The following is a 144,179-nucleotide window of genomic DNA, read 5'->3' on the forward strand; positions in this document are numbered from 1 at the left end:
TCAAGATATCAGTAGTCTACCATTTAATGATTCCTTCCCCTTACCTCCTCTTGGTATGAAAGAAAAAGCCAAATAAAATATTAAATCAACCTATTTATTAAAATCTGTAAGAGAATATCAAAACCCACTCTGTGGAATTTTCAAAGGAATTAGTGTTTCTTCGAATTGATTTTGATAGGATGAATTTATTTATTTTCAGCCATTTTTAAAATGTCAGCGTACCTAAAAGCGAAAAAGAGGTAATATAACGTGCACTATGCACGCAATATATAGATAATACATACAAACCATTGAAAACTAATTATTACGTGGTAGAGTATTCACATATAGGTACACACGTGTACGTACAAAATAAAACATGAGAGATCAAGAAAAATGTTAAAAACAATGGAATATTAAATTAAGCTTATAATAGAACTTAAACCATACAAGAACATTACTATTCCTGTAATTATAGTACAACCAAGCGGAAGATGATTCCTCATGAAAAAAATAAATCGAAAACCAGAATAAACTTTTTGCATATGGATGTCTACACACCCTTATTGCGTACCCTCAATAGTCTTAAGGATCCACTATAAATCTTGGCATTTTCATAGTTAAGGTCATTCAGACTAAACAAGTATCTTATTTAAATTTATTGTCTACTTCAGGAAGAAGAGAGAAAGTTGGTTTTTCTCACGTACGGCATTTCCCGCTAGCAACTTTTTCGCGGAAGCGGCTAGGACCTTTCCTTGTCCACCAACCTTCTTATCCAATCAGAAGCAATGACTATTGCCCTCATTTTCCTAGTCAAAATTGTCATTAACAAATCCGATGGTCCCGTGCGCTAGACACACCCATCATTAGCTTTCCTCTGCCACAGCATCGTCACCGAACTTTACTAGTTTCTCGCCCTTAGATCAGTCAACATCTCTCGGTTCATATCTTACTTGTGATTTATACCTCTCGCGACACCGTAACTCACTACTTGCAAGTTACTCCTACTATTATTAACATCGTGGTCTTGCTAGCAACATTTCGAGTCGAACACTTCTAACCTTATTGTAAACGACATTACAATTCGACATCGTAACTTATCACGCGAGTCTCTCCGAATATTTATATTCTCCGCGAGACAAGTTGTTGGAATAAAGTGTATATTATAACCTGTTAAACTCAGTGTTATACTAATTAAACCACCTCTATTATCTTAACCGAAATAGGGGATCGATCAGTTCGTGGCGTCGATAATCGAATTGTAACGGGAATTTACGATTCCCGTTGACGCGCCTCCTCTGCGATCGCGTCTCTCCGCGAACGGTCGAACAATAATGAGATTTCGTTTTTGAACGAAAATGACCTTGATAATCTGTCCACGTGAACTGGTTTTTATTTTACATATTTTTATTTTCCTTATACTTTTTTATAGCAATCAATTACACAGAGGAAGTTTCGGACTCAGATGTCACAATGAAGAAAGATTATACAAAGTATAATTCATGTGCATTATCTGCAATCATGCCGCGTATTATGCACTTTCGTTTTTATTTTACAGATAATACACACACATCATCATCGCATCTGCCCTAATACAGAGTTAAAATTTACTTTTCATGTCGAATCACATATATATAATCCCAACATGGCATTCTCATAGCGCGGCATGCAGCGATATTGCCTTTGAGTTGTGTTGTGACTAGTGGGATAATCGTCCTGTATTATATTTACTATCAATCTATTACTTTTTAAAGAAAATACATTTTTCAGAAACAGAAACATGTGAGATTTTCATTGAAAAATCTCAGACTATTTTTATCTATAATTATCAATCCTTTTACGAGGTTTATAATTTCTTTCACACTTAATAGTAATAAGCGTTGTAACTTTGATATTTGCAAAGGATGATTTAGAACTGTCATATAATGGGTAACCTTGCGTTTACGAAGAACAGAACACTGCGACCTATTGAAGGAAAGCTATGGACCTCATAATCCATTATCTCGTGATACATCTCGAGCGCACAGGTAAATTTTCATTGATTATGTAATGATGGCAGGATAGATCTTATAAAGGAGTGACGTGAATTATCTTGAACAAACCAATGTATTCTAACAGGATATTATAAATACGACATAGTAGAAAACTCGATCTAGCAAGTAGTTATGAAGTTACAAGATTCCGACGGACGAGTGATTACTCCTCGACGTTTACGCTTACGCCACAAATGACACGAAGACTTTCGCTTAAATATTTACACAATAATGGTAATGCTAAAAAAAGACCTGCGATCGATCTTGCAAACTTTCACGCCAAACAGTGTTCTGAAAGAGCAGAGTTGTTAACATGTAACATTTTGATTAATATTTAGAACTGCTATGTTCTATATTACTATTATATATTACACAATATGTTATGTATACAAGGTGTCCCAAAAAGTTGTATCTATACACATTTTGAATGTGTTATAAATTTAACATTTATTAAGATGTAAGTAAGATTAAATCTGCAAATTAAAGAAGACAGACACTGAATCTTTTTAGTTTCACTGGAGAAATATTAAAAAATAATAGGATGATCTATACAAATGGATCCGAAATCATATATGAGAATGTTGGACTTCAGGATCTGTTTGTACATTTCATATCTTCCATTTTACCCAAAATTGAAAGCCTTCATCGATCTACTTATCGCGGATACTAAAATAACCATTTTTAATTTGAAAAATAATGAATTCATTAAAAATTTGGAGTATGAAAGCGATCATCGTGCTCTGATATACGAAATTTCTCTTTCCCAATAAAACAAAATTATTATAGAACCAAAACTTGTGGACAACAATATGAAATTTAATTTCAATAAATGTAACTGAGAGAATTTTCATTGATATCATATCATTTGATCATTAAATTTCAATGAAATTGGAAAATGTCTATCCAAAAGTAGTACAGAAATATTAATTGCAATTGAAAATGATGCACCCAAAATTTCAAAGAATTTAAATTCAGTCGATAGATATATAACCCGAAAAATAATATCCTTAAAACAAATTAAGGATGATTAACCGCTTGCGCTAGGAAGACGTGCCACGCATTTGTCGCGTGTTATATTGTAGCGCTATCCAAATTCAGCAGTAGATATAACATAAGAATTAACAACCACCAATTTATCACATTTATAACAATTTATACATATTTATCATTTTTTTTTTTTTTTGGAAATAGTTGACAATCAATTCTCATTGAGAATTATAAGTAAATTATTCTGGTGTGGTACTATAACGTGAATAATAAATGATTATCGTATGCTTGATTCTAGCTGAATCTAATGTTTAAATCTAGAGGGTAATGTCTTTTTAGCCTGCGGATCTGATCCATCGTGTCAAATAATTGGATAACTAGTGGGTTTTGATGGTTGTTAATTCTTGTGTTATATCCATTACTGAATTTGAATATTTCTTCTATAACTGTAGGTATCTTAAGCTCGCGATGTATTGTTTCGTTGGTAACGTACCAAGGTGCGTATATTAAAGATCTTAAAGTTTCTGATTGGAATCGTTGAAGAATTTCTACGTTGGAATCGATCGATCCCTTATTTCTTTTGAGATAATAAGGGTGGTTGAATTAATATAACTCTGATCTCAACAGGTTATATAATATATTTAAAAGATCCAACAACTTCAGTGTGAATACAATGTTATGTATGGAATGATAAACTATGAATGAGTACGACCTGAGACTCCTTTCGTGTTGACGAATGTGACGAAGTATCTTCTGTTCCTCGACGTGATAAATGTGATGACTTCTGTTTCTCGAACTGTCTTGTAACTCGCACTGGTGTTTAACTCACTATTCGCTCTTATGTTATTACGATTATTATTATGTTATTAAAGCTCGGTATGGGTGTGCCCTTTGAACGAAGGACTCGGATTCGTTGTTCCTACCTTTCGTCAGTAAAGTGTGGGTAACGATCTGCAATGCCCATTGGCTAAAATCCACGTTAATGACTGAAGATAGGGAAAGGAAGCCTCCTACCAACGTGGCTTGTGGGTGGCCTTGTTCATGGGAAAAACCAGCTTTTCCGTTAGGCAATATTTGCTTTTCCCATTATGTAACTACCCGCTTTTATCCGTGAGTTTTGAAAGCGACTAATAAACCCAAGGACTGTTTAAGTACCAGCCATAAACAGAAAATACTTACAGGATTGGAAATTCCGTTAAAAAGATTCTGTTTATGGTGGTTCCTTAGGTTTATTGAGGGTCAGAATTACGGTGCGTGGGCCTTTGATGGTCAGATCATGAAGGACGGAGTACTGACGGTCCTACGCGACGTAACAGCTTTATATAGCATTATTTTACTCTGCACGCTTAAGTTGGAACGTCTGCCAATGAACCAGTAGAATTTTTAAAATTTTAATTTAAGCTGCTTGGATTTATCTACGATGTATCGTTTCCATGCCATTCTTCTGTCCACAATTATGCCCATATATCTGACTGAATCTTTGTTTGGAATTGGAATATTATTTATGGTCACTTGTGAGCAGGATTGTTTTTGCAGCGTGAAGGTTATATGACTGGATTTATTTTCATTTATTTTGAAGCGCCATTTGTCGAACTACTTTTCCATAGGGTCGAGACCTCTCTGGTGAGTTGAGGAGGCAATTGTCGGGTCTGAGTGGGATGTTAATAGAGCTGTATCATCAGCAAATTCGCTGTTATGGTTATCTCTGTTAAGGTTGGTAAGTCGGCAGTGTAGATGGTGAACAGCAGAGGTCCGAGGACACTGCCTTGGGGTATGCCAGCTTCTATTGGAAATGTTGCTGTTATAGCGTCTAAGTATTTAATCATGAACAGCCTATTGGTTAGATATGATTTTAGGATAGAGTAGTAGGTGTGTGGTAGGATTTTCTTTAGTTTGGACAAAAGTCCTTCGTGTCACACTTTGTCGAACGCCTGCTGAATGTCCAGGAATATCGCAGAGCAGTATTTTTTCTTCTCTAAGTCTTGGTTGATTTTATGAGTTAGACGATGAATTTGCTCTATCGTAGAATGTTGATTCCGAAAGCTGAATTGATGATCCGGCATTGTTTTCAACTCCTCTAAGAGTGGAAGGAGTCGTATCATTAGCATCTTCTCGAATAGTTTGGATAAGGTGGGTAGAAGACTAACCGGGCGATAAGAGCTGGTTTCATGTATTGGTTTTCCAGGTTTGAGAATGAGAGTAATCAATGATATTTTCCAAGACTTAGAATAGTATTCAAGGCGGAGAATTGCATTAAAAATATAACTAATGAGAGCAATCCCTTTTTTGGGAAGCTTTGTTACTTATCTGATCATGTCCCGATGCTTCCCTGGGGTTTGAGCGACGTATTAATTCTATAACTTCCAGAGCTGAGAAAGGTTCAATAGGAGGAGACATCTGAAAGGGAGAGTGCAAGTATTCCGTTATTTCGGCGGCAATAGTGGAGAAGTACGGTTTGAAGACGTTAGGTGGTTTGCAAACAAGTTGGCTTTTTGTATAGGGCTACGCGCCCAACCACCTTGCGGATAGCGAATTGGAGGTGAGGTGTACATGTTTGTTTGTTGCTGTCTGGTCGGTATAGTTGTGGTGATAGTACGCTACTGCTCGTGTGTAGGGATGAGACAGGTTCTGCTGCGGGTGTAGATGGCGCTGTTGGGGTACTGCTGGATTTTTCTTCTCATTTTTGGGTCGTGGAAGAAAAATCGGACTCCGGTCGCCGGGATTTGAAACCCGGGTTCCGAACGTTCGTAACCTAAGGCGCTAACCACTGCGCTGCCGTCGTCCAACACTAGTAGAAACTCACTCGTCCTCCGCAAATAATCCCTCGATTATTCGAGCGGCACTCGACAGCAAAATACCACCACTTGACACTGAGTTTCCTGGATGCCTTCCATAGTGAGTAGTTGGAGTCTGTCAGCTGTGGGAGGCAAGGGAGAGCAAGATATTTTGGAAACAGTCATTTTTGTAATTTTTAATGATTTTGGTTAGTTTTCTTGTTGCTTATTTAGCTTACGCTTGTCTTCAGGCGTTCTATGACTTTGCCATACTCTTCTAAGTCTACATTTTTCTGCGATTTTTATTAATATGTAATGGGGGTATTCGTGTTTATTGACAAAACACTTAGTAGGGGTGGAAGAACGGATCGCGTTTATTATGCTGGTGTTTAAATATTCCATGGCTGCTTTTCTATATCTTCGTTTGTTTTTAGGGATACTGAGGCTGATGTTGAACGATTGAATACTTCCCTAAAGAGCTGTCAGTTTGTGGGTTGGCTATGAATAAAGCCATTCAGTTGGTTTTCGATAATTGTTGAGTTTATTGTTGCTATGACGGGTAAATGATCTGAAGAAAGTTCCACAAAGGAGTTGATTTTGATGTATCTTGGCGAGATGTTTTTAGTTATAAAAGAAGTCTAATAGGTCAGGTAGTTCGTTCGTGTCAGTGGGCTAGTAAGTGGGTTCGTTTGTACTGAGGTAGTTAAGCTTGTTGGCGTTTATGGATTTCAAAAGGATTTTGCCTCTTACTGTGATAAGTCTGCTACCCCATTGCGTATGTTTAGCGTTATAGTCTCCTCCAGCTATGAATCTATTGCCCAGGTCTTCAAGGAATTTATCAATATACTGCTGATGTGGTGATTGGACCATGCCAATCTTCTATCGCTATGTTTGTGGTTTGGAGGTAGTCCTTCTGGAATGATGGAAGTTCATAGTGTTTTATGCTGGTCTGGATGATAATTCCGGTGCCGGCGTGGACCTTTCCACTGGGATGTTGGGTATGGTAAAAGTTATAACCATTTATTTTCAAATAATTTTTATCGGTGAAGTGAGTTTCAGATATGAGCATTATGTAAATTTTTTATTGTTTTAGGAAGAGTTCTAATTTGTATTTATGCTGAGCTAGATCATTAGCACTCCAAAGAGCTATGCGTATTGGTTTTATTTTACATCGGATTGTGTTAATTTGTCCACGATGATTGTAAGTAATGATAGCAAGTTATTAATTCGCTCGTTGGTTAGGTCCTTAATTCTGGGTTTGGGGTACTTGTTTTTATACAAGGTCTTGTAGGCTGTGCAACCTTTATAGTTCGCAAGATGCTCTTCTTGACAGAGGATGCACTTCGCAGGGGTTTCTGAAGATTTAGTGCACTGATCTGTAGGGTGAATACCGACACATTTAACGCAGCGGTGATTGTTACGTCGCGTGAGTCGGTACCTGCGACGTCCCTCATGGTCAGGCCGCCGAGGCCTGCACATCGTCACACTGACCCGCAATAAACCCAAGGAATCACCATAGCCCACATCTGTTAACAATAAAGTTATATTCTTTGCACACATTCGGTCTATGAGTGGTCCCTTAAATGGGTCCTTAGGTTTATTGCACGCTCGTACTCATTACGGAGAAAGCGAAGGTTTGCCCAGCGAGGTAGTGGGTTTTTCCCAAGGACAGAAACAAACGTGATTCATATTTGCCGAGGACTGTCCCCTCGTATTTAATTCATTAACATTGGGAATACCCAATGGGCATCGCGGATCGTTACCCTCACTTTTCTACCGAAAAGTGTGAACTACGAATCCGTGTTCTTAGTTTATCAAGGATACACCCACGACGAGCTTTCTTCCTAAATAGTACGAGACGGGTCAATCACTGTTCTACTAACCCTCAGACAGTCAAGCACTGCTCTAAGATCCCTTGGACAGTCAAGTCCACCGTTCTACTAGTCCTCGGACAGTCAACTTCAAGTTCTAACATGTCAGTCAAGTACTCGCCTCTGTAACTACCACGTCTAGCAACCTTCGGGTTCATCAACACGCTTTCCAAACACGGTCTGTTCACATCAAGTAGTGTAATCCAGTATAAATAAATATATATATAATGTAACTGTGAAGTCCAGTTATATTCCAACTCAATCACCCTTTATTCTCCCACAAGAAATAAGGGGATCGTCCTATTCGTGGTGTCGATTCGTATAATCGTAACGGGAATTTACGACTCCCGTTGACGCGCTATAACGCGACCGTCTCCCCGCGACTGGACGAAAATACAGTGATTGTGGTTGCAATATTTTTGCGTGTACCTTTGGCACCTTTTGCATTGAACTATCTCTTTTTTTATAAAAGGTGGTTCAATTTTTACTACCGAATTCATTAAACGATTGATACTATAGGCTTCCTTGTTATTTGGTTTTTGTTTTAGGTCGATAAAGAATAAGGATAGCGGGTTTTTTGTGATTCTATGTCTTATGTTGCTAATGTTGGTTACTTCATGACCATGATTTAAGAGTTCAAGTTTCAGTTCATCTAAGTTAGCTGAGTGGTGGATGTTGCGTAGTACCACACGAAAAGGTCTTTCTTGTTTCAGCTGATGTGTGTGGAAGTTCGCGTTCAGAGTTTTTAGTAACTTTGTTAGTTTTCTGTAGGAGTCTGGATTGGCCGGCAGGATTTTAACCTGATTGTTTTTAATTTTTAGTATGTTCAAATCCTCTTTGTTAATATCTTTCTCGATGAACTTTGTTATTGTTTGAATGTCGATAACATCATTAATGAAGATTGGTGGGGGAGGAGGATTTTTTTGTGTATGTTGAATTGTTGATGTTTCAACTACGTCCATAGAATTGTCTGTAGATTCTAATATTGCGAATCTGTTGTGAATGGTAATGTGTCTTGTTGACGGTTCGTTCTGATTAGTGTTTACATTTTTTTTTGACTGAATCAAACTTACGTTTTTTGGTGCTGTTGGTATGGTTTGAAAGGTGAGATATATTATCCTTTTGCCACGGCGGGAATAGGACGATGCGGTTGTAGTTTTGTTCGTGAGGACCTGATCTGGTTACTTGGGCTATCTTCGAGCTAGTTAATTCAAATTGAAATAACTAGTCGAGAAGTTATGATTTGAATTAGAGATTTGAAGCGTTGGATTTTCCACGAGTAAGTTTAGAAAACACTTGGTTTGTTTCTGTTTCAACTCACTTTCGACGGAGGGTCGTCACTTATTGTGAACTTCATTGGGCACTAGATACACGTGTGCATGCTTCGGCAGTCGAAAGAAAACTGTACTGTGGAGATGCATCGACATCTGGTAATCATCTTGCCCGAAGAATATGATCTGTGTGTGGCGAGCCATGGGGCAGAAACCATTGGAATGTTTTCTATCGAGTGCCGTTACAATTATTTCTTTTTAAAGAGAACCATACAATTACTCTATATCTCTATTAGGTAAAAACGTTCATCCCGTGACCGCAGCTACGTTCGACGACTAGTTGTCGCCTCGAGCCCAAGCTCATTTTATCGCAAATCTCGGACAATTATAATTGGGTTAACTTATAAAGATTAAAGTATTGGGGATTTTCCAAGGAATTCCAAAGGGAAGACCCGGTGTCCTTTCATCTCCGATATATATTTAATCATCATTTATTAAGTATACGAATGTGCTCCAAATTATATCGTGCATGATGTTATTTTAATCAGAAAAATCTAACAAATATGTTGGTAAAAGTTTCATTCATCAAAAATCAAACAAAAAAGAGTTTGAATATTTAGAGCCTCTTTTTGAGTTTAAAGGTCTCAGCTTATCTTTATATGTTCTTTATATGTTACCGAACGCTTCGATTCTCAGTTCTTCTTTGTCTTTCATTCTCGTTGTCTTTTTATACATTTGGCACATCTAATGTCTCAGTTTCCAGAAATAGATTCATTTTTACATTTGAATATTTGCAAAACTAGTTTTGTATCCTGAAAATTAAGCGAGATCGCTGACTATACATGTGTAGAGGAAAAAGTTATTCAGAATCGTGCACCCCATCATATATTGAAAAACCATCGAAATCGGAGAGGTTGAGTTCGATCTGTATATTTAGCCAAATTTATTTTGTACCAGCAAGACTATAAATATAATATGTGTCCTGACTGAATGAAATGAAAAAATATGGGACAAATATTTTTTTTTTTTATTTAATTTGTACTTTACAATTTGTCCAGCTGGATATTTGGTAAATTTTTCTAACTTAATTGCTAAATAACACGTGGTTGGCTACCTCCAGCGGGATACCATCTTTGAGTTTGACTATTTTATTTCTTTAGTGAAGTCAGTGTGGTGTTTTTTTTTTAGTCTTCTTTCTATGAGAGTTTTGCTCGTTTCAGCAGCCAGCTGGTTTGGATGTGTTGCCGTTCTTTCCTTGTATTTTTTTGCATACCTGCCGATTTCTTCTTTGACCGTTGGTATTTTTAAGTCTTTGCGTATATCCTCGTTTTTGACATACCATGGAGCGTTGACTATTGTTCTGAGTACTATCGATTGTAACGACTTTAGTTTATTTATGTGGCTCATTGCAGCTATACCCCATAGTGGTAAAGTTAATGTCATCAATGTATTGAATTTGAATAACTATGAGACGACCGCTGCGAGACGATCGACAATGGCTGCATAAAGTAATCACGAATTACTTATAAAAATAATTACAAATTTAATAAAAAATAATAACAAAAATCTATACTGAAGTAAAATTTTCGAAAACAAGTTGTAGTTTTGCATATGCTATTGTGAACGAAGTATTCGCAGAAGCTGTTTATTTAGATTCGTAGAATGTGATAGAAAGATAAGGAGAATGATGGCCGATGAATATAAACATAAACAGATCGCTAAAAGATGAACAAAGCGGCCAACGAGACGGCTATGGTTAATTTGTGATTTGTGCCTCTGTCACAGATGCATACACTAGGGAACTAGAGTTGAGCGGCAGTTACGTGAATACCACAAATGTGTTTAGAATAATGGCCTCGACAGCAGGCCTTAAAATCCATGAAAATCTGTGATAAAGGCAAATTTCTAAATAATTACCATGAATTTTACTCAGTAATAAAACTAAGATGGATAGAAATCGTTGATTACAAATTAGTCATGATGTCAAATCTTGTCTGCAATTAACTTGTTCTTCTGTATTTACCGTTTTTATAAATGAATACATATACAAAACAGATACATTAAGTCAGAAATATTATTCGCAGCCTATCAACTACTGAAATTACTATTAAAATGAAATTTGGGTTTTATTACAACAAAAACATTATCATGAAGAAAGCAAATTTAATATTGAACTTAAATATCATTCCACTGATACATTAACATTCAAAAGGAAAGATATTCTTTTCTTCTCTAAAAAACTATAATAAACAATTAATTCCTCTGTCAGAAGCAACTAAATTTAATTATACGCAATTCTGTTATTTTCATTTTTGTCTATTTCGGATAGAAAGGCATGAATTTTTCTGTGGTACCGTATAATGAAGCTCTTGTAACAAAACAGGACAGATCTCTAACTTTATAGGTTCTTGTATATGCTAGCGTGAAAACATTCAGTACTTGGCCGCTGTTGGCAGCACTAGTCCGGGAACAACCGGAACCATAAGCGTCAGCGCTCTCATTTCCTCTTTGATATAATTTCGTCTGATAACACAGATTAATTAAATAAATGTGTGTACATATTTACAGAAATTTTAAATTTCGATAAAGATTATTAATGAGTTAAAACGGTTTAATGAATTATACAGCTTTTAGAATAAAAAATAACGGTATGTGTCTATCAAAAGTTTTTGTTAAAGTATAATTAATATATAATCACGTATGAACGTTTTTCTTTATTAAGATATAATTTTAATTATGTTATTTATATTGTTATTTAGTTATTTGATATATAGTTTGTCGAGATATAAGTATTGAATACATTCAAATAATTACAGAATTTTGAAATTGACTATTGTATCAATTGTCTGTTGTGTATTATGACGACGCGACAGTATCTACTTACATATGTATGTTTGCACGGGTGGGGAAAATATGCTTACGTTTTCTGACAACAGATGACATAACCTAACCTATGCACCTGCGTATAGTTATGTATTAATATCCCCACTACTTAATAAATAAATGAATACAGCTAGCAAGTTACCACGGAAAATTTACGTTAAAAGACTTGACGTCTTCTTCAGACTTTTTCGTTACAAATCTGAGGTATGATAACATTATTCGCTATTTACTTTTTCTTTTTCTATGTATCACCTCATATTATACAATAAGGTTAATATTATTTCTTATTGAGTTACATATATTCGTAATATTATGAAATCATTTATAAAAATTATATAAATAAAAATTTCCTAAATATTTCATTTAGTGTAAAATCGCAATGTTACATATATCCTCATGGTTTTAGTTTACATGATTTTGCAAATTTATCCCTCCTATTTGCTATAATTTTGTTATGTTATATATGTACTATTTACAATATTTATACTTCAAGTTGAATTTCGACAAAAATATTTTATTAAAATATTAAAATAATGATAAAAATAAATTCTAACATTCTGCAGAACACTTTTAAATAATGATCTTAATTGCTATCCAAATAATTAAATAGTTATTTCCAAATAATTTCTAATCTGTACGTCATAAATACTACAAAAATAAAGTAACCCATAATTCATATTAAGAAGCCTTTTTTTTATTTTATTGAATAACTATAAGTAATTTAAACAGATAAAAAATTCAAACAAATATCTTCTTAAGAAAAAAGAAAATACAATTTTTAATAAGTTAGGATTCTTAAATTATATCATTGTGTTTCAAATTATTTTTGAAAATTTGGATAATATAAATGGAACACAGATATCGTCTCATTGTAAAAACGCCTAACTAAATCAAAAAATTAAATCCATTTAAAAAGGAAAACAATGTGATTTTATTACTGCAGACAAATATACAAATAAACTTAAAAATTATTCAAGAAGGTACTTTATAAAAAAAATTATGTATGATCTAAATCTATATATTACTTTCATAAAACCTTTATTCTTAAAAGAGGATCTAGTTTAAGTAACGTAATGTTTAGAATATTACTCAATATAATAAGTATTCGACAAAAAGTAGTTCTAACTTTAGTACATTTTTTCAAAAAGTATTTAATAAATTATAAAATATTTTAAGTATTTTAAAGATTTATTATTAAATTTGGAATTTGATTTTGAAGCCATATTTTGCAGCTTTTATTTAATGTAAAAGTTTACTATGTATTTAGTAATAGATGCAAATTATTACATAAGATGTTTATTACATCATGATAATGTTATACATATATTATAAAGATTGATTGGAATATTATGTTCATATAACATTCTGAATAAAAATTGATAAAATTTAGAATTGTCTAGTTTTGGCTAATATTAATATAAAAATAGTATATACATTAAAAATACGAAAATAGGACCATTATATAAATAATCTGTGCAGTCTGACGATTTTGTATATACTTATACAATATTTATAATATATATATATATAAGAAATATTTTTAAGTAATTGGTTATTGTAATTTATAAAGAACATTATTAATATTGTGTAATATTGTATATAAATGTATACAGATTTTAAACATTTTTATCAATTTTTTATTCAATTTTGAAATTGTATGAATTCAATTCTTAGTTAATGTATAAATTAATTTTTCTAATTAATTGATATATATTAAGTGTTATTATAATAACTAACAAGAAGATGGCAAGAACTGCGACGTCTCGTATGAGTTTTGCATTCACATTGTATGTGCATTCGATGCTTTAGGTTGATGGTAAAATAGCTCCAAAAAAATTTGAATGTATGGCCCTTTGCCTCCCAGAATATTTGTAAGAATATGTAGGAGTAATATAATAAATGAAAAAAATAAATAAATAAAAATAATTAAAAATTTATCAAAATAAACTGCAAAAATTTAAAATGAAAATAACATTAGTATTAAAAGGATTTTATAAAGTAAGATATAAAAATAACTTATTAATTTCCTGAAAACAGTGGGTCATGTACTCAAATCCTTTTGGACCTGTTTTACCAATAACCTGAAGCATTGAATGTATACACATCCAACTTATTTAAGATTTCACAGCTCTTACCATTTCCTTGTAAGGTAAAATCAGTGAAGTAATTAAGATATAATCTTATAGAAAGATTTAAGAAAACAGTAAAACATAGCTTTGAAAATTTACCAATTTAAACAATTAAAATTTTTCTTTATGCACTTCCTCAAAAAGAAATTTCTTTTTTGTACACAACATATTACTTGGAATTTATAAAGGCTGTTTCATAATAAGTAGACAATATTTAAGGGAAGGATTCGGTGCTTGAAAGCAATAAAAATGTTTGTATCAACATATATCCTATTTGGATTTGTTTATACAATATAGTATAATTTGATTATCTTTATAGAAGATGCTCAAAATGATTTTTTTGTATTTTAATACATGCATGGAAATGTCTTGCTATCTATATGTTCACACAAACTTTTTTTATTTATTAATATCTGGTTCTACCCTTAATCTTTTACATTATGTAGTAGTCATCCCAAAAATTCGTGCATACCATATATGCATTTATTTAATATGTTTTATTTAATTAAAAAATAATAGAATTAATATTTGCAATGATTTTTAGAAATATATCTTGTAACATGCTATTTAGTCCACCCTGTATATTTAAATATTTAGGTTAATGTACATGATTTAAAAATGTTTTCTAATATAAAGGAAAGTTAAATTATTTATATGTATTTTAATAGTTTTGATAATTGTTTTATTGTGGTAATTAATATTAATATTATATATTATATATTTTATATTATATTATATATATTATATTATATTCATATTTACTCAATTTCAGTAACCCATGGGAAATGAGTATGCTTTAAAAAAAGTATACTGCTTTTTAATCTCTTTAGGATCTGTATCTCTAAAAATTCTTTTTCATCCGACGCCTATATCATAAAAGAAGTATACTGTCCAAATTTTGCTCTTCTAAGTACAGCGGTTTGGGCTGGGCATTGATGAATGAATCAGTACATTATACTTTTGCATTATATAATATATATATATATATATATAGATTTATTTAGATAAATATAGATTTATTTTAATAGAATACATATATGTATAATGTTAGAAAACATTATAATGTAAATATTAGAAATTTATTATTATTATATTATTATTAAATAATTTATATTATATTATTATTATATTATTGGTAAAAATAACTTTTTAATAATATAAAAAAGTATATATTAAATTAGTAAACTTATATTTTTTTACTTATTTATAATTTCTTGTTATTTAGTTATTAGACTGCGGATATTCACGTAAAAACATGTTTTTACGAACATATAAAAATGGAACATGAATAAAAGTACTTTTGGTCCTTTTAATATTAGAAGAAATACTTTATTCTGAATTCCTTTTATATTTTTTAATATTGTATGTATTCTATAGATTTTTGTATATTTAAATTTTTCATAAATGTATAAACATCCGCATAGTCTAATCATTATTAATTGTTGCAGTACTATAGTATCTTAATTACTTTATTGGTAAAATATTCATAAATTATTGTAAATTGATTATTAGTAAGAAAATAATCAGTTAATTAATAAAAGAAAAAAATCATGAAGTATTAATAAAAAATGAAAATTCATTGTGAATATATTCAAATTTTAATAATATAAAAGTAATTATATAAGAATTTTGAAGGCCAGTAATTAAAACATAGGTTTGTTGTTTTTTCAGCATCATTACTATGATATTGTTCCATTTTTACCCTTTCGTATGTCCGGACTAGCTGCAAAGCAAGTATTTTTGAGAAATTTTTGTAAAAACATATTAACATCTGAGAGACTATCTTGCTACAATTTGGTGGGAACAATGGCAAATTCAGCTGCACAACAAAAATTAAATCAGGCATCAATGGAACCATTCTTGGAAACATATTACACTTCTAGTAATAATTATGAAATTCCATTAAATTTTTTACCAGAAAATTTAACATGTGAAAGTAACATGCAAACAGTTCTTGGGACAAATACATGTGTTGAAACTCCAATGTTTTTAATGGATAAGTACATGTCTGATAAACAGAAGTATAAAGCAATGAGACAATGGATACGTTTCAAGAAAGGTAAGAAGTAGCATTAATATCACAGAAAGAAATATTTGATATTCATTATATAAATTTTTCCAGAGAAGCTGACCTCTAATTCTGAAGAATCTTTTATTCTGAGAGTATTATCCTTCAACATTTTGGCACAATATCTATTGGAAACATATCCATTTTTGTACAAGGCTCATGACAAACAGGCACTGTCTTGGAAGATTAGGAGGCAGCTTCTCTTACAAGAGATTTTAGGAGCACAAGCTAACGTTAGTCTTTTAAAGTAATTTTGTGTATATATTTCTATATAATACTAGAACCACAGATGAGGTACAGGGTATCCACTTTGCTATCATAGTAATCCTGCTATCAAGCACTGAAAGCCCACACCGATTTTGATGTCACTTACAATTTTAGCAGTTCAATATAGAATCAAATTGTAACATCAATAGCAGTTAAAATTGGAAATAACCGTAACTATGAAATTTCAAATAGGGTAGTTACAGACGTTTGCAATGAAATACCAGAAACTATTAAATAATATAATTTTTTTTCCACTATTCAGGAAAGTTAAATTACTTCTTAATGTGCAAAAAGTTACTTCTATTATTTAGTTTGCAAATTGAAAATATACTTTTATTTTGCAATTTTTTAAGTAAAACATTATTGAAAATCTGGGAAATATTATTGTAGTACTTTAAATTTATTCTATATATAACATGGGTCAATTTGTCATCGACTTGTCATCATCATACATCCGGTATAATACTTTTTCCTTAATTATTTTGCTATGACATGTATATAATAATAGAAATAATAAAAACGGGCAATCGGACTCCAATGACCCTGAAAAAAAAATAGAATACTGTTTATAGTAGTTTATAGTATGGCTTACTCTATCTTATGTAATAGAGATAGACCTTTAAAGCATTAGGCTTTATTGGCGCTATGAACGTTATCGTTGTAGTATTTGTTGTGCTACACATTTTTCCAATTTTACGACCACCGGTAATTCTTGTCCGAAATGATGTTTGCCAAATCGATTCATCTATTGACGATAACTTTTGAACCAATGGATTCCTAAAGTCTAAACCGTTATATTTCGTCTCTATTTATCGAATACTATCAGAGAATAGAAGAAGTTTAAAAAAAGGTGGTATGAACAGCATTTTATTTTTTTTTTAGAGATCATTGAAATCCGACTGATCGATCATTTTTATTATTTCGCTCGTTATATACGCGTCAGAACAAGATAATTAAAAAAAGTTTCGTCAAAATCAATGAGGATGTCACCGTTAGGTTCATCGCATTCTGATATTTATTCTATAAGATATAAATTTGTGATACATAACATGTCGGAATGGTATCTTACTCTACGTTCTAACTCAGGTAGAAGGTTCCAGTTTCGATCGAGTAAACTTTATGAGAGGTGTGATTGACTATCTGTAACGCCACAATAAATTCCGCATGAGCTGCAGCGTTGTATGTGAATTCATGCATAAAATGATATCTAATGATTCATTTTGATGATAATTGCGGTAATTATTTACAAAGTAGACGACTTCACGGATTTCAAAGACATTGAAATATGTTGTCAAGGTTAACGGTCATTTTGAACAACTTTTGCTTATACATGTTTCCGTCTTTCGGTTTTGATTTCTGGAATATTCGAGAAAAGCTTTAATTTAATTTACGTTACTTATGACTGCACTTCATTCTGGTATAGATGGACGTCTCACGGCTCGCGGCGTCTGTACTTTTATATAACTCAATCTAATTCATTTTTAATAACCATTTTCGATCATTTTCAGAAAAAGAAAAATCAATGGGTTAGATTTGAGTTAGATAATTATTCGGCCGCCCACGTTGATAAAATAAAGTAATGTAATGAATAGTAAGATAAATAGAAATGAATTGCTTAATATGATATTAAGCAATATGGTTTATACTGTGGAATACCACAGACTAATAACATAAATGTAAACAGCAAAATACAATATACAGCATCAAATATATTTCTACAAATATCTCGAAAACTAAACTCGAGTGACAAATTTAATTTTAAATTTAGAGGGCGAAGTTGTTCGGGATATTGACCATGACAACATATTTTAAACTGAACTTGGTGAAATCATTTGCTTTGTAGCAATTACCCTAATTTCTAAATCAATTAGGCGCGGGAGAAGTTTAGATTTTATGAAGTATATGTAATATATCCAGTACATATACTGGAAAGCTTTTCCTATTCAAATTTTTTCATTATAGAAATCGCGAGTTTATATGTATTCGATAGTAGATAGTCTCGGTAGATAAACATTGATGTATAGAAAATATGCGAACATCGACTGCATAAAATTTGTTTGTTTTTAATTTTAAGTCGCTTCTTTTAGTTTGTCGATGATAAATAATCCTCAGTTATATTACATGGTGTTAAAGGTATCTACCGATGAGTAGTTTTTAGCAATGTTTCACTTGGAAAATTATAAAATAAAGATGTACTTGCAATGAATCAAAGAAGTATTGGCACTTAAATATTTTTCTTAATTACTTTTGCACATTAAAGTGATATACGAAATTTGTCTTTTAGTGTCTTTTAATGTGAAGAAGTAACTTATTTTTATCAAGCTTTCAATAATATAATTTAAGGAAATACAGGAAGAAGAATGAAAATTTTTAAAGTCAAAATAACACTTATGAGTTTAGACAGAAAATATACTAGTGTATTTTTTGGAATTTATCTCTTTTATACATCTTAAATTTGTCTCCGCATCTGTGTGAAATGAAAGTTTGTTTCTGCATAGGTGCGGTGAAAGTTCTCGAAATATTACTAAAATGTATGAAAATTAATGAAATTAATGTAATTTCAACTTCTGGATAATTAGAAACATCATAAAGCACTTAGAGTAAGGAAGCAGTTGTGATAAGAAACGTTCTGTATTCTGCAAAAAACAATAGGATAGTCACTAATTGTGCGTCTAAACGTGGTTTAATAGCACATACATGATTTAAATTCCAGTGTAGTTATGATTTGGCATCGGTAGTATTGTGCGGCCCGATGGGTTTAAACTTGTAATACGAGTACAACAATCGCGTGTTCATATACATTGCACTATTAGAAGTATAGATAAACTTGCTGAATTGTACAGTATCAGTAACAAAAAAAATGTAACATAATATCAAAATGTGGTCACGTGAAATTGTCCTCAAATGTGTTTTAATTACTACGACTTCCGACGTCAAAAAATTGTTAGACTGTTACTTTCCTTAGTGGATATAAATTGTGCACTATGTCAAAGTATTCTAATTTGTAGCTGGTATACTATATACTATCTCCGTAAGGCACTAGGCTTATCCTGAACCTCATCTGTGCTAGAGAGCTAAAAATCTGACTCCTTAATACATTTCTCCGTCGGAGAAAAGGGACTATGAACTCTATTAAACAAGAATCGCGTAAGTAGCGATTAAATAAATTGATTCAATAGGTACTTAATGAGGTGCTTCTAAATTTTATACGTATCTGTTACTGTAACATGATTTATGGCTTTCTTTATACAGAGATATACTCCCTTTTTCTTATAACTAGGACAGAGAACATAGATACACCCTATACAATAAACGATAGGACACCTCAGGGAATTTGCGTTTCTCTAAGTTAATGCAATGTAAGAAGATTTTTTATAGATCCAGGGGCATATACACTGTTCCTTCATGGTAACATAGAAAAGCTTCGATTGCTGTTTAAGTTTTTTAGAAGTTAGGAATTTTATAGGTATTTGATTCGTTTATATAAAAAACAGGTTTGACAAAATGATGGGATAATAAGTAAGATCTCAATAAATGCGTATTTAATTATATTGGAGCAGTTTTTGTAAAGTGATATTAATAATGGTAATAATAATTAGTTATAATATTCAAATATTCAAATTCTCGTGGAAAAGAGTTCAAAGATACTAAAAACAAAACCACTTTAAATTAAGAAGAAAAATGTGAGTGTGAGGAACATAATTCAAATCATGTAGATAAATTGCAGAGAAAGTAGGAGTAGACATTCATATGCAGAATATGCAATGAAAACAATTTAGAGGAAAACTGTTGATGTTACAATAGAATTGGCAATGCGAAAACTTTGTTTGTGAATATGTTTGTTCATTTTTATAAATGAAAAAGGAAATGCTAATGAGAGAATTATAAAAATAAGATGGCACACAAGTACAATAGGCGATAATTAAGGCGTTAATTAGTATGATATTACTAATATAAGATTTTTTAGGAGAAAACATAAAGGAATAATATCATATGATAACATATAACGATATAGCGACGGTTATTAAAAATTATTTTTTTCGTGGATAATATCCATAATAGGATGTACATCTGGGTGTCCTAATTTTAACATAATAGAAATTTGGAACGTGTCGTCACGAAATATATGTACAAGATGTTAAAAAGAAGGATTCAATAATTTAGGGCCTTATATTACATACTCACAGAGAAGAATAAAAAATGTGTAATCAATATAAGTCCTAAAAACGATCATTCCAATGTAAAATTAATTTTTATTAGGTATTAGCGTTGGATATCTCTTTGTAACGCATTAAATGTGTAGCTATTTGAGAGTTAGGAGTTTGAGAGAAAATGTTTGTTAACGGCCTGGGTAGGTTAATTTCGAAAGCATCCGTCCGGCAAGCGGAAGATCCGGGTTCGCTGCTGCACCAATCTTAATATATATAATTATTATATTATTATAATATAATACAATAATTTTGTATTTAGAATGTTGAATTAATGTTTCTAATTCTTCTGTGTCGAAAGAAAAATAGTGTGTTTATAAATTATTTGACGAACTGGAAGCCATTCCCTGTCCTTTGTACTAGCGCTAACATCGTTCTATGTTATTTATGTGTGTTTTCATATGGAACGTGTTTTTTCATGCTTGATTGAATTTGCAACAACGCCATTTGATGCCATCGGCTATAGTTACATTAAATGTGTTGTGAAAAAACTCACGATATCGAAATGATTGCTTTTAGGACCTATGTAGATTAGGCATTTTTTACTCTTTTTAGTGAATACTATAAGCCCGTTAAGTACTGGTCCCTTTTTATAACATTCTCTCTATACATAATTTATTTAGATCACATCATTAATTGCATAAATGATACGAAATCACAATAATTAAGCAAGAATCGAAATTTACATTAAAATAATCTATAAATCTTCATATAAATTATTATTCAAGTATAAACTGTTTACTCTAGAAATTATTGATATTATTAGCAAATAGTAAAGTAAAAGATAACTTTTTATAAAAATGATTACACTCCTCGTCAAAAAGATAACCCAGGTGTGCTATATGTAATTTCTCAATGATACGTGTAAAGTTTTTCGTCTGTAACGTATAATATCAAAACATTGTGAGCTCAGAATATGTGATTCGTTGAAAATCATTAAAAATATTATAAGGTTTAGTGTGTAACAAAAAAAAAAAAAAAAAAAAATCGTTTTATTTTAAGAACAAAATGATAACACACTCTGTTAATATGTTTAGAAATTGCTCAGTAGTTCGTGATCTATCAACGAGTAAAGATTACAGTACAATGTTATATAAATTTATAAGTATGGGACGCAGAAAAAAAATTAAACGAGTTTGAAAAAAGCAAATTCTTGAACCAAAACAGCAACGGTTATCAGTAACAAAAATATCGAAAATAATAAGAAGAAATCGTCAAGAAATACACAATTTCTTAAAAAATATTGAAGATTATGGGAAAAAGAAAAGTACTGGTCGACCGTCATCGTTATCCGATCGTGATAAGCGAGCAATTCTGCGTGTAGTTTCCAACTCGCAGTTAACAACGAAGCAAATAATGGATAAATCTACTGCTAGTGCCAGTGTTTCAAGCGTTCGTCGAGTTCTACTATCCTGCAAAGATATTAAGAGGCTAAAATTGAAAAAGAAACCTTCGTTAACAACGAAACACAAAGTAGAACGTTTACGCTTTGCAGAAGAAGGAATGCATTGGGAAAAGAAATGGGGAAGGGTACTATTTCCAGACGAAAAATGTTCAACTTGAATGGTCCTGATGGGTTCCAATATTATTTTCATGACATAAGAAAAGGGACAATGTCAGCAATTCGATGACAAATGGGAGGAGACAGCGTGATGGTTTGGGCCGGCATTGGTTATTTCGGCGAGACAAGTATCAAGTTTATCAATGGGAGAATGAATAGTGCCCGATACATAAATTTAATCAAAGAACAAATAAATAATCATGCAGAACGCATTTCTGGACCTGGATTACATCTTTCAACAGGACAATGCATCTGTATACACACATCAAGATTGGTCCAATCATATTTTAATGAAAATAATATATCTATTTTGCCGTGGCCTGCACGCTCCTTGCACCTTAATATTATTGAAAATTGCTGGGCAGAACTTGTTCACGGCGTATATGCGAATGGAAAGCAGTATCAACACGTACAAGAAACGTACGTTCTTAAAATAAAACAATTTTTTTGTTACATACTAAACCTTATAATATTTTTAATTATTTTCAACGAATCGCATATTCTGAACGAAAAACTTTACACGCGTCACTGAGAAATTAAAGATAGCACATCTGGGTTATCTTTTTGACGAGGAGTGTAGTTGTCTTGCGCAAATTATCTTACATGTCCTATCATTTTATCGCATCCATTTTTCACATAAATATGTAGGTTAGATTGCTATGAAAATATGTAAACCGCGTTCAGTCCTTTATCATGTTACTAATAATAAGGGCAGATATAATTTATATATAATGTATTATATAATCTTTAAAATTTTATTACATTGTATTAACTTTAAGATACATTAAAAATTGTTGAGTGGCCTGTTATTTTGTCCTGAAGTAGGGGGTAGCAGGGTAAAACCGGGTACCATTGTTTTTCTAAAAGAAGAGCTGTCATATGCACTCAATTCGTGGTGATAGATCCGAGCTGGTTCCCCGACCATATGAGAAAATCTATTGATGTGGACGGCTAGCACTTTAAACATCTAACAAAATAAGGTGATTTACATTCTTCCAATTGAAATTCATTTTTTCGTATTCAAGGTCACTTCAAGGTCACGGTATTTGGATCGTTAAACTCGCCTCTATCTCAACTGTAATATCGCGTTATATACGATAGAAGTTAGCATATAAAACAAAATTCGATGACCTTGAGGAAACTTCGAAGATAATCTTCACAGAGCATTTTTTATCACCACCAGATAGACGCCTTGAAACCATTAAAATCCTTCTTAGTCTTTTTTTTTTTTGTTATTGTTAATCCCTTAAGCTAGGAGAGGAGTATTTGTTCAAGTTAATTGTTTGCTTGATGAGTCGATTCTGTAGAACAATAAAAGAGAATTTTCCAACATTTTATATATATGCCTCGATAATCTAAAATAATACATACTTTCCACACACTCACACTTCCCGTGTGAATGACCTGCTTAAGGGGTTGATAGTAGCAAAAAATAATTGAAATGTTCGATTTAAGCGAAACACTGTAATTTTAGATGGGTACCCGGTTTTATCTGTATCCATAGGATAAAACTGAGTACTGGTATACCGGTCAATCACACAGATTTTGACGAGAACTACTATAATTATAATACTTTGTTGTGACATGCATATAACAAAAAAAAAAAAAAAAAAAAAAAAAAGAAATTAGAAATGGGCGGGTGGACCCCAATGATCTTGAAATATTATCCTGGAGAAAAATAAAATACCGTTCACATAAAGTCATGGATCATAAAGTGCAACGGGTAAGAGAAGTTTATGTCTGTTATCTGTGCCCACAGTCTTATATTATGTTCGTGACCATAGACACTTAAAGAACTTCGATTAACTTTTTTCTGAATGGTCGAATAGGGAGTGGTGATAGAATTTGGAGAGGCACACTAAATTTTTCTATTAAAGCTAATTGTCCTGTATCTTATAGCATCAACAAAATTTATATGCACGATGACGTAAGTAAACAGCTTCAAAACCAACCAACCTAAAGTTATCTGTTTATTGCCGATTCGGAAAATAGCAGTTAGGCACATTAGGTTTAAATTCTATCATTGTTCGTCTATCATGAAAGTTTTACTGCAAATGTGATAATCAATTCGATAACACGAGTATTTATGCCACCGATTCTCTTACTAATTCGATGTACCGTCGAAAACAGTAGAACGATGCGCCGCATATAATCATTCCAGCAAACTCAATGAAATTTCGTATGCTTGCTTTTTGTGTATTGGACGGTACTTTACTTTTTTTCACGGTCCGACCGCCCGCTCTTATTATGTTTGTCGTTATATGTACGGCACAACAAGTAATTAAAATAGACCTCGTCAAAATCTATGAGGACGTCACACAGACAGGTTCACCTGGATACTACAAAATCATATTTCCCTTTGTTTTAACAATAAGTATTATATCTTTTAGGAAGAAAACTATGATTTTCTAGTTGTATAAGGAGCACTTAAGACTTCTGCCTCTGTTCAGAGCGTGTTTTGTTCTCTGATCTTTTCTACTATGAAAATGTATTAGACACCCGGTTTTACCCCACTTTTCTCTGATCTATAATAGAAATAGATAGATTATACACCATAAATTTATTAATTATAGAGAACATAAATGAAGTTCACTTAAAGATTTTATAAATATTAGTGTTTCCTAGCGTTTATCATGTTAGACATTATCATGTTATTAGTCATATTTGATTCAGATTCGAAGTACCGTATTTGATACATGGAATGCATTTATATTTTTGGAAACCAATTCTTCTTTATTTTCTTCTTTTTGGTATACCTATTTTCTTTTTTTTTTGGATTAGTGTTATGTCATTTTCGTCGTCGTGTGTTTCAAAACCATGATCATTCTCATTGTCTTTTAAACCATTCAATAGCATTTTTAGCTTTGTATTTCATATAATAGCATGAAGTGGATATTGATATTTTATGATTTTGCACTATATCTGTTCCTTCGTGTCTAATGTTTATCATTTCTTCATTTGAACTTTTTATAATATATCTTTTGTGATACAATTCTATGGGTTTTCTATCTCACAGCGTCAATCCTTCAATCGCAGTTTCTAGAATCGGTTATAGCTATTCTCCTTTACAAGGAGATTTTATCAGATGTGTAAAAGAAGAACTGATTCTGAGTTGACATCGTAGAACCTTTTGAACGAGGCTCTAAGTCCTCATAATTCGACTTGTTCCAAATTAGTTGCGATCATCGAAACACAGTCATTGAAAGCTTTAATCACTGACAGATTTTACGTTCTTAGTATATGTATTTTACCAGAATATGTATTGTATACAGGGATACAGTATACAGAGATTACATAAATGAATTCGTGGAACATTTTTGCAGGATCGATCTTAGACACCGAAATAAATAGGAAAAATTATATGCCGAATTAAATGTCGATCTAGGTTTAGTTTTGTACTTATATATAATATAATTTTTTAAATTTCTATACGCGTGCATTCTGCTTTGTGCCATTGCATCGTACTGGATCGTACAGATTGTGGCGTGCGTATGTGTCACGTCGGAGACACAATAAATCACGAAACCGATAGATCGCCGGTGATCTCCTCGCGTCACAGTTAGAACGTTTCACGAATAAGGTGAAGAAATTGAACTTTGTATATGATAATAGAATTTATTATGCAAATCCGACAGAGTTACCGTTCAAAGTGTTACAGAATGATGACTGAGTGAAAATATTTTAACAGACTGATTCGAGCGTTTATTTTGGGGGGTTTTTATACTGTGGTTTTAGTCCCTCTGGAGGGGTTGTTGTCTGATGTATCTCAGAGGAGCCTATTCCGTTACTATTTGGTTATTATCACAGTGTCATCACTATCATTTGCCTAAGAAAATTCTCCTGAGGCAAAGTCTATATATTTTATTCTATTCTATACAAGAATATATATTCATATTATTTTAGACAAGTGATTGATTATATCGCGAGTGTAGTGTTAATACATTAATCGTTTAAGTTAATCATTTAATAATGGACGCGTATTGTTGTAAAAAAACTTCCTACTCTACAAGATAATACACATTGAATTTGTTATACAAGTTCGCGTTACGAGATAAACGCTGCATGAAATTTTGCGATATTCTGCACTATAAAATAATTGTTCAAAACGCTCAGTATTTCTTACTCTGGCAGACACACTCGATGTTGCATCGTATTACCTCCTTGCAGAATATCATAAGAGATAATTGCCAGATTGGGAGTTTCTCTTTTTATTTCATTCGCACTTTACATTTTTTACTCCGATTTTTAATGCATTTAAGAATCGAACAGATTAAAAACGGATAATCTCTAGTTGAAACTCTATTAGGTTGCCCGAAAAGTTTCTTTCGTTTTATGAGGAAATAATAGACGCACAACGTTTTTTGTTTTATATTATTTTGTCGAATTACGTACGATCCATTTTGTTTTGTTGAGATAAACATCGTGACATTTCACAAACTTGGTTTCACATTTGTATGAAGGTGCACTGTTGTAAAAAACACGTTTGCGAAAGAAAGACACTTCCCGGACAACCTAATATTTTATGCATATTAACACGAAATATACACAGTGTATAGAAAGTAAGTATAAAGAGGATCGTCGCCTGATTCTATACTTTTGGATCGGTAGGGATGTGTAAAAAAGTTGGTGCAGGAATCAAGGACCTTGACCTTGAAATGACCGTATTAAAGTTCTAATAATTCTTAAACTAACTTTATTCACAGTATATTTATATTTATATATCTATATTTATATTTGTATTACATTATATTTACATTTACTTTTTTTAATAAGAAAATTAACGTGCTACTGATGAAGTAGCTGGAAATTGCAGGTATATCGGAATACAGTGCAGGAAAGGTACTGTGACAATGCCATTTTCAGCGGCTAAATTAACAATTTTTTGATGAAAAATTAGTATTGCGACATTTAAATCCATATCAAAGATCAAATCGGCTTCGCATTCCTAAAGAAAAGTAGATTAATCATCGCCCCTTGCTAATGCATATCTACTAATGAGCTTACATAGAAAAGATCGTCGAATCAATCATATAACAGTGCGGCGAATAAGAGATGAAATTTACAATTTTATAAAATTTGCTGCACTCGAGTACTCTAAATAGCTCTGTCACTCGACGAAACTTTTGCCATTGGATGCTGCTTAAGTTATAATTATGTAGCATCCTCAATTAACAAACGTTAAGATTTAAACTCGCGAAAGACCACATGCAATAATTTCGAAGGTTTTATCGAAAATAGGACTTTTACACCAATTTTTGAATGAAATGTTTGTGTTATCGTGAATAGAACACACTCCAACTTCTCATGGGCCATCTCGTACTCCAGATTCAGTAGTATTGCAAATTTTTCTTTGCTGAGTCTCTTTGCTGAGTGAATATTGTTCATAGTTCGGTTTCATAATTTATATAATTTATATATTAAAATACATTTATTGAATGTTAACGTTAAATTGAGTATACTTTCCGTCGCGTATGATCAAAAATAAATTTCTGCCGAAAAGAAGAGATCTTTGCTATTTTATTGTGTTTACTTACGTTTCTGAATACTTATCGGAGTTACCATTGTTTCAAAAGCAGCCGAAGTGAAATGCATCGAATTGAATTGAATGTGAAATTTTATCATTCGAAATGGAGAATTATAAGTAATTTTAGGGGAAACTACCGAAATGAGGAGCAATTTTGGGACTGTTTAAATAGCGAGATAGAAAGGAAAAAAGAAGCAAAGAAAAGAAGATATGCGATATGTGTAATGATAGATTGGCATTATTAACCTGTATCAATAAACGCTACTTTTCTTGCATCTGTTGCATAAATAATAAAAAATTTGACTTTGAATTTCAAGATCGCGTTCATTTCTGCACCAACTTTTTTTTTGTTACAAATCTCCATTGATCCGAAAGTTTAGGATCAGGCTGCAGTCCTTTTTACACTTCCTTTCTTTATATCATGTACATAAATGTACAAAGTGCAACGACACACAAGGATTTGCGTAAGATGGACACAGCCGTTAAAACACAGACTGCATTCCGACACGGCAGTCCCCCTATGTGAAGCAACCAGATACGAAGCTGTGCTGATTGTTTGAAATAACGTTAACGACGAGTACAAGTTCTTTTTTTGTCGCAATGTTCTCGAATATTTTACCCATGACATTTAATTGGGATATCGATCTGTAATTAGTAATATCAGTATTTTCATTCTCGCCGCATTTCTGTACTGGTGCTTGTTTTCCATTGGGAGAGCAACCGGAAGTTGAAATAAGTCTTAAACAAAATGAACTCATAATTCATATAAAATATTGATAATCAGGTATCTCATTTTCACCTATACTCTTGTTGATGTTCAGACGTTCGCTATATACATCGCTAATGCTAATTGAGAAATTAGCTGTGCCTAGAATACTAACACAGACGCGATTGGAAGTAGTGTAATTTTTAGAATTTGTATAGACTGTCTCGAAGTGATCGGCGAAGAAATCAGTTATAAGTTACAAGACAATTAGATTTGAGGTATCGTGTTGAGGTATCCTATCTAAGCATATAATAAATAAACGGAGAATCAGTTTTGCTGCTATATAAATGATACTATATAACATTATTTGACAAGTAAAATGGCTTTCGTTGGTCCTTGTTTCGGTCACCAACAGGCGGATTTCTGTTTTACCAATCTTAAGCACCAATCTAACAATAAAATTGATAAATTAAGTTTTCTGAGATCATACGACAAAGTGTTTATTGTCCTACGGACTATTACTTTCGAGCTTTTGATTGCGGGGTATGAATGCAGTATAAATTCTAGAAAAATCTGCATTTTTTATTTGCAAATCGTGTTTATTCCCTAATATTTATCTTACTATCCTACTAATAAGTAGAGTCCCAAATAATGCATGCACATTTATTTTTATTTATTTAGCGGCTTCCACTTCTTATTTATGTTACGACGAATTTTGTGTTATACATTTCAATAAAGATAAGATGAAACGAAAATTAAGTTGAAGATTTCAAGGTCAAAGCCGATTTTTTCATCATTGTTTTAACAGATCTTCGTCAATACGAAGGTGTAGAATCACCTTCCAATAGTGTAATAACAAATAATTTTGATAATTTTGTATAATATTCTACTCTATATCTTCATGTGTGCATTTGTAGATTTGTAGAAAAAACTTTATTTTCATATCATCCTATTTTTACTGAAATCTGTAGCATAAAATTCGTTGCTATATTTTAGAGCTTGTTGACCTAAGCATAATACATATAATTGAATGAGATTGTTACCAATCTGATTAGAATTTTGGTATCATTTGGTATACATTGGTATTCTAGGAATATATTTTGGTACACTTACGTCAAAAATAATAAACTAACCTGTTTTTATCTAATATGCTTATTTAACCGAGAAACAATATTAGATGGTGAATAATATTAAATAAGTATGAGATATAATAACAGAAAATAGATTTGTAACATAAAATATTGATGGCGTTTGCGATTAAAAGTTTCTTAAGAACTTATTGTGATTTCTTATAATTTTAATATAATTTTACTATAATTATTTCTATCTCAAAGTTCTATTTTTTGTTAAAGTTATCATTTATAGAAGAGTATCTAAAGAGATTTTTTTTAAATTATGTGGTCGGTGATTGCAGGTGATTTGCCTTCAAGAAATGCAAGAAGAACATTTGGAAGAATTTTTGCTTCCGCTCAAGGAGTTAGGTTATAACTACTTATATAAAAAACGAACAAACGATAAAAAAGATGGATTGCTATTTCTATATCGATCTGATCAGCTTATTTTAATAGACCATGCAAAAGTTGAGCTTTATCAATCTGGTATAGAATTGTTGAATAGAGATAATGTTGGAATTATTGCAAAACTGGCAGTTAAAAAAAATCCTGAAATACAATTGGTGATTGCTACGACCCATCTACTTTACAATCCGAGACGACATGATGTGAGATTGGGACAAACTCAACTTCTTTTAGCAGAAATTGAGAGGATTGCTTTCCTGGAGAATACAATGTAAGTAATTTATCCTATTTGTTTAAGTTTTTATTCTAGGAAGGGCAAGCAATAGATTTGGTCTTGAAAATTATGCTCAAGGTCAATTTTGCATATACTTTTTTTACAAATTTCCACCAGAGGGATCCAGAAATGTAGAATCACGCTATTATAGTGTTTGGACTTACTTTTTATACATCCTGTACATTGTAAATCATTTTGTAAATATACGATATACTTAAAAATCATCGAAATCGGAGACGATACCCTTTATCGACAATTTTATCGATTTAGCTCTAATAGACGAATCACAAAATAAAAACGATGAAGTTTTCCGGGATTTCTCCTAGTTTGAAGTTTAATTCTAGTTTTAAAATAAAATTAAAAATACTACTGAAATTTGCAATTGTTTGCGACACTTATTTTTGTGATGTTTTGCTCGCTTAAATAATTCTTTTTAACATATTATAGATTGAACAAAATCGAAGATACTGAACAAATTGGTCACTGTTATTCGTGTCTCTTGCTGTACGCAATGTAACACCATTTTATTGAAACCATATATATCTCTTTTAAATCAAATTGCGTGTTAAATAATTATTTCATAAAAAATATCAGTCGTAAAATATATTAACATCAGACGCTAGAATTATTTTCTTTAACATAACAAATGTAACAAAATATGGCTGAGTTACATCTTTAATCCATATTTCACTATATCATAGTACTTATCAAGTGCAGAAATATCAGATTGAATTAATATGACTCAGTATGGCTAAGTCACGTTTATTGGGTATTGTGTTTGTTGAAAAAGCCACATAGGCGAAAATATATACCTGTATAAAGTTAGTTGCCCTCCCCCATTTTTAAATCTCGTATCTTTCTTTGTTATTCCAAATTGTCCCATGTTTTACATTGCTCTTAATAATTTTTCAATTTTATCGCAAAAGATTCCAGAGACCATCTAAAAAAAATGGATTCCTTACCAGATCTCCGTTTTTTAAAAATCGAACATTTAGAAATTGTTCTCGATTGTTCTAGTTGTTCTAAACATTGTTCCAAAGCATTATTTCAATATCACATTTAGTTTAGGAAATAATTTGAAGAAACTGTACCCATAGACAATAAACATTTCTATTGATTCATTTTGACAGCAATAATATACATTAAAAGATTCTTCTTTTGGAACACGTATCTACACTCCTAGAACAACTCGGAACAAAGATTTGAAGACTGGAATACATATATAAGGGTGGTTTTACCCTTGTGTCAACGCCGTCTGTCGATAACATTTTGTCAATTTTCTCTAGATTGGAAGTTATTACAGGCTTGTCTGTTTGGAACAACTACCTACGCTCTTAAAACAAATCACAAAAGAGATTTGAAGACTGGAACACGAATACAAGGGTGACTTTACTCTTATTATAACGGCGCCCATGGATGACGACGCAAGAGCACAGTCATTTAGAGTATCAAAGAGTACATTATTTGTATTCGTGTTCCGGTTCCATCTATTGGGTTGGAATAAAAGTTCGTAGCGTTTTTCAAATAGAATTCAAAAACAGAGTTTAGAGACATAAATTTATTAGATATTACATATCATGCGACGTAGATTATTTTCAATTAGCGTTACAACTTTCTCATTATAAAAAGTTCCATTATAGATCTACCGGGATCATAGTCAAAATTTTTACTTTTGAACCGAACTAACCACTTCGATATTACATTCTCACCTACAGCATCATCTCTATTAACGGTACATAATTTTTTTGCTGTTTGTACATTTGTACCTTTTGTGTTAGAAGAATATCAAATGATAAAAATGCATACCGCAAATGCAAACCGCATAAAATACATGTTGAAAAGTCACAATTCAGAGTATGTATTATATGTGATATTTCATTTTCAAATGTTTCACGTGTTTAAACTTAAACGCAGCTATTGAAAAACTCCGATCCAATAGTCTACTTAATGTTATGATTTTCATGCAAAAGTCAAAGTTGTTTTAACCAAACTGAGAGAATATTGTATAGTTGAAACTTGTTAATTAACTAGATTCTACATAGGTGTATATGAATGTAAATTCTTCACCAAGTGTTATTTTACAATGAACCACAAGTAAAACGTGATATTTATAAACGATGTCTTGTGGAGGTGACTGGATCGTCGATCATACTTACTATTACCATTGAAGAATTACTTTGATTAAATGTTTTCACAAGAAATGCACATTATTGTATCGTATACATTTTCGACGTCTGCACTTTTGAAAGATCAAATTATAATAGGCAGAAGATGATGAAAAAAACGAAAACATTGAAATAGTCGTTTTTTGTTAATTTTGTGCAGTCAACGAATGATACTATAGTAACTAGCATAAAAAGACAAATAGATTAAAAGGGTAAGCAAAATATATACAGGGTATATAAGAAGTAAGCGGAAAATCTACCGCAGTATGTGATTCTACATTTCTAGATCGATAGAGATTTGTAAGAAGAAACATGAAAAATTCACTTTGGGCATCGTTACAACCTGATTTTGGTCTTTGGTGTTCGTAACCGTTATGTGTTACTCTAAATGTCGAATCTTAGATTTCTCGAATAATGTTTCGATTCTCGTTCGTTAATGTTTCAAACAAGGCAACCGACTAAATGGAATGATTTCGGAAACTTGTCACACTCTTCTAGAGCGCAGCACTATCTTCAGTTTCCAAACTATTGTATCCTTTTCTTGGAATAAATAAATATTCCTGATATCTTCTTAATTGTTGAGAATAATAGTCAATGAATAAGTTTATTGAAGTCGTACACGTGGTACAAGTCCGAAATCGTAAAAAGAAAATGTTACAATGTTTAGCTTCTTACCTTGTTTATACGTATGGTTGATCGCACTCTTAGAATATCGTACTGAGTCAGTACAGTTGTTGGAAGGTCGACTGTATGAATCGTTGACGACTAATAAAATGCTCGATTTTACTCCTTGACGTTAATCAAAGACTGGATTAGAACAATTCTCGGTTTCGCAAAGACTACTATTCTTCCGAACTTGATATTAACTCGTGATAAATTTTTAATTAACTCTTGACAAAATTTCAACTATCTGCACTGAACTCAATAACTGAACTGAACTCCATTTTAACTGACTCTCAACAAATTTTTAACTGACTGTGTTACGTCGGCCGACTCTCTACCTGGACCGGGCCTCGCATCGCGAGCGGGATGGCAGCCAGATGTCCGCACATCCTTATTGCGTACCCTTAAGAATCTCAAGGACCGACCATAAATCTTAGAAAATTCTAGCTAAAGTCATTCAGATCGAACAAAGATCTTTTTACGAAAGCGTTTTCTAAGGTCTATGGTTTGTTTCCTACCACCAACTTTCTATCGAGGGCGGCTAAGACCCCTCCTAGTCCACTAACAATCGTAACGGCCAATAGAAACAATGTCTATTACCCTCACTTTCCTGGCCAAAAACTGTCATCAACAAATCCGATGATCCAGTGCGCTAGACACACCCTTCCCTAACTCTCCTCTGACACAGCATCGTCACCTTCAAGTAGTCCATTTTCGTCGTCAGAACAGTCAACAAGTCTACCACGGTTCTACCCTTAAATCAGTCCGTTTGTAAAGTCTAACTAACTCATCGAGAGATATCGTCAAGTCGGGTTATATTTCTGTAACGCATTAACAGTACTCATCGTCAAATACTTGTGACGCTCACAATATCGTGTAATCTATTGTTGAATATATACGTCATATTAATCTGTTAACACAGCGTTGATTTCAGTTAACCACCCCTGTTATCCTAATCGAAACAAGGGGAACGACTCTTTCGCGGCGTCGATTAGCCGAATCGTAGCGAGAATTTACGCCTCTCGCTGACGCGTTTTCCTCGCGACCGCGTCTCTCCGCGAACGGTCGTAACAGACTGGCTTTCTAACTGACCAACTGAACTGAATAACTGACTTTCCTTTTACTGACTGAACTCCTGTTTTTAAGTGCTACCCTTATTTATACTAAGATTATCATGGCTAATTGTCACATGACAGGTTATTCCATGATAGCGCGGAGTTTTGGTACGTGGTTATTTCTGCGGACGCGGCAATCTTCGTTTCTACCGGTGTCCTTCTAGAAGTACTAGGGTTTCAGCTGATGTGGTTTTCGTGGAATTATTATTGAAGATTCCTCTGTTTAGAAGTTGTTGTGCTGCATTCTTCTTACATGCATGTGGTTACCTTTACTGATGCCGATACTTAATCTTTTGGCGCGTGCTAGTTGTTTGTCGCTGTTGATGCTGCGTGAGAAAATCATCTCAACTTTCCATTGCCTGCTTATTGCAATGTGTACTGTGTCGGGGTGAGCGCGCGCAAAGCGGCGCTTATCAATGTGCATCTTTTTGTTCCTTGTTTCTATTTCAATATTCTTAGATTTTTATTTTGTTCAATAATAATGTTGTGTATTTGTTTATTAATTTATTGCGATATTAAAGTATTTTTAATATTACTTAATACGATATTAAGCTATTCGCGAGTTACGGTGTGTCATGTTACGGCTCGTGTGGAGCGCGAGACGTGACAGCATGATTTTCAAGATCAAAGTTTTTCTTTATTGCAACGTATTCTACGTATGGCAAAGAACGAAAGTCTTAGAGGAACCATGGATCGCAAATGGCCCCGTCGAAAAAGAATGTTGAAGTTTTAATAATTCTTTAACTGCCTTCATTCACAATATATTTACATTTATATTTTCATCTATTGTGAGAATAGCGTGTCATTTACGATGCAACAGGAAAATTACAGATTAGTTCAGAATATATTAGAATACAGGAATAATAGAACATCTCAATGTGCAGAAGACATTCCGTGACAATGCGATTTTTAGTGGCTATGTTAACAATTTGGTGATCTACCGCGCAACAATTATCCTAAAGAAGAACAGATTAATTATCGTTTTTGCACATGCTTATCCACTACTATACTTACAAAAAATAGTTTATCGCGTGAGAATCACTCACATGATAGTGCGGCGAACAATTCAAGAAGAAGGTGTATGACCTTACAAAGTTCGTTGCGTCCAAGCACTCCAAGTAACTATGCTACTTAGAAGCGCTACAGAAGTTCACATGCTTTAGTTGAAAGATTTAATCAAGAACGATTCACTATACACGTATGGGCAGCAACTATTGAAAATTATATTACTGGTCCCATTTCTTTTGTGTATATCGATGACATATTTTATGTTTATCGATGACAACTATTTTGCATGATGATGATACTTCATCTCACCATAGCCGACCGGTATGGCAATTTTTAAACGAAATGTTTGGAACAAGATGGATAGAACGTTGTTTTTCTTTGAAAGAAGAAATTGTTTATAATTCAAGTGAACAGATAACATCGGTTAAATGATGGAATCTGGTTGAATGATATGATATTTACCATACAAAATCAATGTATAATCTTGGGGAGAAACTTGGTGAAAATTTTTACATAAAACGCGAGTTCACGACTGCTTAAATAAGTAGAAAAAGGAAAAAGAAATGAAGGAAGGAAGAAAGGAAGATATGGAATATATAATGGTGGATCTCGAGCAACCTACGTGGAACAATAGATGCTATTTTTCTTCCATCTGACTGCAAAATATAAACACGTTGTGAATAAAGCCACTTTAAGAATTATTAACGATTTGACATCTTTTGTCCGAGAGAAGGGCTTCTTTGCGATTCATGGTTCCTTTGAAACTTTTGTCCGTTGTGATGAGTAGCAGGCGTTGCTATAAAAAAAATTTGGTCTTTAAAATCATGCTCAAGATCAATTTTGCATGGACTTTTTTTTTATAAATTTCCACCGGTCCAAAAGTGTAGAATCACGTTATTATAGTATTTGGACTTACTTTTTATACATACCTGTATATTTTACATCATTTTTGCGATCAATATGCGTATCCGTATATGTGTATGTCTAAAGCTAGAGATCTTGTACATTTTATTTTAAATCTATCAGATGAATCGTTTATCCATATTACGGAAGATCATGCCCTTGTTGAAAAGCGATCTCCTGGTATTTTAATTATCCCTTAATTAGGATAATTTTGGAATAAATTTCCACACTTCGACGGTAAAAACGAAACGGTAGAGGGTGGTAGTTAGCGATATCTCATACAACTCACCGATGTCACTGATTTTTAAATATGTTATCGGGGACATGATTTTGAATAACTTTCCTGTATGAATGTAATTGTTGCTCGGCCTTAATTTCCGAGATATTCGCAAAAGAACTGTTGATACCCTTAAAGTGATTTCTGCTTATAATCGTGTGTCTGAGATAGCGTACGCGCCGACCGGATAAAATGATATCTAACACAAACCTATATACTATGAATAAATGGTAAGAATTAAGTTTAAATTTAGGCCCAAAACTGACGCATTTCGAGTTCAAGCAAGTTTAAACACTATAATAGCGTGACGCTGTTACAGGCGCACAATTATAGTCAGAATTCACTTTAGCGGTACGATAATTGACCGAAATATCGATAATTAACTGCATAGAAGCACATATGTGGACGATTCTAAACATCAAAACGATGAAAATAGTACTGGTATGTTAAATATTGGAAATTTTGAACGATCGCGATCTCACAGTGGTTCTAAAGCAAACTTCTCCATCCTGTGACCTTTAAACAATGTCTCTAGTTTCTATCCTTTGACAGTGCAACGCGTTGAGTTGTTAGTCATTTGTAATTTCTAAACTATCTCACGCATCTCTAAACATAAATTTTAAATAGTCATATCATTGATGCCTCTCATAGCTCAGCGACTTCGAGTCGTCGACTATCAATTTTCCAGACATTTATTCGTAGCACTCTGCTGAGATCCTTATTGAAACGTTGGCTCAGTCATAAATTATAGTATGGTAAGGTTAAATAGCGGCGGACTATCTACCATTATATCTTGCGACTAATAGGTATGCGTCATTCCACGCTAAATCGATCACCTGGTCGATGTTGAAAATTTTTGTTTAATGAAATACGTAGATAGTCCACATGAAATTAGAGGTAGCGAGATCAATCATCATTCTTTGAATTTAGTTGAAAAGTATGAACCTTCGAATTTTGGAATTTTTGCTCATTTTTATGAAATCGAGGTGCACTAGACAATTCTTGTTCCGGAAATTATTTGTCGGATTGAGTTACGCACTTTTTAGTTTTACCTAGAAGGCTTAATATATCCCAATAGAATTTTCTTACACCGAAACATTAATTTTTTAATATTGAAAATTATTGTTTTGCAAATTTCTTCTTGAAAATTGCGGATTTAAAAATTTAGAAAATATAAGACAACATTCCTTGAAATTTCAGTTATAAAGGACTGTTGTGTCCCGGTTTCGGTGTATGATCTGTGCGTTGCGCTATGTAGTCGAACACAATGGTATACCTATGATCTATAACCTATACGTATCGTAACCATGAAACACGATCTTCGTATAAACCGGTCTCGACACTGGCTGAAAAAATTGAGTCGCGTCTAGTTGTGAAAGATCAAGATAAAAGGTCAACAAAGTCCCTCAAATTCTTACAAGGCAGAGACAGATGACTGGGTATCTCTGTTTTAGACATTTATGGTATGTCATGCATGCGCAGACTTTCTTGTCTTCCAACTGATTTTGTCTTTCAACTTGATTTTTCACAACTAGTCACGATTTAATTTTCGGACGGTTTTCCCTAGGCTTTGGTATATTATTGTCGAGATCTGTTTGTATGATCGTATCCTGAAACGCAGCGTACCGGTCTTTTAATTTTTGAAGAAACTGGTGAAACTGTAGAAAAAATAGGTGCCTCTCCGATTTCGATGATTTTTGAGTCTGCTGTAAAGCTTAAAATTTTGAACAACATTTTCCTGTACATGTAATTGTCGGTCGGCTATAGTATTCGATATATTTGTAAAAATTTATCGATACCATACAGTGAATTTTTCCTATAGTTATACACCCGTGGCAACAGCTGCGGCTGCGTTAGTTGCAATCGGCTGGATAGAATGACCTAGTCAAAACATAACACTTATCTTCTGTTTATGTATATGAACGAGAGTGGGACGAGCATGGGTAAAGTTCCGTGCGCAACTGCATATGTAAGACTGTAAGAAATATCTGTTATAATTCAACTAAAAATAAATATCATCTATCGTTGGTTGTCATTAAATATTAGTTAATCTTTTCAATCTGGCCGCCATTGCATGAATGGATATTAATTCTCCTATTTCGTAAAACAGTATCAATCACTCATTCACCTATTTTATAAAATTTATTTCGCCCAAACATCGTTTATATACTATATACGTATATATACTATACTCAAACTATACTCGTTTATATACTATAAACAAAATACACGCGACTGGCAATATTAACGCGTACACTGTTACGAATGCACAATTATTGGTAGAATTCACTGTAGTGGTATCTATAATTTTTTGCAGATATCTCGGAAACTATAGCCGTCCGATTGTTACGTATACAGGTACTTGTTTAAAATGTTGATTTCTATAACACGTTAAAAAATCATGGAAATCGGAAAGAACGCAGCTTCTCTACAGTTTCATCGAAAATTTAATTGAAATATTATTTTCTGTGACTACGTTTTATTACGGAAACATTAATTACGCTCATATATATAATATATCTAATCTGTTATTTTATGAACAGGACGGGTGCCAAATATCTTCCAATCATACTGGCAGGTGATTTCAACTTGCAGCCACATTCTGGAGTATACAAATTTATTGTGGAGGGAGTATTTGAATATCAAGGGAGGGGGAAAAATCTTGAACGAACTGACTACCGGTCTCTATCGAATTCTCTTATCCCTCCCCGGCTTTGCATTACTGATAATTGTCAACATTTTAATGTCTTAAAACAGAGACTACGTGGAGAAGGAACAGACAAAGTGATGGTATGTTAATAATTAATAAATAGTGAATGGAGGTGAAACTACAGGAAAACTATCTTCTCTCCGATTTCGATCATTTTGAAATACATTATATTAATCAACATTTTGAACAACTTTTCCCTATACATATTGTGGGCGATCAGTCTTAGTTTCCTAGATACAGTAGACTCCCGCTTAACCGGCCGCTGTAAACAGGATCCCCTTGGTCGGATAAACGAATGGCCAGTTAATCCGATAACATGTTTCAATTAACGTTTTTAAGTAGTTACTGAATTTGTTCAGTAACGTATAAGTATATGAATAATGTTTATTGCATATACCTAATACATACATATGTACATATAAACAATGTTTACTAAATATTATTTTTTACACAAAAGTCGGTAATTTCTTTCTGCTTCTTTGATTTAATTATGTTTATTAATACGATGTCACGCCACTTCTTTTAAAATAAGATATTAATCGCAAATGATTCTCTTGTTGCTCAACATATCTCATCGTAGTTTCAATTGCAATCTTACCTTCTGCATGACTCACTTCTTCTTGTCTGCACTCAAAACTGCTAAATTATTTAATTCTTCATCTCCCATCATCCAATTGCTTGGATAATTTCGTCATCCGTTAATATTTCATTCTCTAAAATATTTATAAGCTATTTAGCGGCATCGTCTATTTTTGAATTTTCGCATCCAGCCAAAAGATCGAAATCATTGAGCAAAGCAATATTATTATCGTGATCTGTTCGATCATTGGCACATAGCTCCTTTCGCAACTAGTTTCCCTCGATGAATTTTTTCGCATCAGGTCATTATTTCTTCCATGATGTTAAAAACGTCGATGCTGGGGTTTCTTCAGAAGCAGATGCCAATATATAATAACATGTGTAATATTAATATTTTTAAGGGCAGCAGTAAGTCGTCTTTCTCGGTTACTTATTATTTCGAGTAATTGTGTTAGAAGTTTTCTTCTATAACGTATTTTTCAGGCTAATTATCACACCATGATGCATGGGTTGGATCAAAGTTGTAACAGCAGCTTAATCACCTAAAATCATCACCTTAATGTCATCAAAAAAAAATATTTTTCGGATACATGGGAGCATTATCAAGGAAAAGAATAGCCTTGATTGACAGTTTCGATCGCATTAATATCTCTAAATGTTTTTGGCTTAGCTGTTTTGCCTATAAAAGAATGCAGCAGCGATTTTAAACCTGTTTCATCGGAACTGTACGCTTGCCCAGGGCTAAGATTTTTCTTCTGTATAATGTCTACAAATTCCTTTGAAAATTCATTTACAGCGTTTTGGTCTGTTAATTTTTTCATCACAAACATATAAATAATGCACACCGTGTTGCTTTATCCGTCGTTAAAGACAACCTTCGCTCGTCAAGAATTCTTCGTCGCTAAATTTCTTGCGCAATTGGATTGTTTTTTCTTCTAAAATTGGCCCACTAATAACTTTTTGTCATTGCTGCACGAGCCATATCCATAACGCATCATCAACTATTTCATTTTTACTTTTTTTCGATAGCATTCTTTCTGATTGTATTTTTACACTAAAGTCTGTAGGATGCACGCAAACGGTAATTTGGTAGTTCCGCCTGCAACACGTTCTGCGAGCTCGGAATATGATGAACTCGCGTGGTTTTGCTTTTACGTCCGTGACGACTGTAAAATGAATGACGAGTATCCTTCGCATCGCAGCCACGCAGAAGGTCAGACTTTTTCTCGCGTGTTTTCACTATCTCTTTCTGGAACCTAGGCAATCGCAATTGCAAGACGACGGGACCGCTGGCCCGCACGCCACGCGGATGAGGGTTTAATTTATAGAATCCTTTTAAGTGTTGACGCCTGCTTTTTCATAGCCGAAGGTGACTTTACGATTATCTTACAAGTCTTGGAACGATTGGAACGATACTCATCCCGATATTCAAATCGTTACATGTCAGACTTGCATGTCCATTATTATCCAAACGTTCCAATACTTTCAATTTTATTGCAATAGTCAATATATTTCGCTTACGCTTACAACACGATATATAGTGTACTTCACGTTAAAGCAATAAATACAAGAAAACAGAAGTGTGGAAGTAACATTTAAAATGCTTTTGAGATTACTTGAAAGACGCTGCCCAAATGTTTGATAGGACTGACTGACTGAGAAAAGATGAATTGCCGATTATCTTTTGGTGATAAGTCCGTAATAAAAAAAGAAACACAATTTCCTCCTTGTACGCATTGCTTTCAATGGACCATACCATGGATGAAAATATGATACATATGTAATACATATATTGTATGTATAAGTTCTTTTTATAACGCAGATGTACAGAATACAGTATTCAAAAATTTAATATGAATAGAAAATAAAATTAGTAAAATAACGACTACTTAAAAAATGCAAAAAGTGACAAAAAGTAAATTTAGTCGAAAGAAAGCGAATAATGACGGAATATGTATCTCAATAATTTTTCTTCTGATCGATGTTTTCCATATTACTAAAAATGTGGTCGATTAAAGCGAAGGCCTAAAGCGGAGTCTACTGTATTGGCAAAAAACTGTACCATTACGATGAATTCTCTCTGTAATTATGCGTTCATAACAGTGTATGCGTTGATTTTGGTTGGCAGCCGCCTTATGATGGCCGGATAAAATAACGCTTAACTCAAACCTAATTGTTATCGTTTGTTTATACCTATAAAGTTTATATAGGTTGGACTTGTTGTGTACTTTATCCGTCCACCACATTGTGCCGCGAGGCAACCAATACTAACGCATACGCTGTCACGTATATAATTATAGGCAGAATACACTGTAGTGAAACCCACAGTTTTTTTTTCTTTTTTTTTTTTTTTTTTTTTTGTGAATATCTTGAAAATTAACACGTTGGGTGCAGAATCAATGTCGGTATGCTTTCCGTTTGGCCGGCGCAAAGAGCTGAGCGCGAGCTGGTCAATACGATGCATAAACACAAGACAACACGTTCAACACGACTGTTTTGTTTTTCGAGCATTAAAAAGTCGATGCCTAAGAAATGAACAGATGTAGGCAAGCCTTGTAACAGTAAAGACATAATTTGAAAGCAAGAAGTTTCATTTTGTTTTTACTAAATTTTATCAAGTTCTATTCAAGGTGTTTTTTACAATGTTCTTTAGTTGTTTTATTATATTAAAAAATACTTGTTGTTCATAATACTACCATGTCGAGAGGTAATGATAGAGATACGTCAATCGAATTATTGTCACCATCGTTCAGTAAATGAAGTAATGCAAGCGACTTGTTAGATACGCAATGGTCCGATGGTCAAAATGTGGAATGGTTCGATCTAATTGGCAACCAACCAAATATCATTCCTTTCATAAGTGCATATGATGACATAAAAGAGAAAAAAAAAAGAAAAAGAAGGGAAAATACTGCGGAAGTACAGGATTGCATTAAAATCGAGGATATTTATGAATTTTTTGCTGCAGACGAAATTTTGGAAAATATAAACACAAAAATATTTGTGCTGCACAATCGACGAAGACTTCTAAGCGTTTGGATAAATGGATACCAGCGAATAAAAACTAAATAAAGCGTGTTATGGTGTTGATTTTACAGACAGGGCTGATCAAATTTCCATCTATAAAATTATATTGATCTAAAGACCTTTATTTGTCCAAACATTCCCATGAAAAATAATGAGTATTTCGATCGGTTCGAAATTTCCCTGAGGATGCTGCATTTTGAAAATAATGAAGCGGTTGATACATCCAATCGTTTATCAAAGATTCAATATCTCGTTGATGCTGTAAATGAAAATTTCAAACGATATTACGATCCACAAGAAATGTTGTGCACTGACGAGTCATTGATCCTATTTCGTGAACGAATCGTATTTAGGCAATATCTAAAACAGAAAAGCTGTATATATGGCATAAAAGCATTTAAACTGCGCTGCGAATATGGATACACATATAGCTTCCTTATTTACACTATATTACAAAATCTGCTGGCAAAGAAAATATTTCACCCGATATTGCACTGGATTTATGCAAAGATGTATTTGATAAAGTTCCCACTGTTACGTCGCGAGACTTAGTATCCTCCGAGGCTTAGTTTAATCGTAACGGGAATTCACAACTCCCGTTGACGCGCTTCAACGCTACCGCGTCTCCCCGCGACTGGACGAAAAAACATGCACATTTATGTGTCGACAATTGATATAGGAGCACGGAATTGACGAATAAGCTCGTTAAAAAAAAATATGCAAAATTGAAACACGGAGAATATATTACTAAGGAAAGTAGTGATGGAATTACAATATGGAAGTAGAAGGATGAACGTGACGTTTTAGTCCTTTCTACAACAGTACAATGTCAGTCCCTAGGGTCTGACGCCGCATTCAACGTGTTAAGGCTGACCACCCGTTATATGTATAAGAAAAAATTGTTCAAAGGACAAATCATTTTACCTCAAATAGTTTTACAAAAAAGTTTTATTTCAAAATCAACAGGATTGGTGTTGAAGATAAACTTCTTCTGAACAGTTACCTACAATATGTACAATGTACAGGATGTTAAAAAACAGTTCGTCATGGCTTTGGCAGATTTTCAAATTTTTTGATTGCATCGTATAATACTCGTTGCAAGGATTGAAAGTCTCAAAGGAACCATGATCATAACCCTACCATTCTCTTGGAAAAAATCTTAAAGTTTTATTAATTTTAATATCTGTATGTATGTATAACTGATTTTATTCGTATATAATATATTTACGTCTCGCAGTAGATAAAGCTTGTATAGTCTACTATTGGTGAAGTCGCTGAGAAATATTCCTTAGCATATAAAATATATCGACAATCGATAAGATATGTATAATGGAAAACCGGTCTACGGTCTACAAGTCCTAGATTGGGGTTAGGTTGTGGTTAATTTGAGCCATCCAGGTTGGTATGAGATTCGAATGGTAATGTTTAAGTAGACGCCAATTCTTTAATTAGCATCCTTATTTTTTATATGTCGTAAGTACCATAGGTATGGAGCACTATATTTGCATTTGAGTTATTAAATCTTTCAGGTGTTTTCTTTTCAATTTTCTAGTATTCTTGTTTTTATACAGAATGCTGGTCAGAAGGTTTAGGTAGTTTGTTGTCTTTATTTTGTAATTTATTTATTTTATTTTCTAAAAAAGATATTAAAAACAATTTGACCTCGGAATTTAAAATCGAAGTCGACTTTGCGGTCACTTCTCTTAACAAATCTGCACCAATGGAATCTAAAGATATAGACTTACTTGCCAAAGCTGTGACAAACAATTTTTTTACACCCTGTATATATATCGTATTAAGAGTTTTGAAATATGACCGTGTATTATTTCTATTCCAGTTATATCCGCAATTTACAAAGCAAGAAGGTAAATTGAATATTTAATCTGTTGCAGTTGGAAAATAGCGAACACCACAATGTAGATACTTCGGAAAATAATTCACCAAACCTTTGTGAAGTGAAAGCAGATACAACTGATTTTCAAACAATAGAAATTGCACATGATTATCGTGTTAATTTCTGTTCTGGCACCTTAACTCATCCTTTCAATTTTAATAGTGTATACAAACATCAAAATTGTCACGGAGAACAAGAAGCTACAACAAATCAGGGCAAATGGATCACTGTTGATTATATTTTTTATAGCGATCTGGAACTTCTTGAGATATATGATTTACCCACAGCCACGAGATGCAACACTTTACCAACAATACCTAATTTCGCAGTTGGAAGTGATCATTTGTGTTTAGCAGCTACTTTTAAACTACGTAAAAGCAAGCTTTAGAACTGTTAATATCATGATTTATAACATAGGGAAAAGTTATTATGTTATAACCTTGATACAAAACACCTTTTTTACACTATGTATGAAAAGATAATGTAAGTAAGAGACACTGTACAGAATAGCCATGTTATTTTGTATAAAAAATTAAAAATGTTACTATTTTCCTTTATTGTTATTGATAAATATGGAAAACATTGTAGTTTGTAATGATTTATTATATTAAATATGACATATATTATACTATGTAGATTAAAATATTTATCTCGGGTACAGAAACCAAATTTAATACAAAATTATTGTTCTTTAAGCGTATTACTGTTTCTATTATTATATTCGTACAATGGCTACAAAAAGTATTTGTACCGTACATTTATTCTTGCATTTATATACGAATTAATTAGATCCGATTACTATCAACGTTTTATCATTTAGTAGTATTTTCATATGTATAAATTATAAATATGTAAAAATTTGATATAATTTTTTTTTTATTATTTAATTTGTACTTTACAATTTGTCCAGCTGGACATTTGGTAAATTTTTTTAACTTGATTGCCAAATAACATGTGGATGGTTATCCCCAGCGGGATACCTTCTTCGAGTAATTTGATACTATGGCAATGAAATGTATGTAGAATCTAAGAAAAAAATGCTTCATTGGAGAATGAGGGTATGTACCTTTTGTAGCTACTGCATTCCCTAATGTCATAGATATTTACATTTACCTTAATATTTGGAACAATATATTTAAAAAGGTCACAATGTTTTTATAATAAATTCCTTAATTTATACCTTTGTAATTATTGAAATATTCGTTTACTCGCTTTCTATTCTGTTAGACACTTGTCAAAGAGCGGAACACGATTATGTTCGAAACTGACGTGAAGTAAAAGGTTTTAAAACTTTAACTCAAATAAGCCACAGATTCCTGTTGTCCAGTCACTCTGAAATTTTGTACGTATTATTTTCTCACTAGGATAGGGGGCAGAAGTAGAAAAAGCACATACGATAAAGGTGGGGTGCAAGAACGCAATAATAGTGGCGACAATGAAATCGATGGAGGAAAAAAGAAGGATAATGAAGGAGAAAAGCAAATTGGAAAAGGGGGTATACATAGACGATGATCTGACAAGAAAAGAAAGGGAAATACAGCAACACATAAGAAGGGTAGCCAGAGAAAGAAAGGAAAAGGGTGAATATGTAAAGATTGGATATAAAAAACTAGAAGAAGAATTAAGGAAAGGACAAGTCGGGGGCATAGTGGTAGGAGAAAGGAAGGTATGGTCACTGACATATGCAGACGATATGCTGATGGCTGATAGAGAAGAAGAACTGAAGCAGATGCTAAAGAGATTTGAAAAATTTTTAAAGGAAACCGGATTGGAACTGAGCACGGAAAAGACCAAAATTGTAGTGCTTGAAAAAAGAAAGAACAAGAAGAGACAAAGAAAATGGAAATGAGGAGAGCGAGAATTAGAAGAAGTGGAAGAGATAAGATACATAGGGTACATACTACAGAATAACGGCAGTGATGAGAAACGCGTACAAGACAGGAAAAAGAGAGCAACAATAGCAATGAAGAAAACATGGACCGTGGGAGAAAGAAATTTCAAACAGGACTACAAAAGGAGAATGAAGATGTTTCGAGCACTGATAGAGAGCGTAGCACTGTTTGGAGCAGAAATATGGGGCCGGAACATAGAAGAAAGGCTGGATAAAATACAAAGAAGATATGTAAAATGGATCCTAGGTTTAGATATGACAACACCGAACTACATATTGACAGAGGAATTCAAACTAATAGAAATAAAAGAAAAAGCACTAAGAAGAGCAGCAAGGTACGAAGGGAAAGCCATAGAGTCAAAAAGGGAATTAGTAAAGGAGCGCATAAAGGAAAGAGAGAGAAACTGGGGAAATGGCCAAGAAGGGGAAAGAGCAAGAAAGAGAAAGAAGGAACTAGAAGAGGTGAGAAATGGAGGGACACAAAGGGAAGCAAGAGAAGAACAAGGAAGGACGACAGTAGACCAAATTATAGAAGAAAGGAGAAAGAGAGAAGCAGAAGAGAGGGGGAAAAGGATAAGGGAGTCAAAATATAATAAACGTTATAGAAAAATTGCCAAAGAAGAGTTACCAAAATACTTAGAAGAGAAGATGAAGTGGAAGGACAGAAAAATACTAGGAAGATTCAGATGTGGAAACGAGACCAAAGCAAGGGAGTACTGGAAAGAAGAGGGAGAGAAAAGATGCAGACTATGTAAAAGGAAAGAAAAAGACCTGAGACACGTAATAGAAGAATGTGAAATAACGGGAAGGACAAAGGAAACAGAGAAAATATTAAACGAGACGGGAGAAGGAATAAGGGATCTGAAAGCAATAATGGAGAAGAGAAGGGCAATACAAGACGGGGAGGAACGACAATAAGGAAGCAATAGTCTTAGAAATAGATTATACAGCGGAGTGCAATATAATAGAGTAGATAAGAGGGGAGATAGACACATAAGAAAAGAGTGTAGAGTTTAGTTAGATAGATATAAGAGAAAATGTAAAGGCGTGATCAGGCAAAAAGATGCAAAACCGAAAACTCGTTCAAAGCCGAAAGGCACGGACTAAGAATAATAAATAAATAAATAAAATAGATAAAAATTATTTTCTCACTAGATATCATAATCTACGAGAGCAAGACTAATAAAAATTCTAAGAAAATTTTTGACCATACAGTTTTTGATCCAGTGCACAAAATAGAGAAGCTTTATCATAAGAAATCATTAATATATTGTGGAGTTTAATTGTGATGTTTCAGAATCTTAATCAAACTTAGATGCTATAACGTACTTCCATTGTCAAAATTCTGACAACATGTAAAATTTGTATACGATATGAAAACGAAATATTGTCTGATATTATTAGTGAACATTTTTTATTTAGTGCAGAATTTGGGTTAATCTTTGAGAATTTTCGTATAGTGTTTGTTAAGTATTCCAGCAAAGATTTTGTCTGATTATTTTCTTGTTAATTATAATCATTTCTTCAGCAATCTAACGACTATCATGTGCACACTATTATACACGCACACTATTATACACATCACTGGTCATTATTTTATTTATCAAAAGTGTTTTATAATTCCAACGAATAATTTTCATTATGAAAAATTCAGCGCTATAACGAAATAACTACAAGAATTTGTCCAAATGTAATTTCATATTGACAGAAAGCGACTTAATTTCTAACAAATGACACACATTATTTACTCGATTTCATAATATTATTAAAAATTGTATGCTTTACAACTTTTGGCAACCTTGAAGGATTATGAATAAATTAAATTTGTCTTTACTTTAAAATCGTCATTACGTACATACGAAGAAATAAAATGTAGCAGTTTGTTAAAAAGAAACGAAATTATTACCAATGAAATAAAACGAATGTTTAATATGCATTATGTCGTAATAATTTACGATCTTGCATAAGTTGAACACAATCCTTTGCAATTGTAACAGTTATGGGGCGTATATCAGCATTGTCAGTGTCACGTCGAATGATTTCGCGTAGGTTTAAACGTTTCACGAGCAAGATAAGAAAAATTCAGACTTTAGATATGCTGACAGTGTTTATTACGTGAATTTAACAGAGTGACGGTTAAGAATGTTAGAACAGAGTGTCGAGAGTTGATTTTGGGAAGGTTTATATACTATGGATTTGGCTCTTATGGAAGGGGTGTCGCCGGAGGTGTCGCCGGGGGTGTCGCCGGAGGTGTCGCCGGGGGTGTCGCCGTGGCCCAGGTCAAAGGTTTTTTTTTTTGTATTGATTGTTTGTTAAATTTTTACAATTTGTCCAGAAGGACATTTGGTAAAATATTATAGCTTAAAGAATAAAAATATAGCATGTGGATGGTTACCCCCAGCGGGGTTCCATCTTCTAGGTTGCCTATTGCATCTCTATTGCGAGGTCTGCGGGATGCTTCCTCTTCAGCTTTCTTTCTATTTTGGTTTTATTTGTTTCAGCAGCCAGCTGGTTTGGGTGTGCTGCAAGTCTTTCTTTGTACTTTTTTGCGTATCTAGCGATTTCCTCTTTGACTGTTGGAATTTTTAGATCTTTTCGTAGGTCTTCATTTCTGACGTACCATGGAGCGTTAACTATTGTCCTTAAAATTTTTGCTAGCTCTATTTCTATTTTGCTTATGTGACTGCCGTCCCCCATAGTGGGACTCCGTATGTCCAGATTGGTTTGATTATTGTTTTGTATATATTTAGTTTATTCATTGTGCTTAATTTAGATTTTCTATTGATTAACCAGTACATCTGCTTCCTTTTTGCACTTATTCTGTTTATTATTGATTTTATATGGTGCTTCCATGTAAGGCGTGTGTCTAAATTATTCCTAGATATTTGACTTGCTTTGTTTGTGCTATGTGGGCGCCGTTCAGTTGAATATCTGGTGTTTTTCCTTTTCTAAGTGTAAATGTTATGTGGCTGCACTTGCTGGTGTTCACTTTTATTTGTTTGTTTTGCAGCCATTTTTCTGTTTTTGTAATGTGTTCTTGTAGTAGTGCGGCGGCCGTTTCTAGATTTGCATGCCTCACTAGTATGGCCGTATCGTCCGCAAACGTCAGTGTTTTACTGTTGACAGTTGTTGGTATATCTGCCGTGTATAGTGTGTATAATATTGGTCCTAAGACACTTCCTTGCGGTACTCCTGCCTTGATGTCCTTAATTTCAGAGTATGCATCATTTATTTTTACTACAAAGGTTCTGTTGTTTAAGTAAGATTTGAGTAGTTTGTAGATTTGTTCTGGAAATTGCTTTTTGATTGTTTGAAGAAGTTTTTCATGGTTAACTTTGTCGAATGCTTTTTCGATATCCATAAAGAGTGCTGTGCAGTATTGTTTTGTTTCAAGCGACTGTAAGATTTCATTGACGAGTCTATGCATTTGTTCTATTGTGGAGTGTTTATTCCTGAATCCAAATTGATGGTTCGGTATTAGTTTTTCTTTTTCTATTGTTGGTTTTAAGCGGTTATATATTATTTTCTCTAATAATTTGGAAAACGCAGGTAGTAATGATATCGGCCTGTAGGATGCAGTTAAATGTGGGTTTTTGTTTGGTTTGGGTAACATTACTATCTGTGCTATTTTCCATAGTGTAGGAAAGTACTGTATTCTTAGAATTGCGTTAAATATTATCGTTGGTAGTTTTATTGCCTTTGGGGGAAGGTTTTTTAAGATTTTCCCATTGATCAAGTCAAATCCTGGTGCTTTATTTGTCTTTGTTGCCTCAATTAAGTTTGTAACTTCTTGCGCTGTTGTGCTGAGTATGGTGCAGCGTTTATCAGTTGTGTTGCTGGCATTTTCCACTTCTTCGTTTGTTTGCCATCCAGGGATGCTGTTATTAATTTCATACGGCGAAAATATATTTTGTAGGTGCTTTGAGAATTCTTCTGCCTGTTCTTCGTTGGTTCTGGCCCATGTGTTGTCCATTTTTCTGATTGCTGGGATTGTTTTTATTGTTTTCTTAATTTTGTTAGTGACTTTCCATAGGGAGTAGTCGGTATTCTCTTGCGCGGATAGTGATTCGATGAATTTTGAGAATTCGTTATTATGATGTTCCCTTATTTTATTCTTTAGTTCCTTTGCAAGTTTATTTAGGTTTTTCTTGTTTTCTCGTGTTCTCTGTTTTTGCCATTTTGCTTTCGCTTTTCTTCTTTCCCTGATTTTGTCTAGAATGTCCTGCGGAATAATTTTTGATTGCCTGCTATTTGTTTCATAGGTGGTGGTTGCCCACGCTGCTTCCTGTATTATTTCTGTCAAAGTTGCTACTGCCTGCTCAATGTGTTCAGGTGTTTTCAACGGGATATTGCAGTTGATTTTGTTTTCGATCAGCTCTTTGAAAGTTTGCCAGTTGGTGGTTTTATTGCAAAGCGACTCTGACTTGTTATAAAGTAGTGGTTTGCTTGTATATTCTATTATAATTGGTGTATGGTCGGAGTTAAGCTCGAGGCTGGTTGCTATTTTTAATTTGCTTACATTTAGCCCTTTTGTTACTGCAAAATCCAACAGGTCAGGTATTTTATTGGGGTCTGTCGGCCAGTACGTTGGTTTTCCTGTAGATAGTACGTTGAGGTTGCTGCTTCTAATGTATTTTTCCAATGTTCTACCTCTCGGCGTGCTAATTCTCGAACCCCATAATGTGTGCTTTGCATTAAAGTCTCCTGCCGCTATATATTTGTCGCCTAAGGATTGGAAGTACTCTTCCCATTTTTTAAGTGTCATTTTGTGTCTCGGAGGTACATATACTGCTGACATCTGGAAGTAATTGTCATTGGTTTGTATTGTGACAGTGGTTGCTTGTAGGTGTTCTTGATTTGTTTAACTATGTAAGTGATGCTTGATGTCGTTTTTTATTATTACTGCAGTTCCTCCATGTGCTTTACCCGAGGGATATGTGCTTTACCCGTATCGTATATGGTGTAGTACGGTATTTTCATGTAGTTTTTTAGAGTGAAATGTGTTTCTGAGACAAGTAGTATATCAATATAATTTTTATACAAAAATATTTTAGTTTCGTGGGCTCGCTGTTGCAAGCCATTGGAGTTCCAGACTGCTATTTTCAAAATGTCCATCACTACTTTTTTACTTAGCAAGTTAGTGAGTAGTTGTAACATGATTGTTGTTTGTTGTGCTTGTTGTCTTAGCATTACTTACCATTTTTCCTAACATTTCCATACCTTTAATGGATTGTTTGAGCATTTCTTTGATGTCTGTAACGTCTTCGATGTTATTGTTTTCATTCTGATTGTTTGCAAGCGTTGGTTTGCTAATGTTTTTAGTTACTTGTGCGTAGCTTCGTTTACCTTGGGGATCTATGTTTCTGCTTATAGCGTTTAGTTCGTGTTGTGCTTTCAATGTTGTTTCGTTATCCGTTATACTTTGTTGTGGTTGATGGTCATTGTGTGATCTGTTGCGAAGTGGAGGAAACAGTTTACGTTGTATTTGTTTCCTTATTTCACATCCTTTGTAGCTGGCTGGGTGGTTTCCGTTACAATTATAGCATTTAACTTCTTCTATTTTTCCTGTGTATGGGCAGTGTATTGTTAGGTGATTTTTTGCACATTTAACACATGCCGGGCTTCTGTTGCAATAATTTTTTGTGTGTCCGTATTGTTGACACCGCATGCATTGTGGTATATCTTTTTTTGTAGCGTGGTGGTTCCACTGTTACAATTGTATTTAGTATTTTTTTGATTTCATAAATTTCCTTGTTATTGGTTCTGGGTTCAAGTTCTATTAAGAATAATGGCAATGGTTGCTTCGTATCGTATCTTGTCATATTGTTTATTGCTCTTGTTTCATGGCCAATTTTTCCTAATTCTTCACTTAATTTTTTTGTGTTAGTTTTTGGATGTAAACCTCTTATAACTATTTTATAGCTCCTTTCTGTTTTGAGTTGGTACGTGTGGTATATAGCATTTTTTTCCTTTAGTTCATTTATCACTTTCCTATAAACTTCTGGGGTGTTTGTTTGAATTTTTACTTGTTTTAATTTTGTTTGTTTTATTGTGTAGTTATCCTTCCCGACTATATTGTTTAGTAGATCAATAAGCGGGTCTATTATTTGGGCCTCAACAAATATTGGTGGTGGTTTTGATATGTAAGGTGATTTAGTCGTGGTTTTGCTTGTCGGGTCATTGTCTATTTCTTCCGTTAATGAGCTGAAGGAGTTTCTTAAAGGTAATTCTTGCAGCCATCGCTGCTTTTCTGTATCTGGGTTTCCTGCAGCATTTGTGCCTGGAATTATTTTACGTTTTTTGCTAGTCTTTGCTAGCTTCCAGTTTTCGTCCTGGTAACTTATATATATTTTTATATTTATTTAATTTATTTAATTTATTATATTTTTATTCTTTAAGCTATAATATTTTACCAAATGTCCTTCTGGACAAATTGTAAAAATTTAAACAAATAATCAATAAAAAAAAAATGTTGTGTCTCGTCAGATTTTGTAACAGCTGTTACTTCTAACGAGATATGATGGCGTGATACGATAGCCACTCTTAGCCTTTTAGTGTCAGAGGCTTAGTTCTAGTATCGGTAGACCTTTGCGTGACGCGCATGTGACTTCCGTGTGTCCTTGACATTAACGGTAACAAAAGTAGGCAATAAACTAAAGAAGTCCTTCAACTCCAAGACAGCATGCTGGAAACAATGACTCGAAAACGAAAAGCTCGGATATTCTACAGAACGGTCAGAGTTTCTTGAAAAAAATTGTTGTAAGAAATATGCAGATTTCAAAATTCTGACTCGATTTATGTTATAACGCGAACGATGTACGGCGGAACAGTAAACTCGAGCCGTTCCATCTGGTTATTGCCGATTAGAATTACTCTTTCTTCGTAACCGTATTACAGTTAGGGGTGGGTACGGTAAACACATTGAGCACGGAAAATGTTAATTCACGTCTTACTTATAAAAAATTTTAACTACTATTAAATAAAACAATAAAAAAATAGCAATGGATGCTATAAACAAAGTGTTATGAATGTATTTTTACATTACATGTTTGAATAATACGAAACAGTTATCAATATGTTAGATATCATATTGGTCGCTCGGAAAGTTCGTTCCGATTTTTAAGGAATTTGGTCGCCATAAAAAATTATATTGAAAAGTTTGCTAGATGCGGGTTCGTTCGAGGTTCTGCGATTGTCTGAAGATGGCCTGGAAATATGCGGCAGCATATTTTGAAACAAACTATTGGTATTGAAAAACAAAAGAAGGGACGACACACGACACACGATTTGTAAATTTTGCTTAGTACCTCTCCATCGGATAAATTGTTTTCAAGTATATCACATTAAAAAACGTTAATAAAAGCATCTTTAAATATACTCATTAATTTTTAATAAAATATTACACTTGTTAAATGCTATACGTAGCATTATATACTCTTTTGAATCTTTTCAATCACTACAAAAATACGCGGGAATTCAGGCTATATGCTTATCATAGCATACCATCCTCAATGTGTTAATATTCCTAGCTGAAACGTGTTACATTCTTTATAGTCATTGAGGAATAAGGATTAATTGTAAAAAAATGTATTGACGATAAAACTCATTTATGTAAAATACCATGACTGACTTTTATTTATGTTTTACATTCATAATTTAATAGCAGACGAATACACAGTATTTTATTGTACAAGATTCATCATATTGAAAAGTGCAGAGCATCGTTATATTAAATTATGTATGCATAATATAACAGAATTTTTATGAACCAGCCTATTGTATAATTTAACGAAGAATTATACGACAAAGTGATGTTACAGATATTACATACATAATATTATGTTCTATTTAAGTATTTCTGCATCAAAATACTTTTAAAAATCAATATTCAGCAAAGTAATATATTTCGTTGCAAATATTTCCAATTAGAATCGAATAATACATCTTGAACTTTAATTACAATAGAAAATATTCAATGATGTTCCATTTAATTTCCTTCGATCAAACATTCCTCCTTATATTAAAATACTTGACAATCGTCCATAATAACTAACAAATTGCAAATACGCATGTATGAAAGTATAGTAAATGAAAATTTTCAAGTATGCTGCACATTAAATGTTTCATAAAAATAAAATGATATCTAGCAAACATAAAATTGTACAGCAAAGATCTAATTTAAAATATTAATTTTCGTAAATAATCGTAAATAATTATCATTATATCGTATTTTAAGACCTTTTCCATTTGAATACGTTTTGTTAACTATTTTGCAAATATTATAGCATAATTCGCAAATATAAGTGCTAGAAATATAAGCAGCATTTCTCATTTCATCTAAAAAGTATAAAAACATGAATATTGTCCTCCTAACTAGACCAAATTAAATGGACTTTGACAAAAGGGTTTTGCTGCAACGTACTTAAGTTAAAATTAAGATTGAAATTGACGTTCGTACGCGCGAGCGCGTATGTAATTCGTATTTTTATATCGCAAACGATGTTCGAAACGTAATAAAATAATTTGAATATCGAGGATTATATGCATTCTTCATCACTGTCAAAGTACCAACTAAAACAAATGAATTCATAGTTTTTAAACCAAGTCAGATTCTTTGGTACTGAATGATTTTCCTTATCGCGTTGATACATATAACTATGAATATTCACATTTTAATAACAAAGTATATATGCAACTATTTTCTAAATAGAAAATTATTGATAGTAATCGCATATTTTAAATATGAAAAGAAGTGTACGTCATTCTATAATCAAATATTTAATATTTACGGCTTCAGATAAATTTTATTCTTTTATCTTTTTATCGTGAAAAAAAGTGCAAAATTTTTAAAACAATGCTAGTCGCCAATTTTTATTCGAAATTAATAATCATAAATACTTATCTAAAATGTATAATTTACTATCAATTTTGACATCTTACGTCTTTTGTTCTACACCAAAGATCAGGCATCACAGATAAATCTGTAACACCTCTCATGAATGTACTATTCATTCTTACAATATGTTACACCATCTTTCTCAATACCGATAATTTTAACTTTACACACTTAGTTGCTTAAAGTAATGTCTGCAAAATACTGACATCATCGAGGGCGGAGCATCAATTTTACACAACAGCTTTTCTTCTTTTTCTGTTAATCTTTCCAAAGATAGTGTGTATTCTCTATCGAAAACACCTAAAACAAATAAATCATTCGTACAAATATGACAATGGTTAATAGTTATTCATTAGATATTCTACAGGATGTTCGATTCAATTATTTGTTATGCCAGATGATTCTGCTCCTCTAGATCATTGCAGATGCGCGAAAGAATGTAGTCAAAAAATTTATCTTGACCTTGATTTTTAAGGTTAAGTTACTTCTGTTGTATCGTATAGTACTCGTTACGAAGATCAAAAATCTCAAAGGGACAATGGATCGAAACTCAACCGTGGGCAAAACTATTTAAAGTTTCACTAATTCTATATATATACATATTGCGTAAAGCTATATAAGGATTACATGGATTTCATTGTTTCCAGATTCTTCGTGTATTTTATTTCACTATTTAATAATAGTTGATTCTATGCTTTTTCGAACATGGTGTTTCTGAATTTATGTCATTAAATAACGTCAATCTTTTATATTAAAACCTTTATACACGTTTAATCAGTATATTCCCTTATCAATAAATGTTCGTAGTAAATCTTTTTTAGAATTTAAAAAAAAATTCGATTAGACCCTGATCCATTGATCGTATCAATGGAATACTATCGAGGGTTAGAGAAGTATTGCTTATTGCTTTACTAAATTCATCTACTTCATCCAATAGTACAATGGGTATAGAAATATATTAATATACTCCTTAGAATACTTTAAGATACACAACTTTCTTAAAACTGGTTCAAACGATCTGATTTTTTTCCCTTTTCTGAGAAATTAGAAGTATTAGTTTAGTAGGTGGTGACCCATAAACAAAATTTTGAACAAGTTGCAATTGATCAGAATTGCCAAGGAAAAGGCAAAGGTCCTTTTTTATAACTTTTTATCTGTAATAAGAATTTAAACAACACAGTACAAAATGTCGCAATTTTTCACGAATTTCGGCCCACAATATAAAGATTCTTACATTTTTCGATCACTATCACCTGTTTCCGCATCAATCGCCGATTTCGATAAAATTTTCAGCATATACCAATACATCTTCAAAACGTATTGCTTAAATTCTCATTACAGGCCCAGATAAAAAAGTTGTTAAAAGCGAGCTTTACTTTTTTCTTCGCGATTCCGACAAATTGCAACCTTCTGAAAATTTTGATTACACTTCATCTAGTAAACTAATCCTTCTAATTGCTTAAAAAAAAAAAAAAAAAAAATCACGCCATTTGGCCCAATTTCAAAAAAGTTATTCTATTGTAAATAAGAAAGAAAGAAAGAGAAGAAAGAGAGAAAGAGAGAGAGCTATGGGCTCCGGGGTTCTCGGCACTTAACCCAAATGGTCATGGTTCCGACAATATAATCAATGTTCTACTATATTTTTATATTCTGGTTCTTTGTTTTAGAAAGCTTGAACGCTTTGAAGCTTGATAGCTTGAAGAAGTAATAAGAGGAAATAGGTATGCATATGAACACACGTGCATATACTTTCTGCATCTTGCGTCGTTAGTAAACTATTATTTGTCTTCGTCAAAGTAATATCATATAATTCAAAAACAATTCGAAAATAAAAAGTAAATAAAAGCACAAAACTTAATCACTTTTTTGAAAAAAAAAAGACGCAAGTATTTTTTAAAATGAAATATATGTTTACACTTGTGCAGAAACTCGAGACATGCAATAAAGTAATGAAAATTTATCAATCAAGATTGTACATTTTTTCGTAATTTTTCGTAAATTCGTCACATCACTTGTTCTTTATTTGTAGTTATGTAATTTCACAATAAAAAGTAACTAAAGGGAAAGGAATATGTAGAATGTTAAACGTGTAGGTATGTATATAAAGTCGGGTCCACTTCTGTAGTGTAGTATTCCAATGATTATGAATAATAAGACATATTCCACGTTAATTTAATAAAAACCAATATACCTTGGTCAATATTCCCTCTCCCCAAAACTGTAAATGCCAGAAACAAAATATCTCGGTATATAGAAAATAGCGGTTGATTAGTTGATTGATTTTTATTTCTTTCTAAGGCCACTCTTTTTATAGGTTCCGCTAGATCATTCCGACGAACATTCGTGATCACTGACTGCATTAATCTGGAACAAACAAGGATGATATTTATATAATTATAAACGTATTTTATATCCTGTAATCAAGTAAATAAGAACAAGAAGTAAAGCAAGTTCTAAACGAAACGTCACTGAAAATGTGTAGGCGTTGACAAGAATTATAAATTCGTTTTGTCAACTATACAGTAATCTCTGTTTGACATCGGATTGTTTGATTTTACAAAAAGACAATGTGATTCTTACAAAGAGATACGATCACGTATGATCAGCGACGGGAAGCAACAAAACAGAAAGAAACACAAGATGACAATTATCGAAAAAAGGAGAACAGTATCGATAGAAAATATGTAGAAATCCTTGTGAGTTGAACAAAAAAAGAAAGAAATGAAGAAATATGTACAATGTACATATATAGTAAAAAATATGTAGTATATTAAAACAGAGTAATATATTCTACGGCACGTAATATAGTCTTTACGAATATGGAAAGAGTGAGAACGATCTATATCATACAACTTACAATTCGATGATCTATGAACTAACTTTCAGTTGACCTTGAATCCCAAAATGAAAGAAAAATTGGCGAACTTCAGCCGATTTTAGGGGCAATAGAAAGTTTGCCGGGCGCGGGGTGCAATTATGTATCCTCTATCAATTTTCGTCGTGAAATTCAAAGCCAATTGAAGTTTATTTTATTATAACACGCTGAATTCGTCTTGGTAATAACGCATAAAAGGAGACTTCAACCCCAATTACTTTGACCTTGAGATATGTTGTAGAGGCGAAAGAATCGTGGTTTAAAAGTTAGTATAAGTTAGATGTTTTGGGGAGACCGTCCCCTTTTGTGCATAATTACTTTCGCCTTTTTTAGTGGCTACAACAGAGTATACAAGAAATACACGCTGTCGTTAAGAGGAAACTAAGTCACCTTGATATCTTGGTAGAAAATATTTGGCATTAGAAAAATCAAGATATATGTATTCATCTGATCAGCATCCCCCCCCCCCATCTGCTTCGAATATAATAAATTTTATTTGAAACAACTGTCGATAAAGTCAATAGATAATGAGTTATTTCAAGTGATAATTTTTATTCACTCGCCCTGTATAGTTGCCTAATCAGTTAACAGAAGAGTTCTATTCTTTTACCGAATACCGAATACCGACGCGACAGTGTTAAAATCGGCTGCTCACAGTAATCGCATCATGCTAACGTCCATATTACATAATAAATTTCCAATCACATTAAAAATGGCTACGAAAGGTTTGATTCCTCAATACCGAATCTGCTACAGTTCTGCTTTTGTATTCGTGGAGTGGTCATTGCACGAAAACAATAAACAAAGCGGTAAAAGCATAAAATTCTTCAGTATTCCGAACGGTAGAGCATAATATGTACAAGCATATTGGTTGGCAACTAAGTGATTGCGAATTTTGTCATTAGGTGGTATTGAAAAAATCTGCAATCACTTAGTTGCCAATCCAATATATGCATACAGGGCCGCGTTTACTACTAGGCAAAATAGGCACGCGTGCTTTGGGTCCGCTGGAAAGGGAGGCCCGGGCAGAGGCATTTATAATTACTGCGCTAAATAAATAAATTCACTAGTTTCGACTTCTAAATTTAATTCAAAAATATATATCAATAATAATACTTACTGCAAAAGCTTTGTCAAATATAAGATGATTTTATGCAATAAGTGCTTGTAAGAGAATTATGTTAACATTAAAACATCATTAAACGAACTATTCAAAAATTAAAGTAAAAGGCCAGTTTAGGCTTAAGTAGAAGCAGCTACGTTATTTCATGAACTGGATGAATTCGAATTTGTTTCATTAACATATATTTGGGAGGGAATTTCAAATAGAATAAGTGCTGTTGGCATATCGTTGCAATCTACAAGTTCAAGATGTACAGTGGATAATTATATGATAGCATAATCAACATAATTAAAAATGTACATAAAAAATGTACATATAAATGTATAAGGTAAAAAGAATGTCGATTTACAAAAAAGATATTTTTCGATGATAACGGTGAGAACAACGTACAATTAGAAAGGAGCGAAGCTTTTATTCGATTTATGTAAAAGGGGTAATATATAAAGATATAAACAGTAAATTTAAATTTATCTACCTATATACGATTATAGTAAGGTAGCATTCGTGTATTGTAAAACTTATATTGAGGGAACTTATAGTAAAGATGTAAATGTTTATTGAATTGAAAGTGGAAAGTTTGATACATGTATAGATTTCGTACTCGAATGAATTTTATCCGTCGATTTTCAGATACAGCGCTATCATCGTTTGTTATTTAATTGAAAAATGAAGAAGAAAAGTATATCCTATCACGACATCACGCCTGTGCGTCCAGAATACAATATTTATGTCGTTAGTATTATTTAAAGTCGTACGAACTGTTAATGTTATTTTGTGATTATTTATCTTAATACATGCTAATAATTTAATAGATAAACTTGAAAGACTTTTTATCCTTGCGGTACGAATTTTGCCATATAAAAATAAATGTACTTTAAACGGTTGTTGGAAGATTATAGGTAATATTAGATATATCGTATGTTTGTCCCAATAAAATAGGAAATTCAAGGATAACATGTTGCCGTATATTATATTAATATGTATTAAAGAAATTTTAACTTACGTTTTGTCATCTGCGATGTTCAGTTTCCATTGAAGATACATAGGCAAGCGATCCATGTGAAGCCTTTCATTATCCCACATAGTTTTGACACCTACAGCGCTGTAATTTATCTGCTCCTTTTTTTTATCGTTGCCTAGCCATAGATCAGGAAGGTGACTCATTAAATTGATTCTTTCGAAATACCATATAAGATTCCAGTATACGATTGGATGTTCCTCGATAAATTTATGTTTAGTAAGACACGCGTCACCTTCTTGACTTAAAACACTTTCTAGTTCTTTCCTTAAAACTAGAGGATTCAAGTATGGCACCGTAATAGGTTCTAATAATTCTTTCGGTTTATCTAATAATTCAACCAAAGCTCCCATTAGAGGGTCGCTCTTCTTTTCATTTTCCTCGCATCTTTGTAAATATGAAAATGTACAAATAATATACGCAAGCAATTTACAGAAAGATTATACTTTACCAAATAATAACTTGATAAATTTTACGTACCTATAATCTAATATTGTGATAGTAAGTAGAGGTACTGTTGCTTTATCACAGTACTGACAAACTGTATTTAAATTTGAATCTTCTGGTTGCCAACCGGCCATTATTTCTTCGTCGTAAAGAATAGAGGCGCAGTGATGGCATCTACTCGCACTAGATAGTACAAGCTCAATAGCAATTCGTTCATCTAATTCTCTCGATCCTTTCGGATATAAACATTCAGTCAAATCGTATAACGTATAAGGATCTAGAGTTCCGTCTCCTATTTCAATACAACAAGGAATTATTTAAAATCCATGCTTTACACTATACTTATTATGATCTGTTTTTATAGAGATAGTATATACTACATGTTACAAACCAGATACTTTAAGAGGCTCGTTTCTGTCTTGTAAAGAACCATCCGTCATCGAGTCCAACGACTCGTGTGATGCTCCATGTGGTATTTTATACTCGCGCTCCTTTATTTTCACAGGGGTACTTGTCGCAGAGATAGCTTCCTTGATCTCATCAAACTTTTTTACCACTGTTGTGGCAGCAGATTTTAAACTATTTAAACCACCGAGTATTATTTCGTTGGATTTCTTTCCTGTCAAACTAGTAGGACTGAAACGAATATTTTTCTTGATGTTGACTTCATGTAACTGACTCTGCTGATATTAGCCTACCTATATTTATAACGTACATATACACAGGATCCGACCGAATAACACGTGCAAACAGGCAAGAGACGATTCATCAAGAAAAGAACACCAAGAAAATACAGAATAAAATGTCCTCGTCCGAGGCTTAGTTTCCAAGAAAACGAACATTTGTCAAGTATGCTTGACTTAGTTAATTACCGACTGGATATGAGTAAACAATCAGCAGGCTATTATTCTACAATACATGCGAAAATACGGAATACAACTTTTTCACATAAGGTCTCATTTTCAAGATAATAGAATTTGAATATTTTTAAGAATCGATCTAATACACGCGTATGATAAACAAATTTATTTTTCTCGATTTATTTTCCCACGTGATACGACCTCCTGTTGAATAATTATCACTGTCCAGCCCGAAATTAGTTATATTTAAATAAATGTATATTTGATTTTCTCGAAAACGAACAACCATATGAACAAATTTTATTCTACATTTTCTTCTTATTTTTTCATAAGAAATCACCTCGTGTCTACTTGCACAGGGTGTTTGAAAATGATTTATTACGAGCACGGTAGCGTTATTCTACACTTTTAGATCTAGATCGGTGAAGATCTGCGAACAAATGTACTCATCATGAGGATCAGAAATGTCAAAGAACCGAATCGTAACCCAAGCGTAACTCGAGCATTTTCCTGGAAGACAATGTTAAAGTTCCAATATTTTTGGAACTCACTTTATTTGTAATGTGCTTACATTCTACAGTCAGATGCAATAGATGCAGATACATCTATTGTCATACATACGTAAGATCAATCATTACAGTAATATATATCCTTTATCTTCCTGTTAATGATGATGATGATGATGATGATGATATCGAAAAATTAGAGATTCGAATATAAGTTATACCTGGGCCACTTTTCACACGGTTACGTTCCGTGCAAAAAAATCGTATAAAGAAGTCGTGCAAAGATTGATTTGTAACAAAGAATGAAACTTGCGTTAAATTAATGCAAACTATAAGAAAAGAAGGATTTCATATTCTTGTACAGGATATGTATGATTTTCAGCAGACTAATGAACGCGCAACCGTATAAAACTAAGCATAACGAGTGAAGAAAATCGGCCAAATGTGAATAAGACGCGTTAAAAAATCATGATCTATGAATGAAACGTGTTAAGAAATCGTGTATGTAACTATGAATCGTGTAGAAAAATACCGTATAAAAAGGGATGCAGCAATATATAAATATTTTCAAGTAATTTTATACATAATTTGATACAAGTAATTTTTTTAAGCTGAATACGTAAAAGATACATTGTTAATAATAACAATAACTCAGACGAAATGATAGAAGATTTAAAAGATGCTTTTACAAACTAAAATGAGGCGAATCAAAATAGGAGAAGAATAAAAATGTTGCGTTTCAGGTTTTGTTTATCAGTTACATGCAGAAATGACTCAAAATATCCTTGTGTTCCAGCAAACTTCCACATAGACGAATGTAGCCAATCTAAGCAACGAAGAGGATAGTAATCTTCAAACCCAACGAAACATATTTGACAAATACACTGTAATTCGTAGAAAAGTAGACCGACCTTTGACTGGCAAACGATCCTATACTTTATAAGAAAATTCGTAAGTTATAAATTATCCCTGGCTATTCACAGAAATCTATAATAAAATAGAAGAGAGTATATAACCTTTGGGGGGTAAATGAAATAAATTATCTTTCTCATGATCGAGCTTCAGTGACCTCTAACCATAGATAAACATCTCTTACAACGCGTTCTATTATAAAACGTACTTCAACGTACTACAGGATTAATGACAACGAGCCTAGATTATGTCCCCATTGAAACCAAGCGAAATTGGTCTAATGTCTGTATATATACATACATACATACATACATACGAGTACATATATGGAAATAGAATAGTATTCTACCCTTAATAAAAAAATTCATTAACTTCTAATACATAATAAAATGTTTAAATAAACAACTATTTTATTCGCTCAGTATTTATTTACCGAAACTGCTTTTAATGAGCTACTTTCATATACAATTCGTCCATTTGATAAATTTTTTATTCAACAGAATATTCTTTTATTTTTAGTGTCGAATTCTTTTCAGTTCATTCTTTTTTAAATATTTAATACCTACACAATTACTTCAATAATTATTATTAGTAAATAGTTAAACCTTTTGTATAATTATTTTAATCAATTACACACAAAATATTAAAAAGTAATAACAAGAAAACTAAGATTCGAAATTGTCTATTCGGTTATTTAATTTAACTTAATAACTTTACAGGTTCGTGATAACAAATATTAGTAATGTCTACCTTACCCAAAACTCAACTTCAAACTGGAGCCTAAACTTGAAAGACTGGAAGTAACGCTGTCCTTTTGAGACCAAAGACTGCTTATTTCTAGCCGTTCTCTTTCCTTATCTTGCTCGCTTTGCTGTGCAACAGAATGTGGCATAGTTTCACTCCTCTGCAAATGTCCACCTATCGCGACACCAGTTTCATCTACCGTTTGATGAAATGTTGCACTACGAGGCAAAATATTACTGCAATATAAATGTAAAGAACAGTTATAGTAATATTAAAAGAATATTATAGTATTATATTAATACTGTAGCAATATTACGTAGATGTTATTAGTAGAATTTTTTGCCGTTAATATATCTTTCCATAAGTATATTTTTCCATATTTTTTCTATATGATATTTAAAATTTCCTAGTTTAAGCTGTAATTTTACCATACTCCAGATCAAAATTGTTATTTTCTTCATTGCATGTTTCAAAATATGCGTTTATATTATAATATTATTACAAAAACGAGACGCGATGCTTTATAACGAACTTCAGACACTTACAATCGGAAGAAGAAAGTTCCTAATGAACTTTCCTAATGAGCTTGGACTAGAAATAAAAACGGAATGTCTCATGGCAATATACATTATTTATCAAAATATTTTCCCAATGCAATGAAAGAAAACAGGAAAATCAATAGAGTAGTAAATTAGCCATAATTCCAATATCGTGGACTGTTTTCTCATGCAGTAATAACTGCTTTTCTTATTCTCTTTTTTATTCATTTTCAATAATCTATCTAATAAAGATATAATCTTCGAAGAACTGGCAAAGCTGAATGCAACGAATAAAATAAAATCTACCATTGTCTATCGTTTATGTAGTAAAAATAAAACTCTGAATGTAGTTTGTAAAAAAGTCTATTCTCAATTCTATTTTGCACGTTCATTTTTACATAATAACATTTCAAGAATATCTAATACCTATGCTATCCTTTTCTGTCTCCAGTTACGTCACTTTTGTTACGACACAATAAACAAATTTGCTACCATTTTATTATAATAATACTAAAGAATATCTTAAATTAAAGTTAACTGATTTCAATGGGGACATAATCTGATCGATATCGATCTATAGAAACAAATACGAAGGATAGATTTGCTGTTTAATAAATAAGTATAGTTACACACGTATATACATATATTTAAATACTTTGTTATGTTTATCAAATGTTTCTCTAGTAGTATCTATAAGATAGTTTTAAGATAGTTATAATTAAGAACTAGATAAATAATAGGTAATAGATAGAACTAAATATTCTAAAGAGTGAGTATTTTTGTAAGGTTGACAACCGGAAGCCATCCAAAGTCTAGGATTTGTATGATTCAAATTCGCAATGTCTTCGGAATAATACGATATAAATATTTACTATTATAATATGTTATAATAAATATAATAATATGTTACATTAAAATAAGAATATTTCTCAAGCCAAATCTAATATATTTTTATAACATATGAAAAAATGCATCGATTAATAAATAAACAGGTATACACATATTTAGTTCTATGTAAAAAGACACATACAGTTGTTCACAAAATTGAGCGTACACCTATTTTTGTAATGAAAATTGGCAGAAAAATGAATATAATATGAATATAAACATACACATTCAAAAATATTTTAACAAAATCTTTTTAATGAAACAAACTATTTGTTTATATTTAATCGATAATATAAAGGTGCCGGTATTTTACTGACACAAAATTGAGCGTACGCGTTGATATTAAGGAATTATACCATATGAATAAATAAATGTTACGCTTTTGGCTTTAACGGCACCATAATCACCGCGACATGAGCTTAATGAGTTTTTGAATAAAGATAGACGAAACATTCTACAGAATATACAGAAAGATATCACATTCTACAGAGAAGAACTAGTAAACGAAAAGGGACAGACCTTTGAACGTAAAAATTAATTATAAAATTGTATTTCGAAGAAAAAATGTTTTACGGGGTGGACAGAATTGTTGATAGAACTCGTTCCACTGGACAAAAAATTATAAATAATTATGGGCACCAAAAAAAATTTTTTTTTTAAATTAACGTATTAAGACATATGAAGACACGTAGAGGACATATGAAGATCAACTATGTTTTTTTTTTTAAATAGAATAAGATCTTTTTATGCATCGATGCATCTCGGTACTCCATATAAGAAAGTATTAAGTTGCTCATACCAAAAAAGCAGCTCAAGAAATATTTATTATTTTTGTTGTTTTGTTTCAAAAGCACATGAAATATCTCCGGAAACAATTATTTTGTTCAGTATCTTTTAATTTTGTAATTTATTAGTAAGATCTTTACTTTACCTCCTCATATTAAAAAGATTCCTAATGCATACATGTGCGAACTCGTGTCTATGTATCCATAAGACGTATGTAACTAATTGTGCAATTTATATTTAAATAAAAATTTATCTTATTCTTAGTTATCTCAATATATATAAGTGCCAGTTACAAATTAAAAAAATAGGACCTACCTTCGAAATAAAAGCGGTCCTCCTGGGCGTTCTTCGGTGTTGTTAAAAACAGTTAAAGTACTTGTAGAACAATTTGAATCATTCTCCTCGGAGGGTGAGACAATCGGAGTTTCGTCATTAATTAAAGCACCTAATGGGTCATTTTCTGTGACTGGTGTCCGAATAGGACTTTTTAATGGTGATTCCAAATTTCGAATTATTCTAAAAATGAAGATATATGGAGATATATGAAAATATATGTGATACATAAATATAAATACCATTAATAAAAACAAAGCAAAATTAAAATTAGATAGAATAATGAAAAGAATTACCTTTGATTCAACGACATATTATCCAGTTCTTCTGTTGGTATAACACTTAATGCTACTGAATCTTTAACAATACTATTTTGCCGGGGAAGCTTTTTTATTTCAAAAGGTCCATATTCTGGCAGATCTGGGACAGAGCTCCCTTTAGTAGCTACCAATGCAATGACCAGGAAAAAGCGAGAAAAAGGGAAAAGAAATAAGAACCTGCATCTAATAAAGCAATAATTCAACATAATAAATTAGTACTCACAATCACTGTGGGCAGCTTCCGTGTCTTGAGAATGAGAACTGTCAAGACTAGATCTAGAAAATGCATGTTCCATACTTGCAGTTTTGCCATCGACAGATAATAATTCTGCATTGGAACTCAATCTTCTTCTAGCGCTCCTTTTACCAGCTCTCTTAAACAAAGCAGCTCCAACTATAGCGTTTCTTAATTTATTCCACATCAATTGACTGGAGTTTGTCATATCGGATGGCCAAGTTGCTTCGAGTACAGCCTAAGGATTATAAAAAAGACATTTTACAACGGAATGCTACCAATTCATTTTTCTCAAAAGATGATAATATATGAAAAATCAAACCTTGTTATAGAATCCATAAGTGAGTGCATTTGGCTGAACTCCACTGCGTTTCATATGAAATAATAATTTTACAGCTAACACAGGCTGTCCATAAACGCCACAAAGTTGCATCATAGCTCTATAGCAAACCTAAAATCGATACCTTCTACGGTAAGATTCGTTAACACAATTTAATTGCAAAACAATTGTTTAAACACACAAGAATAGAAAAATTTACTTCTTCGATAGGGTCAAGATGTAATTTCGGCATTTTGACTAATAAATCATAAGCTTGATGTAAGATAGTAGCCGGTTGATTCGAGACCTGTAGCATAGCCGGTAAATGCAAAAACCAAAGGCTGTAACAAGTTCCAAGTAGACATCTACCCCATCTATCTGGCATCGCTGCCTGAAAAAGACGCTTTAGGATATTACAAGAAAAAATATAATATAAGCTAGCAAACAACTTTATTATCTCATAAAAACTATATAAGTAATGGATAAGAATCGTAATTAGGTATATTAAAGTTTATATATTCGCATAGTTCAAGTCACACAATTCATAATTTCTCTTTTATGACGTTAAAAATAAATGTTAGATATATGTATATAGAAACTGTGCTTTCATTTAATTTTGTTTAATGTTTGAAAATATATTGAGAACTATAATAATTAAAAAATGTATATTTACTTGTTTGCGCGCCATTCTTTGTGCTACTTTAATTTCATGCTTGGTTCTACGTGCCATAGGACTTCCTGGTACTATTCCGAAGGCACTTAAATTCGGATTTCCTATGTTGAAATTCTTTTGCGGTCTTATTAAATCAGGATTTAACTTAAATGTATGATATACTATCGGCGATTGATTTGGGCCAGCTTCAGGCGGAGGTATAAATACTGTCCGTTCGCTATGCTGAGATTCATCCAGTTCCAAAAGAGGCACTAAAATATGTATTCAAAATTACGAAACATGTTCCAAAGAATTAGTTAATTTCTAGTCTTACGCAATACCATAAAGGATGGCTTACTTAGTACAAAACCAACAAATACCACAAATATGGAAAATAAATATATATTAAATAAGTAAAATATCAGTAAACTCAAAAAAATCAACTAATCCTAAGTATAAGTCTGTACAAATAACTTTTTAGTCAACTCCAATTTTAAAACCATGGAAAAGCAATTGGCATTTTGAAATTGATTACTTCGCTGTTTACACTATACACTATATATATATAATAATTGTCTGTATTATTATATATTATTCAAACACAGTTTTTGTACCTTATCGAACTTTTCTTCGCTGAAGATGATTAAAAAAAAAAAGTTTTATTGAGAAAGGTATATTCATATCGATGTTAAGAGTCGGAAGGGACGGCTACGTAGCCGGGATACTCTTAAGTTATGGAGTTTGTTAGTACAATAAATTCAATGTTGTTAATTACATCGGTTGCCGAAGAAAGTAGATTCCGTGATAAAACAATGTCTGGCTAATGCCAGAAGCCATAGGAAGGTGATATGCCGACAAATCAACTCAATGTATGGTTAACGCTAAGAAAATATTAATATCGTATCGCTCGTAACGCTAACTAATCGGTACATCTCTAGAGGCAAAGGTGGTTCCTCCGGACCGGATATTACGATTGAACAAAACGTTATGCACATGGTAAAGAATATTGTACATATTTTGAAAGCCGGGACCTACAATCGTTCAGTGTAATTGTCACGAAGTAAGGAATCAAATAAGAATATCAACTTGAAGTTTTGTTTAGTTTCGATTCTGACGAAGCAAGAATCTAATCCTTCCCGATTTACACGCAAACGAGATAGCGGGAGCCAAAAGGTACTCTAGAATAATGGCTAACAGCAGCATGACGTATTTATAGTGCTGAAGTAGTTCAACTAGGATTTGTATACGTGATCTCGCAGAATCACCTCGTACATAGTCTTTTGTTCAACTAAACCAATTTAATCCTCGTTGCTACGCTTTTTATACCCAAAAATTAGAGTAAAAGGAGCTATGAAGATAGAAGAAATCTTTCCACTACGTGGGATTTTCATGGAAAAGATTTTAGTTTTGCATTCGTTATGAGTCTTCCGAGATCCAAGCCAAGCATACAATCTCCAAATAAGGAAATTATTAGGAGAGCGAATACCCAAGCCGCGGATTGGATCGAATCGGAATTCCAAACGTTTCTGAACACATAAGTATGACGCTAATTCTTAGTTTTACAATCAGATCATGTACTCTTTACCTTTAAATTTAGAATGATTTTCACATTTGACTACAATAAAAAATACGAAATTGCGGTTTATCTGAACATCATCTGAAAATCTGTCGAGATATTGGGTAGCACAGCTCTCGAAATTATTCTCGAATTATAGTGATACAAACGTAACATCTCCTCTTTTACATGAAACATCGTTTGTTACGATGCAGTGTTTGTTTTGTGTATCTATATGTGAGACTTATCGTTAGGGTATATCCACATATTAATTGGCAATTCGGTTGCGGGTTCCTGATGGTGTTCTATACGCGAATTTTGATTCAATTTGCCACCGCGATGAGACCAGGTTTTAAGCTGATGCTTTTAGTGTTAATCCGTGTATGCGATTTTTAATTTATCTTGGTACTTTGTGACAAATTAATTGTATCCCATTCAGAGTATCACGTTATTTAAGTTTTTTAAGTCAATTATTTCATAGAATCCAATATAATGACGATCTAATTTGCTTCTTGGTTCCTCCAATATATATAGAGCGTAATCTCCAATTTTAAACTGAGAGGATTGTGCATTCCTTTACCGTATTTAAATAATCTGTTGGCAAATTCCGAATTTGTCATTCTCGTGATTCGATAGGTGCCACGAATTTCCATAGGTTTCCAATTTTTGATCAGTAAACGGGCTAGAAATCATGCTCGTTTTCCTAAAATCAATTCGTGCGGCGCAAAGTTGTTAGCTTCGTGAACGGATGTATTGTAGTGTAGAACAATGTTGTAAATGGTATAGGTTCTAATCTTGAAGAATGAAATGTGAGAGAAATGAAATATTAGGCGCATCTCTCATTACAAGAACGCAATAAAAAACAAATATTCTCTGAATTTCTTCAAGATATAGGAAAATGTAAGATAACTTTTATATTAAAAATTTTAAAGAAATTAATGTTCATTACCGCTAATGTTTTAAAATTTGTAACTAAAATAGCCTTCTTCTGCGATCGTATTATAAGTTTTGCCAACGAGATCTTTATGCCTCCGTTCGTATGTTTCTGAATAAAAAATACTATTTTTACGTGTCTGACCTGCGCAAAAATTGTTTCTAATGCGAATGTAGCGAACAACTAGTCATCCGTGTTTCGTTCATGTTTTCGTGGTTGCGAACACAATGCGGTCCGACAACTCGCTGATCAAAGCTCGTACATATTATATTTTTTGAAATTAGTGATCGCTGGCGACTGCCCGAGATTGCAGAAGGGCTCTTCGCGCGATGCATTCATACTTGATGAAAGGGATATAGTGAAATTATAAAAGGAAGTGTTACCAACTAATCTAACAGAAGCTAGAACCGTATGCGTTCCACACGTACCTAGGCATTCATGTCAATTTTTTCGGATCAACATCTATAATAACAGTTAGTAATTAGCAATTCAACGATGAGTCACAAAATTTCAGCTTGCAGAATATAAGTTAAAAGTGAATCATAATAGTTTTCCTTAACAAATAGATAAATTTTGTAGATACACTTCAAAGGATGGGCTAATTTTCAATTCATATCATATGTGCCCTATCAAGTCTCTAGGTCGTCATGACTGTCAACATATCTCTAATTGCTTGCTGCGTTCATGAAAAATGCTATACTTGAAGTACTAATCAGTTTTACGGCGCTACTATAAAATATATCTAAAACGAGGCGCACCCATTCTTTAGGAACTCACTGCAGCATCCATTTTAAAAATCCCATTTTAAAAACGGTAGATGAAACATCGAAAAGTATGACCATATTTTTTCTAACTTTTGCAAAGAGGAATTTACAAACTGAGAATATATTTATAACTTTCAATGTTATAAAATTAATTTTTCAGAGTAATATGATTTTATTTACATACGTGAGAACTTCCACTTTGAAAAAATGTCTGATAGCGACGTCAAAAAAGTAACCGATTTGGTGTAAAATGACCAAATTGCCAAATTATTAATATTACTCTAATTAAATCAAACTCGTAAACATAATAATTTTTTATAGAACAACATCTATTCTAATGAAAACTATTACAAAATACGTGTGTATTCTCACCATTTTCTTCTTCGATGCGTTCGGTACATTCGTCAAAAAATGCTAAACCCGCCATGTCCATATCAGATACAAAACTCCTTTCTTCTATAAATCTAAAAAAATATCAAACACAATAATGTATTGCAAAAATAATATTTATAGTCCATAATATATGTACGTAGTCAAACTTCAAAACTTCTTGATAGTGAAATGAAAATAATGCACATTGTATGTAGATTGAATGTATCGGTATTAACTATGAGGATAAAAGTATCACTCAATCCACATAATAAAACATTATTTTTAATTAGCATATGATCTATAGATAATAATCACCGAACGTAAAATTAATTCTTATTATATTACTTATTGATAGCAATTCGATAATAGCGATGTACGAACGTCCTACATAATTCCAAATGGAGATTTTTTGAAACATTACTACAACACAATACAGGCACGGCATACTGTCTTACTATAATAATTACTAACAACAAAACAAAACAATACGCACAATGATATTGATAAAATTTCTGTGAAAGAAATTCAGTAAAGCTCACAATAATTATCATGTGTTTGACATCAAAATTGAAAGTAGAATTGTGTTCTTTCTTGGTGAATAGAATATGATGCAATTAATGAATTTAGTTTCAAAATTAATGACTATTTTGCAGTAAATTTTGTTAATAAATCGCCGCAGATATAGAGGTACAAAATCACCTACCATGTTACATGTCATAGTATATACATACGTGCTTTTTTCATATTCTGCATGTTATCTAATAATAATTCTTTTATTCTTTTCCGTAAAAAGCTACTAACTTCCGAACATCCGATAAGTTTTATAGAAATCAAGAAAATAAGATCATTAACAATATACAGTGGCAATCGTAAATATATATAAATTGGGAAACACTTTTGCCAAAATATACATAACATTGTACATGGTTCGCAAGTTGCAGCTGAGAATTTCGTTTTTCTCTTTGCACATGTTAAAAGTATAATTCTTAAGCTCTACTGCTGCATAAAATTTTGATATATGATCCGTTTAACTATTAGTAAAAAAAAATACAAAATTTTAAATAAAGGAAAACTTAATCCTTTATTTCTAGAGTATACATGTATTTCGCTACGTTCATTTGATTATCATATATAGATAAGCATTGTATTTGTAAAATATAGTTAGGAATATCAGTTTTTACAGATAGAAACGAGTCATGGAAAATATATTACACGCACACAGCGCAGCGTCTAGAAATTCTACATCTTAAGAACGAGAAATTGGTTTATCAAATTTCAGAATGCATCAAAGTTTCGACTAATGCTGTCCATCAAACCGTCCATTGAAACAGATAGAAGTTAATGTAAATGTAAATAACGAAACACGTACTAAAAGCCCACGGAGAATAACGACACGATTGAACGAAACGGTACATCATCTGACAAAATTTAAACACGAATGAGCACACAAATTCATACTGTTCGTGACGATGTCGGATTGAATTTCTTTGATGAAGAGTAACTTTTTATAAATCGAAAGAATCATAAGGCGAGGAGACTAGCTCCCATTAAAGAACATCTTTTCTGGATAAAAAAATAATGGACTAATATAATTAATTAAAATTCACCATATTCGTCATAAAATTCGTAAAAGTTTTTACAGATAAATCCAAATTCAACAGTTTTATATCAAATGGAAAACGTTACGAAAAACATAGAGCGAATTTGAAATCGACTATTAAAGAAAGAGGTGGTTCTGTAATTGTCTATGCTGGAATGAATGAATACGAACGGTTCTAGTGCAATTTACCATATTATATAGTATTATAAACTAGCATCTATCTCTATGTATGTAAATATCTTGGATAAATATTTAATTCTTTTCATTTAAGAATACATAAAAGCGACTGAATTCCAAGTTGGCAACGATTCCAAGCATACGTCCCGAAAGGCGAAACGAATTTGGAGGGATAATGTTAATGTTATGTATCGGCCAGCTTAACAGCTGGTCCATTAAAATCCAATATTTACTAATTAATAATAAAAAAAAAGAAAAAAAAGAAATTAAAGTGAAGAAAGTCAAATGTATACACAACTAATATAAAGAAATCAAGAATGCTTGGAACAATATTTCGTTTGTCTCATTGATTTCATACCTCGTCGCTGTGCTGACTTCATATAAAAAAAAAGGTGACCCAACGAAATATTACAATAATTATCTATAGCAAATAAGTTGTTTATATTATAAAATAAACTATTTTTCATGCGTTTCCCCATTTAGCTATTTCCCAAATATCTCTTTTATTTTAAATTTGTTATTTTTTTTACTAACAATTGAACGGAGTTTGTTATAAACGCTTCACGCCATAAGAAGTAGAGCTTACGAATTACAAGCGCTTTTAACCGATTTTAACGTATGCAATGAAATTTCAATTTCAATTTGTTTACTGCATCATATTCTACTAGTCATAACGATTAAAAGTCTCAAAGGAACGAAAGGTCGCAACTTAACCGTTCTGTTGGAAAAAAAACGTTAAAGTTTCATTAATCATATATACATATATATATATATATATATAGAACTGGTTTTTTTATATATATATTTTATATATATTTATAATATATTCATCGATTGAGGATTATTATCTAGCAGATGAAGGAGTCTATACAATTCATAGCAATGCAAATAAGAAATAATAGATCATTGTGGACCAAGAGAAATTTCAGATCGTCATAATTTTCAATGATGGGACTAATTTAATGAATTATTCCAGTCCGGATGGGTAGATTACATCCGTTGAACAATTAAAACAATCGATTGAAAATGCTTGGCAACATATAAAATCCAACGTACAATCTTAGGGAGAAATTTAGATACATACATTCGAAAATAAATAAACTGAATACAAATGCTGTTTGTATCTATTATGCATGTTCAAAATTTGAATCTCTTTTTATTTACAGTGTGTAAGTAGTAATAATTACTTATACCGGCTGCCCGGTAAATTGTGATACAATCGATCAGGATCGAGACGGGGAGGGAGGTTTCTTGCATTTTTCGTTGATCGCTAATGAGAGAATTACCTTGTGTGTATTTAATACTAGATCTACCGATAATTAAGACAAAGCTATTTCTACCAAAACCAGTCAAAATGACTGGTCTTTAAAAAATACGTAATCGTAGAATATTTTTTTATTTATTGATTTATTAGTTTCTTACGGAAGGAATTTCACGTTATGTAGTACATTTTTCGTATTATTAATCCATCTGGGACTGGTGTGGTCTTTCTAGTGTTAGCATCTAGCGATTTACTGATCGATCCGGAATTTTCCTGACTATTGATACCATTATATTGAACGATACGCAGTAAATTCTAAAAACGTGTTGGAAGTTGTACAAAACCAGGAAACTGATTAATTCGGGTTCGGTAAACAGATTGCACCATCCTATTACACTTTGACAAGCACCGATCATTTTGACTGATGTTAGTATACCTAGCCTTGGTACGAAATTATTTTGAATTTGAATACATAAAGAACAAAATAAAATTCGTTATATTGTTCCTTTAGTTATCGCTGCGAACGTCATTGCATTATTGCGGAAAAAAAGATGTAACATGAAGTAGGAATTTCAAAACCAGATCATTGTAACTGGTACGGTAGTTCCAGTGTTAAAAGTTGTATTTGCAATATGCAATATGTCTAACGTCAACATAAACATCAATTCAAGAAACATTCAGTCGATTCATCCGCCACCGCCGCCCCACATCTATCGTTCTTTTTTAATGTTTCCTGATTGAAACAAACTGATTTCTATATTAGAATATCATTGTTAAATAATAATAAGGTCTAAAATTTCATTTAATTCACAATATAATTACATACGAAATGTTTTGTATTTTTTACTCGATTAATGATAAGCTTTATATTTAAAATCATTTTTTCTCAAAAATTAGAAGAGTAACTGAAAAATTCCATTTTAAATTTTTCCTATTTTTTTACCTATCTTTTGTGTACACGATCACCCTCCTTGTCGATTGTACTACAATTTATCGAACACTGTATGTAAGTCGTGTTTGAACCACTCGTTTTTGTAAAAGATAACTATTTGTTGGAGATCATTTTTAAACGTCAGCTTCATATGCATATGATGTTTTAGGTTTAAAAATTGCTCATTGACGTATCGTATCTGATTAAAAAATTATACATCGTGAAAACATTGTATATGGAACAATCGAACAGCCGAACAAACAATAAGAAACGAGAATTCCTTGTTAAAATTTTGCTGTAAATTATTTTCATAAAATGAAAAAACTTGAAAACATTAAAGATTTCGCTCAAAGTAATTTTCTGCAAAACGTAACTGTTCCCTGCATTTTGCACTACATGAATGAATACTACTTTAACGAAACATTTCATTAAAATTGTAATTTTGCGATTTATACGAAAAGAGGAGACATAGGATATTATGTTTTCCTACATGTGCCTTCATGTTATTACGTAGGTAGTACGTAGACAATACAATAGAGGCAAAAAGATACTAAGTCAAGATAAATACACTCGCTCACGTTAATATTCGGAGATCCTTTAAAACGGAATAACCTTTTTTTAAAAATGAACCAAACGAGTTGAATTTGGTTGACAAGTTAAAAGAATTAGTGTAAGATGACATGTAAAGAAATTTTGAAAAAATTGGAACTGGTTGGAATCGAAAAGAAAATATGTAGTAAGTTTTTACGACCTTTTCATCTCTGCCTGCAATACAAATTCTAAAAATTCGTTTTGTACGTTTATATCAGTTATATAGCTATCTATGTACCTACATGCTGAAAACTTCATCGAAATCGGCTGATGCAGAAACAAATGACAGATATTGAAAGATGTAACAATCTTCCAATCTATAACAATTATAGGCCGAAAGTCAGGCCTGAAAGGTTTTTTCATACACCAAGTAATTTTGTAATATGTACTTGAAAATCATGAAACTAGGTACTTCGCTCTATTTAGGATGGATTGTCTTATGTGCTAAGGAATAATTCCCTGTTTTCTCGTTAATAATGTTGACATGGCACTACCTATTTTCTATCTAACTGCGAAATGTACACATATTGTAAATAATGTTAATATAGGAGTCAATGCAACTTTAAGATCATGTTTTAAGAGAACGTTTTACTTGCGAGTCATGGTTCCTTTGACACTTTTATTCCTCATGACGAATACTAGGATCGAAAAAATTTAGCCTATAAATGCAAGATCAAGGTCAACTTTACGATACCTTTTTTTAACAGCTCTTCAGCGACCCAAACTTAGAGAATCATCTACCAAAGTCACAAGTTCGCGGAAATATATATATATGTGATATATATATATATATATATATATATATATAGGTGATAAAAGATTTAATGCGAACTGTTGTATATTGAAATAAGGTAAAAATGAAGAATAAAAGAATTATGATGCGGCTTTGTTTATTAGATACTGATATTTAAAAATTAACCAAAATTTCTAAACTCCGACAGCTTCCTACATGAACGAATACAGATCAATCTAAGCAAGTAATCCTCAAACGAAACATATCCAACATCTTACCTCGTAAGTAAGTAATAGAGAAAAATACGAGTACATTGTCATACACGATCCTACCTACATTTTCTAAAACAAGTTGTAGATTAAACGTTAAATCTGTGTACACACATCTGTCACAGAAATCCCTAAGGGAAGATTATAGCTTACCTTATGAAATTTCCGCGTGAAGAAGATTAATGACTCCTTCAGTCCTCGAATATAATTAAAATTTCTCACATAATTAAAAAATAAGGTAAGAAACACAAAGTACATAACAATCAGAGAAAAAATAATTATTGCATAGTTTGATGTATATATATGTATTTGTGGACATGCGAAATAAAAAATGAAAAAACAAGAAAAAATACGAAAGCTACAGAAAAGAAATTAAACCGATATTAAAACTATAATTGATTAACTACAAATTAATATACAATTAAAAAATAGATTCAGGTGTCAAAATGATTATGTTCTCCCAAAACTACTTTATTCTTTGAGTACTTTCTGAATACATCTGGTAAACAGTATGTCCAGTTTTATATTGATTACGCTCTTGCTTAAACATGACTTCTGCTTTTGGTATAGAATAGCTTTGGAAGAGCAGCATCATTTCAATAACAAAAGCGAAATATTGAAAGATCTATTCAACGCAATAATTTAATTCTCGTTTTTTCATTATACAATAGAGCCTCCTGTATTTGAACCTTCATTATCCGAATACCCAATATTCGTACATCCTATTATGCGAATAGAATGTCTGCTAGTAACACACAGAATTCTTTTTCAATTACAAACGCTATTATCATACGTATTATTATATTTCTGATATGCTTTTCATATTCGCAAAGAATGTTTACTAAAATACGAGATGCAAGATTTCACAAAAAATATTCCTAATCGAAATATAAGAGATTAAAGTATTTAATTTCGTGATGATTAGTGCTTTTATGGGTTATAAGGGCGCCACAAGTAGAAATTTTACTCAAACTCAAACAGCAAATAAAGATGATAATTTTTGATTTTGAAAACTGTGCTTTTTTTGCCCCATAGTATTACACGCATTTAAAAAAAAAGATTTAAATGGTATAAAAAACATTAGTTAGATATAAATACTTATGTTAAAAGATATATGTAATTCAGCTGTCCAAAAATATAAGACCTATAATTATTGAAAGAAAATGGCCATTTTCTTGATTTCTATTTGAATAAATAAAAATTAATATTACAAAAGTGATTATTCTGTTATCCACAAATTCTACTGTTCGGAATGATTTTGTTTTCTTATTACATAGTTTGGATATGGGAGACTCTGTATGTACCTCATACCTTAATTTATAACTAATTAACTGTAGCTGTAATATCGGTTTAATTTATTTTTCTGTACTTGTTTTTTCTTTTTTTCTTTCGTGAGTATACGGAAATATTACACTACCATAGTTATCTTGCTGCATTTATTACCATATTCTTCTTAATTATATAAACAAACTCGTGGACCGAAGGAGACATTAATTCTCTCAATTCGAAAATTCCATAGGGTAGACTTCGATTTTCTCTTATAGATATCTGTGAATGGACACATTTAGTGTTTAATCTACAATATTCTAAAAAAGTGGAGCGTGTATGGCAGAAAATGTCCACTTCTGTACGACTTAAACAAAATACAAAGTAAGCTGTCGAACATGTATCATTAGGTTCTCAAGTATCCACAGATCACCGTGCCTTCGTCGCCTAAGTCTTAAATTGCCTTAGGTTCAGTTCGGATATAAAATCTTTTGCTTGATTTTTAAAAGTTAAAATTATAAGAGCCTCAAAGACAATCTTTTTTATTCTCCATTTTTATTTTATTTCGGCTTGTAGAAATATCCCTTATACTTTTTAGTATTTTTGACCGAACATTTTATGTATGTATATGAGATACTACTTAATAATATATTGAAATACAACATGAAATAATAATTCAATAAATTTCTGAAATCGATTATTATAAAAACGATGGACAGGTTTATGATAAAAGCGGCATTTATGTATATTAATAACAAACTTGGTGTTTGTAAAATGCAAAAGTAATTATACGAATTTGATCTGATGAATCTGAAAGCTCGTAAAAAAAATCGTTTCTTTCTGGATAAAATCAAAAATTATGTTTCGAAGATTACTGAAAGATTGTTGAGATATTTGCTAATAGCCGTTCATTTTACTAATGAATTTAAATCTTACAAATTAAACTAAAATCAACAGTAAAAGGTTTAAAAGCGTTAATTTCGGTTTGAAACGGGACGATATTGCAAACTATTGATCATACAATTAACAGTGCTATGAATCAATGTAGATATAATTAAAGAAGTTTCATATACATATTTCTGTCTGCAGAATATTAGATGCCAGAAATCTGGACTCTGCAAACTAATTATAATCCTCAAGATGAACTTCCCTAGGTTATTAGGTCCATATGTTATAAACCATGGGAATCTATATTAAATACATATGTATAAAAGGTTTGAAAATTCTAACGTATGGTATATCGTAATCGAAGAACAGTGAAAGAATACTCCGTTTGAAATTGATTTGATTCGATGTCGGGATGAAAAATTATTATTCAAAAAGATAAATCAATAAAAAAATAAAACAAACAAAATTAATAATTTATGTATTTCTTAATGAAATATTTGAAGCTTTCACGGCTCGCTTTTACAATATGATTGTTCGTTAAAATTGTTCAATACTTTGGGCTGTAAACTGTGTTCAATATGTAATTATTACATATATAAAACGAAATTGGCGAAACAAGAAATGTCAATGTACGTACATATGGTGATATTGATATTGATATTTGATGTATCTAAATTTTTCGCACTCAAGATTATGTGAAAGCCATAATGTATCATGACTTCCGTTATTAAGCAATCAAGTTTTCTTTCTTATTGTGAAATGCAATAAGAATACATAACGTTTTATTAACGCAATATACGACAAACATGAACTTTTATATTTGACTTATATTGCATTAATAAGTATTCTTATAAACAATTCTTGGAAGATTTTCAATATTGTTATTAGTTATCGATTTAGTAATGACTAATTTTTATTAGTAACATTCCGTTGTCAAATTATCAGAAGTGTTTAAAAAATCACAGCGGCAATTATGATAAATACCCCATGTATGACTATCTATTAGCTTTAAGACCAATAGACGCTAATAGATTTAATATTTTCTTACAAAATGGATTCTTAAAATTTTCACACGAAAAGTAAACATTACAAAGAAATAATTCAAAATTACTTTAATATCTTAAATGAGTAGAATATTTTAGAAAGCCAATTTTAATGCCATATATACCCGTTAATATTGCACACTTTTTATAAAAATTAAGAAGTGACTCGATCTATATATATATATAATGTTCTACAAAAGTTGAACTTCAAAATTTAAATTCGAAGTAATGGAAAATATTCTTTAAATAACGGCAATGACCTGTTTATTTCATAAGCATAAGAATTTTTTATATGCAGTACCGCCGTATATGATATTGATAAATGATTTATTATGTTAAACTTTGTAAATAATATAAAAGAAATATTAATAAAAACAAACCTTATAAACATTTGCGTTTTCACTAACATACTATAAAATTTCGCATGAGCCTTGTCCCGACTTCTAAGAAACGCTTGTATATTGAACAAACTAGTTGGGTCTGTGGAACCAACTGTTGGCGCTTTGGTAATTGGTAGTAAAAAAGCACGATAACCTTTGAGTATAGTAGCGGTAAATCTTAGAAAAGCGTCTTGTATTTCGAGCTCCAAAGCCTGCTCTTTTCGCTTCTGCTGAAATTCTTTATCCACACTAAATTCTTCATCTTCTGTGTCTAAAAAACAAAGTCATTAAAGATGAAAGTATTGTGATAAAAAAAGAACAAGCACAACAATACTAAACATACCTTTCATTGATGAATAACTTTTGCCCAAAGAAATCAATTTCGAATAAAGATGTTCTAAACAATTTTTAAGCTGTCTAGCTGCTTTCTTTGGTAATAGTTTTACATTTAAATATTTTTTATCATCACAAATTGCTATATTATTTGTGTCTAAATTTACACAATTAACATCAGAAGGAGGGTCATATAAATCAAAAAATCTGGAATCCACTCCTATTAAAAACGGCAGTGGAGCGTGCAAAACCTAAAATATAAGATTTGTTATTATCTTTGGCATTTACCATTAAACCGATAAAATAAAATACATTACTTCAGCCAATCCAAGAGGGCACAAAGGTATGTACGGGCACTGCCATTTGAATGGAAATAGTATCATAGCGATTGCTTCGCTCACCGATGTAAGTACATCAGGACGTAACGAATGTACAAGTATTTTTTGTTCAGTAAGGATCAACAATAATATAAGTAAACAATTATCGGGTCCTAAATTTATGAGTAACTGTCGAAAACTGGCACCAGACCTAGGTAGCGCCAAATCTTCTGGTTGAGTCAAAATTAATCTGTCCTTAGTACTTAACTGCACAAGAATTCTCGGTCTCTGTGGACTTGGAAATGGTATATCATACAAAAAATATGCTATATATTTCTCAATAGGAACTTGTTGCGGTTTGCTATTACACATGCTATGTAAGAAAACTAAAAATTTCTCAAATGTGTCAAAAAACGGCCAATGTGATAAGATGCATATAGATTTACTAATGTTCAAAGATTGCGTTGCAGGATTTGTATACTGTAATTTTTCTAACTGAGCTAGTGTGAGCTTTTTAAATATTCCAGATTGCTTCTGCGCTTTCATTTTTAACTGTTGGTAGTCAATTTCTGCGTGTTCAACTGAAACAAGAAAAAAATGTTCTTTATTTTTCTTTCTAGAATTAATTTTATAACGTTATATTTATTAAATGCGCGCGACCATTCTCACGCATTTTACGTAGATTTAAACAAAAATCGTTTTAGAAGCAGAAAATGGTTAAAAATTAACGATATTACAGATCAGAAGCAATATTTGTTATAAATTTGGAGTATTTTCCAACAAAAATTTTATCGGGGTAAAAGAAATATTGTTCCAGTTGATGAAAATAAATGATAAATAAATAAAAGTGGTGACTAAAAAGTGGAAATATTTTTTCCTAGAAAAAAATGATATATGTATTTTTATCAAAATTCTATTTTATTATAGTCATAATGGGATTTAAACGTATAACCGCATTCTCTACTGCAACCGCCACTCCGATTAGATAGTTGAACATAAAATGATTCTATAATAGTTGTTCGTAATATATTATTTAATGAAAATTAGCATTTCTAAATGGAAATTCTCTATTAAAAAGATCCTTTGTTCATTACTAGCTTTCAGAACAAGAATAACAATTATATATGTATACGATTGAAAACTTTTAGACATGTTTGAAATTTATTATCTCATATCTTATAGTAAAGCTTCACCACGGCTTAATGTACGCATTTCCTTTAATAAATTAAAATTATTTAATAATAATTCTAGAGAACGAAAGTGGAATAATTCGCATAAGAATTTGATAACTTATAAACTAAGCTTCAATTAATGTAAGGGTGTTTCAATATTACAAGTTAATCAAGCATAAACACGATAAAGAGAATATCTTTAACTCAACGAACGTATGTCTGATCTTACTTTATTTTTTTTCTATAAATCTTTAAGAATGCATATTTTCCAACTAGTTGTTTCGAATAACAGACGTTTCTGTAATGTTTCTTAGCATTTATGTTCAAGTAGTTATTAATAAACTCTTTAAAATAAAATAAATTTTTAAATAAAATAGTCATGTTTTGAAGTACTAGCAGTCAAATTAGTAATTAAAGTAAAGCATTATACAAAAGAGTAAAATGAACGTTAATTCTATTGCTCGGTTTTTATCTATATATTTAAAAAAATAATTAATGCGTTAGGGCTAGGGTCACAAGCAGCATACGGGTTGGTGAGAAAAATCAACAAGAATGTATATATTGTTAGTATATTGGTTACATCGTTAGAATTGTACCTTTAGATTATTCGTCATTTTTTATTGACGAAATATTAAATAAAACTTGACTTATCATAAATGTGTATGCCGTGGTAAATCACTTAATACACTTAAGTTACCTATTTGACATTCTGTTTCGATGTATCGAAAATACGTTAAAATAAATCTAAACATACTGTGCACTTTTCTTGGAAATTTTCATTAATATAAATGCCATATAGAGCGTCACAAAATATGTGGAGGATATTTACAAGGTTAGTTCGTGACATTAAAACAATGAGAATAGTTCATGCATAAAAATGTCGTTTGAGACTTATTTTTCAAATTATAGACGATAGAATTTTACACTCGAAATATACTGGTATCAATAACACAATTGAGATACCTTTGTCCCTATCTTCAATTGGTGGACCTTGAAATTACAGTGAGAAACATGAAATATGAACGAGATAGAAAGAAAGATTAGCTAACTGATTCATTGATACTAGCAGATTTTTGACGTAAAATATAATTTATTACTTGAAAAATAAGACTCAAATTAATCGAATTAATGCCACAAAGGATATTTCATAGTTAAAGATAAGGGACCATAAATTCTTTTTATTTCTTTATACTAATATTGTTATGTTTAGTAAGATCAAAAATTACAAAACCTTTTTTTAAAAATCGCACACCCAGCCAATCGAGCGGAGCAGTTGGTACATTCATGAAAGACAACATTTATAGCTAAATCAAATCACAGTCACGTTCAGGTTTGCAGCTATAGTCGTCAAAATCTTCCATAAAATATACAATACACATATACAACATCTATATAGGAAACATCTAGATGAACACGAACTTATTCACCTAATAAATCAATTACCGAAACCCTTTATTATCCTTGGTTTTGATAGCCATAAACTTCTGTAGGGTTCTTACAAAACTGATACATGTGGTACTATCACCGAAAAAGAGACATAATCTGCCAACTTAGACTTTCTATTAGAGATCAATAATTCTACTCACTTTAACACAGCATCTGGCTATTTTAATGCAACAGACCTATCGCTATATAACTCTTCAGTTGCTCAAAATATCACATGGAGCGTAGTAAATGATCTGTATGATAGTGACCATTTCTCGATCAAGATAACACTAAAATATCATCTGAGCTATGACATCTAATTCCGCAAGCTGTCAAGATGGAAGTTTTAAGAAATCAACTGGGCAATGTTCCTTGACACAATATTTAATTCAATTCCCCAACATACGGAATTAAATCCGTCAAATGCTGATTTAATAAACGAAACATTTATAAACTTCATAAAAATTATTACAAAAACAGCTGCCTGATCTACTCCAAAAACAGAAAACTCCAGTAATATAAAAACCCAATATAAACCATGATGGAACGAGTTATTAAAAATTACAAACATACTTTCAATCGATATAAAAACACATAAATCTCTGATAAATCTTATCAATTTTAAAGAATATAGAGCTATATCTCGAATAAACGAACTACTTCTCTCTAATCATTGAAATTTGGAAAAAAATAAAAGCGAACAAAGTTTTAAATCACTAATGCCCGCCTTGACTGAAGAAGACAACTCACTTGCCACAGATTCATATGAAATATCGGAAATGTTAGGATCAACGTTTCAAACAATTCTAGTGATAAGTACTGAAAGCAATTCCAACATCGCAAAAAGAAAGTACACCCATCGACTTCCTCAGATACAAACTATGACTCATTCATCCGAACCGTTCAATTAAAATATTTTTTAACTAAATGTAGCAATACCAGTCGTAGGCATGATGGAATTGCAAACATCCTTTTTTTCAACCTGCTCTTGATTACATGTTTTCTCTATTCAACTATATCTGGATTCACAATGTATTCCCAGACAGGTGGAAGGAAACCATAGTCATTCCTATCTTAAAGCCAAAATTTCAACTAGCCTAAATAAATATCGTCCGACTCCGTTCACTAATACGATGTGCAAATTAACAGAGAATATCATAAACTCTGTTAGGACTTAGAAAAATATCTGTTAATTTCCAAATTTCAAAGTGATTTTCTCTACCTATAGCCATTTAATAAACTAGGAGATTAACATGCGCTGACATCTGACTGTCGTATCTCCCAACATAGAAAAGTTTTATGACTTATCATATGATAATTTTCATCAGTGATTTCTTACATATAGGAGTTATCAAAATCGGAGCCAACAACGCTCTCTCTTCCTCTAAAGCTAAGGAAATTACCAGTCCAGACAAAGGGTTACTATTTACCGGCAATTTAACTATAATATGCAGAAGAAAGAACGGTCACGTCGCTGAAATATACTTACAAGGAACACTAAACAAATTCTGAAAATGTCACAGATTACCGGATTCAAATTTTCTAACCAAAAATCAGAAATAATTATTTTCTGCAGAAATCGGCATCCCATAATCATAAAGTTGATCCTCAACAACCAAGAATTAAAATCAACTGTAATCAAATTATTATGACTGACCTTTGACTCTCGATTACGAATGTTATCGATTCTGTCAGCTGATAAGAAAAAAATCGAAAAACAAATGTTAGAATCATTATATAAAAGCAATATCCAACCTAGCGACTTCCCATACAATTTCCCTTTCTGAGGGGTACCTAAAAAAAAAAAAAAAATTGCCAGCGGCGAAACAAAATAAAGAAACTATTCTTTATTTCATTACTGCATGATTTGCAAAAACTTAACAAAGAACCGCAACAGAACGTCGATTCATTACCTAACATAGACATGATTCTACATCAATTAGGGAACGCAAGATATTTCTCCGCATTTCACTTAACCTCTGGATTTCACCATATGCCCATGAACCCGACATACTCACGCAAAACCGCTTTTAGCGCTCCACATGAGCATTACGAATATCGACAAATGTCAAATTAAATTAAATGCTTTTGGCTTTTAAAAGACGATCCCGCTAGTTCAAGGTGATGAATGGCGCATTGAAAAGCCTTATCAATCAAACATGCTCTGTATATTTAGACGACATAATCGTATACGGCAAAACGCTCGAGGAACACAATTAAAAGCCACGAGTACTACTTCAGCGGCTGAAAAAGACAAGCCTGAAACTGCAGTCTGATAAATGTGCAATCGGGTATCTGCGGCCCGAAGTGATCTATCTCGGGCATGTAATATCAGAAAGCGGCGTGAAACCAAACTCAGAATAGGTTAAGACCATCACAGAATTTCCAACTCTTGGTAATCCTAAGCAAATTAAACGATTCTTAGGACTGTGGTTATTAATGAAAATTTTTTTAAGACGTTAGCAAATTAGCCAAATCGGCGACGTTCCTGAAGAAAACCATCGATTGAGAATAGAAAAAAATTACGGAAAATATCGTTCCAATCACTCGAAACAGCGCTAATCACGAAATCAAAACCAGAATATCGCAAATTTCAAAAGTCATTTGTTCCAACAACCGATACATCTTGGAGCGGTACTCAGCCAAGAACCTATAGGATCAGATAACCGGTAGTATACGCGTTCCTGAATAACGCCGAAATATATAACTCTGCAATATGAGTATGTAAACATTTCCGATCATACCTATATGGCCGGAAATTAAAAATTGTTATCGATCACAGACCGCTAGTTTGATTGATGAACGTCGAGAACCCTAATTCCAGATTGATGCGACGGCGTCTTTAACTGGAAGAATACGAATATGGAATAGAGTACAAGAAAGGAAAGATTAATACGCTGATGCGTTGTCTCGCATTTTTTCTGTATGAGAAGTGTCATCTTACTGGTTACACTTAAAATTCTCAGCGAACGGGAAGGCGATATCAGTAACATGCTTGAAGAAATAATGGATTCAGAGAAATATGTGACACAATTCCTACTTAATCAGGAATCGAAATACAGCAAATTCGAACAACTTTACAGGAAACCATTGGTAGTACTAATATACATGAATAAACATCCGTTAAACACATGACAGCTGTATTAACGAAAGTGGAGCCTTTAAAATTCAACGATAGAGGATGACAAATACCCAACAGTCTGGCTAAGAAATATAGACTGGAAGAATTATAACTCATAAAAAGCCATCAAAAGCCAAACAAGGAATCTATACAATATCATCGATTTTATTTTTAGTGACAGCGACATTAACGTCAACTTAATTACAGAAGAACCATATCCATGGACTGAGAGATATTCGTAAAACAAGTACACGAATCTGCGCACTAAATGGACACGCGAAAATTTTTAAAGCTGTAATGAGAATAAGAGATATTATGCTTACTGTGAAAAGTATATATCTCAGAAGAAATATTACATTGTCAATTTTACAGAAAAAGCACAGATGAACGAATAAAACCAAAGCAAGAATTGAAATTATAAATTACAAATACAACAGTAGGCAGCACACCAAATAATCGTCAGTGTCTTAATAAGTTCACTATCCAAAACAAATAAGGGAAACTGTTATATCTTATCGATACAAGACCAATTAACGAAACTCATAACACTGATCGCCCTGCAGGATATCACGACCAAGAAAATAGACGATAATCTCATGAAAGAGTACCTATCAATTTACGTGTTTCGAGAGAAGCTAATTGGAAAAGGTTCTGAAAATAAAACCAACACGGGCTATCACTTATAGGCTCCCATCAAATAGCAACGTCGAGAGAGCACACCGTATAATAAACTAAACTACGTAAACCAGGATTGAATCAATTGGAACGAATTCGTATAATACGAACGCTTTCATATAATACGGCAACATATGAAGCAATGGAGGAGAAGACTACATAAGAGAACTAAGGAATCATCTTTAATTCCAAATAGAAAAGGCGAAAGAAAAACACACATATATATATAGCAGAACACAAGGAAATCTACGACAATAAAATAATTAAACGCGTACCAAAATACCAGATCGGAGACACGGTATATATTCAGAATGTTAAATATTAAGTAAAAATAATCATCCCGAACTTGTACATGTTAACAGGATAAAACTAGCGAACTCTTCATTAGATACATCTAAGGTAGATTATGTTTCTACTATGGACCCAGTAAACCCAGTGCCTAGCGCCTCCAGGAAGCAAATCGTACGAAGTAAGCATACCATACCTATATACTAATGTACCTAGAACATCTTCCCAAGATATAAAACAGAACGTGGCATATAGAATATATGTCAATTTCTTTAATTCCAAACTAACGGAGATTCTATCAACAGTAACAACATTAAACTTTATAATTTATTAAATATATTATATATTGGCCAAAACGAGTATGAGATCGAGTTTGAGGAACTAACGTTAGAGTTAACCAATATTCTAAACGAATATAGTAACGATATAAATAATCTAATGCCTAATAATTAATCGAATGCCGTTGCGGATATTAAATATATCATAATCATCCTGAACTCATACATCCCAATATTCTTTTCGGTACATTTAGAAAGGTCAAACTAGCTGTAGAAACGCTTCTGGCATCCTTAGAAACTACAGACCCTTGTCGATATTAGCAAAGTAAGTATGATATAACGATAAGCTTGTTTACATACTGAACATTTCACATTTTGCCTACTAATTCCTATTCCATATTTTTTTTTCATAATTCCTATTTCATATAAAAAGGCTCCAGGAACCTTTTATTTCTATGACCCTTCAGACGAATACAGCGTGCTAAACACGATTCAGATGATCCTCGTCACTACAAATAAAGTATTACTGAATAAATGCAAACATAGTAACATACGTAAAAGTCAGATGCCAAACTATTCAATCAGCTACAAAGACACTTGTTTAACAAATCTGCTAAGATCCCGTTCAGACGGCAACTCATGTGCAATAAGATACACATAATTCCGAAAGACTCTTTGGATCCAGCTATGATCTAATACGCGATGGCTAGTTTAGTTTAGTTACAGTTACAGTTACAACGTCCAAAAGACGGCGTATACCATTAGTCCTGACAAAAAGCCTAGGAATGTAGATATTTCCGAGACTATACTACTAACAATATATAATACTAACAATATGACCCGACTGCCAAAGCAACTCTGACTATGACTGAATGGAACTCTGCTATAAATACTTTATTACACATTATGTTACGGGGCAACATTAACAACACTGAATTAGGAGATAGATTGAAAAACACGACGTTGAAGATAACAGATTTCTCCTTAATCCGACTAATTCTCACCATGTAAGTACATACAGATTCAAGATCGTCAAGAAGTATCACTGGAAAATTCTCAAATGATAGCTTGTGGTAACTTAGGTTTTTTAAAAACCATAACTGTATAAACCGTAACAAATCAAAAACTTGCACAGAGTTAGCGACGCGTACTGTGCTAGTTCAAGAGGCAAAAAGACAAATGCAGGATTTAAAGATGAAGAAAAACAAAGCATCAAGTTACCTTTACGGATCGGCAATTTTTTCTTCTACTCGCAAATTTGAGTTAGTAGAATTACATCCGAAATTTAGCAATTACATCTCTACTAACCATAAGGATTATTTTTAAATTACCTTGTAAATTCTTTAAATTCTAGATATAATGGAAAACAGTTCGAAAAGACTGAGTTAAAGTGAAATTTTTAGTTGAGGTATTTTCACAGAGATGTTTAAAGACTACAGCAGGGTAATAGTATCGAAGGTGCCCTTGAATCGATTTTAGCAAACAATGCTTCAGTGACAGTTTGCCAAAAGAGCATATCATGAACCAATTTTCAATCCTATACCTCCCTATTAGCAAAATTGAATGCTAAAATTATGCTTCAGCTTGTTTTTATTTCTATAGTAAACATATTTGGTCAAACAACCAATAACACAAATACACGTTAATTATAACATATCATAAAAATTTTTATTATATTTTGAGACTAGCTTACACATCCAATAAATATGTTTATTGTTTATCGGAAGCATGTTCTCCAATATGAATTTTGCAAACAATTATAGTAAAAAATGATTTAAATGTTTGTGTAATGAATAAATTAAAATTATTTAAATTCACGAATAAAGTTTAAATTGGAAACATAAAATACGGTTTAGCAAGTGTTTTAGTTTTTAGTTATGTTTCATTTTATTTGTACATTGTACATTGCATATATTTAATGCATAAATATATTTATTATAGGAAGAAATTTTTTGCTAAAATCTAAATAAACCTCTTTCGGATTGGAAACAGCGTTCTCCTTTTTTTAAATTGCGTTTTTTATAAACAATTGTTATATTGTGTAAAAAAATTGAAAAAAAGTTTGTCTACACTACCGGCCGTAAATATTACTTTAAATAAATTTTACTTTATCTTGTGTTTACGTTACAAGAAATATATGATACAGATGGTATAATAGATCGATGATAAATAATAATATGTATAACTGAAGAGTGAAAACAATGAAAAACGTGCAATTTATATGAAATAGTTATGGCCGACAGTGTATGTGTGTGGTCTGGCAGCGAACCGTGCGCACATTTTTCTGCGGTAGCTGCTCGGGACGGTATGGTACGAGGATATTTTCTCCTCTCGCTGTGCAAATACATTTTTTCCACCAAACTCACCGAGCGAAGAAATTTGTTTCTAATTTGGCCGTTTAACAGCTAGAAGTGGTAATTCCTCAAACCTACTTTTCGCTGAATTTTTGAATTTCTCCTATAAATATCGGCGACCACCCTATTTATCTCTGCACATATGTATATACTGACGGTTCTAAAATTTAAAACAGCACTGATTATGCAATTATACGTATCTGGTCAATTGATCATAAAAGTCAAATATCATCACGAAGCTTCTACATATCTCTTTTTTGAGTTTAACTCGTTAAAACATGCTATGGAAATTATAGAAAATGATCAAAACAAATATGTATTTCGCTATTTCTTGCGATTCTGTAAATACCATCCAAGCAATCCAAAATCAATGGACAAACAACTCCACCATCCAAGAATATTAACAATCTTAAGTCAAGACAATCCAAAATAATAATTCCGTCATAATAATCTAAATCCCTTCTCATATAGGCATCGAAGGAAATAAAAGAGCGGACAGAACAATCAGAAAAATAGCTGATTCACCAACCTGATCGTAGTGTAGGTGCATCGTTTGAAATCGTTCTTTCTTATTTAAAAGAAGTAATACAAGAAAATTGAAATGAAAAATAGAAATCATCTACAGAACCACGTTTACTATCGATCAAAGATAATTTTTTTTAAAACAATATACCACGCTCGCTATAACAACGCAATTAAGTTACCAATATCACATCAAAAAAGAGCTCCCATCCTGTGACCTGTACACAATCATGACATCTGACAGTAGAACACATTATCATACACTGCATGCATACATCATACGGACAACAATTTAATATGAGGAAATCCTAATGAGCATCCTAAACGACAACTTAAAGGACAAAGAATCAATGTAAAGGTTAATATAATATTTAAAACCTACCAAACGTTATGACAAATTTGTTCTTATGTTTATTTTCTTATGTTATTAGTAACCGGTATAAGCAGTATAATGATGCGACATTAAGTAATAGATATAATACAAAAGAATTAAAAGATCATTAATTTGGAAAAAAATTATATAAGTTTATATGGACTCATTTTAAAAAACAAAGTCTCTCCATTTCATTTCTGAATAGAATTTCATCGAAGGCACTTTTATATTCGGAAGCAGGAGAAGAAAGAGAAGATAAATTCTATTTATCCCGGCCCTATGATATCTAATACATTTTGTTTGCGATTCATTTTGAAATGAATTTAAAAAACAAAGTTTATTCTTCATTCGACGAACCTCTTCTAAAAGTTATACGATTTATTATTCTCGTTTTATCACACTAGATATACCAGAAAGTTGCGTGGGCGAACTTGCATTTTGTGTGTATGTTTTGCATAGGTGTTTAATGTTTAGTGTATATGTATAACGCGTATATTAACATATACTTCTAACATCTATTTTTAATGTATATTTAGTGTGTGTATTCAATGTGTGTTTGTTGCTAGTGTCTGTATTTTATATATATACAAATACAATTTGTGTATATGTACATATATACAGTGCACAATCACACATTAAAATTATGTACGAAACTCACGCACTAAAAACATATATACGAAATGCAAATCTGACTGTGCGACCTCTTCACTAATGTCAGCCGCGTACTATTCAATGAAAGTGTGACGGCAACGAAAAATCGTATATTCACATTTGTGAAATCGACACAAAGAAGAGGCTTTTATCCTGGACAATTCAATTCAAAGATCAAAAGATTATAAGAAAGTAATTAGAAAATAAATTAAAGTAAAGAAATTACAGCAGTTCAGAGATCAATCATTTTTCGATCAAAATTAATAGTCTTATAATATTACTGCCAGGCGTATAATAATATTTGCAAAAATAACATTTAATTTAAAAAAACAATATTCTTAAGGCTCCAATTTTTTGTTTTTTAAACTTTTTGTTACAAGAGATAAAAGATGATATCTATCAGTTTGTAAACAAAAAAAGTCTCAAAATAAGTAAAGATATAAACTTATTGTTAGAGAAAAAGTCCTTACTATATGACATAAGACTTGAAGATATTAAAGAAGATAATAATTACCATGTATATGTATTTCTTTTCCTCATTAGGTACTATGAATACTACTTAATGAAACCTTTTTATAGCTAAAATGTCAATATCTAAAATAATAAATAGTAAAGCTCCTTGTATAAATAGTAAGCAGTAAATAAATTTGAATATGTGTAGCATTTTTGTTTGAACTACTTATGTGCTTATTAAATATGAATTCTATTGTATGTAGCATAAAACAGTTCTAATATTTAACACATATATACATAATTTTTTTAAGATATTAAAAATTTTTATTTTGTTGGAGAAAAAATGTTAAATATTATTATTATTATTATTATTATTATAAATATATGTTAAATATGATAATATAAATTTTAACTTATGATAAAGATTAATTTATAATTTTAATAAAATTAGAATCAAATTTAAACAGTAAATAATTGTTATTATAATAATTCACTTCATATCGTTTCCTTGAATATAGGATATCTAATAAATTGTAAGAGATGATGATTCTTTATAAAAAAAAGTAAAACATAGAAAATAAACATTTTTGATTGCTTTTCTAGTTATCAAGAAAAATAACTACTTAATTATAATACTACAGGTTTAGGTTAAATAGGTTTAGTACTAACTGCATTTAAATCGTAATCTTAATAATTTATTTTATGATACAATATTAAACTATTACTTCCAGTAATAAATGGTAAGCAATATCTACCCATGCTGGCATAAGCAAATCTTTCTTTAGTTTCACAGTATCAAATATCATGAACTAATTGCAACAAGCTTTGTCTTCTAAGTTCCTCAAAAACAAGGATAAATCTTTGTTTTAGCTACTCAGCACTTGTTATTTCTTCCACATAAACAATCTTTTTCTTTTATACAAACAATGAATGTCAAATCTAGATTCTAATCATGCATGGAAAATCATGGTGATCAAGCAATTTTGTCGCTAAAACTAATCCAACAATGATAACAATTCTTTAATACAAATATTACATCACAATTAAAATGTGTTGATGTGATCTGTTAATAAATTGAATTTTTTAATGCTTGTAGTGAAACTAATTCTTCTCTAATAATGAAAATAATTCTCCTAATGAAAATAATTCTCCTCTCAAAAAACACAAGAATAAAGTATCATTTAAAATTGATAAGAAGAAGTAAAGATTAATAATTTCAGTCTCATTTCATTGTCCATTATCGTCTACAAAGTTTAATGCTTTTTAAGCTATAATATCTAGACTACCAATATATTAATATTACTGGATAACATATATAATTATTTAGAATACACATATAATTCTTAACTAAGAATTTGATCACATACGAAATGTACCTATCTTACATATCATAATTTTACATTGAATATCACTTTTCTCAGAAGCAATCAAAAAATTCAATCTACATTTTTTGATTACATAATTTTCTTTGGAAGTAATTTTATATAATCAGCTTCGTTTACATTTTACATCTTTTACATTATGATTTATAGGACATCCCATATGGTTGTTATATAAAAAGGTAAAGCAAAGAAACGACTAAGTGAGAAAACTACATACATGTATATACATACATATGTATATCTCAGTCATGAAATCATATCTACATCAAACTATATATAAATATACAAAAGATTTCATACCAGAATTCTTCATATTCTCCATGAGTACATCCGCTGGTTGTTGGTTTTCCTTAAAATTTGGTTTATCCATTTCTAATTCGAGTTCTTCATAAAATGTTATTGCTGATCCATATATCTTTTGAGCTGCATCAGCAACTGTCAAAACAAATGTAGAAAACACTGGCTTAGGTTTACATGCTACTTTGGGCCAGCATTCTATTGTTGCTCCCATTGGCAAACAAAACATTGCCACAGAATTTGGAAAAATAAAACTGCTGTAATCAACTATTGGATATTTATACAGTATTGTAGGTTTAAAAGATATCAAATTTGCCCGATTCATAGATTTCTTATAACACAGAAATACATCACTACCCAACATGCCTTTGTTCAAATTTTTATTGATAACACAGAATGCATGTGGGGGAGTTTCTCCTTTATTTGTTAATATTACACAAATATCAGTCACGACTAATGAGTTGCATGGCATTTTACGAGTTGCTCGTCTATATGTCACAAATATTCTTGCAGCTGAGTTATTCACATTAGCTAAATGTCCTTTTGGAGTTTCTAATATCATTTCAGCATCTTGCATTATACGTTCTTTACCATCATATATTACACCTGTAACATATACCTCTTGAGAATTGAAAAATTGTCAATATATAGTGGTGGACAAAAGAAAGTTTAAAAGATAAGTGAAATATCATCATAATATTACAAAACAGAATTATATTTAGTCCCATTGGGAACCTTGAATTTTAATATTTCTATCTTGCTTTTAACAAACAAAAGGATTTATAATATTTTAGGATATTTGACATAGGACTAAAACAAAAAACTATGCATACTAATAAGAACTTTTTTATATTTTATTCAAATTTGAAATATTTTTACCATTAGAAAAATGCTACATATAAAATAATAATAAAAGTTAATAACAGCAATGAATAAATGTAAAGTATACTTCATACAAAGATAAATAGCTGTTATCAATATGGTATGAAATATTCAATACAAAAGTTATTAATACTTATATATGCAACTACAAATTTTAAACTTTCTTTTATCTGTAACTATGTACTTATTTAAACTATATCGCTATAACAATATAGTTAAAACATCAAGTTTACCACATTATTACCACATTACAATTACATGAATTTAATTTTTACATAACATTCTTCCATTCATATTGAAAGTACATTATTCATGACATTAGGTTCATGTCATTATAATTAATGCACTTAAATTAAAAAATATATATACTTTTGATTTTTTAAATTGAAATACAAATAAAAATGTTTACTGAATTAATGTGAAATATCATATAAATAGTGTTACTAACTTTTATTTAAAATTATTTAAAACATTTTATTTTATTAAACATATTGATAAATTAAATGTATGAATCTAATTTCTATGTAATACACTATTCTAAAATGATACGAACAGCAAGAACGTGCAATATTTTATCTATAAATTTTAGAATGTTATGTTTATAATAATGATATAACAAAGATTTTAATATCTATTTCTAATAATTGTTATGAAAAAATCAACAAATATAATAAACAATATATTTCAATATTTGTGCAAATTGTACAATTGTATATTTCACACATACAAATTACACATTTTTCTCTTTTATAATTTCAAACGCCATTTAATTATGTAAAATATCCTTATATTTAAACATATATAGAATAAATACTTTTTTAAAAAGAAAAGTTCAGCCAAATATATATAAAAGAGTATGGTGATATTGAATTGCTACACTTTCAAAATTAAAATATAAAATGCAAAAATGTTAAAATACCCAATTATTAAAAAAACTTATTTTAACAACAACTAAAACAAAGTTTTAACAAAATAATAGCTAAATATCACTGATATTAAAATTTTATTTTACTTCGTTAATTTTTTTTCAATTTTAAAAAGTGCAAATTTTCGAAATATTGATATAATATTACTATAATAGTGCAAATAATAACTTTTACAGTTTTCTTATCATTTGCAAAGATAAATAATCACATAAGTAACAAATTTAAAATTATAAAAACAAATGTATATAATTTTTATGTGTGATATATAATTTACAAACTGATAAAAGTACAATAAGGCATAAATATATATATGAATATTAATACAAGAAATATATTAATAAGAATTTCCAATCCAATATTTCACTCTCCTACATTATTTTACATTAACATACTTTTCCCAAAGTATTTAACGAAAATCTAAAAATGACCTGTTTTTAGAGAGTTATCATATACTTTCATTGCTTACAAAAAATAGATATATCTTCAAGAGAATTTCAAACTTATTTCTTACTTAAGTACATTACAAGTATCCTTGGTTTCAACATGAGTAAAATAAGCTTTCTGTCTCACATAATTTTACAAGTAGAATCTAAAGATCCAAGATTGAAAGGTCGAAGAACTATGATACCTGACTTAATAATTGTATCTTATTGCGTTCTATAAAGTTACTTCAAACTCATTATATTCCACAAACACGTATATTTTATCAAAATTTAAAATTTAATTTCAAATAATATGTAAAACTTTTGTACAAACTACTAATATTTTCAATATCTGTTCTCAAAAACCATGTAAGTTAACAAAATTCTTATTAACTTCAATAAGAAATTAAAACAATATTATAAAAAATGTTAAAGATATACTTAATTAAGAAACATATCTTAAAAACAGAACATATTTTAATACATTACAATATCTTCACCTTTTGTGAAAATTTGTTTAATAATTTGTCCCATATGTAGGTAGCAAATACTGCATATTCTTTTTTCTAAGAATTTTGTTATATTATTTTGGCAACATAAATTAAATTGATATAATTAACTAGCTTTTTCACATATTGCAGTAAATGTATTTTAAATTACAATATATTTTAAATATAAAGATTGCAAAATATAATGATATATGACCGATTAACAAAATTTGTAGTTATAAAATATGTTATATAAACAGGTAATATAAAATATACAGCAATAGAGTATAATATAAACAAAATGCAACACAATTTATAAGTATGAAGAAAAATTCAAATATTAATGATTAAAAACTGAACACAATTATCTTTTATTTCATATTGAACAAGATGAAAAGGGAAGACTAACAAGTTATGATGAATCTGGTAACGTACTTAGGTATAATATTATATATGTTCAAATTTAATAAGATAAAGAAAATTATTGATTATATATTTCGATACTGTCTAATGAAAATCAAGCAATAAAATTTTATCGTTCTAATTTTTTAAATAGAGTAAGAAAATTAAAAAGCTAATAAAAATTTTCTATTTCATTCATTAACAAAACTTTTATTTTCATTTACTGCCTAATTATAAAACACAATATACCTGTTGTTATAAAAAGCACTTAATGAAGGTTCTCAATAGCTTAGATGATATTTTAAAATTTTTATCTTACCTATATCAACTAATGGTGGTTTATCACGCCCTCGTCGATAACATAAGTAACATTCATTTGTTCTTAAACTTCCATGATTTAAGTCTGCAGGTAACCCTGAAACAGTATGTTCTAACAAAACATACCCTTCTGGACATTTTTCACCCAATGCCGGAAATATAATAGCAAGATCAGTAATAGGAGGTTTCATATTTGTGTCTTTTACATGCGTTCCTTCTTGATACCAATCTTCTAACTGGTCATTTTCATTATCATTATCAAAATCATTGTCTTGTCCTGATAAACCAGCAATAACAAAGTAGTCTGCTACCCTCCTTTCGTCCATGATTATCTAATTATTGAAATTTAATAGTATAACATACTATGTAATATATTACATATGACATAGTTTAATAAATATACTATAATGCACTGTAATATACAATACATGGCATAGTATAATATATAATTTTATAGTAATTCAAAATAAATTTACCAACTTTAAATAACAAAACTGATCTTCACATGGCATTGAAAAAATCCTTTTTTATCTTTCCTCATGTATCTTAAATATTGCTTTTATTAATGATTAGTAAAAACAATTGCATTTGAACAATAATCATTATTTTTTAGAAACATCCTATAAATGCATTAAAATTAATCGTTACTTAAACACACTAATAATTATATTAATAAAATACTTCTTGCGAAGTTACCTCTTGTAGAGTATATTTATTCCAATCATTCAGTTTTTTTTCAACTATATCTTTGTCTCAAACTTCCCAAGGTTATCACTTAATACAAACATTAAACTTAAATTTTGAGGAAAATAAGTATATATTTGTTCGTATATTTACAATTTTCACAATTATCCTGCTAAAAACGTATTTTCTGGAAATCCAGAATTACACACATGCTGATTTAAATTGTACATGAGTTTTCGTGTAAATGCAAAAAGTTATGAAATAAATGATCATGTTTTTCTAAAGTTGATAGGAAAAATCAGGAAGTAAATATTAAATCACAAAAATTAAAATAGTACTAGTTGTAGTGTTTGTAGGTTTTCACAAATATTTTACATAATAATCACAACAAAACGTTTTGCACAAGTCGTTTTGAAAGTTAAATATTTCTAGGCTATGTGTCATACCAACTACATATCTTATACGCGTTTACTCTAATCACGAGTGACGTTATTGAAATGTGACGCAAATTTTGTATTAAGAACTAAAATTTTTCTATATTATGTTTCCACTTTGTTGTTTTTAAATACGCAAAACAAATTATTCAATTGAAAATTATAAAAGAGAAGATATTTAAAAGTTCCGTAAGTATCAACTTTTTAAACTATGCATATCTTTATATATTAGCATAAGTAAATGTAATCTATTATTATTTTTCTTTGAAATAATATATATACTAATATATACATACATATATATATATTGCTATTTTTTATATTTATAATAATTCTCAAGAGTTTTAAATATACAATGTAAATAACAAATGTATGAGTATATATATATATATATATATAGATACTAAATGAAAGAAAACTATTATAATAGATAATATACGTATATACTTAATGTACGTATAACAAATACAACTGGTACAGATAATACAGAATGTGTATTTATTTAGATTTAATTTTATTTAATTTGTTACAAATTATTCTTTTTATAATAATTTCGTAATATATTATTTAATATCCTTTTTGAAACTAAACATTAATAATATTTTTCAGTGATGAATAAAAACAAAGCTAGCAAAATATTATCATTCATCATTAACTATACTCACATTTGATATAAAATAACAAAATTAATAAAAATTTGTATAGAAAATCATTTATGAATATATGTATATATGAATATATGTATGTATATTTAGATAAAATATTTCTACCTACACACACACGCACACACACAAACATGTATGTAATATCACTGAAGCCAAAGCATAAGTATTTAAGGAAAGGAACATAAGGTAAGGCGAATAATAGATATTCAGTAATAGAGAAGAAATAATAAAATAGCTTTATTTAAAAATTGTGGGGGTAAATATACATCTATTTTATATTTTAATAATTTTGAATATTCTGCACAATATTGAATAAGCATTCAATTTATTATGTCAGAGTCTATTGCAACTTACAGTGCATGCTCCATTAATCCACGTCTACGGCATTCCATGGTTATATAGTCGTATATATATATGATCACGCCATATACTTATATCCCCTGATATTATTGGTGTTATTGGTAATGTTGGTAATATCTGGTATTATAATTAGTTGTGCAAAAATTGGCAACACTCATTCGTTAGTTGTTGGAGTTGGATGTTGGTAATACGATTATAATGTCAGAGAGAAATCTCTGATAGAGAAACGGAATAATAATCAATTAAAATCAAGTAATATATAAGATTTATTGTAATAATTAAGTAATTACGTATAAAGTATTTGAATAGTGTTATGATAAATAGTTATAGTGTAGTTATGTTAGTAATAAAATATAAAGAGCTAATGTTTATTCTATTTTTCGTGTCCGCCTCCCTTAATATATAATTTAAGAGATGTTACTCAATATATGTATTATACATGCATAAAATATTTTTCAGGATTTCTTACATGAAAGACTTTAAGTATAGGAATGAAAATAATAAAATGGAATGAAATCTAATATCCGAGAACGGTGCATTTTAGGATAAATATATATCTTAGTATGCTCTCGTTTTTACTTTCAAAATTTATTATTTTTTCTATCTTGATATAATCATACAATTTTTATATCTATTGCTTTTGCTTATTACTTGAAGTGGTGAAGATATACACATGTACAAGATATGAAATTCAATGTCAAAATTTCTTTATTGCATCATATTTTATCATAAGGATACAAAATTTACCATGGAACCATGGATCGCATATCAACTGTTGCAAAAACCCAATGCAGGGAAAATAACATCTATTGTAGATTTTTGCAAATAGATATCCCAGATCTACCATTATATATCTCATATTTTCGTTTCTTTCTTTCTTTCTTTCTGACTATTTAAGCAGCCGTGGACTCTCATTTGTACATTTAATGAAGCCAAGCTTTCTTCTAAGATTATGCATTGGCTTTAGATTTTAGATAAAAAAATTAATGAATTAGTCGATAATGGTGTTACATCTCACACTAGTTGACCAGTTCATTAATTTTTAAATGAAATGTTTGCATCTTGCAAAGAAAGAGTATTTAGAAATTGTCTATGCAAAAGAAATTGTTTATAGTTTGGGTGAATTAATTACATCCATCGAACAATTAAAGCATTGAAATGAATATGATTTTTCACTACCTAAAGTGAATGCATAATTTTAAGGAGATACGATCAGAATGTGAAAATTAGAAATGTAAGTCAGGGACTGCTTAAAATATATCAAATTACATAGCTCTGTGTAATCTTTCATTTTTTCCTATCATTAATAACTTAGGCTAAAGATTGTTGCACCTATACTGGAAATAAAAAAGGCATTGGTATATGATAATTTTTAATATACCAAATAATAAGCAAATATAATTTATTTAGTAGAAAGGTTATTTCTAGAAATCTTAGTTGAGAGTACATATACAGTATATATCATTTTGCATAAAATGGTGTTTTATGTTTATTACTGTAAAACCATATAGCATATTTTTTGAAATTATGAAAACATTTCATTGCAAAATAGAATCATAATTTGATATCAATATCTATTAAAAGTAAGATGTTAAAATGTTCGTCATTAAATTAAATAAATTTTATTGTAGTATCAATGTTATAGTCCAATATATAAATCAATATATAATCAATGTTATAGTCCAATATATAAATAGTAAAAAATTGTATTAAACTAATATTTATGATATATATCTTACAATGAAAGTAAATGTAGTATTCTTACATCAATAACAGTACTTATGAATATAAATGTTTTATATGAAATGATTATCAGAAACGTTCGTGACCAAGGGAAAACTGGAATGATATCTGTAAAATTGTCTAATTTTTATTATTTTAAAGTGAAAGTAGCCTGTTTACATTGGTTAGTTTCAATCTTTGCCTTATTCATCGTTTCACTATTTTTTTAATGATCGTGTAATTAGGACTTAATATTATTATTTAGATATGTATATACAATAATGTACATATGTATATATGTATATTATTTACACTCTGTATTGTCTGCATACTATATCAAGTTAAAGTTCATCTAAACGTAAGTATAATACACTTTCAGTATTTCATGAAACCGAAACGGCTTGTATGTAAGTAGATACATATGTATGATTATATAACTTATATTGATTACAAAAGTTCCATTATTCAGTTTAATTGTATAATTACTTGCTATAGTTTAACATATATTTCATTCAATTACGCCAAATTTTCGTAGTGTTATAAATTTTAGGATAACCATGCATAACCTATAAAATACCAATAAATAATCATTGGTAAATAGTAAAGGAGCTCATTATTATTATATAGTATTAATCTTGCTTTAAGCCACAAGAAATTTTTTATAAACAATTATGTAAGATACAAATTTTTAACATTGTCTTATAATGATAAGAATTAAAATTTTTAATTTAAAAATACTCATTGCGTAGTGACATCTGTTATACAGTATGTATAATACTTATAATATACATTTTGGTCTATATTTTTCAACTACTTGACAATTTTATATCATGTCAAAATAATTTTTTTATACTAATCTTTACCTACAAATACAATAAATATTAAAAAAATGATAATAATAGTCTTAATATAAGGAATTTAACTTTAATTATATACATATATACGTGTAAGTTTTAACATTTACATGCATACATCAAATAACATACATAAATCAAAGTATAAAACTAATTACACAAAAGTTTTGTTAATGTATTTTTTGAAAAATAATTTGTTTTTAATATATCATTTGTATTTATTTCTTTAATATTTTATTAATTATCTTATCATTATAAAATTTATCATATTTAATTAATTATAGCTTATGAGTTTGAAATTAAAACTAATTTATTAAGACAGGATTTTACTGTTGTAGGTTAAATTTGTAAGCATAAAAAATTATAATCAGTTTTTAAACCATAATAGTAGATCGGAGAAGAATAAAACATAGAAAATATTTATATGAAATCTCTTTATATGAAAAAATTTTACTATAATCAGTTATAATATAGTAAAACTTTATTATAAATTGTAGATAGAAGCAGATATTTCTTAATACCAGAAAAAAGTTTATTTTATTTTATGTATTCAGAAATTGAAATACATATATAGTTTTTTAAATAAAATTGTAATATTATTACTTCCCCTTATTTAAAATTATCATTAATCTCGAAAACATTATTATTCAAAACATAAAAACATTATTTTGCAAATATGCTAAATATGTTTTTGTTTCTTAATGCCGTTATTCACATAACGTATGTTTTTAGATATTGTTAAACGAATGATGTTTTTAATAAATCTATTAGTTCAATAAAGTGATTAATCGAGGTAATATGTAATTATTTCTTATGTTAAGTAATTACAATAAGGTAGAAAATAGAATAAATAAAATTTCTACGAATATTATCTTCAATGTAATGAACCTTTTGTAAGTAATGAGGATTATAAGTAATTCTTGCACGTATATTTTATCTTCCCTGTCCAAAGGTGAAAAAGGATACTCCGAACATAAACATACGAAATCTCAGTTCTGAATTCAGACAATTCATGCATTTGCAAAATGCCTTCATAACAAATTTTCGACGCTATTTCGTGTTGCATTTGATGCTAGATTTAATCAAAACTTATCCGAATTAGAACTCCGATCTAATCTAATCGGACTCCTTCTTTCTGGATGTTTAATCTTGTTCACATTATGCTATATGAGAATAGGGAATATTTTAAAGTTGTCGATTTTTACAAAAATTACCTTTGTAAAAAGCTGTTATTTTCCGCAACTGCTAAATATACGAATTTCATTCCTTCTTGTTTTTAAGTGGTAAAAGATTTATTTCATAAACCATTGTACTTCTGAATTAATCTTTTCTTTTATTCGTGGTCATTTCTACAATAAAAGGTATTGTTTATTGTACAAATTTGACCATCGGTTAAATATTTAAAAAACGAACAAAATATTTTTATATTTTGTGATCTTTTTATTTACATTTTTTAAAATTCTCGGGTTGACCACAAAGTTGTAATCAAGTCAGATTGATAATTTAGTTCTTTGATAGTATATGGTGATTTATTGTCAGGTATGCATACGTAAGTACATAGGTACATATGTAGACCATAAGTTTATGGGCTAGTCAGTCTAGCCGATCGGTTTTCAGTGTTAAACTGATTATGAGTGATGTTGATTGAATATCTTGTCGATATTAATTTTCAACTCGGTAGTAATGAAGTCGTGCAGTATTGTAGTTGAGGAAATGCAATTGTTTGTGTTTCATCAGATGATATAGTTTTGAGCTACGCTTTTGTTTATTTTCTCGAATTTTAACTCTTTTATAACTTGCTCATTATATCATTATTATTTGGCGTATTAGTTGTGTTGGTAGGGACGTGTGTACACGTTTTACTATATAACGAATATATTTTAATGATATAATACAATGTAAATAAAAATATGTATTATGAAATCACGATTATTCAATGAAAAACACGTTCGATTACACTCTTAATTCTTTATTCTTTATCGAACTGCGACTGTTCGATGCGTATATATCTCATTTCGCTACATATGTCATTATTACAATTAGTAAATATTTATCTTCTTAACCATAACCTATAACAGGTTTTTGTTTGTTCCTTAAGATTATATTATATATTAGTAACTAATTCTAATCTGAGGAACTATAATACTTTTGTAGTAACTAATAAACTGTAATATAAACATATAATAAACATTTTAACGGAGTACAAAAATGTACTACATATAAATCTCTTTTACTAATCTTTAGTTAGCCTATGCGAATTTATAAGATGCTTTAAGACATTAATATGTGTATTTACGATTTTTATATTGATACAGAACTGCAGCTTTTTTGCAGACGCGCATAATAAGAAATTTTATGATGATGTTGATGGAATTGCTCAAAAATTTGTTGCATTTACAAGTTTGAAATATGAAAACATGAAAATTAAATTATAGTTTTGGACGAAATGTTTGACTGAGCTGTAAAAAAACATTGATAATCTATATTAGGTTGACAGAAAGATGATCCAATTCTTTTTTTCAATTTTTAAATCATTTGAAAACAGTATAAACAATTAACGGCAGCAGAACTAACCATAGTTTTGTGCTGATTGCAAATACTCAATATTTCACAAAAGTGTTCTTAAATGTCAGCCACGATGTCACAGTGGTTTTGTATAATATATGTCGGGTTAACGTTATAGTTAGAATCTTTACTGGAATTAGCCATCGTTGTTATGCAATCGAGGTAATGTCGATTAGCACAAGTGTGAGTATTACAGAATCGAAAAGTAACCGCGGTGATTAGACGTTAATGATAATGGTCTTAGGTTCGATCACGAATCCACGGTCAACGGGATAACAAATATACTTTCCTTCAAAGTCTAAATCGAACTCGTGATTAAAAACGTGAAGTATCCAGTTTTTTTTTTATTTGCGTTTATTTTACAATCAATTCTCGTTAGAGAATTTTAAGTAAATTTATCTGGCGTGGTACCATGATATGATTAATAAGTGTTTATAGTATGTTTGATTCTATTTGAATCTAATGCTGAGGTCTAAGGTGTAATGTCTTTTTAGCCTGCGGATCTGTTCCGACGTGTCGAGTAGATGAGTAATTAGAGGGTTTTGGTGGTTGTTAACTCTTGTGCTATCTCTATTGTTGAATTTGAATATTTCTTCTTTGACTATGGATATCTTGAGGTCATGATGTATTGTTTCGTTGGTGACGTACCAAGGTACATCTATTAGGAATCTTAAGGTTTTGGATTGGAATCGTTGTAGAATTTCTATGTTAGAATTACTTACTGTTCCCCATAGTTGAATCCCATAGGTATAAACAGGTTTTAATATGGCTTTATATAGCATTATTTTACTTTGCATGTTTAAGTTGGAGCGTCTAGCAATGATCCAGTAGAATTTTTTAGTTTTGTTTTCAGTTCTTTGGATTTATCTACGATGTGCCGTTTCCATGTCATTCTTCTGTCCAGAGTCATGCCCAGATATCTGACTGACTCTTTATCTGGAATAGGTATATTGTTTATCGTCACCTATGGGCAAGTTTGTTTTCGTAGCGTAAAAGTTATGTGGCTGGATTTGTTTTCGTTGACTTTGAAGCGCCATTTGTGGAACCACTCTTCCATAGAGTCGAGACCTCGTTGGAGAGTAGAGGAGGCAATTGTCGGGTCTGAGTGCGAGGCTAATAAGGCTGTATCGTCAGCAAATGTCGCTGTGGTTATATCTGTCGAAGTTGGTAAGGCTGCAATGTAGATGTTGAACAGCAGGGGTTCGAGGACACTGCCTTGAGGTATGCCAGCTTCTATTTGAAATGTTGAGGTTATAACGTTTAAGTGTTTTACCATGAATTGTCTATTGGTTAGGTAGGATTTTAGGATGGAGTAGTAGGTGTGTGGTAGGATTTTCTTTAGTTTGAACAATAGTGCTTCATGCCATACTTTGTTGCCTGTTGAATGTCTAGAAATACCGCAGTGTAATATTTCTTTTTTCCTAAGTCTTGGGTGATTTTGTGAGTTAAACGATGAATTTGCTCTATCGTAGAATGTTACTTTCGGAAATCTAATTGGTGATCTGGCAGTGTTTTTAGATCCTCTAAGAGTGGAAGTATCATTAGCATCTTCTCGAATAGTTCGGATAAGGTGGGTGGAAGACTAATTGGGCGATAAGAGCTGGTTTCATGTATTGGTTTTCCAGATTTGGGAATGAGAGTAATTAATGATATTTTCCAAGACTTGGGATAGTATTGAAGGCGGAAAATTGCATTAAAAATGGAAGTGATAATTGCAATCCCTTTTATGGGAAGCCCCTTAATGGCTTTGTTATTTATCAGATCATGCCCCGATGCTTTTTTGAGATTTAGACGACGGATTAATTCTATGACTTCTTGAGATGGGAAAGGCTCAATAGGAGGAGACATCTGGAAGGGAGAATGCAGGTATTCAATTATTTCGTCTGGAATAGTGGGGGAATATGGTTTGAAGACGTTAGTTAAATGACTAGCAAACAAGTTAGCTTTTTGTGTAGGGCTACGCACTCATCCTCCTTACAGATAGCGAATTGGAGGGATTAGCGGAGGACTAGAGAGTTTCCTGGATGCCTTCCATAGTGAGTAGGTAGAGTCAGCTGTGGAAGATAGATTGGCAAGATATTTTTGAAAACAGTCGTTTCTATAGTTTCTAAGAGTTTTAGTGAGTTTTCTTGTTGCATTATTTAGCTTGCGCTTGTCATCGGGTATTCTATGACTCTGCCATATTCTTCTAAGTCTGCGTCTTTCTACGATTCTTTTTAATATGTGATGGGGATATTCGTGTTTGTTGTCGAAGCTCTTTATAGGTGTGGAAGGACGGATAGCGTTTACTATGCTGGTGTTTAGGTATTCCGCGGCTGTTTCTATATCTTCGTTTGTTTTTAAGCAAATTGAGGCTGATGTTATATGGTTGAAGATATCCCTAAGGAGTTGCCAGTTAGTGAGTTGGTTGTGAATAAAGCCATTAGGTAGATTTTCAATAATTGTTGAGTTAATTATTGCTATTACGGGTGAATGATCTGAAGAGAGTTCCACAGAAGATTTGATTTGGACATATCTTGGCGAGATGTTTTTGGTTATGAAGAAGTCTAATAAGTCAGGTAGTTTGTTGTCAGTGGGCCAGTAAGTGGGTTCGTTTGTACTGAGGTAATTAATTCTGTTGGTGTTTATACTGTTCAGTAGATGTTTACCTCTTGCTGTAATAAGTCTGCCCCATTGGGTATGTTTAGCGTGGTAGTTTCCTCCTGCTATGAATCTATTGCCGAGGTCTTCGAGGAAGTTATCGAAGTCCTCTTTAGAGATAGAATGTCTGAGAGGACAGTATACCGCTGACGTGGTGATTGGACCATGCCAATCTTCTATTGCTACGTTTGTGGCTTGGAGGTAGTCCTTCTGGAATGATGGAAGTTCATGATGTTCTATGCTGGTTTTAATGATAATTCCGGTGCCGCCATGGGCTTTTCCGCTGGGATGTTGGGTATAATAGAAGTTATAACCATTTATTTTCGTATACCGTCGCGGTGATGCTGCAGAGGAAAACTATGAATGGGTGTGTCTCAGGGCACGAGATCATCGGATTCGTCGAGGACAACCCTCGTTCGGAAAGTAAGGGAAATGGACGTTGCTGTTAATTGGTTAATTTCTATATTTGTGGTTAGAGAAAGATGCTAGCCGCCCTTGAGAGAAAGTTGCAGGAAGTGTCGTTCGTGAGAAAAGCAGATTTTCCGTATCTTGCCGTAGTAGGTGATAGATTTAGAGACTGTTAGGATAAAGACTGTTTGTCCGTTTGAAGGACCTTAGTTAACTAAACTCTAAGATTTATAGCGGGTCCTCAGCCTAGCTGAACATGTACTGTGGAGATGCATCGACATCTGATAATTATCTTGCTCGAAGAATATGGTCTGTGTGTGGCGAGCCATGGGGCAGAAACCATTGGAATGTTTTCTATCGAGTGCCGTTACAATTATTTCTTTTTAAAGAGAACTATACAATTACTCTATACCTCTATTAGGTAAAAACGTTCGTCTCGTGACCGTGGCTACGTTCGACGACTAGTTGTCGCCTCGAGCCCAAGCTCATTATCGCAAATGTCGTACAATTATAATCTAAATGTCTACTATTATAATCTAATTAGAATCTCTTCAGCGTGACACAGTATAAGAATACTATATATAATTAGGCGGTACGCAGTCTTCGCATCAAGTGTTCTTCGCTACAAAAGATAGCGTTATGCACGGACGAGACACGTTGAGATGGCTGTGGCCGTCGGTGCTGTGTTAGGCAAACAGAAAAAATATTGAAGATTACCAAACTACCAAATGCATCCGGGACACGTCGTGTCTATTAATGACGAACGGATACGGCGCGGATGATGTATAAACTTGTGTCCCTTCAAAGTGAAGTAGTGTAAATTCAACTTTACATTTAAAATCTGAGGCACGGCAAGAATACGGAACGGACACAGTCTGAAAAAGAACGGCGCGGTGTGCAACGATGGTTCTGCGAACTGTGAATTCGCAGTGGAAGTATCGAAATTGTATATGTCGAATATTATATATATTTATATATATTTATATATACAATATATAATATATATATATTGTGTGTGTATAAACACATACACAGTATACACACACATACAGTATATATATATTGTATACCTTCGTCATATATAATTTCGTACAATACGTATATATACGTATAAAGCTCATCTCACGTTACGATAAGTGTTAAAATAGGAGCAGCGGTTGTATTGAAAATATAAATAGTGAAAGCTTTTTAAAATGCAATTGTATTATTATTGTTTCAAAATAGATATTACTTTTTGGACGACTTTAGTAGAAGTTACAGAATATTTATTGCAAATATATTTAATAAAAAATTAGTGTACTGTATAAATAGCTATTTTAGGGATATAACAGGGGATCTTATTAAATATTGAGGTTTATTCTTATATTAATATAGTAGATAATCGATCGTTTAAATAATTTCGTGACCTCTTCGAAATATAATATACTTGTGTGTTATTACATATTCCTATACATATCTTGAAACTTCTATACATATTTTCTGATTTGTTTGAAACTTTAACAATGTAATCATAATAGTTTTATAATAGTTTCATAATAGTATTAGTGTTTCAAAATGCTTCGTATAGCACACATGAATGCAGAAAAAAGGTTTAATCGTTTCACTTTAACACAATTTTGAAACGCATAGTTTCAATCGTTCAATTAGTTAAAAAACTTGATTTTTCGATTTTTTCCTAGCTAATTAGTTCGGAAAATTCTTTGCAGTATCGCAAAGGTAGGACATGTTCTCAGTTGACATTGTACAGCTCTACAACTCTATATACTTTACTGTAATCCTCATTCTCTAATTACTTATTTTATCTCTAATTATTTATTGTGATCGTAAAAAATTGTAAACTTTAATCACTGACCGACTTCATGAACTTGCTATATCGTTCTCGCTTACCAATACTCTTGATGAAAGAGATATAGTGAAAACAGGCTTGAGAATAGACAGGTTTTGAACATCGAAACAGAAATTTGAGAAGGTCTAAGGCGAAATGTCAAATTAGTGCTGTGTAGTACTTTCTTTGTAGATCCAGATTAATTTGTAACGGTAGATTTAAATACTATACAACTTCTACTTACTTAAGTAAGTTTAAGTACTATATAACTTCTTTCTTTTATAGGTATAATTGTTTCGTACAATCCATTCGTATAAAAGGAATTACATAATGTTTACAATGGGAAAATATGTTTTAGTACTATTCTTTTTTTCGTATATATATCAATTTGATGGCGTACAAATTGATTCTCCTCCAGTTGTTCTATGGCATGGAATGGGTAATGTTTTTCATCCTTTTTATACAATGTACCTATATAGTACAACTCTGATTATCCGACATAATTAAGAAACAAGACGTGTCGACTAACTGGATCAGTCAGATAATAATAGCCCACTAGTTCCAAGCTTTGCTGTTTATTATTCGTGTAATCGGAGTTAATTTGCATATATGAAATTTGTTAAGCTAAGTTTGAATTTCGCTAAGCTGAATTTTGTAAATAGGCAAATACCATGATAAGGCAAAAATTATTCATAGAAGCAGTGCGTTATGTGGTCTGAATTCAGATAACAGGAAGATATGTATTCGATAAATCGGGCATTATGATGGATGTCAGTTCGGATAAATGGAGTTTTACTGTACAGATCGATTTATCTGAGAACACTCCAAATATCTCGAAAAATATGAGTGGCACGAAAAGATGCTTCAGACAAAAAGTGTATGATATCGCGAGAGACATACTATATTCCTGTATATTTGATTTTGCGATGACTTTGAAACGTCCTGCGACAATCATATTTAAATTTTCAAACAGGAACTTACATCTTTTATTACACATTTTTATAACTGACTTCGAGACGTTTTCAAAACAGAACTTATTATCTATGTATTAAGAACTTGTGTCTTTCGCATCATTCACTATCGAGATATAAAATTTAGAAGTTGACAGATCGATACAACTACGTACAACTGACTGCTGGAAACTGACTGACGTATTTTTATTTTAAAAAACCAAAAATTATTGTCTTGTTTTCTGCAATCTTGTAGTTCGTGACGTATAGGATTGGAAAATATAAGTACTAGTTTTTTTATCTGTCTCACATTCTAAATCACTTCTCTTAAACTACCATAAATTAGATGAATGTTACTATTAATTTTTTATATTACTTTTATTTTGTTTCAAAACGATGATAGCATACAGTAATTAACATTTTTTATAATAGCATTAATTTTTAATTTTTCATATAATAAATATAATAACACATGTTTTTATACAATAGATACTAGATATTATGGTTAAAAGATAATATAATTTCAGGAGACAGTTGCTGCTTTTCATTTAGTTTGGGAGGAATAAAAAAATTGATAGAAAATAAAATACCTGACATTTATGTGTATTCCATTCGATTGGGAAATAATGAAATAGAGGTAGGTATTTTTGTAATTTTTAATTACTTATAAAATAATAGCATCTTAAGTTTATTATACATAAATAGATACATATTTTTTGAATTTTGAATAATCTAAACTAGATGGTTAAAAAGTTTCTCTATCTCATTTTTGCTTTTTGATAATTACTAGCCTGTGATGTTCCAATAACCGATTTTTTTTTAGGCAGCAAGCTAAATGTTTATTGATACTTTATTATAATATTTTAGGATGTTGAAAACAGTTACTTTGGAAATATTAATGAACAAATACAAGAAGTTTGTCAACAATTGTTGAAAGATGAACGTCTTAAAAACGGTTATAATGCAATTGGATTTTCTCAAGGTGCTCAATTTCTGTAAGTATTACTTATGAGAAAATTAACAAAATTAAGTATTTGATGGAAGGTCTGATCTATCTGTAAAAGGAATTTATTATTGTATTTCACAGATAGAAGATATCTATTAAATAATATACATTCAATATATGTATTGAAAATCATGCAATAAGCCGAGGTCGGTAATTGTGATCGTGTAAAAGTATCAAAAATGTAAAATGACAATTTTTAATACAAGGCTTCGTTTTCTAGAAAATCAATTATGACTCATTAATATAATACATAGTATAAACATAATATAAATATAAACATAACATAAATAATGTCAGTGCAAGGGACAATGGAACATTAACATTATTTTTCAAGAGAACGGTTGAATTGCGACCTATAGTTCTTTTTGCAAAGTTGCCCTTCGTTACAAGTACTATGCGATACAATAAAAAAATTTCATGCTGAATTTTAAGATGTAGGAGATGTTCAAAGACGTAGACTCACGGTGTGGCGGGCATGACACTTACTTTCAGTGTACCCTGCACATTGTACATATACAAGCATATATGCACGAGCAGATTTACATATATAAGTACATATATACGTACATATGTATATATGTATATACACATATACCTACACTAATCCTAGTCAGTATTACAGTCTTAATTCTCTTATATGAATACATACGTAAATAATTTGAAGATTGTATTTATCGTAATCACCCAATAAGTGGTATTTGGACTACCGATAATATGACTTAAAACAAAACAAGTTCAATAAATTTTTTAACAAGTTAACGAAACTTGAAAAAAATATTTGTATTTCTAAAGTAAATTCAATTTTACATATAACAATAACAGATGTGTTACGTACAAAGATGATATTGGAATAATCATTTAATGTTTGATATATTACAGGAGAGCGGTAATTCAAAGATGCCCCAATCCTCCGGTTAAGAATTTCATCTCCTTGGGCGGTCAACATCAAGGCGTTTTTGGATTGCCAAATTGCGGAACATTGAAACCTAAGATTTGCAACTATATAACTCGCATGATCAAATATGGAGCCTACTTACAGTATTGATTTTTAATTTTTACTTTTGTTTTCTTACAATGTCTTACATACCTACATAATATTAATTTAAATAGGTAACCTGTAAAGTCGTGCACAATCATAACAAATACTAGGTTGCAAATTAACAATTTCAGCATTTTCATGCATAACTCGTTGATTTTAGAAGTTACATATTTAATTTTTGTTTTCTGTATCTGTTAGGTTCACTGTCCATGAAGCGTCGCTTCATAGAAGCACAAGTGGATCGTTTATTGCTGTAACGTATCTATGCTTCTGTACTAACTACTGACAATGTTAACTCCAATTGTCATGACAAAAACAGTTCGCTGCTGTTTCACGGAGAGCTGCACATTACTTTATAATGACCACTGCATGGGAACGTACTGTTAGCATCAATGCGACGCTTCATGGATAGTGGGCCTTAGCGTACCATTTTGCAGTCATTTTGGTTTGTCATGTGTTTGTTGTTTAATGGAGCTATCCCCAGCTGATATTTAGAAGTAATTATTCCTACGCATTCAACGTATTAAAGTTTTCGGAAGATATAAAGACTGAAAAAGCTGCTATGAGATTGATCAACGCGATACAGGTCATCAGTGATTGACGAAAGATTCCTTTTACGTTCTTATACGCTATCACGAACGCACAATTATCGGCAGAATTCATTATAATGTTACTGACAGCTTTTTGTAAATATTTCGTAAAATAAGACCGAACGGCGGTTACGCTTATAGATGACAGTTGTTTAGAATCATGTTCCCGATAACATATCAAAAAAATCATCGAAATCTAAGATAGCTCTCTAAATAATTACCGTATTTATACCTACGTCTTTTACCAATAAAGCGTTTTTTTTTTATAAAGTTTTACATTTCATTTGTATAGTATCAATTTTTTGTATTACTAATTTTGTATTATAATTTTTTATAATATTACTAATACGAAATTTATTAGATATAATTAGTAAATAATTAATATCGTTAATTAGTAATAATAAGTATAAGTAGTGTACAACGTATAAAATACCTTTTGTAGTCACTATACTTATACCTTTGAAAGGAATTGTAATATTGTTCCTTTAACATTTATATTAATTTACACTTTTATATAATAGCAATAACTTATACTTACATGTGTATAATTATTACATAGTACATATAAAATATAAAGTATATATTCTTTTATAAATACTTTCATTTCAGTTCGTTACTCACGTTATAAAATTATTTTATTTCATTATAGGGCAGTTCAAGGAAAATTTATTCAAGCAACGTATTGGCATGATCCATACCAAGAAGAAGAATATAAAAAGAAAAGTATGTTTATGGCCGACATCAATAACGAGCGTTATATTAATGAGGTAAAATATCTATATGTCTCCATAACACTTTATTAAAGTATTAAAAATGACAATTATCTAATAAGGGAAGTTTTCTAGGTGAGTTATTAGTTAACAAAAAAGTAACTATTGCATGTTCTACTTGTTAGTAGCTGCTACTCTATCTCCTAATAACTAAAATGAGTAAAATTTGATATCGGAAAAATGACGTCGAAGTCCGCCATAAGCACTTCCGAAAATGAATATAAATGACAGTTTTTTGTAATTATTTTAACCTTTGGCTTTTTTTCTAAATACATATAAGTGAAATAACTACAATAGAAAACAAACTTGGGTCTCAAGTCAGGTGTTAAACATTTTTTTTATCCATTTCCCCCGAAGTTCAAATTGCATTTGACTATACGTACTTACATACATATACATGTGTGACTTTATGTATCTGTACACGCTAATGTTTCTTTCATTTTTCTACTAATTTAGGAAAAGGTTACTGCTAATAGAATATTTTATTCTGTTTCAAATTTCAATTCAGAACATAATTTTCCGATCTACATGATAATTATAAAACTTTTATCCTTCAATTATAGTTTAGAATACCGAAATTCGAACTTTGAGTGGAATAGATAAAAAAGAAATGTTTAACACCTACCTATCTGACTGAGGCCCGAGTATTTTTTCTATTCTAGTTATAGCATTTGAATTGTACTTAGAAAAGTATGGAAAATTGTAAAAATTTCAAAAGGTCATTTATTTCTATTTTCGGAGCTATGTAAGGCGGACATGGACGGCAATTTTTCGAGTGAATGGCACTCGTTTCATGATCATGGACGTAGAAATTAAAATAAAAGTACTTTATTTCAAATGGACTGGTAAATATCATTTTTATAAAATAAAACATAAATCGAATCCTTAGAATACATCATAACGTGCTTAATATTAAAGTTATTATTTTACATAAAAAAAGATAGGAAGAACGAATTGCAATTTAGTAACTATATACGTATATCAATATATAAAGCAATATATGTATATCAATAAATAAATGGTAGATACGATATATTTTTTTCGATTGCTTTTATTTGTAATAAGAGATCAATAATTATAAATATTGGCAGTAGAAAATTCTGCGATGTCAAAAAGGACATGTATAAAAATGAAGGAAGTTTGGAATTAACACAGTAAAAGAAATGTTATATGTACAATTATCATGCTTTATCATGCTTTTTTCTTAATGTTACAGCTTCCCTTTTTCAGTACGCATTTTTGTATTAATATTATACAGACGTAGCAAGTACGGTCTTATAAGACTGTACCGGTAACAAGTTTTCATTTATGTTTCTAACAATATGATAACGAAATTCAATGACCAATCGGCGATCGTCCATTATTGCGTGCGCCGTATCACTTCTTCCTTTTACTGACACGAGTTTGGGTTCCGCAGATTTGCGCTTAATTTTTATACATAATATGTAGGCTCATAAACTTATTCTAATGGAGGCGTGGCACAGATTTCAGTCCTCTGGTGGTAAGATGGCAAAATACTGAAATACGTCCTTCGGTCTCTTTGTTCATTTATTTAAATCATCTGATTTATTTACATTCCAAATACATACTCAGTAGCGTTTCACAATTTCAGGATTTGTTTTAATTGAAAAAATGTTCTTTCAGAGCTATTCTATTCAGTAGTATTTCTTTTGGAAAGAATAGCTTGAACAGCTGTTAATGTAAATAATAAGCCTTATACTTAATGTATTAATTGCGGGACTTGAAATTGAAAGATTGATGAAATCGCTCTTTTCTTTAATTAAATGACGCCTACGACTATCTAGAAGAGAAAATTTAGATAAATTTTCTACACGTCTTTTTAAAAATCATCAATTTTATGTCCAACTTTTCATCAATTTATGATTACATACTTATTTTTCTACTTCTTTATTAGTTATTTATCTGGCTTAATAGAGCCAGTTGTAAATGTAATATAGATATTAAAAAAAGTATCTACTTACTTGATGGGATAAAATCTATTGTAAAGTGTAATGAGCATATTTTCATAGACGATGATAATGTACTCTTGCCCGCTTTTAGAACTTTCATCTAAGCATTAAAGCGGTCAATAATTTCCAATTGATTTAATTTATTTTTTAGTTTCATTATAAATTTTTATTTTCCGGAGGAAAGTAGTAAAAGCGGACAGTGTCATTTTTACATAAAACTATGCACAGAGGAATATATGTTACTTCTACTTTTTCTATAAGGAAATACCATTGTATAAATTTGTATAGCTACTTAAATAATTATATGAATCTTATTATACCGATCAATTTAAAAGCATTGAGATAAATTTGAAAACACTAGCTTTTCACTACGCGCCCATTTAAAATTTAAACATTGATGGTCATATGGGTAGGTGAGCATTTACTCGATCTATCTTTAGTAGTTTAATTTTCTGTTACAAGTTGGCTTATCGAAATTCTCTGTTTCCCAAAATGAAAACTAAAGTATAGCAAAAACTGAAAGAGACAAGGAGAGAGAAAAGAGAGTGCGAGTAAATCGTCTCTTTAGAGTTGTGAATTCCTTTGCTAAGAAGTAAAGTAGAGCTAAGGGTGTGCCAATACCCTATAATAATTGTTGCCAATTACGTTCTTATCTTATCTTTAAATAATATTGAAATTTCTTTTCAGACGTACAAAGAGAATCTTCAGAGATTACGTACCATGGTACTAGTTAAATTTACTAATGATACCATTGTCAAGCCTATAGAAACGGAAATGTTTGGCTTTTACAAACCAGGCCAGGGATCGTTAATTCAAACATTGGAACAATCAGATTTATATCGTGAGGTATAGAATTTTATATAGGTATCGTTACAGGATTATGATGTAATAATGTTTGAAAACACAAATGTCGTTTTTTAGCTTTTGTCTGGTTACAAACATCTTTGTTTAGTTATAAGGTTAAAAATAAACGTTATAGGTTCAGTTATCACGAATACTTGGAAAAATTAATTGAAGTTACAATTGCGTTTCAAAAAATACAACTGCAACGAATAATTTCAATCAGAAAATAAATTTTTACATTTCAGGATCGTTTAGGTTTGAAAATGTTACACGATTCTGGGAGAATTCATTTTCTTAATGTACATGGCAACCATTTGCAATTTACGGAAGACTGGTTTGTAGATAATATAATAAAAAAATATTTGTTATAAGGATTAATAACATTAAATAACGTATAAAGAATTAACCTTTTTGAAACAAATGTTATATATGTGTATACACATGGACATTTCACTATCTTTGCTTAATACATATATCATTATTGTATCTACGTATTCCCTTCACTAATGCACATTCTTCGCCTGTAATTAGATGCTATCGCAATAATTTAAATATGTATACTTTTTGTAAAAACTACACCTATTCATCAATAAATTTTTGTATCATTATATTTCTGAAATATGGAGTTATCTAAATTGAGTGTCACATCTTGAAACGAAATATAAATTATTTGAGGTTTGTCTGTTTTCTTTATTTTAATTTCAGATACTTCGTTACAATAATATCGAACACAATATCTATCACACTTAAGATCTCTCTCAATTTTTTTCACAAGCTCGACGCGTTTGATTCGATCTTCCACTAAATTCTCATATAACTGGCATTGGATTTCATCAGTGGCGACTATAATATCGTTTTTCAGTTCGTCAATCGTGTTTCGACTATCAACGTACACTCTATTTTGGAAAAATTCCTATGAAAAAGGTCTAACGGTGTCATATCATACGATGTTGTTCGTTAATAGATAATAATAAAATTTTTGTACTAAATTTTAGCAATTTGCACACGTTGCCGTACTGTATAGTGTTCCATGTTCCATGATTGTTTGGATATAGGCTTCTGATAAAGTTTATAAAAAACAAATCAAGGTATGTCAAACCGATATGCAGTGATTTCGGTATTGACTGTTGAAAGATGTGACATTGAATTTAGATAGTCGTTATTCAATGAATTTTCAATATTATGTTGGATCACCAACATAGTGACTTGCTCTCTGATAAGTAGAGACGAGCCACCGTGCCATCTTCAATGACTACAAATCCGAAATCCAAAGCGTCTCCTTTCGCCCTCCCGATTCAAGGATCACAGTTATCCCCTTGCTGTTGTCGCGTCGGTTCGAGATTATTTCACGTTCCGCACCTAAGGTGAGAGATTCGTACTCCAATTAATAACAATTGATAGTTGTTTCAAAGTTTATTATAAAACTGACAGAGTAACGGTACAGAATGTCACATTAACAGAACAGAAATAGGAATGGAATCTCGAGTGCTGACTTGGAAGAATTTTTATATCAAGGGTTTGGCTCCTGTGGAGGGGTTATCGCTGGATGCCGGCACACGAGTATGCTGTTACTGCTTAATTGTAGTTTTGATGGCTATGGTATGCAAACTGGTATGTAAAATATGATTATTCCATATTCCGAGATCTCCGTGACATTGTCTACGGCCGAACATACTATAGGTTTATGCGCACGGTCGCACTAAGTAAACATTCTTGTAATTTCTACGTTTCTTATGCTAGCGGTCAATTTAAAGTTTAACCCCTTCTCGTGCCATTTAGCACGACGAAACTCGGGCCCAAGCGGTAGGCGTCAAAGCGTGGTAAACAAAGCAGATTGATACTCGAGAACAGTCACAATACGAGCCGAAATGTAAATACCTATGATATAGTCAGTGTTTTTTCTTCCAGTCGCGGGGAGACGCGATCGCGAGGAAGCGCGTCAACGGGAGTCGTAACTTTCCGTTACGATTGTAATAATCGACACCACGAACAGGTCGATCCCCTTATTTCTTGTGGGGTAATAGGGGTGGTTGATGTGGTATAACACTGCAATTGACGGGTTATAATAATTATATTTTCAACAACTTAATACGCTCAAATGTTACGTCGTTTCATGGTATGATACTTCCTAAAACACTCTGGCAGATGTAAAGCTACTTTACATTTCGCGTATTCCCTCTTCGTTTCGCTTCATATTTTATGTTTATAACAAACTTTATACATCCTTGTTGGATGCTTCTTTCGAGGCGTCGGATCGATATTATTTGGGAAATGAGCCCAATATTGTGCTTAGAGTCGAAGAGGTTCAATCGATGTATATTTCCTACGCGTTTTGTAGTCCGGTAATTCGACATTTTGCAAAATTGCCTCTGTTATGTTTATTCGGTAATCAACATAAGTCTCCTTTTTTCGATTTTTTGTGCATTGTTTTATGCATAATATAGATATTGAACAGAGCCATATCTGACATGTAAAAGAAAAGTTTTCGGTATCCTTTGATGACTTTTCTCACGATTGGAGGATAACGTCTGATCTCGATGATCAACTGCACTCATACCCTTGTTATATTCCAGGATACATTTAGGCTTCATTACTTTTTGTAATTCTTTGTCTGATTGCTCAACCATCTCTACAACCATCTCTTTCCTGTTTCGTTGATATCATATATACGTCGCGTTTGTCCTTCCATCTCAGAGCTTATCAAATTATTGCAACACTTCCATACACATTCTCTTTTCTTCAAAATACGTTTTCGAATGTCTTTTGGCATATTTTTCCTATTCTTACGTACTGTCCCGATAACGTTTGTCTTTTTCTGGTGCAATTTTAAAAAGAAGTTGGGTGAAGAGTACCACTTGTCCAGAAACAAAGTATATCCCTTGTTTATTATAGATTTTGATAACTCTATCACAAAGTTCTCCGACGCACTATCATTTCCATCAATTTTGTCCTGGCCGGCATATATTTTAAATCCATGACAGAAACCGGTACTTGCCTCGCACAATTTGTAAATTTTTAATTCAAATCGAGCTCTTTTCGACGAATTGAATTGTTTGTACGCTAAACGCCCTTTATATTTCATCAAGGATCTATACTGACATATTCATTGGATGTGTAAATTTCTTTAAATTTTTCATTCCAGAGGTTGATGATGGATCTTATCTTTCGAAGTCGGTCATTACTATCAGCAGTTTCATTATCAGAAAAATGTAAAAATCTCGAAATTTGCCGAAATCTCTTAAAATGCATTTTTGTTTTTCTAAATATTGGCGTTTCTACTACTGCTCTTATAGTCCAGTACAGTTGGATATTTGATTTTTTTACTTGACCCATCAAGATACACAGTGCATAGTAGGCCTTTATTTCGTCTAACGTAACGGGATACCAAGTGTCGTCCACTTTCCGTCTTTTACGCTCGTTGCATTGTCTGATGTGCGAAGCGATTTGTTTCCGTAACAAGTATTTCCCAAAGTTTGTTATCAAATATAATAGAAAATAGGTCTAACATTTTTGGATCCTCGCTTAAATTATTTAAAACAAACGCTTTTATGCCATGAGTTTCAGAATACTTCCAAACTATTAGTGTGTTTTTTACTTTCTGCCAAATCCATGTTTGACGCGTCGTACCTTCCTCTTCACTGCTCTCATCTAATCATACGCCTTGCACGCTTTCTGATTGGCACAAACACGTCACTATCACTGGATTCGTTGTAATTGCTTTCATTTAAAACTTGTATTTTGCATTTTGTAGGGATTTATTAAATTTCAATAACTAAACTGCTTTGTAACAGCAATTATAAGAATCGCGATTAACTTTCATGATGTACTGATAGGAACTAACATTCAATTACGATCGTTATATTACGATGTTTATCTTTGGCCCCCGACTTTCTGTTCGCGAGCCTAGCTCGTGATAATTATGTTTGGCCCGACTATCTGTTCGCGAGCCTTTTTCTCTTTTTTCCTCGAGGAGGAGAAAATGCTATTACGCATACTCAGTGATTGAGTATGTGGGACTCGGCGGAAGTCGCCATACCCGCTAAAAACCCCTCCTCTATCCGCTCCTCTTATGGTACAGGAACCAACCCCGGAACCGCCTGTAGCGGCACTCGACAGCAAACTTTCCAACGGGTTCTGTCCCGCGGCTTGCTACACAAAGATCCTACCCTCGACCGGACGACGGTAGAGCTGTGGTTAGCGCCGTTGGTTACGAACGTTCAAGACCAGGTTCAAATCCCGGCACTTTAGTCCGTTTTTTCTCCACGAGCAGCAATAGCACTATCATCGATCTATCCACCTCTCACGCCTTTCAATATTACTTCAGGGTTGGCCTTAGTGTGTACCCCTCACTAATTCGATCTTCTCAATTCAGTCTACTAGCTTGTCTTTTCTTCCTTTCCACAATCTTCTCTTGCACTCGTCTTTCTTGTATGATCTTGTTGCAAAACGCTTGGAACGTAAGTCCAACTGTCCTCTTGTTTGGTTACTGGGGCAGTGGAGCAACGCATGCTCCGCATCGTCACCATCGGTGTCACAATCCCAACATCTCGAGCGATCCTCCTTGTTAATTGTCTTTGGATACACATTCTAAAAATTCCGTATCCGGCTAAAATTTGCATGTTCATGACTCTCAACACTCTTATCTGTCCTTTTTTCAACTAACTCCTTGACCTCCTGGTATGCCATCTACGCCCACCGCTTTGTCAGAGTTTATCCTAGCTCCGGTATCCAGTAAAGTTTCCTCCGTGATCACGCAGTCCCCTTCGTCATCTCTGCTGTTGATACTCCCGTCAATTCTCATGAAATTCTTCGTCGGTCTCGTTAGGAAAAGTTCATCGACAATGGCTCGTATCTTATCCACGCGAAGGCCGTCTGTTCGGACTCTCCAAGCTATCTATCTGTTCACGAGCCTGGCTCGTGATATTCATGTTTGGGCCAAAATCTTCATCACGAGTCAGACTCGTTAAAGCGCGGGAAGGGGTTAAGTTGAAGCTGTAGTTGCATTCTGCGTTGTATTGAAATTTCTTGAATTAAGTGTACTTTTCGGTCTCAACGTTTCTCTCCCAGTTCCACAACGATTAATTTATTTAATGAAATTTTGTGTGAAATTCTATGATCTTAAATGTCCTTCCATTTTAATCAGAAAAATCTCATCGATGTGTTAATGAAAATATAATTTATCTTTCTTAACAAAAGATTTCAAAATAAAAAGGATTCGTCGTTGCATTAGTGTCTTTTCACTGATATGAAGACGAAAGGGAACCCTATTGTGCGGTTACGCTGTGTGACCCTCTCAACTACCCACTGCCCAGTATCCAATGCCCGGCTCAGGTCAATGTTTATTTTCACATAAAGCGATCGCTGGTGATTGAATCTTTCTTTTCCTACGTTGCTCTTTTTACGTCACATTGAATCGTCGCACGGCCAACTTGCTATCCTTTTTTCTGTCGCCATGCGACGTGCGACTAACGTATCTATGAACACTACTCTTGTAACCATATCGTTGTACGATCAATTGTTTTTCGGTTGGTTACCTTGTCATTGTGAAAGTCCCAGCTACGACATAGGGTAAAACATTGTGAAGAGTCGAAATGATTCTCTCCAATATTTGTATGGTTCTTACAACGATTCTGTATCGAAAGATGAAATGTCTCTTTTAAGCGTTCAACTAATTCTGTATTACGAGTTGCCATGGTATGTAGATAAGTATCTACTTCTCTTAAGGTCCTTTTGACGATGGTGTTCAGAACTATGTATGCCGATTGGTTTTTATTGGACGCCTCTAAGGTGTCGTACATACCTTTCCATGCGTTTGTTGAATTTTTAAATGTTTCGTGCTCAAGATCACACGATAGTTATAATATTATAGGTAAAACACGCGATGGATTGATTTTGATCTCGGTTATCATGCTATGATGATAAAAATATGTACTCCCCTTTAGAAAAAAATTTTTGTTCTTCGTAATATTTGTCCTTTCGAGCCAAACATTCTTTCCCTGCGATATTTTTTCCTATCGTTAAAAACAACTCCAAATATTCAAGGTGACTAAGTTACGTTATTTATCCTGTACATTAAATACACAATGTAAACTTGTAAAGATTATCCTGGGGATAAAAAATTTTAATTACAGAGTTTAAGAACACTTGAGTAGTGTACTTAGAGCTCATTTCACCTATATCTTTTGCTTAGAATTCCACAAGGTTTGGATTAAGTTTGATGCTAGCTGTATAAATTCCACCTATCATACCTACATATTACTGAGTTTGTAACTATAAAGGTTCATGATCATATTATATAAAATAGATACGACCTTCTAGAACGTATAACGAAAGAGCGGATTAAGACCTTCCGAGTATTCATAATGTTACAACTATGTATAGAATACGTCAAATTATAACTACTCTTGAATACGAATAATACGCCACTAGTAATAAGTAAGTGATTATTAATATTTCGCATCATCAGTCTTTAGAATACGTAACCTCGTTGATTGTGTGAGCTAGTAGTGGTCCATGAAAACTAAATTAATTAATTTGCATAAAACTGCGTGCCTATAACGGGAATTGTTCATGAAACGGGTAACTGATAACTGGTCAATTATTGAAAGATTGGAAGTACATCTTATATATCGTTTGACTGGTATAAATGTTTAAAGCCAATAGCGAAGTTAAGACAATAGGACGTGCAAAAAGTGGTTTCTCGCACACACTGTTAACAAAAGTATTTCAAAAATGCATTATTACAAAGCTATAGTGGCTGAAGACGAAAGAATTTGGGATACTCAAATGCTTGAAAAATTAGTAAAGATTGATAGAAGACAAGAAAACTAATTCTGATTCAACGTATATGCGAATGAAAAATGTGTAATGTTTGCTATACATATATATATATATATATACTTTACACTATATATCTACTTTAAAATTGTTAAAGAGCGTTTAGACGATCAATACTATTGTTAATATCATTCTCAATATTTAAGGCCATTGACATTGTATTGACAATATACGTATATTGGTCGTCTAGAGTGTGGAGGGTCTCTTACTTATGATAACCTTGAGAACCTTAAATATTGACAATAATATTTTAGGAACGAATTGAACATCACCTCAGAGAAAGTCTTATTAAACAATTTTAAATTATAATGTACTCATCGTAAATTTTGTTAAAACCGCATAATAAACTTTTTAACGAGTTTATATCTTTATCGTGTTTCTGTAATAATATCATAATGTATGATACAATTGTTTTCATATAAAGAAATATTAATAATTATATAATATATTATGATATATAATCTATGGATTATCGTAGGTAAAATGTCGTGGTTGTAATTGCAATTTCAACTCGAACTTAATGCTCAGTATCAATGACGATAGGAACCGGAAATTAAAAATGAGAGTGTAAGGAAAATTTGCGAAGAAATAACAAGCGTAGATAGTGTCAGTTTAGATAGACCTTGGAAAGAGGGCCATATATTTTCATCGAGCACACTGGTAGCTCTATCCGAGGGAGCGGAAACAACAGGGTATATTATGGAATACTATCCGCAATAGGTTCCACAATCTCGGTAGCCATTGTTTCGTGGTACCTACAGATGTGCTCCATTGTCGGTCTATCGGTACTCTTGCTCGAAAAGGAGAAAGAGAAAGAAAAAAAGAGAGACGTTTACGAAAGGAACGTATCAATTCTTTGTCGTATCAGTATATCTGTAGGCATATCTAACGGGTGACATGCCTTGAAATTACCTTCTTTATTTTCGATAATAATGACGTATAGCGCTAAAATGACACCTCTTCACACTCGATTATGCATATTTTAAAGAATAGGTAGCATTGGGAAAATTCAACGCTCCATTATACGATATTATACATTATAGAACGATGTATTATAGATATAGATACAAGTTTTTAAGATTTGTTTCGTATAGTTTTTGGAGTTTCAAATTATACAAATTATAAAGTTGGTTTGTCATTAGTGATGTCACATACCTACGTACGTCAATACGCATAGGTATATTCACACGAATTGTAATACATATATTGATATAATGTAAATAAATACTGTTAAGAATTTAGATAATTCTGTAGTTGACTTTTAGGTACTTTGTAATTCTTTCTTTACCGTACGGTAATTATATTAAGTCGTGCAAATTAAGCGGAACACCTTCCAATATCGTGCAATTTTTGGCGATGATGTAAATGCGTTATAACATGTATTACAAAATTCTAGTTTGCCTATCATTTGAGTATTAATTTTATATTAAAAATTATGATTCGTAAAATAGAAATATTAAAAGTAGCTATAGGAAATATCAGTTTTTAATAAAAAATTATGATTAGGCTGTGAATTTTTATGCATTTATGAGAAATTTCAAGATGTAAAAATGCGTGCAATACATACAAAAATATATGAAATATTTAAAATGGAGTACTTATTACATGTAACGTTTAGTAGGTTCTATTTTCTGAAGTATATTTACAAAAGTCTAAATGCGCATAAATATCCGCAGTCTAATTATGACATTTGAAAAAGATTTGAAATTAAAAAAAAGAAGCAATCGGCATAATGTACAAGGTAATATTAATAGTAATCGTTATATTGGGTCACCCGGGAAGTTCGTTCCGATTTACATTTTGATTCGATATACATTTATTGAATTATACGGTTGCCATTTTATTTCGCGACCTTTCTCCATCTTCCACGCAACTTGAATATTCCATCCTTCCAGAACCTCTTAGGTTTCTCGGCGAAAAACTTTTTAATATGGTCTTTCCTGTTGACGAAATTCCTTAAAAATCGGAACGAAGTTTCCAAGCAACCCGATACATATATGTAGATATTTGGTCATAATATTTCTTATCATCTAAAAAGTATCGAAGCAAAGAACTATCAACAAACGAACTTATTTTAAAAATATTAGTTTTTTCCATTCACTTGTTGATAGCAAAAATTATTAGTAGATTCCTTTATATTTTTATACATTTTTCAAAATTGGATTTATACAGTAAGAGTATAGTATAAAGTATGAAGATTTGGTGAATCCACGGTTACATATTTTTATTTGATTAGTTTTCCTTTCCAATAGACAATTGACAATTTGATTTGATTTGTGCGTATTTTGTAAGATTGTAGATATGCGTTTAAAAATACTTAAAAATTTTAAATTCATATTATCAATCTTTTATGGATATGCATATTTGTACATACACGTATGTATATGTTTTTAATCAACAGTATCTCTGTACCGCTGATTACGATAGGTAACGAATACTTAAAAAGTTTCTAATTTCATTACAGTATGCAAAATTAAAATATAATAGTGTGAAGATATTAGCAATATTATGAATTAATTCTCTACATATTTTTATTTTGTCTTATCATAAGTATTGATTTTGATAATAACATAGTTTTGGTGTTAATATGTACATTACGCATGAATTCATTTCTTATTCGTTGTTTATTTAATTCTTATTTAGTTTTAGTAAAAATAGAAACATGACTTTTAGAATACGATAGTGAAATTAAGATTGTATGAAAATAAATCAAATCAATTGCTCCATCTTTATATCGATAACAAATATTGTTTTTGTTTCTGTATCGAATTTACGAATTTCAATTAGGATGTAAATATATTAGATTGCCCGAAACGTGTCTTTCTTTTACAGACACGTCTTTTACAACGACGCATCTTTATACAAACATGAAACCTAATCTGTCGAACGTTGTGATCTTTATTTTGATAGAACAAAATGAAACATACGTAATTCGATAAAATAATATAAAACGGAAAATGTTGTGCATCCATTAATTTCCTTATAGAACGAAAGAAACTTTTCGGACGACCTAATATAAAACGTTCACCATTGATGTTTATATATTTTGAAATTCAATTTCACTGGTAGTCAGGATTTTGTAGTACTCTAATAAATATACAATACAGGCACATACAGTACACTAGACTTGTACTTATTAAACCACAAAAATTCAATTAGGTATTTGGAAATAGCACCATTGGGACCAACGACATATATTAGGAGAGCAAATTAGCGAATTAACTGTAAATCTAACATTGATATACGTACGTGTATGTACGTGAACTTTTTTCTGTTTAATATCTATATCCTTTTTCAACTGACTCTGTCGAATCAATCGATAAATAGCCCATTAGGAAATGTATGTGAAGCGATCTAAATAAAATGTCATTATGAGCGAATAGGTACTTCAAGAAAATCACCCTGTAGATTGTAGATAGTGGGAGTACCTCTCAAGGATACAGTCACGCAATAAGAGGGTGAGTAGTAGCGGTAGCGATGATAGTAGTGGTAGTTGGTTTGATGCCAATGGGCGGGTAGGTTGGCATAGGTTGGGGTAGGTATTCCGTTTGTATAATGTACCTACTCACTCGTATCGGACTGTCTCCCTGTGATGTGAACGCAGCCTCAGGCTTATTATATATCTCAATCTCAGAATACTACTGACTCTGTCAAAATTATGATTACTCGTCATTCCAGAATTTCGCAGCAAGACGAACTCTACTCTCTGTCTTTCCGCCCCCCCCCCCCGAATCTTTTTCTAGGTATCATTTTATAGGTATTTATCTGTTTATAATATAATTTAATACGCTCAACTTTCACAACGGTCCTCTAGCTACTTAATTTATAAATTTCCAAAAAACGTGTGTTCTTCTCCACTTTAGTGCAAACCTTTGATGCAAGCTTGATACAAAATTAGAATCTTTCTTCATTAATATCAAAAGTTTCATAAAGCATCGTTCGCGATACAAGTTGACGACAATGACAAATCAAAATAATTCATACTGTCATTCATTATAACTATTCATGTAATTCATACTTACATGTAATTAAACGTATGGTACGCTTTCAAAGTCATTATATTATTACGATTTAGTAGAATTAACCGAAAACTATAATCATTCTGTTTCTTTATCTTTTTACATGAATAACAAAATATGTAATGAGGCACCTATGTTTAGAATTGGGAAATTAAAACGATCTTCTTACGACTAAGACAATATTTTATGAACTTTTATAATCGTTTTAATGTACGTTTAATGCTTCATTGGTAAAGTAATAATAAATAAACTTTGATCTTTAAAGATTAAGAATGGTATCTATCCACTGGTAGATAATGGAATTATTTCATATGAAAATGGTATTTACGTACCTATATATATATTATATTTATTATATAAATATATTATATTTATATATATATACATTATTCATATATATATATATATATCTTATATTTTATATTTTAAATATATTATATGTATATACCATATATATAAGGTATACAAAGGATAAAGAATAATACAAATATATTACAATACAAAATTGTGAAATACCTTCAGTTAATTTTATGGGGTATTTCACATGATACGTAAGTAAACGGTAGTACTGTAAAGAAAAGGAAAGTATAAGATATAGGTACTTGTTGAGAAATTGATTATTATGAATGGAAGGAGGGTTCGAAAAGCTGATCAAAAAATCAATTCTTCGAGGATGACGAATCTCCGCATCGATAGGCGTTGAAGATGAGAAACAAAAGGCATTGTGTTCGTTTTATCCGCTCGAGCGGTTTACCAAAGAGAAACGAGAAGGTGCTGGTACTGTAGCGGTAGTGAAAATCGAGGAACGATATTCATCGGTGGCTCCGAACGAAGTCTTCCTCGGTTGAAAGTCGACCGATGGAAAATCGTGAAAATGATATGCTGGACAATGGGTATTGTTCGAACCGATCGCCGTGTCTGGCCTCCTACCATAGTTGCTTTTCGTCCCTGGATGCTTAGAATCGGTAGCTTCGCTGGGAAACTCAGATTCGCGAATCGTTCTTCCAGAAAACGAGAGTCCAATAGGAATTTTCCTTATTCTCCTTACCCCTTTTCTACTTGCTTCTGTTTCTTCACTATTCATATACCTCAGTTAATTGCCTGTTCTAACAACTCGCTTCAAACATTATCGATTTACATAATTAACGATAAGCTTGGAAATTAGACGCTAATTTGTTAATTAATAGATTGATATGTATTTATAAACCATAAACGTTTTATTTTACTACTATTATAATATTGCTAAAAGTAATTAATCGGAGCTTTTTTTCGTGGTACTGCTAATATTCGTATTCAGTATCTAATTTAAAGTGAAAAATTCATTTGGTAAAGAATTTAATTTCTTCAAATACTTTGCTTATCGATCGATGATACGAACGCTATAAGATATAAGTATGTAGATAATCTTCTGTTTCGCGTGATGGTGATTTCAGGCCCTTTAATTGCAAGTAAGACGAGTAAACGATTTACTACTAAAGATTTAACGCTCGTTCAAACTATTCTGGTCAAGTAAGAGAATAGAATAGATGCGCTTCCCTCACCAGTCACTATTACCAAACGAAACGAAACATATTTTGACGCGTTGCTTTATATGCTTGAATTCATTAGCACCTAGTTTGTCATATTTGTGTTAGAATCGGAACGCTTCCCAAGCTTATTACCTGTTACGATTAGATTTAAGGACAAACGGAATTTTTCGCGCATTTTTCGATGCACAGTGGCATGAATGGACGAATTATGTAATAAATATCTACATATTTACGGACATGGACGAAAATATAAATTACTCTTTTTTATCTATAATTGTTATAAGCATCGTCCTTGACCCACTAATGAATGTGAAATCACAAGAAACAAATACTTTAAACTTCTTAGATCCCGACATATACAATAAATACACGATTAATATCAAAGAATTAATATTATAACGACGAAACAATTTTCCTTAAAGTAAAGTTCAATTTGCCATGATCGTGTCGTCCACCACTTCAAGAAAGGGGCAGGACGTATGGTTGCGATTATTTGACGGCACGTGCACCCTGTGCAGAAAATGAAGTAGATTGGTCCTTTGCGATATCTGGCATATCGACCAAATACAAGAGAATCGTCAGACTTAACCGGATCCTTGTATCGAAAACACGTATTCGGAGTTGCTCTCTATTACGATATATTGTAAAATATACACATGTATATATATATAGAATTGTAAATAGATAGCTATGCAAGAAGATCATCAGTGCCCGCGCGACAATGTTGATTGTCATGAAGTTATAATAAGTCGCGTTTCGTCCCTGATAGGTACACAATTTTATTAATTCTTTTTAAAGTCACAGCTGGTTGCAGTTGAAATTACATACATACACATATTAGAGTTAGGATGGTTGGCGATTATTTGAGTATCGATAATTCCTCGGACAATTTCGAACATTTTTGAAAATGAAGTAAAAATGAAAATTTGTCGGAAGCATTGAGAAACATATATATACAATATCATTTCGGTTTCCTCCACATTAATAAGTTCTTAATAATTAGACGAATGTGTCGCACTATAATATTAACTATTTATATTAAAATACGATAGCCGACTTCAGAAGTTAAAGTATTTATCGTTTAAAAATCAAGATTTAAAAAGTTTAAAACATTTTAAACAATTTTTCTGTGATTTCGCATCCATTACTACTATAGGATAATGTTCATAACCTCAAATTACTTAATATTTTCATCAGTCTCCGTAGATATAGATACATATGTACATATACGATTCGTCCCACTGCATTGCACAAAGCGTGACACGGATGCAGGACTTTCGTTACTTTATTTGCTGTAAGTATTTTAATCCCTATATTTTTTGGCTCACTTATTTATTAGCACTTACCTGAGGAATGTTATAGTTATGACATTACTAATGGACTCGGTTAGGTTAGTTCGTTAGTAACGAGTGGTGAGGAACTCTACTCAACCACAAAATTGATAAAGTTGGGTTCGCACGACTAGCGTTGTTTATTCTTTGAGAATATGAACTATTTGTCGTAGCTCGAAAGTACGTAAACAACTTCTTTCTAACGGTAACTTTTAATTGTTTAATAAAGAGAGTTTTTGTTTCTCAAATTCGATGCGATTTTCTTTATATCTTCTAATACCTGCTGTTCAATTTCACGATAGTTTAATTCTGTTCTCTATGATAAATTACAAGTTGTCTTTTGTTAAAAGACTTTTGGTCATATCATAAATTTCTTGGTCTTATATGGACCTATTATAGAAATATTGGTGTTAATTTCTTTTCTGGCATTAATCGCAGATAACGATTAGATAAAATAAATCTATTTTGAACTGCGATTCGAACTATTTCTAAGAATTGGTAAATCGCGCAACGTAAACAAGCGTTGGTATATTAATGCGACGTGAAAATAAGGCAATATTTTATTAAAATTTTTTTTAATTAATTAATTTTACAGTTATCCTTAGAAAGAAATTGTTCACGTATTTTCAAGCTACATACATATATAGGAATGATTCGTAGTTTCGTACAACAAGCAATACTTAAATACAATATTTAAAATATGTTTTCTTGCAAGTACAAAGCAACAAATACACAGATAATGCTGCGTCTAAATATTTATCAATGTGAGTAACCGTATATTGGAGTATAAAACGAACACATTTAGCAAATTGACTTTTTTGTTTTGAGGACTACTAAATACGGAATAATAAAATATAGTGGTTTAACGTAGGTATTGAGACGCACCCTAAAGTCAGTCGAGCATGTGCGGCCTATGTGATTAGTTTTCATAAAAGGTGATTTTAATGGAAGCCCAACTGTTCCCTTATGTTTTCAACGGCTGCCAGACAATGACTCTCTTTTCAATTGTTTGCCCTATACCATCGCCCTTTCTAACGTCTTTCACAATAGTCATAGATTACATGAAGAGATTACCATTCAAATTCTGTTTCCGTTCATCCTTTTATGTTTTGCTTATGAATGGGACGTTACCATTAATTGTTTGACGATTCAATTGGAAATAAATATCGATTAATACGCCGTATTAAGGTGTTATAAATTTTCGAATTGAAGAGATTCAAACCAATTAATTCGCCAAGTGTAGTCAAAATTCGAAAGTTTAGTAATTAAATGATCTAAATCTTTTGATAAGACGATAAATAATGTATTTTATTAACTTGTGTAACCGACTAGTATTCTGTCTTTAATTCTACTTTGCATCAGTTACACTGTGTAAACATAAATGAAATTATAATTATCACGCTCCGAAAAAGAATAGATTGGAATCGCAGATACTAGAATACAGACCGTGAAATTTAATCGAATGACTCTCGAAATGTGTACAACGTATGAAATATCGCGAATGTTCAAGAGTTCGAGATAGGTCCATTTTAGTAGCAAAGTCAGCGATGTACCTGAAATAGGAAATCATGAATAAACAAAGTGTACAGAGAAACGGAAAGATGCGATAAACTTGAGTTTTTAAAACACTCTCCGATATACAATCCTGAAAATAATGACTGACGTATGTCCTCGAGCCAAAAAGAAGGTGAAAGGTGTTTAAGCAATAGAACTTCTTCGGATTATGTATATTATTTACCTATTTATTTGTTGATTCGTACGGTTAGTGATCTTTGATTCAGATATACTTATCATAAACAAACATATATCAACGTATAATAAAAATATGACGTTAATTATACATGATGAAGAAGTGAAGACGAATGTAAATCGTTTTTCATATGTTTTTTAAACGTGGACGACGATTTACAAAAAAGATGTAGCTGATGTGCGAGTGAGGTGATCTACTTACATATATGCGATTAATACATGCATAGATGAAAGGAATAAGGGAAATCCGAGCATTCCTGAAGCAGCATCGAGCTTTAATAGTTGGAGAATTTTCAAGTAGTCTGTATAGCCGTTTACAATAAAATGTATATGCATAACGCGATAATTACAGATTTCGAATATACTTACATACAGTATATTTACATACATACAGTGCTGTGATATACGTTAATTGTACACTCAAATACATTCTCTGCTCTATTTCTACAATATTTTCAACAAATCACTGATGACGCTTGGATATGTTAAGTGGAATTGTTTTTGTAAAGGGTAAATTGAACGCTATAGAATATCCGAAGATATTACACGGCGAATTTTTCAGTCTTTCATAGCTGAGATAGAAGAGAAAAAGACAATTTTTCAACAAGACATAGCCGTCACTACAGAAAAGTGGTTTCAAGATTTCGAAATAGAATTATTATCACGGCCAGCATTGAGTGCTGATCTGAATCCGATCGAAAATCTATGGGGAATTCTAGCTAGAAAAGTTAGTTTACAATCAGGAGAAGTCGCCTACAGAAAATATCGCTGAACTTAGAAAAAAGGATAAAATACGGGTGAGCGCATATTGAAAACGAAACTTTGAATAAGTTACTGGACAGTCTACTTGGCAGATTAATAGAAGTAATTAAAAATAAAGAAAAATCGATTAAATGTCGAATAAAAACGTCGAACAAAAATTAACACTGAGTGTATATTTTCTCACAGCCAAAAACACAAGGAAAATAGTTCTTTAAAAGGAAATTTAGTTTCTTCCAGGCTTCAAAAGGAGAAAATTTTTGTTGTATCTTCAGATTTGTTTTACATTATAATACGAAATTATATGTCAATTCTCAATTGTCAATTTCTGTTTTAATATTTTGAAAAATCTAAAGATAGTTTTGTTTATAGTTATTCACGGCACTGTGTATGTACATACGTACCATGATATAATTACAATATCTAAAACAAATAAAACGTTGAATTGACAAAGCGCGACAAAGATTTGAAGAATTTTGGTGATCATATTTCTGCGAACGACATGTGATTGGTAATGGGTGTATAATTAATAATTACTTGAAAGTTTTATGTCCACCATCGTCCAGCGCGTACTTACAATTGAAGAAGTAAGTACGCAAAGAAGAATATATGTATGTAATACACAAATACAATTTTACATATCTCGTGATGTTGCAAGATTATGTATTATATTGTTATATTTTTATCGATAAAATCTACTATAAACGAACAAACAAGGTTGCTTTCTAGCATCAGACGATTCGTTGGTTAGATTCATCAGGGTTGAGAATCTATTCAGTGGCATATATTAAAAAGTCAAAGATACGAAGTACAGTAGGGCGATGTAATCACCGAACCGCAACGAATCATTATTTCCATCTCAATTAATATTTTAATCAAGCCCCTGTACACTGCGTTGTTCCATTTACGGTCTCGTTAACATTCGTTTAACCACCCTCTTAGAATATAACGCCAGTTAGTATTCACACAATACTAACAATAAGAATGATACGGTTGCACAAATCTGGTTGACCGTTTGATTGTTTTGTAGACAATGGGTATAATGAAAAGATTAAATGAAAAACGACTATGATGACGAAAAATGATATACGACTTTCAACATACGACGAGTATGGTATTTATGATTGATGATTTATATATTCTTATTATTGGAATACTGGTAAACGAAAGGAAATCTTTTGGCTTTTTCTGTTTACTTTAAAATTTAAATACACATCATTAATTAACTGTGCGGTCTACATATATATTCGTTATATGTCGTATGTAATTAACTTTCTTAATCAAGAAAATCAACTCGTATAATCAAGAAAATAAAATACACTTATTTAATAATAATTTTCATTAATCTTAAAAGAAGAGAGGCTATATGATTATACCATACTTCCTATTTAAAAGCGGCACTTATTCCAATTTCAATATTCTACCACTATCTCTTTTTCCAGCATACCGAGCATGTACGAGTATGTTTAATACTCGCATCTCATAATTATATGTCCGTTTACATATATGTATATATAGTTGGAAATCTATGTTACATCTTTTGTACAGATCTACTATAAGTAAACTTTACGACGAGAAGTTCTAAATATATAGACCTACACTCGAAAAGAAGCGTTCTTAAATATTTTAGAAAATGTGCCTTAACTTGTAATGGATCATTACTAATGATTAATGCCCGTTGATATTCTTCAATTTTAAAAAATTTAATTAATAGCAGCTTCTAGCGAATATACATAACGTAGAATACCAATAGTAGATATGTGCATATTTTGTTCCAAGTACTTATTCAATCCGTATCAATAAAATAATTTATATCTTTTAACATGTTTGTTTAACGAACATTTTTATAAGAGTTATCTCTTACTTATCTTAACAACAATTAGAATTTCTATCAATTATTAGTAATTAAAAATACGACGAAATATCACGAATAAAAATATAGGTCATCGTATCGCAATATTTGAAAATAACTATAAATATATCTGAAAATGTCTATAAATGGCTATTTCAAAATTCTGAATCGTCATCGGCAGAAAATACAATTAAAATTAATTATGAACACGTGAGCTACCAATCCAGTAATATTATTGCCTTCACGACTTTTTATAAAAGAAATTTTTATATATATACATATATGTGCAATTTCTTACGACGTGTGAGTACACACATAAACATTTTGCAGTAACTTTATCTCGTCGTTTTAACATTGACCATTTTCTATATAATGGCTCTATTAAACATACATGTACTTTCTTAATAAAAAAAAACTTATTTCTCATACTTGTTAGTCATATCAATCGCATTGTTCTTAGTTATAAATTAAGTTGTGCGAGTAGCGAATATCCTAGACGCAATATACTTCAATGTGTCATACTGAAAAAAGTGACACGCTTCAAAGGAATCTATTGATTGAATGCGTGCATTTATTCGAGGTAGAGTATGGACATTGGCCAGTTGATTAATTAGAATCTCTCCGTGGCACAAACTGAAAGGGTTAGTCTCGCGGTAAAGAGAACATGTAACGAGCGAAGTTTTCGTATTTCAATCACGCCAATTACTTGATGTTTTGATTGTTTGATTACTTGATGATGATACGTCGATCGTCGTTACAATATAATTACCTATTATTCGTTATAAGAATTTTTATTTCACTAGCATCATGAACGATGTAAGACTTAAAATAGTATTCATTAACTTACGCATTTGAAGGATCATAAATTCTTGAACGTCGTACAGTAATCCAGCTGAGCTCGTTTAGAAAACCGTAGTCTTTCTCTCATCTTTTGCTAAGTTCATTTCCTTTCAAGATGTTTTTACGATAATAGAACCGGAAAGTGTAAACGGATGTTTTACGAAAATTGTATATTGAATCAAACTCAGGTGATATCGCATGAAATGTCGATGTAATACACTAAGAATGTCGTTGATCGTAAGAGGAAATCGTTGTCAGCAGCCAATCAACGTACACTATGAGCATGCCAAGCAAAACTAGAACATTCCGAGAAAAACATTTTTCAGATGTTTTTCGATCTTTCGACGGACATTATCCAATAGTAAAAGCATACAAATCAGACAAACATTCTGTTACATGTTCGAACTTGAACAGTTCGAACACAAACATACTTATTCAGCCAGCTATTGAAATTCAAGATTTTATTGTTTGTTAAGCAAACAGAAGATCAGCTTCGTTTCAACAAAATATCCCTATCCTTCTAACGGAAAGTAGAAGATCTTAACGCGATACGCAGCGTCGATAGAAATCGGATAGAAAACGGAGATTTATGACTTTCATTGGCTACGTCATAGTACGAACCTGTCTCGTCGCAATCGCGTTAAATAATAGGTAACTGGCCCCAAGTTATTATTTTTATAGTTACAGACGAAGAACATTCTGTCTCCACCTGTACTCTTCAGATTTCTTGGAGAGCATGCAGGAAACCGAAACGCTTTTATTCTACGTATTTATCTAGGCAATGAGAAGATAGCGGCGGTAGTTGGTGATAAACATAGAGGGTATCGTCCTCGCAAATCTTGAAACGTTAGTCTTTGCCTATGCACATAATAAGCTTTTGACTCCCCTCCATCGTGAGATTTTAGGATTTTCATAGTATATATATATATAAGAAAATCACGCTCTTCGGACAAAACGATCAGAACGCCGAAAGTGCCGTTGTGTAACTTGGCGTATTGTCCGTTACGAATCGGTATAGCGAGACTTTTTTTTTTTTTTTTTTTTTTATCGTGGGGAAATCCTCATGGACACTCGGCGCTGCGTAGCAACGACCGTGTAGTGTCGGACTCTTACCGACTAAAACCCCACGGTGGTCATCCCGACGTTCAGAGGTGCACCCGGGGTCTCTTGCGAATCACTACCGAGTGCAACCTCGTATAGCGAGACTGGACGACAAACGTTCGCTTTCTGTTCGACGTTACTTCGAAGCTACTCTCAATTCTCGTATTGCCAGTAAAAGACCGTGCATATAAACGATCTAAACGCTAATTGTATGGTAATACACATGTACACAATCGTACTCATTTATCCGCGACATATACAACATACTTGTAACAATATTTTGATTACAATATACATACCCGTATCTCGTATAGATTCGAATATAATTATTTAAAACCTAACATACCTACAAGTCAGCAATCAAAATTCACAATGCAACGTGATTGAACAAACCCATTCCATATTATTTTATTGTTCGATTTGTGTCGACTTCTGTTAATTAAAGTTACGAGGCCCAGACTAACATCGTATCAACCGTATTCCTTAAAATTTAAAATATTCTCGTCGACCTTTCGCAACATTATTAATATTATTATCTATACTCTTTTCTAAAGTTTAATCTCTTTTTTTCATTTGTCCTATTAAACGACGTGTTTTTCTTGCAATTCCAGCATGAAAATCATTTTGCGATAACAAGTTTCGACAGAATCTCGAGGAACTGTTCTAACTATAAATGTTTATCGACCATCTTTTTCTTTCGCGATTAATAGTACATTTTCTTTAATGACTTTTACTTGTTTCGTTTGCCGGAATCGTTTGCATTGCGAAGCTGTTCTAGCATTTGCAGATTCAATTAATATAATTAGTAAATTTATAATTTCATCGAATTATAAATTACTTCGCAATTGTATTTTTTCGCAACAGCGTTGGTAGTTAGTTAGATATTTCTTTTAAGTGAGAGTAATGAAAATGCATTCGTTAATATACATAGTATAGTAGGTGATAGTGGTGTTTTTACAGAAGTAGGTACCTATGTATATAAAGTGGCTTACAGAAGATTAAAGTTAGAGGAAGAAGGACGGATAAAGGACGGATGCGGAGAAGCAGGATGAGAGGAAGGTGGGAGGGAAGATGAAAAGCGCATCGGTCGAGATAATGAGGACAAAAGAGGTGGAATCCGGTAGATCGTTGGGTAGGTGGATCGGTGGATCAGCGAATCAACGGATCAGTAAATCGGGGAAACCAGGTTGGAAAAGGACGAGTTTCTACAAGGAACAACCAAATTCGTGTGTTTCGAACTTCCAACCGTGCTCAAACTTGCTCGGAGGCCGAGTAATTAACGATATTTCAGGGGTAATTAAACGCATCCAATCTAGCTGAAGGGTGGGCTGCTAAAGGCCTTCAGCTTCAGAAGTTCGAAGACGGTACTGCTCGAGGAAACCGCATTTTGTATGCACCCTCTACCCTCCAAGAAACCACTCTATTGCCGGAGCTTCTCTTCTATCATGTTCTCGTCATCTCTCTTCTTTTTCCTTTTTACTATTATTCCTCTCCTTCTCCGTCTCCCCTCTCCCTCCCTCTTTCACTCTTTCGCTTTCCCTTCCCCCCTACTCCTTCCCCACGGTATATCTTATTATTTCTTATACGTGTATTTACGTATCTACGTAACGCGTATAATCGATTTATCTAACGTAATCTTCTGATCGATGGAAAGGATTTCGTTTATTCTTTCAATTTAAACCATTCACCTTACGCGTAACGCCTGTTTTCTTATCCTAACGCCTAACTGTAAGAAAATTGGAGACTGTACCTGTGTCATCGAAATTTATATAGCGCTATACATGTTACTTCGTTGTGCAATTTCTCGTTAATATATGAATGTTACATATACTAATTAAGTTATGATAGACTTTCTCCTTCTCTTCCGTTTAACGATTTATCTAAATATAATACACGATGTTCAAATATAATGTTTACAATAATAACAAGTCTAGTAGTTAATACTTTTGTAAATATATATTCTTATTGTTATTGATTTAATAATGTTCAATGATTTACGATTTATTTTACATTAACGCCTTTTTATTGTCCCATTATTTCCATTATCTTCGTATATATATATCTCAAAGGGGGACCTACTACACTATGAATTTATTCCTGAAGATCAGGATTTTGCCTATTAAATACATATAATAATATTTCTAGAGTACCTAATGTTAGACACCAATCGTCCACAACTAGTAAATTGTTCCGTACACAAAACCCTACCCTTCGTTGTTTTCACACTCGTTCAACGTAGGTTTGTTAAAAATTTATTGTGATTAATTTTTGTATCTTTCAATCGATCGTACGCAACGATCACTAATATTAGGTAGATATGTATTAAAGATAGGATCGACATACATATGTATAATAACGTGAACAAATGTCTCAAACTAGTAATCAAAAAAGGATAGATACAGACAAAATCTCTTTACGATATAAGGTAGGTATGCAACGACCAGCACAAGTGAAAATTTTATATTCCATCAGAATATACGCAAGTGTACATATAAAAGATTACTTTCTATGGTTGGAGGAAAGGAGATATTTTAAAATGATATGTAACATCTGTAAACCACGATATAATAATAGAAAATTATTGGTAAAAGCTGCGTTTGAAAGACAAAAGCAATTTGAAAATGTATCGATATTTATCAGAAATGGGCTTAAATCCATTAGAATTTTATTAGAAAATTGTATAAATCAGTTTCAAAGCATATGCTGCCAGTTTTACGAAATAGAGAAGAATGTATAAATTATTATTAAAAGTAATATTTTATGAATTCTGGTTTATCATTTTGATTTCTGATTATCTTGTTATATGTAGATACGTAGTGTAGGTATATTCGAAGGACAAGATTTTCTCTTTTATTCTTTTATAGTAGGACATACGGTTTTATAGATGATACTTTAAAATAAAATTCTTTTAACACCCAAACCAACAAATTTCTGACATAAAAATTACAAAAACATTAAATTTATGCGGTGTGCTATTCATTTGTTGCGATATCTTATGCTTGCTATTTTTTGTTAGTATTAAAGTGCCGTTCGAGTTAATATACATATTTAATTGTACGAGTCAGCAAGATATATGTACGGTAAAAAGTATTCTGCGCAAAATCAACTATGTTGATAGTTGTTTAGAGATTTTATCAATTGCAAGAGAAGAGTGGGACGTTTAATGCTAGATGCGAGTGTACCAGCGGTATATCAACGTCAATGCGTCTCGGATATCTGCTTTAAATACGGATTGAAGTAAGTACATAGTTACTATGTCGATATTATTATCGTATCTATAAGGTGCTATGCAAAATTGTTAAGAAACAAAATAAAATATATCGTTAAGTGATTAGATTTAACGCTAATACGTGTTAATATCATTTTATTTAGAGTCCAATATTCTTTTTAATCTCAATGCCAGGAATTATAAACGTCTATTTATGGAATCGCGAAGTTAAACTTTGAACTTATGCAACGCATCTATCTACTAAAAGAACTACCTGTGGCATATAATATGCGCGCTGAGATTATGCAACATTTGTTATATCTATATCTATATAATATGAATTGCACATATGCAACGTATAATCTGAAAGAGGTCTGTCGATTAATTAGATCACCTTATACGTGTCTAGATAAGTACCTAAATATGTATTTGCGTACGTATTTATATATTATACATTACGTTAAATTAAATCTTCAATGGTGAAGTAAATTCATCGAAATATTTTTACGAAATATAGGCATGAGATAGATGCTACTTTTTATGAATAAAAGAAAATTTGCATATCGATATTAACGTCCGCTAATTTATATCAAAGAAATTAAATTATACATATTTTATTAAAGGAATGTAAGAAAAATAATATATGCCTGTAAGAATGTTACGTTTTAATTTTTCAGCGTATCTATTCTGGTCGCGATTCCTTCCGTGTAAGTCTTTGTACAAATCTTCAAACATTGTGCGTGGTTTTTTCACATAATAATAGAAAAAGAAATGTTATGGGAAAGCGAAAGTGATATTAGATAAATACATATAATACGATTTAACGACATTAGACGTTAAGATTTCAATAATTTTTCGAAGCTTTTTCGAAGCTTTAAAAAAATACAATTTCGAAGTTAATATCTCAAATGATCCTAGCAATCTCGATATTTGTCTACTCAAGATTAGCTTGATGTTTCTGATTTTACATTTACCTGTGTATTTCGATTGTACCTAATTCGATAATCAAGTAATAATCAAGTAATGCGTAATGAAACGGTGATTCCATTAAAAGTACAAATAGTTTCCTAACAAAAAAACATTTTTTTAATAAATCAAATATTTTAAATCGAAAAATCGTAGCGAATATCTACTTTCCTTATAATAATATTCGATATTGTATTTATTCGAATCGAACATTTTGAACATTATGTATCTTTTATATTTTCTCTATTATTAATAAATGGCACAATTTTTCAACGTGGAGGAGACGCGTTATTGAACAACATAGTTGTTAATTATTTGGTAAAATATTATTAACTTTTATTTGAAACCTGTTATGAAATACCTTCGTAATCGTTAAGATGATAACTCCTAGTAAGATGAAAAATATTTCCGCGAAATATCCAGATTTTATTAAATTTGTATATCCGGTTATACATAATATGTTGTAATAAATGGTTGCATATGAAAAATTAGCAAAAGCTACTTACGATGAAACTAATATAATATTGCTCTAATCGTAAGTGGAATAATTCGACGTATGCGAAGATGTACGAGTTGTATTAAGAAGTTGAAAAGAGAGAGACGGAATATTGGTTTGAAACATGCACCAACCACTAGTTAACGAAAGAGAAAGACCCAGGAAAGGAGAAAGAGGGGGGATTGGTAGAGAGAGGTGGGCGGTCTGGTAATGTGACTAAATGAATCCACTAACGGGGTTGGTTTTGCAGTAATGGAAGGGGTAATTAAAACCACCCTTCTGCGGATGCGGACCGAGCTAGATCCACTCTCCAGGGCCGCAATCCTGCGATGAACTAAAATTATTCACCAATGAATTTTCATTAGCAGTTGTTTGCTATTCTGTTACACCCTACGATATGTTTCGGATTATTTTGTAAATTTGTGTTCACGTGAAAGTAGTGTACCGTTACCTTTATTATTAGATATTATGGTCAGAATCCAAATTTTAACGTGTAGGTAATCGATCGCCTTTGAAATGAAAGTTCGTTATGAAAGAAAAAAAAGGGAGGAGAAGTTCGTTTTAAATATCTTAATAAACGTTAACACGTTATTCGTCATAACGAATTACACCATAGTGTAGTACGCTAGTTAAATCGAGCAAATATTTCATTTACAACAGTTTACGTTGCAGCTCAAATTTGAACGATAGATTTATAAACGTATGTAGATAATATATGATGATGAGTATCAAATTATCCGGACATTTCTATATCTTTGTAACCATACCACGAAACCACGCAAAATGCAATGAAAATATTTTAGAAACAAGAAATTACTTTGTGGAAATAACGAGGAACGAAGTAAACGGTAAAACAAGTTAAAGATTATTTAATTGTATAGAGCAGGATGTAATTGATTAATAACGATTCGTACGATGAGTAACTTAAATAAAATGTAACATTGGGGATGTACGATGTACTTACGTACATATGACGAGAAATTCTAGAAGAACCGGCGGCCCTGGAATTCTCGATTCAGTCGTCGAGGGAACTGCGGCAGCGATGCTTTGCAAAATGGAACTGATTAACAAAGATTCAGAAAGGCGCGCATCCAATTTCCCCATTCTTCGTAAAACCATCCTCTAATTATCGGTAATTCACTTACTGGCTCATACGATCGAGTCGACACGCTTATTCCGATCTCCAGAGATGTTCTCTTCTTTACAGTAGCGGTTCTAATTGTAACGAGTATGTTTCAATCTGTGCTTGGGTATCTCCTTCGGCATTGCTAAATAACATTCGCTCTAATATTATTATCGTAACTATCCGTTCGACATTTTTATCAATTCCAAGAGAAATAAGCTTAATATTTAAGTTTAGAATAATATTTAATAAATAAGATTCAATCCAGGTACATGCATACATACATGAAATAGGGAGCAAAGGAAAATTTAATGATTTAGAAAGAAATATTCAAAACGATATCTGGAAAATTTATGTTGTCTTTTTTGATGATGAGAGGAAAGCTTCGATGTTAATTTACGGACTTAACCGAACAAAAGGTATATTATTAAACGCTATTATAGTTAATTTAATATTATAGAAAAGCAATTTATATGTAATTCTTCTAATTTCTGTATCTATAATTTTATCGATTACTTCTACATTTATACGACTGCCTATATAGGTACAATGATATAATAAAAATGATAAAAAATAAAGTTTTCGACGCTAAAATTTTCATCTCTTGATCGTACGTTTTTCTTGTTATCGTATTACGTTTCAATGAGACATTTTATTTTTTAATAATTTTAATAACCTGCACTATCTTACTCTATTCGTAACCATATAGAATTATCTAATAAAATAAAAATTAACGTTGCAATAATTATAGTTATTAAAAAATTACGTTTTCTTCAAAAATATTTCCAATAAAATTCTAGACGTTTGTTATTTTTATGAAAAAAGTAATAAATCGTAGAATGTGAAATGTACATAAAAAAATATGTTGCTACATAAATGTACGTACTATGTGAAAAAGTTGTTCGTATCTGTGATTGAGAAAATGAAAATTGAGAAAATAAAACGATAATCGAAGTAACAGCATTTTCTAAGTAAAGTTTAGTAGAGTAAATGTTATGTATCAACGAGACAGAAGCAAAACAAATAGGATACATTTTTCTTTATTCGACATCGATGAGCACAAGCTGGTAGAGACATTGTCCAAAGGTACGAATAGCCACTAACTTTTCTCTAGAGGGTTGCTCGACAAATACAAGCTCCGTCTAGTGAGGAAGGGGTAGGCGGCAGGGTAGAGGGTGGAGGAACGGGGTGGGTTGGTGAGTGGGAGGAGGGGGGCGGGGCGTAATCAATGAATGGACCAGGCGGACAAACCTTCTGTTACAAAAGCCTGACATTTTTCGGCTTTTCAGTGTCATTACCATAATAATGCGAATAAAAGGGAATTCTCGGAGTCCAGACTACTCTCCTTCGCTTCCCGCTTGTTCACCTTCAGCCCCAGGAGAAGATGGTACTAATGAATAGATTTCTTCTAGCTGAAGTATGCTCGACGTAACGATGAAAAAAAACTCTCTCTTTCCTTTCGTA

The 144,179-nt window shown here is 31.7% G+C and overlaps 4 protein-coding genes and 2 long non-coding RNA genes across 8 annotated transcripts; 3 read left to right on the top strand and 3 right to left on the bottom strand.

Moving 5' to 3' along the window:
* Positions 1-10,932: 10,932 nt before the first annotated feature.
* Positions 10,933-11,892, bottom strand: LOC139996233 (uncharacterized). The gene is made up of 2 exons (XR_011802174.1): positions 11,800-11,892; positions 10,933-11,438 (listed from the first exon to the last, which is right to left on the bottom strand). It is a non-coding gene; the product is annotated as an uncharacterized lncRNA (long non-coding RNA).
* Positions 11,860-45,028, top strand: Angel (protein angel). Its single transcript, XM_072020433.1, has 6 exons — positions 11,860-12,002; positions 15,599-15,986; positions 16,050-16,228; positions 29,676-30,049; positions 38,727-38,973; positions 44,392-45,028. The coding sequence occupies exons 1-6, from the start codon at positions 11,919-11,921 to the stop codon at positions 44,779-44,781; spliced, it is 1,662 nt and encodes a 553-aa protein (XP_071876534.1). The 5' UTR covers positions 11,860-11,918; the 3' UTR covers positions 44,782-45,028.
* Positions 45,029-45,105: 77 nt separating this feature from the next.
* Positions 45,106-46,614, top strand: LOC141445926 (uncharacterized). The gene is made up of 2 exons (XM_074112133.1): positions 45,106-46,059; positions 46,153-46,614. The coding sequence occupies exons 1-2, from the start codon at positions 45,829-45,831 to the stop codon at positions 46,240-46,242; spliced, it is 321 nt and encodes a 106-aa protein (XP_073968234.1). The 5' UTR covers positions 45,106-45,828; the 3' UTR covers positions 46,243-46,614.
* Positions 46,615-53,890: 7,276 nt separating this feature from the next.
* Positions 53,891-98,817, bottom strand: Crag (DENN domain-containing protein Crag). 3 transcript variants are annotated; one of them, XM_072020410.1, is made up of 20 exons: positions 98,277-98,814; positions 98,057-98,200; positions 97,582-97,912; positions 94,146-94,748; positions 81,152-81,732; positions 80,845-81,085; positions 80,502-80,772; positions 71,363-71,454; positions 67,759-68,009; positions 67,306-67,476; positions 67,089-67,217; positions 66,755-67,004; positions 66,508-66,655; positions 66,194-66,394; positions 63,677-63,901; positions 61,035-61,279; positions 60,677-60,935; positions 60,182-60,583; positions 57,372-57,544; positions 53,891-55,480 (listed from the first exon to the last, which is right to left on the bottom strand). In XM_072020410.1, exons 2-20 carry the CDS (start codon positions 98,090-98,092, stop codon positions 55,344-55,346), a joined length of 4,746 nt encoding a protein of 1,581 aa, XP_071876511.1. In that variant the 5' UTR covers positions 98,093-98,200; positions 98,277-98,814; the 3' UTR covers positions 53,891-55,343. The 3 variants fall into 3 exon arrangements, with proteins under 3 accessions (XP_071876511.1, XP_071876514.1, XP_071876512.1); XM_072020413.1 differs by lacking the exon at positions 63,677-63,901 and having other exon boundaries at positions 98,277-98,817; XM_072020411.1 differs by lacking the exon at positions 98,277-98,814 and having other exon boundaries at positions 98,061-98,197.
* An 803-nt stretch (positions 98,818-99,620) lies between these two features.
* Ppt1 (Palmitoyl-protein thioesterase 1) lies at positions 99,621-117,509 on the top strand. The gene is made up of 9 exons (XM_072020447.1): positions 99,621-99,975; positions 100,183-100,256; positions 110,023-110,176; positions 111,215-111,324; positions 111,555-111,682; positions 112,573-112,731; positions 113,972-114,089; positions 116,750-116,908; positions 117,151-117,509. Exons 3-9 carry the CDS (start codon positions 110,068-110,070, stop codon positions 117,274-117,276), a joined length of 909 nt encoding a protein of 302 aa, XP_071876548.1. The 5' UTR covers positions 99,621-99,975; positions 100,183-100,256; positions 110,023-110,067; the 3' UTR covers positions 117,277-117,509.
* An 18,244-nt stretch (positions 117,510-135,753) lies between these two features.
* Positions 135,754-136,589, bottom strand: LOC139996344 (uncharacterized). The gene is made up of 2 exons (XR_011802204.1): positions 136,443-136,589; positions 135,754-136,117 (listed from the first exon to the last, which is right to left on the bottom strand). It is a non-coding gene; the product is annotated as an uncharacterized lncRNA (long non-coding RNA).
* Between the last annotated feature and the right edge of the window lie 7,590 nt (positions 136,590-144,179).

Source organism: Bombus fervidus, chromosome 17, assembly GCF_041682495.2.
Source record: "Bombus fervidus isolate BK054 chromosome 17, iyBomFerv1, whole genome shotgun sequence".
NCBI classification, from domain to species: domain Eukaryota; kingdom Metazoa; phylum Arthropoda; class Insecta; order Hymenoptera; family Apidae; genus Bombus; species Bombus fervidus.

Coding starts and splice junctions, on each gene's coding strand:
- LOC141445926 (XM_074112133.1), top strand. CDS start 45,829: ATGAAATCGATGGAGGAAAAAAGAAGGATAATGAAGGAGAAAAGCAAA. Junction 46,060..46,152: donor TAGTGGTAGGAGAAAGGAAG/GTATGGTCACTG, acceptor AAATTTTTAAAG/GAAACCGGATTGGAACTGAG.
- Crag (XM_072020410.1), bottom strand. CDS start 98,092: ATGCCATGTGAAGATCAGTTTTGTTATTTAAAGTTG. Junction 67,005..67,088: donor CTTATGGATTCTATAACAAG/GTTTGATTTTTC, acceptor TATAATCCTTAG/GCTGTACTCGAAGCAACTTG. Junction 66,656..66,754: donor GGAAGCTGCCCACAGTGATT/GTGAGTACTAAT, acceptor TTGCATTGGTAG/CTACTAAAGGGAGCTCTGTC.
- Ppt1 (XM_072020447.1), top strand. CDS start 110,068: ATGTTTACAATGGGAAAATATGTTTTAGTACTATTCTTTTTTTCGTAT. Junction 111,683..112,572: donor TCTCAAGGTGCTCAATTTCT/GTAAGTATTACT, acceptor GATATATTACAG/GAGAGCGGTAATTCAAAGAT. Junction 114,090..116,749: donor ACGAGCGTTATATTAATGAG/GTAAAATATCTA, acceptor ATTTCTTTTCAG/ACGTACAAAGAGAATCTTCA.
- Angel (XM_072020433.1), top strand. CDS start 11,919: ATGAATACAGCTAGCAAGTTACCACGGAAAATTTACGTTAAAAGACTT. Junction 12,003..15,598: donor TTTTTCGTTACAAATCTGAG/GTATGATAACAT, acceptor TTGTTTTTTCAG/CATCATTACTATGATATTGT. Junction 16,229..29,675: donor TTTTAGGAGCACAAGCTAAC/GTTAGTCTTTTA, acceptor CGGTGATTGCAG/GTGATTTGCCTTCAAGAAAT.